Here is a 126,290-nt window from a genome sequence, read left to right on the forward strand (position 1 = left end):
TTTCTCAAAGAAAACAACCTGTCTGATCCGCAAAAATTCAATTATTTCCAACAGCGCATTGGGAAGTGCAAATTTATTCAGAGAGGAACGTTTTCTTAATGGTGTTTTTCAGCATAAATATAGTACCAGCCTAAACACCTCCAGTAAACAAATATTAATTATCTTAAACGTTTCCTGCCTGTGGAAAAGCTTTCATTGTGAGGGAGACACTCCCTAAAAAAATCTTGGTCTGTTCTTCAGTTCCACGGGCTCCTCGGCTGCATTTGGATTCAAATGAATTTTTATTTTAGATCAAGAATTTTTAAATTTGGATCAAAACCTCTGAGATCTTTGGGTGGATTGAAAGAGGCCTTGCAGCCCCTCTCCATCTCCGAGTTCCTTTGAAAATACTGCTTTGTCCTGGTTATGAAATCTCTCAAACTCATCCGCTCGGGTCAGGGAATATATTGGATTTCTGGTTTTAAAATAAACTTTGCCAATTCAGCCTGCGAGTATCACTAACCAAGGTGCTCTAAAACCTCCTCTGACTAACAAATAAGCCGTCAGCCCCTCCACCAGCGCTTATGGCTGGCAATCCAATTCTCAGAAACCACATTTTCTTACTGGAGATTAAATATTTTCGCAAGTTAAAAGAGCTGCCGTGGGCTGAGTTGTCACCTAATTATGTCAGTCTCTTTGTGGGGTGTTTTGATAAGCACATCAGAGCGGAGGCTTTAATCTTTGGGCTAAATCTGCTCCCAAATTCACCCCCCCCCAAGGATTCCTCGGCTGGATTTTGGCGTTTCACCGAGGGGTTTGGAGAGCCACTGCTCCTATTCCTGATTTACAGAGCCTTTGTCCTTGCTGCTCTGGGAATATCTCCTGCTGCGATCCTTTCTTTTCCTCAAAAAGCAGAAATCCACCTGGCAGAAATTCGTTCTGATGTTAAATTTGGGCTCGAAATGGTGTTTTTCTTCTCCAACCTGTTTTGGGGCTGAATGCGGCATGTTGGAGGATGTTTCTCCTAATGCTGCCTGCTGTATTTATTAGTGGTAAAACTGGAATTAAAGCAAAAAAAAACAGCTTTGGTTGGTGATAAGGAATCCAGCAGATAAAAACTACCCCAGCCACATGCTGAGGAGGGAAGAGTCTGTTTGGAACCGCAGTAAATGTGTCAATAAACACAAATCAAATGCAAATTAAATAAAAGCTTCCCATACACTCCATTCCCCTCGAGATCAGACAAAAATAAACGCCACATAAACAAATGGGGTTTATGAAACGCTCCAAAAATAAAACCCCTCTTGCAACAAGGCCAAAAAAAAATGAGATTGCCTCCGTGTCTTTCCACCTGCTGGGAGCTTTTGTTCCTGTCTGTGTCACAACAGGGCTCCAAGATTTTGGTGCTGCAAAGGGGCAAAATATGCCCCAAAATATGGGGCATGGAAAATCCCAGGGCTGGCAGCAGATCCCAAATCCTCTCCCCAACCTTGTCAAGAAGTTCCCTCTTACATAAGAGAGTTCTCGCCCGAAGGAAATATTTTTGGCTTTTAAGCCAATCTGCAAAGGAAGGTAAGCTACAGCCAGATCTTTTTTCTTTTTCTTTTTCTTTTTTTTCTCCTTTTTGTTTTTTTTTATTTCCTTTTTCCCCCAGAAGAGCAGCTGGGAAGTGCTGGCATGACTCCTCGCTTTCTCTGCATCCTCCTTCAAGGGCTGTAAAGGGAATTTCCCCCTCCCCTCCCACTGAGCCTGGCTCCAGGCCCTCCCACAGGTACCAGCCCAAAAGCCCAGGGAGCCTCATTTCCTCAGGGAAATTTGGGGATCATCCCAGGAAAAGCTCATTGATTTGACTCAAAAGCCTTGATATTAAAGCCTCCAACCCAGTGTTGGGTGATAATTCATAAATAATTAATAAAAATAAATAAAATAATAACAAAAATAAATAGTAATAGAAAAGAATGAAGTCAAACACAGCCTGGTGGCAGGGGCTCCCAGCTGCCTTGTCCCCCACAGCGTTCCGCCCAAACATTCCTGGGAAAACTCGTCTGCTGAGGGTGCCACGGGTGTGATTCCCCTGGCACGGAGCTGGGAAAACCACGGAGCCACCAGGGACCATCCCCAAGGACCCAGCAGCTCTTCAGGGCTCGGAGCTGGGACCCGGCACCCCGAAAATGCCCGGGCAAGGTTCCTCCACGCCGCTGGAAAATGGCTCTGCCCGTGCCCACCCTGCCTCTCCCAGCCCCGGCAGCTGGGCTGGATGTGGTTTCCATGGAAATAAGACGTCAGATCGGCAAAAACCAGGGCCGGTGTTTGAAATAATCTCTGTTTTGAAAGCTTCCTGCCTTTCTGTCCCAATATTTACCTTCCCCAAGGTAGGAGCCCTTTCTTTTCGGTGCAAAATCTTTGGGTTGAAGGGGGTGCACGGCAAGGGGGGGTCCCAGAAAAGTGGGTTTTTTTTTTGGATTGAGGGCGTGGAGGCTGCTGGGCTGGGCTGCGGTGGGGATGCTGCTGGGTGTCCTTCTGCCTTTGGTGGGGGTGGCTCCTGGTGTGGGAACCAGCGTGGGATTCACCCCGAGGAGCCCCTGGGCACGGAGCACGTCTGGGAGGGAGATGCTTCCAGAGGCAGATCCCTACGGAGCCACCGTGCCCGTCCCACGGCACCCCAAAGGACAGGGTGGCCCCCAAAACACTGTGGGACCCTCCGTGGGGCTCACCCGTGGTGGCTGTGACCCTGAGATGACCAAAGGGACTCGGTGGTCATCTTGATGATGACCAAGAGCCCCGAGGTGGCCATGCCCTTAGATAGCTGACCGTGTCTCTGAGGTGACCAAGGTCTCAAGGCAAGTGGCCGTGGCTCTGAGGTAGCCATAGCACGGAGATCTGTGGCCGTGCCTCTGAGGTGACCATGGATCTGGGGTTACCACGGCCATGGTGACCATGGCTTTGAGGTGACCATGGTCATGGGATGACCATGGATCTGGGGTAACCATGGCCATGGAGTGACCATGAATCTGTGGTAACCATGGCCATGGCTTTGAGGTGATCATGGATCTGAGGTGACCATGATCTTGTGGTGACCATGGCTCTGGGTGACCATGGATCTGAAGTGACCATGGCTCTGGGTGACCATGTCCATGGAGTGACCACGGCCTTGAGGTGACCATGGTTCTGGGGTTACCATGGATCTGAAATGACCATGGCTCTGGGTGACCATGGATCTGAAGTGACCATGGCTCTGGGTGACCATGTCCATGAGGTGACCATGTCCATGAAGTGACCACGGCTTTGAGGTGACCATGTCCATGAGGTGACCATGGCTTTGAGGTGATCATGTCCATGAGGTGACCACGGCTTAGAGGTGATCGTGGCTGTGAAGTGGCCATGTCCATAAGGTGCCCGTGTCCATGAGGTGGCCGCAGCTCTGGTCATCCCAGCCAGAGCTGCACTCTGACCATTCCCCATGTCGGGCCGGACACCCCTGACCGCAGCACGGGCCTGATGCCCGTGCCCGCAGACACAGAGGGGGCAGAGCGGGATCCAGCGCGGGGCTCCGGGTGCCGGGGGGTCCCTGAGGCCGGGGGGGGGTCGCGGTTCGTCCCCGCACCCCCGGGCCGGCCCGGGCCGGGCGCGGCGGCGAACTACAACTCCCGGCATGCCCCGCGCGGCCCTGCCGGGGGGGGGGTGTGGGCGCGAGCCCCCCACATCCCCCCCCCCCCCTTACTCCCCCCACCCCGGCGGGCGGCACGTGCCGGCGGGCTCGGCCAATCGGGGCGGGGCGGGGCGGGTCACGTGCCTTTGTTTGGCGCTTTTGTGCGCGGCGGGGCGGGCGCGAGCGGAGTGTGGCCGGAGCGGCGGCGCGGGCAGGTGGGTGCGCGGCGGAGCCGCGGGGGGCGCGGGCACGGGCGGGCCGCGGGGCCCCCCTGCCCTGCCCCGCCGCACCGTCCGCGTCTCGAGGAGGCGGAGGAAGGCGAGGGGAGGTGTCGGTGCTTCACGGCGCCCCGTTGATAGAGGGGCGGCGGCGGGGGTGCCGCGGGCGGGTGTCAAGGTGAGGGGCGGGCGGCGGGGGGCTGTGCGGCGCTGCTCGGGCGCTCGGGGGTCGCTTTTGTCCCCGCTGGCGGCCAGCGCGTCGCCGCGCGGTTTTGGAGCCTTGCGGTGACAAAGGGAAGGCAGACAATGGTGGGGGGGATTCCTCGCGTGTGTCCCTGGCGCCCCCATCGCGGAGGGGAAGGGGGCGGCTATTGTCCCCTCAGCGAGGGGCGACGCCCTACCCGCGGCAGCGGCGCCCCCTCCCCTCCCCGCCATTGTTAGTGGGGAAGGGGCGGTATCCGGGCGGCCGCGCCCGGGCGCCATCCAGCCGTGCGGGGGCCCTGCCGGAGCCCCGTGCTCCCGCGGCGCTGCCGGTGCCCTCAGCCCCGCGGGGCCGCGGCGGGCGGTGTGGGCGGGGGGCCCGCACCTGAGGCGGGGGGCGGCAGGTGCCCGGATGTTGGCTTGGCCCCGCCCCCTCGCTCGAGCCCCCTGGCGCGGGCGCGCGCGCGCTCTCCCCGGCGGTTTGAATTCGGTGCGGCCGGCGGGGCGGGGGCGGGGCCCGCGCGGCCGCCTCGGCGCTGATTGGCTGCGGCCGCGGAGGGGCGGGGCCGGGAGCGCGCGGTCCCCGGCCCCGCCCGGACCGCGATCCGCGCTCCTCCGACCCCCAAAACCCCCTTATTTATTGATTTATCTATTTATTTATCCATTTATTCATCTATTTCTAGACCTTTTTCTGGCTTTTTTTTTTTTTTTTTTTTTTTTACCGCGCCCCATTTTCGCGAGGCGTGCTGGGCGGTGTACGCCCTCGCTTGTCTGCCGCGGTGTGAAGCATCTGACTTGGGCTGCGCAATTAAAACCGAATTTTAAATGAGCTCGGTTGCGCACATTTCAGATCCTTCGGGAGTGGCAGGAATCCTGGCTGTGCTGTCCTGTGGTGCGTCATTTTTTTATTCGGCGAGGTCTTTTATATGTCTAAGAGCAGTGAGATTCCCCTAGCACCGTGGTAAAACGGGAGTCTTTGTTCGAGTACCTGCAGGTGGAATAAAACAGATTGAAGATGCTCGAGTATCACACAGATCTTGCAATGCCAGTAATTCCATAACCTCTCCAGTATTCCCAGCACTGGCCATCAGCTCCAGGAAATGCCTGGAATCACTGACTGCAGTGACCTACCTTGTCTGCCTTTTGTTCAGCAGCAATAATTCTGTTTAGCAGCTTTTATTGGAGGGAGCAGCATCCCTGTTCTGGCTGTTGAAAGGCACATCTCTTTGTTACCTAGGAACCCACCTGACTGACCTTCTCACAGACTTGACTTCTGGACTTTGATTTTCTTGGCCATGGCTACTTCTGGTAGGTAGAATTCTGTGCTAAATACTCTTTTTTTTTTTTTTTTTTTTTTTTCTTTATTTTGCCTAATTTCCTCGGGACTAACTTAAAACCCAAATCTAGTGAAGTAAGCTGCTGTCACCAGGCTTTTCTCCCATCTTGGGCGAGGCTGTTGAAGCTGGGTGGTTGTGAAAACAGCCCAAAAGAGGAGTCTGGCAGCAGATGGGCTGCAGCTCCCTGCAGCCATCTGCTCCCTCGGCAGAGCTGGCTGTCACCGAGACATCTCGGGGACCACGCGGCTGCAGCTGACGCTGTGCAGGGCTGGGGGAGAGAGCCCTGCCTGCAGATTGCTCCAAAAATTGCTTTTTTCCTTCTTGGCTCTCTCAGGTTGCAGGCAAACGCCTGGAATTTCATCCCCAGCTTTGTCACTGGAGGGAGAATGATTTTTGATTTGTTGTCACCACTTGGGATGCTGAGGGCTGAATTAGAACATGAGGTGTACGGGTGATGTAGGATCAAGGAAGGGTGGCAAAGGAAATTTGCACATTTTTAACAGTATTGCAGCTCTGAAAACAAACCTCCTGTCTTGGCTGCCCTTCCTCAGGGAACTTAGTGGTGCTGAATTTTGGAAGGCTGCTTTTAACATCCCCTGAGCCAGTTGCTGCATGAAATACTCGTTTTGGTGGCTTTTCCCCCTGTGTTCCCAGACATCCAAGTGAAGGAGCTGGAGAAGCGAGCCTCGGGGCAGGCCTTTGAGCTGATCCTCAGCCCCCGCTCGAAAGAAGCCGTGGCAGAGTTCCCTCTGTCTCCCCCCAAGAAGAAGGATGTCTCACTGGAGGAGATCCAGAAGAAGTTGGAAGCAGCAGAGGAGAGACGCAAGGTAAATCTGGAGCAGCAGAAGTGAGCTCTGCTCCACTCTTTTCAGGAGGTTTGGGGCTTTTTTTTTATTTGTTTCTTGGGATAGGTGGGTTTTTTTATGGCAAATTGAATATTATTAATTAAATCCCTGGGGCTCTTAAAAAGCTTTATGGCCATGGTTTTGGTACCAAAGAGATTCTGAAGAAAAACTGGGGGGGATGAAGCTGAGAGGGATAGCTCTTTCAGGAAGAAGCTGTTTTTCTTGTCTTTTAACACCAGAACAGATGAATTTTCTCCCAGAAAATGCAGCAGTGAGTCTGTAATGAGAAGTTGGGGAATAAATTGTCTGAGTGATGAAAGACGTGGCTGGGGGTGCAGCCTGGAGCCCTTGAGGGTGGCGAGGCTTTGATTGAAGTGAGCCTGACCTGAATCTCCGAGATTCACCGCTCTGAGCAGGGAGGATCTTCAAGGAAAGTTCTTTGTGTTAACATCAAAAACAATCAGTGTTCCCTCGCCAGAAAAATCCCATTTAACAGGACCTGCAAGCAGTGACAGACGCTGAGCTTTGCAGGTGGATGGGGTGGTGAAGTGCAGGTTCTGTGGGAGGGTGGGGACCCCCAGAGCTGTGTCAGAGGAGCCCCCGTGGGGTTCCCCCCCTGCCCTCACCCCCTGGCCCGTGTCCCGCCAGTCCCACGAGGCAGAAGTGCTGAAGCAGCTGGCCGAGAAGCGGGAGCACGAGAAGGAGGTGCTGCAGAAAGCCATCGAGGAGAACAACAACTTCAGCAAAATGGCAGAGGAGAAGCTGACCCACAAGATGGAAGCCAACAAAGAGAACCGCGAGGCACAAATGGCTGCCAAGCTGGAGCGCTTGCGGGAGAAGGTGGGTGTGGAGCCCTGCCAGAGGGAGCTGGCCCTGCTCCCCGCTGGGAACAGGTGAAACCCCCAAAAATCCTCCCCACCAGGAGGGCTGCCCCCCCGAGCAGGGCGGGAGGGCTGCGCTGCCAGTCTGGCTGTGGCATCTGCAAAAGGCTCTGCAGCATTCCAGCTGGCTGGAGCTGAGCAGCCTCTGCCCCTGTGCCCCTCCTGGGTGGGAAGCCCTTCCCAGGGTCTCCTTTCCCTGCAGCTCACTGCTCCTGCTGCTGTTTTTCAGGACAAGCACGTGGAAGAGGTTCGAAAGAACAAAGAGGGCAAAGACCCCGGCGAGGCCGAGACCGACTGACTCCGTTCTGGAAGCTGACTCTCCCCCTCCTCCAAATATCCAAAGACTGTACTGGCCAGTGGTTTTCTCTTTGCTTTTGGTTCGGTTATATATATATTTTTTTTTTTTACGTTTCTTAGAAACTGATGTAGAACTGTAAAATTAGATCCAAACTGTACACTTGCTTTGGGGGCTAGAGGGGAGACCTTCCATGTGTCACTTTTCTAAAGTGTTGTCTTTCCAGTGTAGCTTTTTCTTCTTGTTGCATCCTTTTCTACGCCAGTGCACTCGCTCCTGGGTTGATGGCGAGTACTGTATCAGCTCTGTAAGACCTTTGTGCAAGGAATCTGTAGTAACTGTTCCATGCTGAATATCTGTTACACTTAAAACAAAACTCTCTGACTGTCCAGTCTGCTAAAATACTGCTGTAACCGAGTGACTCAATAAAGCTGCACAGTGCTGTTATCTGCCTGCCTTCCTCAGGAGCCAGGGCCAGAGCCCGCCCTTGGCCTGTGCCTGTGACAATCAGAGCCTTGTGTGACACCTCAGCCCGGGGCAGCTGCGGGCTCTTTGTGTCCGGGGCCCTGAGCCACCTCCCTGTGCTGCTGGGCCACCCAACAAGCGGCCCTTGTGTTGTCCAGGGCTGAGGGGGACGTGTGGGGCACAGGGAGGGACAGCGGGGCCCTGCCGGGGCTGCCCCAAGGGGAAAGGCTCTTGGGAGAAGAATCGTTTCTGTCCTGGTGTGCCCAGGGCTAGAGCAGCACCTGCCCACAGCATGGTCTGGCTGTTCCTGGCTCAGGAACGATGATTTCTATGTGAATTTGGAACAAAATTGCTGTGCTGCACCCCAAACCCTTCCCCTGGGGATACCCACAGCTATAGGGCTGCCCTGGGGGTGTGAGCAGGCACCACCAACCTCTCCCAAAAACACCCTGTGTTGGTGACACTGATGACACTGGTCTTGGTCCTTCTCTGGCCTTGATCCTGGCTTGGCTCCCAGGTTTGTTTTCAGTTTAACTCCACACCCGGAGCATCTGGATGGAAAATCCGTAGGGAATTGTTTTCTTAAGAGACTCGCAGAGTCCTGGACTGTGGTCTGGGGTGTGTTGGAGCCTTCGGGAAGCTTTGCCCGTGTCCCAGAGGAGCAGCGGGACACAGCCCGGGAGCGAGGGATCTCAGCAGGTCCGGATGCTCGAGGTACGGAGAGGTTGTGCTGCGCTCTGCTGGGGAGAGACGGGCGGCGCCGGCAGCGAGGGAGTGGGGCCGGGTCTGCCCAAAAATAGGGCCGGGATCCACTTGGGTGTGGGGTCAGGCTTTGCGTGAGAATGGGGTCAGGCTCTGCCCAGAATTGGGTCAGGGTTTGCCCAGGAATTGGGTCAGGGTCTGCCCAGGAATGGGGTCAGGGTCTGCTTGGCTGTGGGGTCAGGGTCTGCCCAGGAATTGGGTAAGGGTCTGCCCAGGAATGGGGTCAGGCTCTGCCCAGGAATGGGTCAGGGTCTGCCCAGGAGTGGGTCAGGGTCTGCCCAGAATGGGGTCAGGGTTTGCCCAGAATGGGGTCAGGGTCTGCCCAGAATGGGGTCAGGGTCTGCCCAGGAATTGGGTAAGGGTCTGCCCAGAATGGGGTCAGGCTCTGCCCAGGAATAGGGTCAGGGTCTGCCCAGAATGGGGTCAGGGTCTGCCCAGAATGGGGTCAGGGTCTGCCCAGGAATTGGGTAAGGGTCTGCCCAGAATGGGGTCAGGCTCTGCCCAGGAATAGGGTCAGGGTTTGCCCAGGAATAGGGTCAGGGTCTGCCCAGGAATAGGGTCAGGGTCTGCCCAGGAATTGGGTAAGGGTCTGCCCAGAATGGGGTCAGGGTTTGCCCAGAATGGGGTCAGGCTCTGCCCCACGGGCTGAGCGCAGCAAAACGGGGCTGAACCTTGAGCCGAAGCTTGGGAGTGCACCCAGGGGAGAGGCTGAACGCTGGCACGGTGTAATGGAGGCTGGAGCAGCTCCGGGGTACAAAATGAGGCACAACCAGCAACCAAAACCCCCCAGATCTTCATTTTAATATAGTTACCTACTGAGGAAAGAGTGCCCCGAATGCCACGTGCGGTTTTTTCTCCTCTCTCCAAACGTGGGGGAGGAGAATGGCAGCTCTGCCAAACCCCAAATGGTGCTGGAGCCCAAATGGATGCTAAATGTGAGGCTTGGGCTTGCCAGAGCTGTCAGCGCTCGGCGCGGGCCCTTCTGTTCCCTCCTCTCCCTTCTGCTGCTCGAGCTCGGGCTCAGCCGGGGCTCGGGGCCGGCTCTGGTGCTCCTGGGGGGTTCGGAGGGGTGGGAGGAGAGGACAGCAGTGACCTGGGGGGTGCGAGGGGAACGATCCGGGCAGGAAAGCAGAACTTGGAGTCCCTGTGGGGGGAGCTGGGCTGGAAACAGGTTCATTAAATATATATATATATATATATATATATATATATATATATATATATATAAAAGGCTTCTTCCAGCTGCCGAGGGAAGGAGGGAAAGATGAGAAGGGAGGAGCAGCGGCTCCAAGGGGCTGCGGGGCCGCGACCCCCGGGCGGAGGGAGCGGCGGGGCCGGGCCGGGTCCGTTCTGCAGCTCCCGGGCAGGGGAACGGAACCAAAGCCCGGCTCGTCCCCACCCTGCTCAGCCCAGGGGAGGGAGAACCATCCCGGGCTGGCAGGGTCGGCAGGGCTGGGGCTGCTCTGCGGGGCTCGGGGGCTGAGCGGAGCCGGGTGGGTTGGAAATGAAAGCTGGCCGTGTTTTGGGAGGCTTTGGGCGGCTGTGCCGCTGCGTGGCGGCAGCAAACAGGGATGGAAACAGCCGGGGCCGAGTCTTTATCATCACAGAAAAACCCAGCGGCAGCGCTGGCTGCTGCTGGGCAAAGGAACCGCTGCGGAGGAAACGCGGGGCGGCGGAGGCAGCTGGTGGGGAGGCGGAGGGTGAGATCTGGAGTACGAGGCAATGGAGATTTCCAGGATGCGCTCCCTTCGTAAGGAGTGCAAGGCTCGGCAGCTCGGAAGAGCTCGGCGAATTTAATCCTGCTCCGACGAGCTGTGAAGAAAACCCCGCTCCCTTTCCTGCCACGGCGTCTCCCCGAGCAGAGCCGGGGCCGCCCTTCCCGCAGGAATTTCTCTTCTGGGAGGGGTCGAGCTGAGCTGAGCCCCCTCCCCGCCACTGAGGCAACTTCTCCGGGCAGCGTTTGTCCGAGCTCGGGGCTGCTGCGGTTCAGAGCAGGAGCTCACGGGCTGAGCTTTTCCCTGGCAGCCCGAGAAAGTCGCAGCTTTCCGGGAGGGTTCAGCGTTGGCACAGCCCGGTGCGAGCTCTAACCCGGCGAGGTGGGCAAAGGGAGGGAAATGGAGCGGCAAAGAACCTGTTTGGGGTTTTTTTTCTGCATCTGTGCCCCTTGGATTCAGGCAGGAATGAGTTACAGCCTGGCTTTGATGAGGAAATTACAGAGGTTTTTAAAACAAACAGTCCCATCCTCACCTCCTCCTGATCCCAAACTTTAAAGAGCTTTTCCTGTCCCTGAAACGAGGGCACTCGCCCGGGGTTGAGGCACAGATCAGCACTGGAGCTGGACGTGAATCAGGTTTTCTTCAGGACTTGTCTGAGCAAGAGCAGGTAAAGAATCTCAATAAGTTTTTATGAAAAGGCCAAACGAGCTGGCAGGGCTGCCTTTCGCTGGGTAAGGACAGCAGCTTCCAAAAGGTAAATATGGAGATTCCTGCTCACAAAGATTCCGCTGCTGGACTTTGGTGGTGCAACAGGGCCACGATGTGGGAAGCTGTTTGGAAAATCAGGAGCTGGAAAAAGGAGGTAAAACTCCAAATGCAGGAGTTGCAGCCTCTGTAACTTGTTGGTATTTGTAAGGACAGACACTGCAAACAGTTTACAGGAAGGGGAATCCGGAGTGGGAGGTTTGTTTGGGATGCTTGGTTTGTTTAGCAGTTCCCAAACTACAAGGAAGGGGCTGAGCCAGGCACTGATGTGTCCTGGTGGGTTCATAATTGTCATTTAACCTCAGACTCGTGTCCTCGGGCCATATTTACATTTTGGAAGCTGCTGTCCTTACCAGGTGCTCTTCTTCCTCGTCGCCGCCTTCTTCTTCTCCCATCCCTACCCCGAGAAGTGCCACTTCTTCGGGCAGAGCCACCAGATCTTCCACGTGTTCCTGGTGCTCTGCACGCTGGCGCAGATCGAGGCCATGGTGCTGGACTACGAGTCCTGGAGGGAGATCTACTCCTCCCTGCAGCGGGACCTGGCTCACGACTTCTCTGCCCTGTTCCTGGCCACTGTCACCTGCTCTGTCCTCACAGCCGCCTACATGGCCTGGAGGGTGAAGAACAAGCTGGGCCTCAAGGAAGAGTAAAGAAGGAGTGAGCTCAACCCAAATCCAGCCCCAAGCCTCCAGATGCTGCTTCATGAACTGTTACTCAGCAAGTGCTGTCTGTAGGAATGAAAGAGATGCTTTTAATGCTTTTTTAATCCAGCCTAAGTTACAGCTTGCTCATAGAATGGTACATGGGTTCAGTGCACGTGTGAATAAACAGTTGGAACAAAGTGTCCTGTGTGTCCTGAGGGGCTGGGGAGGGCTCTGGGAGGCTGCCAGGGCTCCCAGCACCAGATACAGAGAGGCCATCTGGCCCCTGTTCCACTCTAAACCGTGGAAACAGACCAAGGTGAGGCTGTTTAAACCACTAAGGTGACAAAATAATTTAATATCACTTCAGGCCCCTCCTGTAGGGTGAGTGAGTTGTTCAGAACTGTTCACGCAGTGGCAGGGCCCTGTCCTTGACCCCGCCGGAGCAGGATAGGCCCAGACCTGCTCCTGAAGGCGCAGGGATAGGAGGGGTTGTTGCGATGGGGAGCCCCAGCAGTGGGTCAGGGCTGGGAACAGGCGGGTGTGGACATCCCGCTGTGGATCCGGAGCGAAACGCGGAACGGCCACAGCGGCCTCGACCCGACCGCGCACCCGCCGCTCTGAGCGGGGCCCGCCGCCGCCGCCCCTTATATAGGGCAGGGCTTTGTGGGCGTGGCCTCACCCCACATGTGGCCCCGCCCCTCAGCTCCCATTGGTCCGTCCCTGCTGGCGGCGCGCGCGCGGCGCGCGTTGAGGGCGGGGCCAGCGCGAGCGGGAAACCGAGACCGGGAAAATCCGGCACCGGGAACCGGGGAACGGGAACGGGAACGGACCGGGAAAAACCTGAACCGGGAACCGGGGAACGGGAACGGACCGGGAAAAACCGGTACCGGGAACCGGGGAACGGGAACGGACCGGGAAAAACCGGTACCGGGAACTGGGAAACGGGAACGGAGCGGGAAAACCGGAACCGGGAACCGGGGAACGGGAACGGAGCGGGAAAACCGGAACCGGGAACCGGGGAACGGGAACGGACCGGGAAAGACCGGTACCGGGAACTGGGAAACGGGAACGGAGCGGGAAAACCGGAAACGGGAACCGGGGAACGGGAGCGGACCGGGAAAACCGGAAACGGGAACCGGGGAACGGGAGCGGACGGGGAAAACCGGAACCGGGAAACGGGGAACGGGAACGGACCGGGAAAATCCGGCACCGGGAACCGGGGAACGGGAACGGGAACGGACCGGGAAAACCGGCACCGGGAACCGGGGAACGGGAACGGACCGGGAAAATCCGGAACCGGGAACCGGGGAACGGGAACGGAGACCGGGAAAAACCGGAACCGGGAACCGGGGAACGGGAACGGAGCGGGAAAATCCGGTACCGGGAAACGGGGAACGGGAGCGGACGGGGAAATACCGGAACCGGGAAACGGGAACGGGAACGGACCGGGAAAAACCGGGACCGGGAAAGGGGAACGGAGACCGGGAAAACCGGAACCGGGAAACGGGAACCGGGCGGGAAAAACCGGAACCGGGAAACGGGAACGGAGCGGGAAAAACCGGAACCAGGAACCGGGAACCGGGAAACGGGAGCGGACCGGGAGCACCGGGAGCCGGGCCCGGGGAGCCCCGGGATGAGGCGGCGGCGCGGGGACCCGGCCCCGGCCGAGCCCTGCGGGGTGTGGCTGGACACGGCGGAGCTGAAGCGGGGCCCGGCGCCGGTGAGGCCCGGGAGGGACCGGGCCAGCCCCGGGAACACCGGGAGGGACACCGGGAATAACCCCGGGAGGGACACCGGGAATAACACCGGGAGGGACACCGGGAGGGACAACCGGGAACACCGGGAGGGACCCCCGGGAATAACCCCGGGAGGGACACCGGGAACACCGGGAGGGACACCGGGAGGGACCCCCGGGAATAACCCCGGGAGGGACACCGGGAGGGACACCGGGAACACCGGGAGGAACCCCCGGAGCTCCCTCCACCCCCGGTAATTCTGGGATTCCCGACCCAAATGACCGATGCTTCGGTAATTATCAATCATTGTTAATTAACGGTTATTATTAAATGACTTGTGCAGCTTTATGAAGGTGGGAGCTGCGGAAGAGGGGTGGATTGGTTGATTTTATATTGGTTGATTTTATACTGGTTGATTTTATATTAATTTTGTTATTTCATATTGGTTGGTTTTATGTTAATTTCAGTATTTTATATTGGTTGATTTTATACTGGTTGATTTTATATTAATTTTAATATTTTTACTGGTTGTTTTTATATTAATTTTAATATTTTTACTGGTTGTTTTTATATTAATTTTAATATTTTCTATTTGCTGTTTTTATGTTAATTTCAGTATTTTATAGTGGTTGTTTTTATATTAATTTTAATATTCCATATGGGTGGTTTCAGTGTTAATTTCAATATTTTCCCCTTGCTCCCGCAGCCCCCGAGCTCCGGGCTGAAAGCGCCGCTTTGGAAGCGGAGCCCGGCGCTGCCCCCGCAGCCGGGCCGGAGGCAGAGCTCCATCCGCTCCTTCCTGCGCCCCCTCGCAGGTACCGGCAAAACTTGGATTTTTTGATGAAATAAGTTTCAGAAGCAAAACTTGGATTTTTAATGAAATAGTTTCAGAAGCAAAACTTGGATTTTTTAATGAAATAAGTTTTAGAAGCAAAACTTGGAATTTTTATGAAATAGATTCAGAAGCAAAACTTGGATTTTTTGATGAAATAAGTTTCAGAAGCAAAACTTGGAATTTTTATGAAATAGATTCAGAAGCAAAACTTGCATTTTTGATGAAATGGTTTCAGAGGCACATGTGGGACTCGACGCCTCCTCAGGCCAGGGCAGACCTGGGGATTTTGGGGATTTTGGTAACTTTGGGCTGCTCTGGGCTGGTGTGAAGCAGCTCTGGCTGCTGTTCCAGGGCACCTCCGGGGGTCCCAGTGGGGCAGGGCTGGGGTCGGGATCAGGATTTGGGTGGCACTGCTGGGGACAGTCCCCGGGGACACCCCGGGGGTGCTGCGGGGTGGGTGTCCCCGGGAAATTCCTCCTGCTTTCCCCAATCCCTGCTGTTTTCAGGTGAAGGAGACAAAGAGAACGCCAGCCCGGCTGAGCGCTCGGGGCCTCCTCTGCCCGCCCGGCCTGTGAAGATCCTGCCCCTGCCACGGCTGCAGGGAGCCCGGGAGGAGCCCCCCGGGGCTGGGCAGGGGCTGCGGGGCACAGCCCAGCCTTGGCAAACACCTCTGGGTGCCCCGGGGCTCCCAGCGCAGGCTCAGAGGCAGAGCAAAGCCCCCCGTGGGGCTGGGGGGGGCTCCTGGTGCTGCGGCTGCTCCCGGAGCCCGGAGAAATGCTGGATATTTCCTGGAGAAGCGGCCTCGGCGGGCAGGGAAGCACAGCCCTGGAGCAGAGCTGCCTCTGGGACGGGCTCTGCTGGGGTTGAGGACACAAAGCCTGGCCCAGGGGTTGAGGACACAAAGCCTGGCCCAGGGGCTGAGGACACAAAGCCTGGCCCAAGGGTTGAGGACACAAAGCCTGGCCCAGGGGTGGCAGACACAGCTCCTGGCCCAGGGGCTGCCCCCAGAGGGGTTTGCTGCTCTCCCCGGAGCCCGGTGCCAGCCCAGCCCCTGCGGGAGCGGGGCCAGCTCCCGGCGGGGTCCTGCGGGCTGCTCTTCTCCCAGGACTCCCAAGGGAACAGGGTGATTGCCCACAGGCCCAGGGCCAGCCCCCCGAGGGCCAGCCAGCCCCGGGGGCTGCGGCTGGAGCTGGGCTGGGAGCCCCTGTTCACGCAGGACTCGGAGGGGAACAGGGTCATAAAGCACTGGGAGTGAGCCCACCGGGTCTGGCACGCTCCGGGGTGGCCACAGCGGTCACAGCTGGGCACTGAACCCCCCGTGCAGCCCCCAGCTGCCTCTCTGTTCTCTGAGACTGATCCAAAGTGACTGTTCTCTGCTTTCATCCAAATAAAACGTTGGAGTTGGTTCCTAAGGGTTTGTTCCAGGTCTCTGCCTGTGTCCCTGTCCTGCCCAGGTGCACAGGGAGCAATTCCCAGAGCAGGCACTGCTCCACCAAACCCTGGTGCAGAGGAGCCTCGTAGGGACAGGGACAGTGATCACAGCACCCAGGGGCAGCCAGGAATGGAGGAGCTCTCCCTAAAACTGGAAATTCTTACATCTTCCTTCTCTGTGCCACACAAATCTCTGTTTTTTTAAGGTGGGGGTGATGGTTTAATTTTCCCAGGACATCCAAATGAATGAAGAAAGCCCCTGGCACACTTGGATATCTGGGATTCCACCCCCCAGGCTGCCCCACAGACCGGCCCCACCCCGAGCCCGGGCGCATCAATAACCCCACAGACCATCAGTGTCTTATTAAGGCTCCATTTTATAGAAAGGAAAAAAAAAAAATTCGTACTTTAAATACAGCCATGGGGGGCATTGCAGGGAACGTGGAGCTCTCTGAGTGAGGGGGAACTGCAGCCACAGCCAAGGCCAAGCTCCTGCCCTCTGCACTGGTGCCAGGTCAATGAACAGACCTTTGGGAGGCCAAATAAAACACAGGTTGGGGATGCAGGGACTGGTCATGGGACATTAAATTACTGGCAAGAAATTAAGGCCATTCTGTCATGCAACTGTGGGCGGATCTGTGAGAGAAGGAACACCCAGGGCACATGAGATCCCTCAGACCCGAGCCAGGGGGGTTTTGGGAAAAAAAAACCCTTTTCCCACCATGATCCAACAGCCCTGGAGAGCTGGCAGCACTCATGAGCTTGTTCTCAGCAGCTCTGGCATCCTCAGGATAAAGGACTGGGGGTCTGTCCTGCTCATACTGGGCGTGGGAACTGGTTCTATCCTTACAGCTCAATGCTTAACTGGAACCTAAGGAAAAGTGCAGGTACAAAGGACTTCATCCAGCAGCACTCCAGGAGCTCCTCACCAGCCACCAACACCAACACACACAGGTGGCAAAGAGCTTCCATCTTCTTAGAAAGGTTTTTCTTAAATAGAACAGCACATGGAAAACACATCAAACCCAAAGGGTCCTTCCTAACCAAGTGTCCGGTGCACCAACCGTATCTGCTTAATCAAAGAGGCAAAGGCTCAATCCCTGGGAGAAGGCAGCTACTGTGGAGGAGGTTTTGGGAGCATGAACTCTGCTTACAGAGCTGAGTGCAGCAGCATCACTTCTCCTTCAGGGCCAGGTCTTCATCCTTCAGGGCAAACTTCCTCCGGAGCACCTCTGCGATGAGCACGGCCGGGTCCTCCTCCTTCATGGCCGGGCGGCTCCTGCAGGACACAGAGCACACGGGGCACACGGGGCACACGGGGCACTGCTACCAGGAGCTGGGCACTGCCAGCAGGAGCTGGGCACTGCCACCAGCACACAGAACACACAGGGCACACAGAGCACTGCCACCAGGAGCTGGGCACTGCCACCAGCCCAGACAGGAGCTGGGCACTGCCACCAGCACACAGAACACACAGGGCACACAGAGCACTGCCACCAGGAGCTGGGCACTGCCACCAGCCCAGACAGGAGCTGGACCCCTCCCTGACAAGCCTTCTCCTGCAGCTTGCATCGTGGCATGCCGCCACAGATGGAGGAGGTGCAAGAAGAACACCTGAAAACCAACAAAATTCAGCTCTAGGAACTCCTTTTGTGGCTCCAGGGGGATCCTGGAAGTCTCATCCTCAAAGTTCTGGGTGATTCTTCTTGTTCCACTGTGCTGGTAACAAGCAGTCAACCCAAAACTTCATTAATTATGTACAGCCTCTATCCCCTTCATATAAATCAACCCCCAGTGAGGTGGCTGGGGGGAAGCTCTGAAGTTTCTGTTTTTTTTCACTGATTTTGCTGCACTATGGATTTCTGCTTTCCTATTTCAGTATGGGAGATCCCAGGCATTTTAAAGCAGGGCTGGTGCAGATTGCCTTCCACTACACGAGTTCTCCTGTCCCCAGGGCAATCTGTCTCCTTCAACAAGCTCACACAAGCAGCTCCTTTTAGAAGATTATTTTCCAGGAGGCCAAACCTCAGCTCTTTCCCCTCAGGTACCGTGGTTTTGTTTACAACCTGCAATAATAACCTCAGAGCTTTATTTTTTTTTTCATAGCTGAAGCCCTCCTTCACTCAGAAAACATTATGGAAGTTTGAAACATTCCTAAGAGACAAAAAATCCAAACCCTGGAATATTTCCAGCAGCCACTGGAAAATTTCTGCATGTTCCTCAATCGTTCCTGAAGCTTCCAAGGCTGAGTTTAAACACAAAGGCTGAGTTTAAGCACTGACGCCTACACAGCAGCAGAGAAACATCGATGTAATTATCTTTTCAAGCATCTTTTACATCTTTAAGCACCTTTTCTCCTCCACTTAAAGAGCACCTGACCCTCTTCAGGCTTCCCAGTGCTGCCCAGTACAGCTGGGGGAGCACAGGGGCTGCTCCACAACTGCACCAGAATTAGGAAACAGAGCTCATCAAACAATGAACATCAGTAATTAATTTAATTTTTCAGCTACCTGCAACTCTTCAGACAGCTTTAATTAGGCTGTAATAACCCCAAACCATTGTTGCTGTGTGCAGGAGAGGCTGAGGAGCTGATGAGGGCAGGAAAGGCTGGGCTGCAGCCTGTGTGTGCCAGCATTCCCTGCAGGAGCAGGGGCCTGGCAGCTGCCCCCAGGAAAAGCAGAGCAAAGGGGGAATTTTGTGAGGGATGGAGCTGTGACAACCCCGGATGCTCTGGCTGTGGAAGCTGAGCGTGTTCCTCTCATCCGAATTGAATTTTTTCAGTGCTGAGAATCTGATTCCTTTCAAACCAAATTGGGAAACAGCAACTGTGCACAGCCCCCAGGCAGTGTGGTATTTTTGGCCAGGAATCTCACACAACAGAACGGGAAGTGTGGAGACTGAGCTGCAGCTCAGATCTGAGCGTGTGAAAGGCAGGTGGCACGGCCAGCACTGGAGAAGGAACTTTCTCAGCTGGGCTGGGTCTCGTCCATGGAGCAGTTTTAGGAGTTCTCATGATCAGAACTTGTTAATTCTTCATGAGGCAAGTGCAAACCCACCCTGCCCACGCCCAGAGCTGGGCCAGATGAAGAACCACACAAGCTGAGAAGCTCCACGTGTTAAATCCCTGTGTAGTCCATGCTGGAGAAGCTCCATGTGTTAAATCCCTGTATATTCCATGCTGGAAAAGCTGCTGAGCTTCCCAACTGCCTGGGAATGTGAGGTGGGCTAAAAGCAGCACCCTCCTCACTCTGAAAGCTGCCAACACACACAGGGCTGGCTTGCACCTGGGCAAACACAGCTTTTTGTCAGGTGAACAAGCTGGAACAGCCAGCTTTAAACAGCTTAAATTCCCTCCACTATTTCCTATCCAGGAAAAAGAAAAAAAACAAAACCAAACCAAGAATGTGTTACCAAGTTCTGCTCCAGGGAGGTATTTCCCCCATGAAAATTCTCCATTATTTCCTATCCCAGAACAGCAAAAACCCCAGGAAGGAGTTACCAAGTTCTGCTCTCAACAGGCATTTCCCCCACGGGTAAAGGACACGGAGCAGCCAGCACCGTGCCCAGGCTCTGCACGGATCTGCCACAAAACCAAAAGAGAATTTCAGGAAGCACTTACAAGTCTTTGCTCTGCTTCATCCTGTGAATGTCTTTGAGAATCCCCATCATGTCAGCAAAGCTGCTGGCCTTGGAAAGGGACACGGAGTCCTCCTCGTCGGGGTCCCGGGGCTCGGGCCGGCCCTCGGGGGCAGAGCAGAGCGCGGCCACCGCCGGCAGCTCGGCCACCGAGGGCAGCTCGGGGCTCTCCAGCTCCGCCTCCTCCTCCGTGATGTCGCTGATCACAAAGGACGTGGTGGACTGGAAGGAGGGTCCAAAGCAATGGACGGGAGAAGAGGCGTTGGAGCTCCCTGGGGATAACAGATCTGGGGTCAGCTGGGCAGAGGCTGGAAGAGAAAACGAGAGGAGGATGGATGAACTCGCAGCAATCCACGTGGGACAGCTTTTCCCCAGCACAACAGGATGTAAATCTAAACTGAGCTGTCCCCAGAGCCAACATCCCAGCAAGGGAGCAGCTGGAAAACAGCCTGGAGGAAGGCAAAGCCCAGCCCCCAAGGGAATGCTGTCCCTACCTGACTCTGCAGCCACGATCTTGGCGATCTGGCTCCGCAGGTGGCTCAGCTCATCCTGGAGCTCTGTGGTCCGGCTCAGGGCTGGCAAACCAGGCTTCTTCAGGGCCAGCAGCTTCTCCTCCTGCTTCCTCAGGTTGGGCACCGAGGCGTTCCTCTGGATCACCGTGAAGGGACTCGGCTTCCACTTGTGCTTCAGCGGGCGAGTGTCACTTCTGGGGACAAAAACCTGTCAGTCACCACACCCAAACCTCTCCATGGCAAAGCCTGACCCGCTCTGAGGGCAGCAGAGCCTCCAACAAAACAAGTGAAGCCTCTGTGTACCACCAGAGGTGCTCTCTGAAGCACAGGAAATTGTGGCTGCCCCTGGATCCCTGGAAGTGTCCAAGGCCAGGCTGGACAGGGCATTTCAGTCCTGGGAGAACTCAGCCCTTCCACTTCCTGACCAAAAAACACCTTGGAGCAGGGGGTTACTGTGCACAGACCAGGGAGTGCCATGGCATGGCACAGGCTGCTGGCACTTCCTACAGGAATTCCTCTCCAGGGACTTTGTCAATTTTTTCCCCTTCTCTGGGGAAAAATGTCTTTTAAGAGGCACTACATCAGACCCAGAGGGGACTGGGAGCTGTGGTCATCTGAGCAGGGTCTGGCCTGAGTTCTGTGGCAGAAAGCAGCAGATGAAAACCAACCTGACCCTGGCGTAGGTCTCCTCATCATCCGCTGCGATCCACACGATGTCAGCCAAGGTGGGCACGGGGGGCACATCACCCAGATACAGATCTGAGACACTTGGCAGCACCTGGCAGGAAGGAAATGCTGCTGAGGAGATGCTGTTTGTTCTCCTGGAGCTGCCCCAGATGTGCTGTCAGAGGCCCTGTGCCGTGAGCAGCTGTGTCTGCCACATGCACAACAGCAATTCCAGCAGGTTTCCTTTAGTTTGCACCATTTTTTTATTTTTTGGAGCCGGGACATAAATCCTTCGGGTCTGGGCACTTCCCTGGGCCAGCTCCTGCTCCTTGCTGCTGTGTGTGCGAGGCAGGAGGGGACACCTGCCCCAGGCCAGGCGCTGCCAAGGCCACGTGCCACCCTCTGCTGCTCCAAGTGCCAGCCCTGCGCTCCAGGGGTGACATCGGGGACTCCACAATCCTGGAACAGGCCCAGAGGGCCCCTTGGAGGTCACACAGCAAAACCCTGCCTCAGCAGCTCCACCCTTCCCTCTCCTCCAGCTCAGACACTGCCTGAGCAGGGATTTCCCCAGGCTGCCAGTGATCACTTTACAAGAACAGAATTAAAGAAGAAATAAATAATAATAAATAAATACATTTATTAACTGTACTGGTGCAGGTTTTGTGTCTACAACCCTGCAGATGTGTGGGGCCAACACAGCAGCTGATGGCAGTGCCTTGTCCTGCCCCAGCTCCCCCAGCCACCCCCTGCCCAGGGGTCTCTCACCTCGAAGGTGGCCCTGGGACAGGGCTTCAGGGGCAGGTTGGAGCCGATCATCCTGACCACGCTGCGAGCCGAGCCATGGGGCTTGTTCTGCCAGATGGGGATGGTCTGCAAGGACCCACAGCACACGTTAATAGCTCCACTCATTAATCTGGAAATTCTCCTCAACTGCCAAGAGTCTGATGTCTGACTCTTTATCTCTTCACTTGTAATCTGTGATAACTGAGGTCCCCGTTTCACAAAACTGTTCAGCTGGGCACAGGTGACAGCCAGACAGGGGCATTTTGGACATGGGTGCAGTGTCTTCAGGACTGCAAACTGGAAGCACTCAGTAACAGGCACTCTCAACAGGCATTTTAACAAAGGAAATTTGGCATAAGGAGGAAAACAGCACCACACCAAGGGCCCAGGAGGAAAATGACATCAAAAGAGAGTGTCATTCACGGGACACTCCTGCTTTCACACCACCTTTAGCAGAAGCACTGTTAAATACCCCAGGGCAGCTGTGAGTCTCCTTCCCTGCACCTGCTGCTGAGGAACCTGCTCCAGGAGACCCTGCCTGAGCAGGGCTGGACCAGGTGACCTCCAGAGGTCCCTTCCCACCTGAGCTGGGATGAGCTGAACATTTTTGGGTGACAGGTGACAGGTCTATCCAGTGCCTGTCCCATGGGGAGCAGCCCTGGGGAGTGCTCTGAGAAACAGCAGCTGCTTTAGAGCTCCCAGGACACTTCTGAGCTGGACCCAAAAGGTGAAGTGCTCTGCCCGTGACAGGAACAGCACAAGGCTCTGCATAGAGAACACCACACTGACAAAGCTCAGCCCACAGCACACCTGATAATTGATTTATTGCTGCAGCTCGTTCTGTGCTGTCCCTGAGCGCTGCTCCATGCTGACACTCCTGAAATTCCTGAGGAGCCCTTCAGACCCAACCTCTGCGATGGGCAAGGGGAGGACAGATCTTGGCTGGGGCAGTGCCTGGGAGCTGCTGGTGGGGAAAGGTGCTGGGGGAAGGTTCTGGGGCGGCCCCCGGGGCTGGGACAGGTCACCAGGACAGGTACCTGGGGCTGGGACAGGTACCCAGGACAGGTCCCCGGGACCGGGACAGGTCCCCAGGGCTGGGACACATACCCGGGACTGGGACAGGTACCTGGGGCTGGGACAGGTACCGGGGGCTGGGACAGGTACCGGGGACAGGGGCCCAGGACAGGTACCTGGGGCTGGGACAGGTCACCAGGACAGGTCCCCGGGGCTGGGACAGGTCCCCAGGGCTGGGACACGTACCCGGGACTGGGACAGGTCACCGGGACAGGGACCCGGGACAGGTCCCCAGGGCTGGGACAAATACCCGGGGCTGGGACAGGTACCTGGGGCTGGGACAGGTACCTGGGGCTGGGACAGGTACCTGGAGCTGGGACAGGTACCTGGGGCTGGGACAGGTACCTGGAGCTGGGACAGGTCACCGGGGCAGGTCCCCGGGGCTGGGACACATACCCGGGACAGGGACCAGGCCAGGTACCCGGGGCTGGCACAGGTGCCCGGGGCCGCTCTAGGAGCAGGTGCCGGGGCAGTGTCCGGGTGTCCGGGGCAGTGTCCCGGTGTCCCGGCCCGTGTCACTTACGGCCTCCGCGTCCATCTCCGCTGGCTCAGCGCCGGCCGCTCATCGCACCCGCTCCGCTCGCTCACTGCAGCACACAAGGAGCGCTGCGGCCCGGCCCGGCCCAGAACAGCACGGCACGGCACGGCACAGCCCCGGTACCTGCGGGCCGGCGGCGCCGCTCCCAGCGCCGGCCGCGGCCGCTCCGCCGCCACCGCCCGGAACAGAACCGGGGCCCGCCCCGCGCCTTCCGGGGCCGCGGCGCCTGCGCCGGGCCGGGACAGCCCGGGACAGCCCCGGGACAGGGAGAGCCCGGGGATAAGGGGAGAGCCCGGGGACAGGGGACAGCCCCGGGACAGCCCGGGGACAGGGACAGCCCGGGGACAGAGAACAGTCCCGGGGATAAGGGGAGAGCCCGGGGACAGGGAGAGCCCGGGGACAGGGAGAGCCCGGCGACAGGGACAGCCCGGGGACAGGGGACAGTCCCGGGGATAAGGGGAGAGCCCGGGGACAGGGAGAGCCCGGGAACAGGGAGAGCCCGGGGACAGCCCGGGGAAAGGGACAGCCCGGGGAAAGGGGAGAGTCCGGGGACAGGGAGAGCCCGGCGACAGGGACAGCCTGGGGACAGGGGACAGCCCGGGGACAGGGGACAGTCCCGGGAGAGCCCGGGGAAAGGGAGAGCCCGGGGACAGGGGACAGCCCGGGGACAGGGGACAGTCCCGGGAGAGCCCGGGGAAAGGGAGAGCCCGGGGACAGGGATAGCCTGGGGACAGGGAGAGCCCGGCGACAGGGACAGCCTGGGGACAGGGGACAGTCCCGGGAGAGCCCGGGGACAGCCCGGGGAAAGGGACAGCCCAGGGATAAGGGGAGAGCCCAGGGAAAGGGGAGAGCCCGGGGACAGGGATAGCCCGGGGACAGGGGACAGCCCGGGGACAGGGGACAGCCCGGGGACAGGGAGAGCCCGGGGACAGGGAGAGCCCGGGGACAGGGGACAGCCCGGGGACAGGGGACAGCCCGGGGACAGGGAGAGCCCGGGGACAGGGAGAGCCCGGGGACAGGGGACAGCCCCGGGAGAGCCCGGGGACGGGGACAGCACGGGGACAGGGACAGCCCGGGGATAAGGGGACAGCCCGGGGATAAGGGGACAGCCCGGGGAAAGGGACAGCCCGGGGACAGGGGACAGCCCCGGGAGAGCCCGGGGACAGCCCGGGGACGGGGACAGTACGGGGACAGGGATAGCCCGGGGACAAGGGACAGCCCGGGGAAAGGGACAACCCGGGGACAGGAATAGCCCGGGGACAGGAATAGCCCGGGGACAGGGGACAGCCCCGGGAGAGCCCGGGGACAGGGACAGCCCGGGGATAAGGGGACAGTGGAGACACCCTGGCACAGGGGGGACATCCAGGGACACCCCCGTGCAAAGAGAATATTGGGGATACCCCGGTGTAAAGAAGACACTGGGGCCACCCCGGTGTAAAGGTACACTGTAAAGGGACACCCCGGAGTAAAGAAGGACATTGAGGCCACCCCGGTGCGGGGCAGCGCGCCCGGCTCACCCCTCGCCCACCCGCAGCCCCGGCGGAGGAAGGAGAGCGGAGGCCGGGCTGAGGCTGCACGGATGTTTTTACCGGGACTGCTCCGCCGCCCCCACGGATGTTTTTACCGGGGCCGCTCCGCCGCCCCTCCCGGCCGACATCGGCCCGGGCCCGCCGCGCTTTCGGGCCGGGGCGTCACCAGGCGCGGCAGGGGCGGCGGCGGGACCCGCCACCGAGGAACGGAGCGAACGGGCGGGCACAGCGCTGGCACCGACCCGCGGACACCCGGGCGGCAGCCGCGGAGCAGCCGGGCACCCTGACAGCGAGAGGGATACGGTGTCCCCTCGGGATCCCCCAGGCTGCTCGGCTTGGGGGTGGCTTTGGGGCTCCCTCGGCTTGGGGTGGCTTTGGGGCTCCCTCTGCCACTCTCCAGGCTCGTGGGAATAAACAGGGGATCTGCGGGATTGCAAACACTGCAGCCCTGCAGGGATGGAGGTGCCCGAAGGGGTGACAGAACTCTGCAGTGCTGCCCCGAGGCACAGCCAGACCCAGCTTGTCCCACTGGGCTGTGGGAAAGTGCAGAGCTGATGCATAGTTACAAAGCCAACACTGAGAAACATCCCGGGACCATTAATTAATCTCACTAGAGCAATTAGTGAAGTGACAGCCCAGAGGTGCAGCTAAGCTCAGTCCCCAGGCCATGGACAGGAAAGCTGGGGCATGGTGGGGACAGGGTAACTGCCACCCCCAGGCTCCTCCCAGCACCTGGAGCTCAGCAATGAAAATACCTCGTCAGAAGGGAGGGAAAAAAAAAAAAAAAAGCTTTTCCCTAAACTTGATTTGGTCCAACAAAATTGTGCTTCAGAGAGCAGAAAAAGCATCACCAGCCAGGGCTGGCTGCAGGCAGCTACTGAGGATGCTTTGTCCCCTCACATGTCTGTAGGAATATGCCTTAAAACCCGTTCCACTGAACCTTTCCTTCTCCAAATTACAAATTATGCTCATTCTGTATCCAGGCATTGGCACAGAGTGGGAGCAACTGCTCAGGGTGGCTTCAGGTAAGGGAAAATGGCTTAATGTCTGAACAATCTCTTTGGAAAAAATTCCTGAAAATAACTGTTTGTACTTCTGGCTTTTAGAACTGCCCAGTCCTCACCCAGGTGAGGCTCTCAGGGGAGTTCCCAGAGGGAACTTCATGGTTCCTCACCCAGCACAACCTGGAAGCTCAAAGCAAACAGGGACAGAGCAGGAGCTCCAAGGGGGCACTGGGAGAAGCTCCCAGAGCGGCTGGGGAGGGAGCCCTGGAGGGATGGATGGGTGGGACACTGCTCACTGCTGTGTCCTCCAGCCTCCTGGGGGCTCAAACTCATCCTCACCTCACCCCTCTGATGCCCACTGCTGGTCCCCGTGCCACCCTCGGGGCACAGACCCTGCCCGAGTGAGGCCACCAGGTGACACAGGGCGCTGGGGGCTGCTCAGGGCTGTCACACGCGGCTGCCACCGTCCTGTCACACAGATTGTCACTGTCAGGCAGTGTCCAGAGCTGCCCCAGGACAGCAGGCTGTCCTCACCACGAGTGTTCGGTCACAGTGGCAGTGCTGCTCCCTGCACTCAGCAAGTCCTGGAGATCAGCAGGCCCGTGGTTACACCAGTCCCACCAGGCTGAAAGGAGCTGCAAAGAAATGAGGCTGGGTGGCACAGCCAGGCAGGTGCACTGGGAATGGGTTCAAGTACTTGCACTGCTGTAGAAATGTGCCTGAACTGAGAAGGGCAGGCTGTGTAAACTGGAGCTCAGGCTCAAACCAAGGTCCTGGCCTGGGACTGCCTGCAGCTCAACACCAATGTCTGGCACGGAGATGAGGAGGCTTTGCTGTAACCAAAATAGATCTCTGAAGTCTTTGGCCATCTCAGTGGGGTGTTCAGGTGCCTGTTTTTAGGGCTGCAGGTATGGCTTTGCTCTGTGCAGCCCTTCCTTCAGGAACTGGAGGTAAGTTGCAGTTGAAGGGTCTTCAAAATTGGTTGAGAAACTAAAGATGCTGCTTTCAGCATCTTCAGGCTTCATAGAAGTAATGTCCAGGAAATAGTTGGCATTGATGTGGTGAATCTGGCAAAGAGAACAGATGAGAGGAGACTTCTAAGGGTCAGAACAATTCCCCATCCACTGCCTTGGCCTGCAGCCAGGACAGAGCTGTAACAGCTCCTACAGAATATCTAATTCTTTCCAAGTGCTAATTCAGGAACCAGAATTCGGGTCTGACTTTCACAGTCACAGAAGAATGTGTGATCTTCCCCCAAGGGTGCTGACCCTTTGCTTAGGTTAAGAAGAAGATGAAGGTGATTTGGGAAAAATCATGGAGGCTCAGCTCATGTGTGTGAGCAGGAGCTGGGGAGATGGAGCCTGGGGTGCACCTGAGCTTCCAACACTTCCTGCTGCCCCAGAGATGGCAAAGGGGGACCCTGACCCACTGTCACAGCCCACAGCCTCATGGGGACAGCAAGGGGACCCTGCAGCTGTGACCAGCAGTGTCTGGGCAGGACTAGCCCAGCCCAGCAGCTGACCCAGCCAGCACCAAGCTGCCATGTGTTAGCAACTGCTCCCCAAATCCAGAGGGAAGGGCAGTGGGAGCTGCTGGGAGCACAGCAGAGCCAGAGCTGGTTAACAGCTGATCTGCTGTGACCCATTTGGGGAGATAAATGTGCTGGTAGGTGCTGATCAGGACATTTTCTTCAAAGGATGAGCACAAAGGGCCATGGGTGCAGGAAACAAAGCTACAGTGGCTTCCCAAACCTCAGGGACAGTGAGGAGTCACAGTTGGTTCAAGTCTGTTCTGCCCCTGCCCAGAGCTGCTGCTCTTCTGTCTCTGAACTAAAACACATTTGTTCCAGATTTCCAGGTGGAGGGACAAAGGCTCAAGGGCAGTCCCAGGTCTGGGAGACCCTGCAGAGAACATTCCATGGGAAGAGCCCAGCCTCACCACCGTGCCGTTGGGGAGGCAGATGATCATCTCCACAGGGAAGTTGTATTTCTCCAGGTGCAGCTTGGCCAGCTTGCTGTAGAACTCGTTCTCTCTGTTGCTCTGCAGGGAGATACCAAAAACACACATTGGCACAGCCCAGAAGTGGCAGAACGGCACAGGGGGAGCACACAGGACACAGGGAGGGAGCAGAGAGCTGCATTGCAGTGCAATGTTAAGTGGCACCATTCTCACAGGCTGCTTTCCCATTCCCTTTCAGGCTCTCTCTCTCATTTCAGCTGCAGATTTTGTTCCCAGACAAGAAAATCACCCCATCACAGGCACACCAAGTCTGATCCCAGCCCAGTGACTGATCCCAGCTGACAGCACAGGCTCAGAGATGGGGAAAGGCTCAATCAGGAGCCTCAGGGCTCAGACAGTTATTTGGTTATTTGGCTGTCCCCTGGGTTGCAGGGCAGTCAGGTGGTTGATGGCGTCTCTCTGTCTCACAGAGAAGCATCTGGTTTAGTTTTAAGCCTGGCACCAGGACAGAGCCAAGGGGGTCACAGTGCCATCTCTCAGCCTGCCTCCCTCTGGTGTCTGCCTGGCCCCTGCAGTGGCCGAGGACAGGGAGGGCTTGGAACAAAAATCCCCCCTGGCACAGGAGGGAGCTCCCCCTGTCCCTGGCACCCTGTGGCACTCCCAGCAGAGTGTGAGCCTCACCTGCAGCTCCTCCAGCTCCTTCACCAGGGACCAGCTGCTGATGAAGCTCTCGTTCAGCAGGGCGAGGATGGGCGAACTTTCCAGGACGGTCTCCCGGAGAGTTCGCCCTGAACCTGGCACAGAAGAGGCACAGGAGGCTTTGCTCTCGTTTCCTCAGGTCACTGTCACCATGATGCCACCTCCTGAGTGGCAGCTGACTCTGGCTCCCCCCTGCCCTCCCCAGTGTCTTTTTGCTCTGCTGTTGGCAGTTCTCCATGGCTTTTGTTCCCCACAGGTGCTGCTGGCACAGAGGACTCGGCAGAGCAGGGCCCAAGCCAGGCACAGAAGGCCCAGCAGAAGTGAGCCATGGAAGCCACCCCGAGTGCCACTTGCACAGCCCAGTGCTGAGGGTTTTTCAGGGCAGGCAGGACTGAAGAGACCCTTCCCCTCCCACCCATCCCTCCTGCCCAACGTGGCACAGAAGCTCTCAGGCATTGAGGGGGAAGAGCTGCACACTGGGACAGCCCCAAGGCAGACAGAGCAGTGTCCCTTTTCCTGCCAGTGCTGCCTCTTCCCCAGCAGGAAAGAGGAAAGACCAGAGGCGTGTCTCCACCTCGAGAAAGGCACCTGACTCACAACCTGTCTCAGACAGAGCTGGCAGCGGAGTTCACATCAGAAATTCCCACTCCCAGCTCTCATCAGAAATTCCCACTCCCAGCCTTTGTCTATCCAGCACCTCCAGAGCCAAAACAAGTGGCACAAGGTTTCCTGCTGGCTCCTGGCCAGCTCCTTGACCCCCATCCCTCCTGCCAGGCTGGGAATGTCCTCACCTCAGCAGGACTGATCATCCAGGGCACCCCACAGCAGGATGGAGTGCACCAGCTTCTTCTCTGCTTGTGCTCTCTCAAAGGCTTCTGTGAAGGGCAGGTAGGAGATCTGGGGGCAGAGGGACAGCGTGAGGAACAGGCACACAACAGTCCAGCTCCACCAGGAGTGGCTCTGAAGGAAACAGGCCCAGGGGTGACACACACAGAGCTCAAGCTGCAGCAAGACCTGCAGATTTGAGTGAGTGATATCTGTGGTGGTGTCCCCAGGGACAACCTTGCCTCCTGGGGAGGCTGTGGTCCCCCTGTCCCTGGCACCTGCAGAGCCCTGACCTTACACACTGCAGAGAACATCTGCACCAGGGTGGCCAGGCTGTCTGCAACCCCACCTCAGCTGCTGGGAAATCTGGCCTTGAGATATTTATTACAGAAGCTCCTGAAACAGCCTGAGAACTGGCTGTGAGGGAGCTGCACAGAGCCTGCTCCAATCATCCAAATGAAAGGAACTGATATTAACATCCTGGCAGCCTGAAGGGACATTTGTAAGCTTGGGTACAAGGAGGCAGCCACTGAAACGTGTCCCTTCAGCCAAGGAAGCAGTGACAGGCAGTAGCCATCTGCTCCACAGGCTGCTGGCATGTTAAATAGTTCGGGTCACCCAGAGCTATAAATTTGTGTCTGGCTGCAGGCTGCAGAGGCACAGGCACATCATGTGTTCTCTGCTGATAAGGAAAGCTTGGTCCAGAGGCACCTGGCTGCTGTGGAAGTAAAGCCAGAGGAAAAACCATTTGTAAGCAGCACAATTACCTGTCTGCTCCAAAATCACAGCAGCAGCCACTGATAAGAGGCAGGAAGGATGAGCCTACACCCATAGTACAGTGCTGGGGACACCTGACATGGAGGCTTTGCTCCTGTCTGTGCTGCTGTGTGACCCCAAACGCCCTGGGCACCCTCCCAGTGCCCTGGATGCTGCTCAGCTGTGGCATCTGCTGGCCCTCCAGGTCACTGGATGGCTCGGTGAGGACAATTTGCCCCAAATCAACGTGCCAAGGAGAGCCCAGCCCCTTCCTCACCTTCTTAAATGGATACATGGCCACTTCCAGCCTGTGGGCTGCCTCCTGCCAGGGGATCTCCTGCTGCCAGGTGATCTCTTCAAACACAAACTGGATGGGCTCCCCTGAGGGGTCCCTGCTGTCCAGGACGTTCCCGTTCTCGTCGTGGATCACAGTGGGGACCGAAGGCCCCGTGGATTCCAGCTCCATCTGCAGGGGAACAGGCTGCTGGGACCCTGCACACAGCCCTCTCCTGGTTCTGCTGGGCTCCAGGAGAATACAGATACAGGAGAATTTGGGTACAGATCCAAAATGACAGCGTGCAGCTCCTCAGGAAGGTACAGCTTGATCTCCCATCTCCTAGAGCTGCACTCTACCAGTGAAATACCAGGACAGGAACTTCATTTCCCTTAGTGTGGCTGCACTCTCTGGACTGGAAATGCAGAGACTCCACGTTCCCATCTTCCCAGTGGAGATTACTGACTGTGAGACACTAGATCCTTTCAATCTTTAGGATCTGCAGGGCTCGTTGGAAGCTCTTGCTCCCATCACCAGCTCAGCCCTGGGAAGCCACGAGAGGGAGCAGCAGGAAAAGCTGCCCAGGAGCTTCCCTGTGGTTTGTGCTCTCGTACGGCTGAAATGATTCTGCTAAATCTGCTCTCCTGACTTTTGCTGATTAAAAATAAACATGACTCTAATTTAGGAGAACATTGGCCTGTTGAATCCAGGCATTCAGAATTCTGCCTTATGTTTCCTGTCCCAAGAGCTGGGATTACTACAAAAAAGGGGAACAACCTCGTGCACTTTCTAAATCCAGACCCACAGTTATTCATACCCTGCTCTGGGCTCAGGGCCTGGGTTCAGCTCCTCATCTTCCCTCCTGCCTGTCAGGCAATGTTTAAAAAAAGGAAAAAGTCTCCAAAAGCTTAGGATTGAACCCACACTGAGGGAAAAAGGAAAATATCAGAAGAGCTGCCAACGGGGCTGCAGAGAACAGACAGAGATGAATGGGAATTCTACTGTTGTACTGAAATGATCATGAGCCAGCTCTAAGGAATGGAGTCACAGAGGTCCCACAGCTCAGTGGCAGCACAAAAACCCCTGAGGAGAAGCTGCACACGTGTGGAGCACTGGGAGAGGGCACAGACCTGAGGCAGGTATCCAATGTCCACTTCCATGTTGCTGCTCTCGCTTGCCCCGTACAGCCACTCCATGTCCACGTTCAGGGACCTGCATGGGGAAGCCACACGTCACCCAGGGCTGCAGCTGAGCATAAAACCTCAAACAAACGGGAACATCCTCTTGCAGGGTCAGCACTGGACCCAGAGCCATTGGAGATCCCTGCAGCAGCCCAGGAACACCAGATCCCTGCTGGACCAGGGCCCAGGCACCCACTCAGCACTCTGGAAAACACACTCAACACCTCTGAGCTCTGTCAAATGACAGGAGAGATGTCTTTGCTCCCTCTTCTTTCCCAGCACTTCACTCGCACATTCTGATCCTGCTGAACTTTTAAAAGGGTTTTTTTGGAAGCAAAAGGCTGCTGGCAGAGCCCAAAGTGTCAGCTGGCTGTAAGAAATGTGCTGACAGAGCCACTGGGGTTGAGTCGCCAGGGTAACGTTGTAGTAGAATTTTCACTCTTGTCATGGGCAAAGAGATTTGAAGCTTCTTCCCCCTGAAACACTTCCAGCTCCTTGCCAGAGAGCAGGAACGAGCTGGTGCAAAGCTCTGCACACAAAACCTTAACCTGTGAGACTCCAAGTAAAAAATCTGTTGGAAGAGGAGGAGCACCAGGCCTTGCTGAACTTCAGTGCTTGCAGCCAGGCACTGGGACTGCCAGCCCTGCCACACCCTGCCTGTCCCTCCCATCCTCCCAGTACCAAGGGACAGTTCCTGGGGCATGAATCAGGCCCTGGATGCATCAGGGATCCTCAGGGATGTAGAAATGCATTTACAGGCAACTGCAGGGCTCAAATCCCTGACATTTTCCAAGAAATGAGACGGAAACAGCTGTACCTGTTGTTAGGAACAAAGAGCCTGAAGTCCCTGACGTGGGAAGAGTCCTTGGACAGGACAATGTAACCTGTGAACTGCCCCGGGGAAAACCAGAAGGGGAAGTTTGGTGGCTCGTTCAGCTGGAATTCAGCGTGGATCCTGAAAGGAGAGAGGAGCCATCAGCAGAGATCCTGCACTGCAGGTGACTGCAGGGAAAACCTGTGTCCAGCACCCAGAATTATGAACCTAAACTGGGCAAGAGTGCTGGAGCTTAACAAGCTTTTCATGTCACACAATGAAGAGGGTGAGAGACTGGTACAGATGCCCTGGGTCAGGAGCATCTCCAGTATCTATGTGTGGAGTTGCCTTCTGGAACTGGGCAGCCGGGAAGGATGAAATATTTTATCATTCCTTGAAACACAGGGACAGAACAAGACCCCTTTAGCCCCCCATCCAACTAGATCAGACACATCAAAGCTGTGTGTAACACTGCCAGTAAAACAATTCTGTGGACTCTACTCTTGGAAAGACACCCTGATAAACCTAAATCTAACAAAATTCTTGCTAGCCAGATTCCCCAGGGGCAGTCCATGCAGACACAGTGACACTGGCAGCACAGGTGACCTTCCTCCCCTCCCAGCCACAGCACCCCAGTGTCCCTGGGGAACACGCTGCAGGTGCTGTGACTGCTGTGCTCTCTGCCAGGGGCTGCAGCAGCCTCCTGCCCTGCCTGGGCCAGGGCACAGGGCACAGGCTCGGGGGTGTCCCCCAGCCCCCGGGGCTCACCGGAACGCTATGGTGTAGTAGAAGCTGCTGCTGGCCTGGATGCAGGCCACGGCTCCCTGCGGGGCAAAGCGCATCCTGACGAAGGGCCGCGGGTGGAACATGCTCAGCAGCTTGTGGATGATCACCTGCAGAGGGAATTGGTGAGCAACAAGGAGAACTGTTCCTCCACACGGCTCCAAAGCAGCCCCCACCTGAGCAGCAAGGCCAGAGAGTGGCTGTGATTGAGCACCCAGCTCAGGGACCGACCTAATCGCACACCAAGGAGACAAAGCAAGGCACTGCTGTCACAAATAAATCCATCTTCCACGGCTTCTGTGCCATTCCCACGGTCTGCAGCTCTCCATCAGCCCAGGCAGAACAGCAAACTGATCTGCAAGGCTGCCTCCATCAATGCTCCAGCCGCTGAAGGGGTGGGAGAGCAACCACTGATCCCACCAGCACCTGCCTGCACCCAGGGGAGGGGATGCACAGCCAGGCTTTACCTGTGAGCACACACCCAGGGGAGGGGATGCACAGCCAGGCTTTACCTGCTGAGCACACACAGAGTACCACTTGGCACCTAAAAGCTCACATTCCACCAGGAATGAGCACAGGCCCTTTCTGAATAAGCCCCTCTGGGAAAAACTATCCTGAAATTCCACACAATGAACAAACAAGATGAAGTTACTCGAGCCAGCCTAATCTGGCTGTCACAGACACACAGAGCTTTTGCCTGCTCTCAGTTTTGCCTCCAGTTTAGGTGCTCCTGCCTATACACTACAGAATTCCTGCTTCCTTAGAAAATCCAGGGATGCACACAGAAAACACGAGTTTCCTGTCTCACCTCTTTGCCCTTGGGAGGTGGAGGGTAAAACCTGTTGTTGGAGAGATAGCCAGTGAAGATGTTCAGTTCACTGGGAATTATCCACCATGGATCCCCCAGATCCAGATTATCCTTTGGAGGGAGAAAGGCTTTAAACTGCCTGGCAAGCAGGACACTCATGGGGGCTGCGGGGGCCGTCCAGTTCCTGAGCCCAGACAGAGCCACGTGAGAAATCTGTGAACAAAAGATGCTGTCAGAGCCCACAGATGTCATGGATGCAGGGAGGCTTTGGAAAAGGGGGAAAAGATTTGTATCACATCCCAAATTCTTCTTAGCCCACCAAACAGTTCTGTCAGCCTTCAAGAATGTGAGTAGCAGAGCAGAGGGGAACATGCCACATAACACCAGTGCTGCTGCACTCAGCTGAGGCAGAGCCAGCTCTAGGTCCTGCTCCCAGCTCCCCAGGAAGGGTGTTCTAACTGGGGCAGGCTGCTGCTGAGTGTGCTGAAACCCTGAAGAGCTGAGGGGGGCAGTGGGGTCCCTGTCACAGCAAATCCCACGGGATTCAGCAGGACCCTGCCCCCTCCCAACGTATTCCTGGTGCTGTTCCCAGCCCACCAGCCATGTTTATCCCAGAATCTGTGGCCTGCAGGACACCTACTCCCAAAAAACCGTCCTTGCTCTTCGTCATTGTTTCCATGAGCAAGGGCTGGAATTTGGCCACAATGGACAAAGTCTCCCCGTCTGGATCCGGTGTCTCCTCCTCCTCGGATTCTGAGACTGCAGCAACCCCTAGACAAGAGGAAAGGAATTCAAGCAGCTGTTTCCCCTCCCTCCCCTTTTAAGCAATTATGAAGTGATTAAACATTTATCCTGGCAAATCCTGAGCACTGGGAGTTTCCCAGCTGTCCCCACACAGCAGAACTCACACCCAGCCCCAGACCAACTCTGGCTGCATGAATTGAAGAGGAAGGGACCAACTCAATGGCTTTAAAGTGGGAGAGCGTGGGTGATGTCTGGTGCTTAAGTCTTTTCAACAACATGGAAAGCTTCACAGCCTCTCTTCATGTAAGTAAGACCCAAACCAGCACCCAGAAAACAATAAAGTGAATAAACTCTTCGGTGGATCCAAGCTGTGGGGCTCATTATGTCTGGCTCTGTGCAGGGAGGGCTCTGAAGGCAGACAGGAACCCACCTGTCAGCTTCTCAGCGATGGGTTTGAACTCCTCCGGGCTCAGGTACAGGTCCTTGTTGGTGTCCAGGGAGGAGAAGAGGAACAGCCCCTCATTCCCCAAGGACTTCAGAGCTAGCTCCTGGTTTGGGAAGAAGAGGCAAGAGAGATTTCATTGGAACATCATGCAGGAGTCCACTCTGGAGTTAATCCCACTCTTCCCAGCACATCCAGGGGAAAGATTAAGGCCCCTTGGCAGGATTTGGTGCTATTTGCAATGTGTCCAGGAACTGCTGGCACAAAGCTATTGAACCTGCATCTGCCTGAGTAATTCCAACTGAGCCATTTGCTCACGTTCAGTGTCTTTTGTCAGAAAATTTCCCCACTTTTTCCAGCTTGTTAGTCCTAAACCTGCAGCTATTGGGAGCACTGGAGGTGGTGATTGCTGGGATAAGCTGATGTGCAGTCAAACAAAGGCAGTCAAATATGTCAGTAGCACATTCCAAAAGCACAGAGGGAGTGAGCTGAGCCCTTGGAATTAAAAACTTCCATTTGTGGTGGGATCCACTCCAGTGGTGGGAGCCACTCTCCTGCCCTGCCCTGGTCAGTGCCCCTCCAAATCTCCAGCCTCAGAACTGCATGGAATATTTTGTCTCCCTGCTCCCTCAGCCATCCATCAGGGAGTCATAGAACCCACAGCCTTCTCCAGAAACTTCCACAGGATCCCCACTTCTCTGTGCCTCAGTTTCTCCCTCTGCAAAGCCCCCACAGGGCTCACCGAGGTGATATTTCCCTCAGAGCAGCCCCAGAAGGGCTCTGGGTGCTTCCAGACACTTCCACTCCACAGTCTGAAGTAAAAGGGACAACTTGGAGGCAGAGCAAGAGCTCCAGGTTGGCGTGAGAGGAGGGAGAGGCACAGAGCAGGTGAGACAAAGCCCTCAGTGCCAGCCAGCCCTTGGCACATGCCCCGGGATCCACCAGCTTGCCCTGCCAGCCCCGGAAAAGCCTGGAGCTGGGAGCACAAACACTCTGCATTCTGCTGTTCGCCTGTGCCTGCTCTCCACTGCCTGCAGCACCAGCACCATCCCCAGAGCTCCTGAACCAGTTTATTTTCCATCTGTTGCCTGCCAGCCTGAAGCAGCACTAATGCAGCCTGGAAGGCTTTGCTGCCATCAACTGCAGCTACAAAAGCACTTAAGAGCCTTCCAGGGCAGTTCCAGGGCTGAGACAGAAATAAACTGGAACTCTGAATGAAGATCTGGACGAGGACATGGCCAAGGACATGAAAAAACAAAGGGAGTTGGTTTTTTGTGCACAATGCACTGTGGACTGACCACAGTTAACCTGCTTTTATTGCCTGAATGAATGGGGATGAGCATCCTGGGCTCTGCAAACAGGCAACACTTCTGCTGAGCACCTGGCTGCAGGTGCTGACATCTCAGTGACCTTTGGAGGCTGTGGCAGAGGAGCTGTGAGATGGAGAACCCAGGGGCTGGACCCAGGGGCTAGCTGGTCACTGGTGGCCACCACAGCTCTGCAGAGTCTTAGCCTGGCAGTGGCCACCTCAAGCCCATGTCCACTGGAGTGTGGTACCACAGCTCAGCAGCCATCTCAGCCCAGTGGCCACCTTAACCCCCCGATACCTGGTGGCCACCTCAGCCTGGCCACAGCCACCTCAACCCCAGCAGCCACCGATGCCTGGCAGTCGCCCCAACACCAGCGACGCCTTAACCCCCATGGCCACTGATGCTTGGTGGCCGCCCCAAGCCTGGCGGTCACTTCAGCCTGGCTACGGCCACCTCAGCCTCATTAGCCACAATGCCCGTACTCCTCTTAGTCCTGCACTGGCCACCCCAACCGCCCTGGCAATGGATGCCTGGTGGCCACCTCACCCTGGCTATGGCCCTCTGAGCTCCCATTGATGCTGGGTGGTCACTTCAGCCCGGCTAAAGCTCCCTCATCCCCGGTGCCCACTGGTTTCTGGTGCCTCCTCAGCCTAGCTAAGGTTACCTCAATCCCCGGTGCCCACCGGTTCCCGTGCCATCTCAGCCCAGCTAAAGTTCCCTCAGTCCCCGGTGCCCACCGGTTCCCGGTGCCCCCTCAGCCCACCCAAGGCTCCCTCAGCCCAGCTAAAGTTCCCTCAGTCCCCGGTGCCCCCTCAGCCCCAGTGCCCCCTCAGCCCCGGTGCCCCCTCAGCCCAGCCAAGGCTCCCTCAGCCCCGGTGCCCACCGGTCCCTGGTGCCCCCTCAGCCCCGGTGCCCCCTCAGCCCAGCCAAGGCTCCCTCAGCCCCGGTGCCCCCTCAGCCCAGCCAAGGCTCCCTCATCCCCGGTGCCCCCTCATCCCCGGTGCCCCCTCATCCCCGGTGCCCCCTCATCCCCGGTACCCCCTCAGCCCAGCCAAGGCTCCCTCATCCCCTGCCCGCCCGGCGCCGCCGCCTCCCCTCACGCAGCCCGCGCCCGCCATTCCCCCTCCCTCCGCCCGTCCCGCGGGCCCGTCCCCGCCCCAGCCCGCTACCCGCTACCCGGTACCCTGCTCCCGGTACCTGCTGCCGCGCCGCCTCCGCGTCCCGGTAGTACTTGATGGCCGCCAGCGCGGCCAGCAGCGCCAGCGCCAGCGCCAGGCGCGGGGGAGCCGCCGCGGGCCCCGGCCCCGCCATGGCGCCCGGCCCGCGCCGCGGAGCCGCCATGGCCGGGGCGGCGCCAGGCGGCGAGGAGGGGCCGGGAAGGGAAAACAAACCCTGTCGGAGTTAAACGGGGGCTAGGGAAAGGGGCTCCGGGGGGTTAAACCACCGCCAGGGGAAGATAAATCACCGCCAGGGAAGGATCTCTGTGGGGTTAAATCGGCGCCAGGGAAGGATCTCTGTGGGGTTAAATCGCCCCCAGAGAAAGGATCTCTGTGGGGTTAAATCGCCCTCACAGAAAGGAAATTTGTGGGGTTAAATCGCCCTCAGAGAAAGGATCTCTGTGGGGTTAAATCGCCCCCAGAGAAAGGAAATTTGTGGGGTTAAATCGCCCTCAGAGAAAGGATCTCTGTGGGGTTAAATCACCCCCAGAAAAAGGATCTCTGTGGGGTTAAATCGCCTCCAGAGAAAGGATCTCTGTGGGGTTAAATCGCCCCCAGAGAAAGGAAATTTGTGAGGTTAAATCACTGCCAGAAAAAGGATCTCTGTGGGGTTAAATTGCCCTCAGAGAAAGGAAATTTGTGAGGTTAAATCACTGCCAGAAAAAGGATCTCTGTGGGGTTAAATTGCCCTCAGAGAAAGGAAATTTGTGAGGTTAAATCACTGCCAGAAAAAGGATCTCTGTGGGGTTAAATCGCCCCCAGAGAAAGTATCTTTGTGGGGTTAAATCACAGTCAAAGAAAGGATCCTTGTGGGGTTAAATCACCGGCCCCAGGGAAAAACGTGATGTGTCAAACGACCGTCGGTCAGTCAGGGAAAATATTGTTTTAAATGACCGGCACCCGCTAAGGAAAAGGTATGTTTTAGTGTTAAATCGCCTGGTTAGGGAAAAGCTCTTTTTAGTGTTAAATGGGCGGTACTTGTCAGGGTAAAGCCACGTTTTAATGTTGAATGAGCGGCAGTCGCTCAGGAAAAAAGCGCTTTTTGGGCTGAAATGTGTCCACTGTGAGGGCTCTTGGAGGGATGAACACCCTCGTCCTCTGGTCTCCAAGGATTTTGTCTTTATTTTCCATGGGACAGGGGTGTGTGTCCATCCCCACATTCCCACGGTGGCATTTTGTCCTTAATTCAGCTTTTCCCAGAAAGAACAATCCCCTGAACTTCTTCTGCACTTCCCCAAACCAGCCATGTCCTGCACTTCTACTTGGTTATAGCTGACCAAAATGGGTATTTTTTAACAAAACCGGTATTGGTGGGGTCACTTGCAGTGATTCCGCTGAGGTTTGAGCCCTAGGGATGGGAATTAGGGGATGGGAATGATTTAGCAGCCCTGGGGTGATGGTGCTCGGCCTCAGCCTCCTTTCTCCAGCATAATCCCCACATTTTGGGTCATTTTTACCACCGTGCCACATTTTGGGCCATTTCAACCCCAAGATTTTCCACCTCCCATGTTTTCAGTGTCCCTTCATGGCCGGCCACTGCTGTCACATTGTCCCTCAGCAGTGGCTGGGCCAAGACACACAAATTCATTCTTAACCCTCCCCACAGCTCATCCTCCTGCTCCAGTTCCCCCTTTCTGCTGCAGGGCCAGCAGCACTGAGCGTTTGATCTCTCCGAGGGAGCATCAGCATTTAATCCTTTGAAGCTCTGCTGCATCCTAAGCCTGCCTAATCTTTTTTGTTTTAGGTTTAAAGAACTCTCGAGATGGAGATGAGCGAGAGCATGACCAAGCCATTAAGGGTGGAGGAGGGAGGATGAGGATGGGACCAGGCAGGTGAGCCCAGCAGTGGAACCAGGGGGGATATTTGGGATTCACACCAGGGTTGTTGCACTGAGGGAGGAAGAAGAAAGTTCCTTCTGCGGCAAACTTCCATGGAACTGTGCCCCATGAAGAACCCGATCATGGCTTTGGGGTTAGCAGAGCATGGAAATGACTCTGGGAGCAGGGACAGGTCTGGGAGTTCAGCAGGGATGAGCTCAGCACCTGGAGCAGATGTGCTGTAAAACCTGCCGGGCTCCTTGGGCTGGGCAGCGAGGGGGGCAGAGCTGCTGCTTCCCTGGAATAACCCAGCACAGAGTAATGGGATGGGATGGGTTTGGAACAGGATAAACGTCCTGGTTTGTCTGGGAAATGAGCAGGAGGGGACCTGGCAGGGTGGTGGAGAGATGGGGTGATTCTGTTTGGATGATGAGTGGCACAGGGACTCATTTTACACCTGAACCATTTCCAGTGTCATCAGCCACCTCATAAAGATGAGAAATGGGGGAATTATTTGATGGGAAAGAGAATGAAAGACAAAAGTGAAATAATTTAGGGTGGCTGCTGCTCCTTGGAAGAGAACAAACCCAACCTGGCTCTCCACTGCTGGGTCCTGGGATTACAGCACTCAGGAAGAATGTTAAATATCCACACATCTGCTGTGAGGCCCACCCAGGCACACCTGGATCAAAGGGAATCCTAAAAATAATAACAGGCAAGATTTCCACCCAGCAGGAAAAACTATCCCAGATTTCCCCTTGTTCAGAAGGGAGAAAGTTGGGCTGAAAATAAGGAAAATGGTGAGGGGTTGGCAGCAGCAGGGGTGAAAAACTTGGGAGGAAAAAGAATCCAGGTCTGGTTTGAAGGGAGAAGAAAACCAGAGGTGATAAAGCTCCACAGCTGTGGAAATCAGAGAGTTCATCCCAGAAAAAGCATGGCCTGCAAAGGAAATGGGAGTTTGAGGCATTTCAAAGCAAAGCCTTCAGCTGCAGAGCAGGAGCCACTTCCTGTGTCTGGCATTCCCAGCTCCTCCTTGGCCTTTCCTCCTCAGGAGGAGCCACCCAAACCCAAACCCAGAACCAGACCCAGACCCAAACCCAGACCCAAACCCAGACCCAAACCCGGACCCAAACCCAGACCCAAACCCAGACCCAGACCCAAACCCAGACCCAGACCCAAACCCAGACCCAAACCCAAACCCAGACCCAAACCCAAACCCAGACCCAAACCCAAGCCCAAACCCAGACCCAAACCCAGACCCAAACCCAAACCCTTCACAAGCAGAGTCCATGGGATGGGTTCCTGACTCCAATGATCCCTGCACGGAATGGGGGCAGAGCCAAACCCCAGCCGTGCTCAGGAGGAGCTGCTGGGACCCTGCTGGCCCTGGGCTGCTGCATCACATCCCAAACAATCAAACAGGGATCACATCAAAACCCACCTGGAAAAACACCCTGCCTGCCAGGCTTTTGGATCCAACAGCCAATTCTGCTGAAAGCCTTCCCAGGGGATTTAATAATTCTGGAAAAATGAAGTGTGGGTCACAAAGAGGTGCATTTGTTTTTTGGGTGGTTTGGTCTTATCTCTGAGCAGGCCAGGCAACAGCAGCCTGTGGTTGTACAAGTGACAGGGAAGAGTTTTCACCTCCACCATTGATGCAGCTTTCTGTTATCAGAACTTCATTTGCAGGAAATTCTTTCTGATATAAAGGAGGGCCACAAGCTCTGATGGTGAAAATTAAGATGGTAATGACAGCTTCTGAAGTAGAAGTGGAATGTTCCAGGGGAAATGGGCAATAACCCAGGCTGGTGACTCCAAGCAGGAAGAAAAGACCAAAAAGCAACAGAATTGCCACATACCTGAAAGTGGAAGGCAGGAAAGCAGCTGCAGGACACACATCTCCCCAGATCCTTTCCATGGGGCATTGGCAGCCAAACCTCTGGTTCAGTGTAACTCCATTTACTCACCTGCTCCAAGTCTGGAAAGCAAGGGCTTCCCTCTGGGCAGGAAAATCCCACCTGGCAGGAGGAACCTGGGGTGGGATCCAGCCCTGCTCCCCCAGGCAGGGTGCAGGAGATCCAGCCAAGGCTCGGGGAAGGGAGCAGCAGAAACATTTCAAGGCAGCAGCAGCAGGACAAACATTCCCATCACCTGCATTGCTGTGGGAGAGAAAAATCCCTGGTGTGGATCAAGGCCAGGCCCTGGAACAAAGCTGATCCTGGGAGTAAATCCTGGCTCCTGCTAAACACAGCCAGGCTGAGCTCGCTGCCTGTGATTAATCCCTGGGGATTTCAGGGCATCTCTGGGAGCCCAGGCAGAGGAATCTGCAGAGTTGCCTTGGCATCACTGAAATGTTCCAGCTTGCAACCCAAACCTTCTGCTGTGCCTGGTGTGGGGCTCCTGGGAGCAGAGCTATGGTGAGCTCTGCCTCTCCAGGGCAGCTCAAACCCCTCCTGGCTCGTGCTGTGGCCACCGAGCTGCAGGAAACTTCCTCTGGGAGGGTGTGGGCTGCTCCCACACACCCGTGTGAAATGGAAACCAGCCCTGGATCTGTTCCCAAAGGAAACCTGAGCCACACTGCTTGTTCTGGGGGTTTAAATTCTGCCAGGCAGAGCGCTCCATGTCACTCCAAGAGCAGGTCATTCTTATTTAAGAAATTCCCTTAATCCATTATCAAAATCCTTTGAGCTCCAAGAGCTTCCCGATCCCAAATCTCCGGATAACACAGCTCACTCCCAAGATGTTTATTTACCAATACCCGTTCCTCTAGGCCAGGCTTAGCAGGCAGCAGCTTTATCCCTGGGATAATGCTAAGTCCCCTTCTGACAATCTTATTTCTCTCGGGGAATTACAAAGGCAGGAATTTAGAAACAACATTTTCTGTTTTCACAACTTGCTCAAAGCAACTTTATTTTCCTCCAAGTTGCTGAATGAACCAATTGTCACAAGGATGTCACAAGAATGAACAAAAGTGTTCCATCCCCCAGGGCCACAGAGCTTTGCAGTGATCAGAGGGAATGCTGATCCCAGATCCAGCAGTTTAAGAGAGCTGGGAATTGCTGTCAAACACTGCCTAGATTCCCCTAGAAATCAACTTCTATTGCACAAAACTCTTTAAATCCACCAGCACTGTCTCGTTCTGAGCATGGTGTGACTGGTCTTTTACAGGATCAAGCCCAACAGATCTTATTTTACAAGACTTTTATTCTGTTTCACAGATCTGACTATTACAGCAGTAAAATTATTACAAGTGACTCATAACATTTAGCTCCAAATAAAAGTAGAAAAACACACAAAAAAAAAAAAAAGAAAATTAAATGAGATGTGATGGTTTTAAGAGCATGGAAAGAAGTATATAAAAATACATCAGGAGCAAGGATTTTGCAGCCAAGTTTTGGTTTAGTTACAGCTGTGACACCACGGAGTCCCAGAATGGCTGAGGCTGGAGGGGACCTCTGGGGTGCCCCTGTCCCAGTCCCTGCTCAGGCAGGGCCACCAGGGCCCCAGGGCTGTGTCACCTGTCCCTCTGCAGAGCTCCAGGTGTGCTCTGCTGCAGCCCAGGGTGGAGCTTTACCCCCTCCCTCCTGCCCTCAGCATCCTGAACTCACCACCCACGGCCACTGCAGCCTTGGATCTCCTTTTGGGCTCAGCAGAGCTCCTCTGTTGTCTCCCTTGGAGGAGGAATTCATCACCAATCCACTCTGGGAGCCTCCTGGATTGCTCCTGTCCTGCTGGGATCAGGATGGTTCAAGTGGCCCCCTGAGATCTGCAAATTGCAACCTGAGGCTGCTCCTGTCTGTGGAGGGTCTGATCCTCTTATTTTCCCATTAAAACATCACCTTTCCCTGTCCCCTCTTCACTCCTGAGCTCTCAGTGGGCTCCTCAGCCACCCCCGAGAATTCCAGCTGCTCTCCCACACCAAGGACAAATGAAGAGCCCCCAAAGCCCAGCACCAGAAAGCCCAGAACTCTGAGAACTGTTCACTGGAAAGGTGATAAATCCAAGAGCAGATGAAAGGCAGAAATGAACCAGAGAAAGGAAAGGAGGATGTGTGTGTTCGTGTGTGTGTAAAGTCCATTTTATGGCGAACTTCCAGTCCTTTGGCCACTATAAAGCAAAATCAGTGATTCCATATAAATTCTCTGTATAAAGGAATGTCTATGAACTGTGTACAGTATGGCCCAGAATAAACATCTCTTCATCAGCCTAATAGAGCTCCTCACAGAGGAAAAGAAGGTGCTTAGTCATGGTTCATCTTCCCAAGAAAATACTGTCCGGAATTGGACTAGTGCCCCAAAACACCATTTCAGGAACAACAGGAATTCCTTCAATGGCAAGGAAAAGCAGAGGCTGCCCAGGCTGGGGGAGCAGGAGCTGGGCAGGGGGCTCAGGGCTGCCCTCCTGCTTTGAAGTCCGTGTGGTTGATGGGCAGGGGGTGAGCCTCGGTGTTGAACACCCAATCCTCCAGGGACAGCACGTCATCTTCACAGAACAGAAGATAGAGGTACCTGCAGCACAGGACAGGCACACCCGGGTTACAGGAGCTCAGCAGGATGGGACACGTTCCCACCTCCCTGGAAAACCCCCACCCTTCCCACCTAAGCAGGACCCTTCAAACCCAGCCCCTGAGCCTCCAGGGAGCCACGGGCAGCAGAGGTTCTGCAGCAGGAAATGGGTGGACTTGGAAAGATCCTGAAAGCTCCTCTGGTTCCAGCCCCCTGCCCACGTGCCCCTGGAAGAGAAGACTTGCCCCTCATCATCTGGGGCTCACTGAGCAGCTGCTGCAGGAGCTGTGCTGCTCTGGAAGGGCCCGGTGAGCCCGGCCTTACTTCAGCGTCTCTGCGAGGAAGAAGCTCTGCTGCATGTTGTCGTGGATGGGCGTGGTGCTGTACACGTCTCGGATGCCAGAGAAGCCAGCTTCCACCCTGCAGTGCTTCTCCAGGGCCTGGGGAGGAACAGAGCCCTCAGCCACCCCCAGCAGTGCGGGGTAACCCCTGCAGCCCAGCAGCTGCATTCCAAACCCATTTACAAATCTGGTCATCATTCCTGCAGTTTACAAATCCAAGCCCTGATTTCGTGTGCCGCACTCAGGGGTTACTCCACGCTCTGGGAAGCAGCCTGGCCCTGATGGGACAGCAAGGGAAATTCCAGCTGGCTGACAGACTGATGGCAGTGCAGCCCACAGGGGAGAAGCAAACATCCACAGTGCAGATAACGCTCTGAGCTGAGGCACTTTGTGTATTCCTGCCCCACTGCTCATGGGTTTGAGAAGAATTTGGGTTGAAATGAACCTTTAAAATCACCCAGTTCCACCCCCCTGCCATGGACAGGGCCACCTTCCACTAGACCAAGCTTCCCAGAGCCCCACAGAACCCAGCCTTGGGCATTTGTGACCTATCTCAGCATTTAACCCAATTTCAATAATTTCCACTCCTTCCGCCCACCGAAGGGAAGATGTTCCCAAAATGTGTATTCCTGCCCCACTGCTCATGGGTTTTGAGAAGAATTTGGGTTGAAATGAACCTTTAAAATCACCCAGTTCCACCCCCCTGGGGTCACCTTCCACTAGACCAAGCTTCCCAGAGCCCCACAGAACCCAGCCTTGGGCATTTCTGACCCATCCCAGCGTTTAACCCAATTTCTGCTCCTTCCCCCACCGCAGGGAAGACGTTCCCAGCACGCAGCGCCCCGCCGAGCTCGGCGCCCCGTGCAGCCTCACCTGCACCACCTCCCAGCCCCAGTGGCGGTACTTGGGCTGGTGGGTGAGCCTCCAGAGGTACATGTAGCTCTCCACCACCTCGGGCCGCAGGATGTAGTAGCGCTCGCTGAGGCGCGTGGCCGTGGCCTCGCTGCCCGCGTCGAAGCGAAACGCCTCGGGGCCCAGCTTGGTGTCTGGGGAGAAGCACACACACACGGCTCTCACTGCCAGGCAGCCCCAGCAGCGACACCCCCAGCTGCTTTCGGGCTGCTCAGGGTGCCAGGGTTTAGCTAAGGCTTTGCTGAGCCTTTTCTTCTGCAGTGCCTTTGGAGAGAAGGGATCAGCATGATGAGAAAACCAACTGCACTGGTTTTACAAACAGAACATCAGGAGTCTGCGGGTCTGTGGCTAAGAGTCCCAGTCCCTTGCAAGCACTATCCAGCACTCAGATCTCTGCTTTCAACACCAACCCTCTCCCAGCTGGAAAAAAATGTGTTCATGAGGGTGCCCAGAGCAGCTGTGGCTGCCCCTGGATCCCTGGCAGTGCCCAAGGCCAGGCTGGACAGTGGGAGGTGTCCCTGCCATGGCAGGGGTGGGTTGGGATGGAATTTAAGGTGCCTTCCAGCCCAAACCACTCCATATTTCTGTGCTCATGCCACAAGGCTCCTCTGGGAGTGTCTGCCCCAGTGCTGTGCTCCAGGGAGTCATTATCTCCTCTAATTACCCTGCACAGCTCCCCTGGCCCTGCTGTGTGTGGCTGGGGCTGGGGGCTGTGCACAGCCTCTCCCTGCAGCCCTGCAGCAGCCTGTGCTGTCCTCTCTGCTGGTGGTGCAAGTTGGCTCCAGGCACTCACACCCTTTCAAGTTCAGATGCCTTGGTTTAGTTCTGTAAGTGCTGCAGGGGGGAAAAGAGTTATTTGCAAGCATCATTTCAGGTTAGCTTGGAGTTTGTTGGGCAAACGTGCTGGGCACCAAACTGGGCTGGCTGGTGTGGGGAAGGTGTGGGACAATCCCTGGGTGCAGCTGGGGACAGACCCGTGCCTGACAAGGTCCTGGAGAGCTGCCCTGGCTGCCTGCAGCTCACAGGAGCTGCACAGATGCCTACAAAGAAAGGAGGGGTGTCCAAGGCAGCTCCTGCAGGCAGAGAGCCAAGCCAGACCCTCACTCATCTCCACTCACTGCTCTCCACAGTTTGGGTGGTGAAAGAAACTGTCCTGAGCTTGTGAAATGAGGACCAGAGAGTTGGAGAGGCTCAGTAACTCCATTTTCCTGGTTCCCACAGCAGCTGCAGGTCTCCAGCAGTGCCCTGCTGGGCTTCTCAGCTGCCCCTGCTGCACAAAGCACATTTCTGTCCCTTGCACACGTGCCAGGAAAGCCCAGGGAAAGCCCAGCAGGGCTGCAGGTGCTGCTGAGGCACAGACCCCCCTGCCAGGCAGTGCCCCCGGTCACCTGAGCGTGCGTAGGACTCGTGGCAGGTGCTGGTGATCTCTGCTGCCAGCTCCAGGTGCCTCTGCCTCCTGTCCCCCGCGCTGTGCTCGGCGCCCAGGGCAATCATGCCCCCAGAGAAGCAGGCCAAGTGGCCCATCTTGTGATCCAGGATGCCACCCCTCCACTCGGCGATGTAGGTCAAGCCTCCTGCAGATTTTTTCACCAAATGCTTTTCTATTGCCTAAAGGGATGAAAATCAGGATCTCAGAGAGTGGACAGTAACACTTACTCAGTGTTAGTCAGTGACAGGAGTGAGTACCAAGGAAACCCAGACTGACTCTGAAGGCTGAAACCTTCTCATGAACCATGTCCCCCCCATACCCCGCAGAGCAGCACGTGGCTCCTCACCTCCAAGGCATCGTCGTACATCTTTTTAGCTTCAGAGTCCTTCTTGTCTGACATCAGCCAGGACTTGAGGAGATATTCATAAAAGCTGTCCCCGAGCCCCCCGATGGAGACGTGGTCTGTGGTGGGGAAGGCAGGAAAGAGCTTCAGCTTGGTGATACACAGTGAGCAGCTGCCTTACAGGGGGGAAACAATCATGTCCTATTTAATGCCCTTGTTCTCTCCTTCCTCTTCCCAGCTTCCTGGGGAGAGCTTGCAGCACTGCTTTTCACAGAGGAAGAAAGGTGGAAAGTGCAATCAGGAGAAAAATGTTCTGTCATTTCCCAGAGCATTAGTATCCCTTACCAGAACCATTCAGAGGCCTTATTTTACAAGTTATTTATACTGCAACGTGAAGATGCTTCCTGTTTATGGAGCCATCATCATAAATCCACCCTCATAATCCAAAAGCAGTGGTGGGTACTGATAGATTTCCATCTCCATGGAGCCCCTGGGAGCTGTCTCCCTGCCTCAGCAAAGGAAGGAGAGGTGTTTGGATCCCACAGAGCTGCCAGCAAGGGGCTGAGGACACACTCCTGGGTTTTGCCATTTGTATTCCTGGCTCACAGAAGGACTCTGAGCCCTGGGGAAGGCTGGGGGTTGCTGGCACATTAAAATGATAAAGTCAGGTACAGGGATGTGCACTGCACGTTTTCCTCTGCAGAAATGAAATTTCTGAGGCTGCCTGCTCAGAGCACCCCCTGCTCTGACCTCACAGGAGGTGCTGAGGAATTGCAGTGTGAAATGGGCCTGACGGCTGCAAGTTTGTGCCTGGGGGGAGCTGCTGGATGGATTTACAGCTTCAAACTCTACCACAGGGGGAACAGCAGCGTTCCCACTCTTTAAAGCAGTCCAGCACTCCCATTTTCAGGAGAGCAAGACAAACTGCCCTCCCTGGACTGAGGCATCCCTGATAATTGGCAGCGTCCACCCCTGGCTCTGTCACCCAGCTAAGCACATGCAGCAGGTGTTCAGAGCTGCTCAGAGTTTTGTTTCCCCTCTCCTTGCACACGGATAAAGTCCCGAGGCTTATTCCAAATGCTGAATCCTCCCAGCAGCACAAACCAACAGCCACGCATCGTTTTCCTGACCTGAAGAGCAAACATGCCAGGCACACGGTGTCCAGCGATCCAGGGAATAATCCGCAGCAAAACAATGAGATTAAACACGCGGCTGCTGAGCGAGGAGAGGGGGCAGAGGATTTGCAAACACAGCCTGCCTTTGGGGGGGCAGAGGATTTGCAAACACAGCCTGCCTTTGAGGAGCAGCCCTGTGATCCCGAGTGTGCCATTGATAAACCCACCAAAGCTGCAGCCCTGCTCCACAGCTGCTTTCCACATGGCAGCAGCCCTGGCAGCGTGTGCCTCCCGGGCACCCTGCAGCAATAAATCCCTGCCTTCAGCAGGGGCTGGGCTGCCACTTCCAAAGGTAACAGCTGCCCTGGATCTCTGGACACGGTGTGCTTGGCGTGTTTGCTCTTCAGGGCAGGAAAATGATGCATGGCTGTTGGTTTGTGCTGCTGGGAGGATTCAGCATTTGGAATAAGCCTCGGGACTTTATCTGTGTGCAAGGAGAGGGGAAACAAAAACCTGAGCAGCTCTGAACACCTGCTGCACACAGCCTCTCCACTGACGAGATCTGCTCTTTCAGCCAGGTCAAAGGTGCACCTTTTAAGAAAATCACAGCAATTTGAAGGAAAACAGCTTCCTGCAAAGAGCTCTAATGACAAGAGAAAAGGAGAGGCTGCAGATGCCTCCCTGCTCTGGTCCTCATGTTTCTCCCCAGCAGCATTGGGGATGCAGAAGGGGCTGATCACTCTTCTCCCTCCCTGGAATGTGGAGTCAGATCCCAAGGCCACATCCTGAGCAAGGGCCACAGCCAGCCAGTGAAAGTCTATCTGGAGTCAGGAAATCTCCAGGCCTTTGGCAGGCCCCTGCCTGTCCCACACAGCAGTCAGAGGCTGCTTTTGAGGTGCTCTGGAAAGCACCACCAGGCCCCTCTCTACATCAGCAAGTTCAGGGCAATGCACAGAAAACTGCAGACAGAAAACAGAATTAAATACCTGGCAGAAGAGATGAGAGTTTCCTCCCAGCACCAAAGGGCAGCTCTGCTTTAATGGGACGACTGTGACCATCCCAGACACTTGGCTGGGACCAGCCCTGCCAGCTGAAGGTCAGGGATTGGTCTCAGCCAGAGCTCTGTCCCTGCCTGGTGCCACCAGAGCCACAAAAGCAGCAGTGGGAGAGGTCTGGAGTGATCCAGCCCAGCAAAAAGTGCAACAAAGCATGGGGACACCAGATAATGCAGGCTCAGAGTAACCTGCCTAGATAATAACTGTCACCCACTGACAGGTTCAAACCAGTCTCTGAAAGAGACTTTTCTTTGACAACATCAAATCCAGCAGCCAGAAGCAGCAGATCAATAACAGAGCAGAGAGCGGAGGTCAGAGATCAGGGCACAGCTGCACAAGTGGCACCTCCTGCTCCCACCACAGGGCAAACTTCTGAGGAGGGGCACAGTGTCCTCCCTGCGTGTCACCTTCCCCTGGGTGCCCCCAGAATTCCTCTGCTCTCTCCAAGACCTTCCCTGATTATTGCTCCAGTGCTGGGCTCCCAACAGGAGAGAAGAAAACGTTCTTATCTCATCCTTCCTTCCCAAATGGCTCTCTGCAGAGCTGCCATGGTAACAGGAACAGGAATGCACAGGAGAATTCACCCTGGATCCAAGGGGGATCCAAGGGGGATCCAGGGCTCCTCCAAGCCCTCTGCCTCTCCAGGTGGTTCCTGACTTGCTGCAGCACTCGGGAGGGGGATCTCTCTGTGCTTCCCCTGCAGCTCCCTGTGCTGAGTGCAGGATCCCCTGGGCTGGGCTGGTTCCAGCACCTGTGGGATGTGCCACGAGCCAGCTTCTCTCTCTGGAGCTGGGACACTCGCTGGGGCTCAGGGCACAGCTCCTGCCCCGCTCCCTGCACAGCCTGGCGTGCCTCCTCAGCCCAGGCTGCCAGGCTGCTGTGCCAGGGGCTGCTGCTGCAGGGCCAGAAGGGAGGCAGGGATACCTACGCTGCACCCAGCTCCCCGTCACCGGGCTCAGGAAGTTGGGGTACAGCCCCTGCGGCTTCTCCACTCTGCTGAGCACCCTGCGGATGTTCATCACCTGTGGGAGAGCACACACAAGGCTGGGGTTATGCTCTGCTGCCCTTCCCTCCCTCCCCAGCCCTCCCCAGCCCCTCCCCGCTCCAGCCCAGCAGCCTGGACTCAGCTCAGGGAGGGAGATGCTCCAGGGCTCAGCCCAAGCTTTATCCCAGTGGGATTTCAGAACTGGCTCTGGAAACCCTGCAAAGCCCCAGTTCAGCTCACTGCCATGGGCCAGAAGCCATCCTGGGAGATCTTGTCCTTCCAGGACCTGAGGGGGCTACAGGGAATTGGAGAGAGACTTTTCCCAAGGGTGTGGAGTGACAGGCCAAGGGGGATTGGCCTCAAGGTAAAGGAGGCCAGGGTTAGATGGGATATGGGGAGAAATTCCTCCCTGTGAGGGTGGAGAGGCCCTGGCACAGGGCAGCTGTGCTGCCCCATCCCTGGAAGTGTCCCAGGCAGGCTGGACAGGGCTTGGAGCCACCTGGGACAGTGGGAGGTGTCCCAGCCCATGGCAGGGGTGGCACTGGATGGGCTTTGGGGTCCCTTCCAAACCCAAATCTGCTTCCACGATTGGGGATCTGGGTGGGAATGGGAGATGTGAGTGATGCCGGGGTGATTTCTTCCATGATCCAAAGGGAAAGGAGCGTCAGGGATGAGTGACTCACACAGCACTTAAATTCACCATGTGGTCACTTAATGTGATGAATTGGGGCCTTTAATTTCAACAACAGACAGTTCCTTTAATACCCCAGAACAGCCAGCACTTAACTCTCTAAAGCCTCCCTTGGTTTCACCCCCATTAAATCCAATAGGCCTTTCCCTTAAGGGACCCAGTTCAATTCCATGCAGCATAAATATTCTATTATAACCTACAGAGCAGCTAATTTGCCCTAAACCTTTTACAAAATTAGAAAATTTGCATGCCAAAAGCTGGCTACAGCCTTAAGCCAGTGCTTCCAAGGAAGTTGTCAGGCTCCATAGTATTTACTGGAGTTTAGGAGCTTGGCACATTAATGACAGGTTTGAATGAAAGACACTGATGGGCTTTAATTCCTGCTAAAATCACCCAAGTCCCAGACTGGGAGTTCCTGAGTTATCTGCTCCCCTGCAGTGATCTCCCACAGGCTGGGCTGTTAGAGCCCACACCATCCCACATTTTCCCTCTCTGAGGCTGTCAGGGTGGCTGTGATCCATTTTCTGTGCACACACCAGCCCAGGAGAGTCCATCAGAGAGGTTTTGCCCTTTTCCCTCCACGGGCTCAGGAGGAGAAGAGGAAAATCTCTTAGGCTGGGGACAGAGGTTTAAATGCCACGGTTTGAACCCAGAGTGAGGATGCAATTCTGGTTTTCAGCAGTGTTTCCTCTTTTCTCCCCTCCCTTCATTTCCTCACACATTTTCTGCTCCCTTTCCTGGCCTCCCCTCAGCTCCCCCTCCCTGGCAGCACTTTTTCATTATCCCTGTCCTCAGGAACCTCAGCTTTGTCTCTTTATTTCACATCACCAGCCTCTCTTATCTTCCCACAGAGTTTCCTGGCTTTCCTGTTGCCCTTCACCCTCTGCTTTTCCCTCCCCTGTGACCCTCATTGCTCATCCCACCCTCACTGCTTTCCATCCACTCCATCCCAGCTCCACTTCGCTCTCCCAGCTTCTTCCTCCTCTTTTTTTTTCCTGTCTCTCCTTCAGATTCCCTCCTTGTTTCACAGCTGACAGACCTGCGCTGGACACATCCTGGAAAAGCCGAATTTCTGAGTGTTTTTTGGCAATCCTGTCTGGTTTTACCCCACTGTGGCAGTCTGGAGCAGCCCCATTTCCCTTGGGGGAAATTTGGGGGCAGTCTGGGCTCTGCCTGGGACAATCTGTGTCCCTCAGAGGGGGCTCCTGAGGGATGGCTGCACCTTGGCTGTGCCCTTCTCTGGGTAAAATCCACACGCTGGGAAAAGCTCCCCAGGAGGATGGAGAGGCCAAGCCAGGCTGGGGTTTCTCACCTTTTCTGCAAACACTGGGTTGCCAGAGAGCTCGGAGAGGTGCAGGAACTCCAGGTGCAGGGTCCCAAATTCTGCCAGGATGCTGCTCCCAGCAGATGCCCAGCCCCAGCTCCAGCTCATGCCACTGCCAGGAGAGAGAAGGGAGCCCTCAGTGCCAGGAGACACAGGCAGAGCCCGGGGTGCCCCTGCCCCAGGGCAGCCCTGCCTTCACCAGGAGCCTGAGCAGCACCCCCGGGTCAGCAGGGGCTTGGCAAGGGCACACACACACGCAGGGCACACACAGATTTAGGGCACACACAGATTTAGGATACACACACATTTAGGGCACACACACACATTTAGGACACACACACACATTTAGGATATATGCAGATTTAGGACACACACACATGTAGGATACACACACACATTTAGGGCACACACACATTTAGGGTACACAAAGATTTAGGATACACACACACATTTAGGGTACACACAGATTTAGGATACACACACATTTAGGATACACACACATTTAGGACACATACAACACAGATTTAGGAAACACACACACATTTAGGACACACACACACATTTAGGATACACACACATTTAGGACACACACAACACAGATTTAGGAAACACACACACATTTAGGACACACACACATTTAGAATACACACACAGATTTAGGACACACACACACTTAGGACACACACACACATTTAGAATACACACACACTTAGGACACACACACACATTTTCAGCAGCAGCTCCAGTGGCACCGAGCTGTGATTTTGCAGAGCTTCTTTAGGACTGGGCTAACACACAGACTGCACAAGCTGCATTTCTTTGTGGCAGAGGAATCCCTCCTGAACAGCCCAGCTGCAAACAGCTCTGCAGGAGCACTGCCACCCTGCCCCACACAGACACGGGGGGATAGAATATAGAATATCCTTCTGGCACCCCCGAGCTCTGCTCCTCTGGAGCCCTCCGCACAGGACAGAGCCAGAGCAGCCTCTGCGGTGCTGCCCCAGAGCCTCGGAGTGTCCTGGCTCGTTTTTCCATCTCCCTGCAGCGAAGCCGGGGAGGGGACAGCTCCGGGGACAGGGAAGGGTGGGGGTGGCACTAGATGGCGCCGGGAAGCTTGGCTGGGAGAGCAGAAGGGTTCGTTGTTTACAGGAGGTTAAAACTCATGATCCTTCCGAGCAGGAAAAGGAAAAAGAAGAAGTTTCCCTCGCTGGGATGGAGAGGAAAGCGTGGCAGCCCCGAGCTGGCTGTTTGCCTCCGAGGGGAGCCTTGGACAGGCAATGGACACCCCTGCTCTGGGGCACGGAGTGCAGCTCCAGGGCACCCCAGGAGCCCGGGGGGCTCTGGCAGCCAGCGCTGGAGCTGAGAGCAGCACTCCCACCCCACTGCACGGGCCTGCTGAGCCTGGAGCTGCTGGGGCAGCTGGGCAGCCCCCGAGCTCTGCCACCTGCCAGGGCTCCGTGCCTGCCCTCCATTTCCTGCACTGGAGGGGGGCTGCAAAAACAGCAAACAGCAAACAAACAGCAAACAACAAACAGCAAACAACAACAAACAGCAAACAGCAAACAACAAACAGCAAACAACAACAAACAGCAAACAGCAAACAAACAGCAAACAACAAACAGCAAACAGCAAACAAACAGCAAACAACAACAAACAGCAAACAACAAACAGCAAACAACAACAAACAGCAAACAACAAACAGCAAACAACAACAAACAGCAAACACAGCCTCACAAACAGCTCAGCTCAGCTCAGCTCAGCCCAGCCCAGCTCAGCTCTGTTCTGTTCTGCTCAGCTCAGCTCAGCCCAGCCCAGCTCAGCCCTGTTCTGTTCAGCTCTGCCCAGCCCAGCCCAGCCCAGCCCAGCAGAGCTGCAGCTGCCAGGCTGGGCCCTGTTTGCAACTCTGTGGGCTCCCAGAGATCATCACAACCCTGCCCTCCCCAAGAGCACAGCCCGGAGCCCGAGCTGGGGTCAAACAGCACAAAAGCTGCTGGGCAGGGGAAGGAGGAAGCAGAGCGTGTCCCTGGTGAGAGAGCAGCCAGCAGGGAACCCCTGCAGGAAAACCTTTGTCAGCCTCACAAACTGGGCCTCCACAGCTCCCTGCTCCATGGCAGCTCGGAGGAAGCTGCTGTTGAAAAGACCTTGGCCTCCAAGGGAAAAAAGAACATGCCCAGAAGCTCCTCTATCTCCCAGATAAGTGGGTCTGAAATGTCAAATCATTGCCTTCCCTCATGGGGATCCAAAGCAGCAAAACCAGTGCCAGGTCAGGAGAGAGGCCAGGAGAGGATGCTGAGGGAAGATGTGGAGGTACAGAGGGTTTAGGGGGACGTGCAGGAAAGCAGGGCCAGGAAAGCAGCACAGGCAGAGCTCAGAGCAGAGCAGAGAGCAGCTGGAGCACCCAGAGCACTCCAGGGCCAGCAGGAGCAGCAGGATGGAAACAGGCTGGGAGATGGGACACAGAGAGGGGAAAGCAGGGACACAGAGAGGGGAAAACAGGGACACAGAGAGGGGGAAAGCAGGGACACAGAGAGGGGAAAACAGGCTGGGAGATGGACACAGAACCAGGGGAAAGCAGGCAGCCACAGGAAGCTCATCAGCAAAGAGGGGACCACAGAGGACAAGGTGACAGCAAGAGATAAAGGCAGCTGCTTGTGGGAGAGCTGGGGGGGCTGGCTGTGCTTGGCCCCTCGAAAATGAACGTGCAGAACTGACTCAATGCCAAGGGGGTTTTTTGGTTTCAAATTTCTGAGTGTCCTTCTTAACCCACCCCCCAAGCTGCCACCGACAGAGGCCCACCCACACTGCACGACCCTCCTCCTTTCGGGAGGGTGAGGGGTCTCTGGAATCAGCACATCCTTGCCAAAGCAGAATTGGAGAGAGGATCCCTCCTGGCAAAACTCTTCTGGGCTTTGCTGTGGCCCTGATGTTTGGGTCAGTGTGGTCCCACAGCCTCACCTCGCCCTCCTCTGCTTCCACTTGCACTCTGAGGAATCCCCTTCCCCTGTGGGTTTGCAGCTTTGGCTGTTGCTGTGTTCCTGCACAGCTCAGGGCTGCAGCTCAGGCTGCGGGTGCAGCTCAGGGCTGCAGCTCAGGGGTGAAGCTCAGGCTGTGGCTGCAGCTCAGGGGTGCAGCTCAGGCTGCGGGTGCAGCTCAGGCTGTGGCTGCAGTTCAGGGGTGCAGCTCAGGCTGGGGTGCAGTTCAGGCTGTGGGTGCAGCTCAGGGGTGCAGCTCAGGCTGTGGCTGCAGTTCAGGGGTGCAGCTCAGGCTGGGGTGCAGCTCAGGGGTGGGTGCAGCTCAGGGGTGCAGCTCAGGCTGCGGGTGCAGCTCAGGGGTGCAGCTCAGGCTGGGGTGCAGCTCAGGGGTGGGTGCAGTTCAGGGGTGCAGCTCAGGCTGGGGTGCAGTTCAGGGGTGCAGCTCAGGCTGGGGTGCAGTTCAGGCTGTGGGTGCAGTTCAGGGGTGCAGCTCAGGGGTGCAGCTCAGGGGTGGGTGCAGCTCCCTCCAGCCCTGCTCCTCTCTCAGCTGCCACTCCTGCCCTCACCGCAGCTCCAGCAGCGCTGGGGGCTCTGCATGGGCTGGGTGTTCTGTCCATTTGCTCTGCTCTCACTCAAGGTCACCAGCGAAACATTTTGGGAATGTCTGGGCAGACAGAGCCTGCTTCAATTGTCTTCACAAAGGGCAGGGGAGGGTTTGGCATTTCTGTGAAAGGTTAGCCTGTGCAGAGCCTTTATCAGCCACAGAGGAAGCAGGATGTCTGTGCTGTAAAAAAGGACAATTACAGACCTGCTGGTGGCTCCAATTTTCCCCGGGATCAGGAGCACATCAGACAACTGAGGGGTGACAGTGATATTTGAGCAACGCAGCAGCCTGAGCCAAATATTTGGAAGTCTTTTGCTTGCAGAGCCAAGGAGGAGATTTGGGCTAAAGGCTGGATAATGACTTTGAGGGTTTTGCAAGAGGTGAGGATGAAAAGCTTTGTTAACCCACGTTTCCTGCAGCTCTCAGCCCTGGATTTGTTTGGATGCATCAGAACCAGCAAATCCAAATCCTGCCTGGCTGGCAGGGAGCTGCCTGCCAGCAGAGCCAGGGGCAGGAGGGCAGCCCCAGCTCTGCTCTGTTTGCTGCCAGACCTTTTGCAGGGATTTACTGCACTCAGCTGCCTCCCCTGGCCTCGAGAACATCACCAGCCTGAATTCTGGGCTCTAAGGAAGGACAGAGCCTGCCTGAGGGCCGTGTGCTGTTCTCCCCCTTTTCCAGCACCAAACCTGTCAGCCAGTCCCATCCACTCCCTTGCCCGGTTTTCCCAATTTTTTAAATCCATTTTTTCTGGATGAATTCACGTTCATCTAGCTGGGCACACTGCAAAAATCCCGGCTACGAGCAGACTACAAAATCACCTTTCAAAGAAAATGAGAGTGAGGAAAATGCTCTTGCAGCGGGGAGCCCTGTCAGGAGGCAGAGGAAGAAACTGTGGACAGGCCCAAATTAATAAAACCCAGCTGGGTTTGGCCTGAGCCACCTGCAATCTGTGCCAAGGTAGGAGCTGGCAAAGCCAATGACCTGGAGGAGTCTGCTCTAGAGGGGACAGCCCTGAGGAGCTGCTGCTGCTCCTTGCCAGCCCCCTGAATAAAGGAAATGCTGCTGGGGACGTGTGCCTTGCCTGCCCAGGTTGATCACTCCACGTGGGATCCCAGTGGGGGTGTTGAAGGCTGGCAGAAGTTTCTCTCCGAGTTCCAGAGCTTTGTTCTTGAACACCTGTTAAAAGGGAGGATAAATGTTTGATGGAATGAGTCACAGAGGATTCTCCCACATCCCCTTTTCCAAACACGGTTTTAAAACACTGGAGGTGCTGCAGAACCCCCTGTTCCAGGTGTGCTGTACCCTGGTTCCCCTGCACAAAAAGTCTGAACCAAAAGTCTCACTGAACTTTGGCATCTCTCAATTTCCTCTCAAATGTGCACTAACCCAGCTCCCAGTCCCCTGCCAAAGCCTCAGCCTGGACCAGAGCAGCTCACAACAGCCCCCCGTGATCTGAGCTGATCCAGGCTGCTCTCCAAATTCCTCCCATTCCAGGATGGCAGAGAACACGAGGAGCTGCAGTGACTGAGCAGAAATCAGAAGAAATCCTGGGCTGAAGCACTCTCAGGTTTACCCATGGGCTTGCCCAGCTCATGTCATGTCCTGTTGTAAAAACCACGATTTCCAACAAACCATCTCCTCCCTGCAGAGATGACCAAGAAGGATTCGTGGTTTCATGGCTAAGCTGCTCCTTTTGCACGGGTAATGCCTCAGTTTTGGGCTTTCCACTCAAATTGCAGCTTATGGTGCCTTGCAGCACAAAGCAAGCACACACAATTATTTTGGGACAGACTGATACCAGCACTAATCTTCACTGCAGAGATTAGTCCTGATCAAGAGAAGCCTCTAAGTGACTTAGGAGATAAAGCACAAGCCTTTTACCTCTAGCCCTGTGGTGGTAGCTCTCGGAAAGCAGGAATTCATTGCTCTAAAAATACAGCACTGAGGGAACCTGAGCTCTCCTGTGGGCTCGCAGACCTTTGATACCCTCCCAAGGAAGCAGGGGGTTGGTTCAGAGGGGAAAGCAGGAGACAGGCACTGGGTTTTGCCTTTCAGTGACACTGGTAAGTGACAGGCACTGCCCCAGTCACTCACGGGACTTCAAGAGGTCACTGCTGGAGTTTTATGGTTTAATGTGGTTTCTTTTTGCTCTGTTGGTCTGAAACCTGTTGAAGCTGTCACTGAGACAGACTCTGAGTCAGGGCACTGAGTCTTTGAGAGTTTTCCCTGCAGGGAAATCCCGAGGGAAGCCATTCCTGGAACACATTTAAAACGCAGCTGAAGTAAAAGAGCTGCTCCTGGATCAATGGTGTCAGTGTGCAGGAGCCATCCCACCCTCTGTGGTGGTGAGCTCTCATTTAGGGCCAGCCTCACAGAACTCCCCCTGAGCCAGAGTTTCAGCTCAGCAAAGACTCCCAGGGCAGAGGAATCATCTCCTCATCTCCCTCCAGTCACAATTCCAGCCTGGGCACAGCATCAGACAGAGGCTGGCATTGTGCCCCAGGCTGGGCAGCAGGGAGGGCAGTGAAATGGGATCTCCTGCTTCACCCAGGGCTCCAGGGGGACCAGCAGCCACCGCAGGGGCTGTGACCCCGGGCTCTGCATCCCAGGGCACTTCACCTCAGCAATTCCTGCTCCACAGGGACGTTCAGCCGAGGGGGGAGCACCTGCCCCTCTCAGCTGCCCTCCTCAGCCCGAGGCAGGTCTGGGATCACGTCTGATGAAATCCCACCCGGCTTGGGAGAGAGAGGGACAAGCACAGAGACAAAGATCCTCTGCAAATGGCATTTCCCCGGGGAGCAATGTGTCCAGCTGCAAACGTGCCTTGCTAGAATTGCCCACAGGAGGAAAGATCTCTGGCAAATGAGCCATGCACGGTGAGTGCAAGGTAATTATTCGAGGCTTAATTAAAGGAACATTAGTGACATTTCCGTATTCACAAAAAGGATGGGTTTAGCCTGTTGTTAAGGGGGGATTATCTGATGCTCAGGGCAGAGCTGCTGGAGAGCCCTCTCAGCTGGTTCCTGGGGCTGGGGGACCCTGGGGCTGGGGGGACCCCGGGGCTGGGGGACCCACCTCCTCTCCTGTCAGGTAGTAGGTGGCCAGGAGCCCCCCGATGTAGCGGATGTTCACCTCGAAGAGCGAAGCCTCTCCGTTCTGCAAAGACACAAGCACAGCCCTCAGCTCTGTGCCCATGTGCCAGCCCTCTGCAGAGACAGGCAGGGGAGAGAACCACCCAAACTGCCCCATTCCTCACCCAGGACAGCACCTGGGTCAGGCAGGGCAGATCACACAACCACAGAACCTCCTGAGCTGCAGGACCCACCAGGATCATCCAGTCCCACCCCTGGCCCTGCCCAGACCCCCAAAATCCCACCCTGGGCATCCCTGGAGTGGTGTCCAAAGGCTCCTGGAGCTCTGGCAGCCTCGGGGCTGTGCCCATTCCCTGGGGAGCCTGGGCTGTGCCCAGCACCTCTGGGGAAGAGCCTCTGCCCAAAATGCAGCCTGAACTCCCCCTGACACAACTTCAGACAGATCACAGCACTCGGTTTCAAGCAGAGCTTGTGGGTCCTGCTTTTCTGGCCTGTGAGAGCTCCTTGTACAGAGGTAATATTGAATTAACTTCCCCCTGCCTCCCCTGCTGTGCTCCCTGACTCCAGGGATCAATCCACAGCATTCACTCTTGTCTTTACAGATCAATCTATTCTGCAGGCCAAGATTAAAAGCTTTTATGAAATCCAGATAAATTATCTCCCAGTTGATTTTGTCCCTTGTTTATCGATTCAGTAACAGACTGAGACCATTCACCAGATTTATCAGACGTGGGCTGCCTTTTATGAATCCACGAATGCCAGTGGTGCCCTCCCAAATGATGCTTCTCTATAAAGGCAGCTGCAGGCATTGTTCCCCTGGGAGAACCATTCCTCACAACAACTAGACTGGCATTAAACAAATACGAGTTTAAGCTGCACTTTGGTTTTAACATTCTCAGTGTGTGCCATTGATGAGATGCCATCAGCTGGGGATGAGGGATGCAGGAGCAGCTCCAGAGCACGGCCAGGGACAGAGGAGGGACTTCAGCCTTCAGCTGCCAGCACTGCTGAGCTGCTCCCAGAGCCCAGCACAGCCCCACGTGCCCAGGACAGCACCAGGAGCCCCAGGGAGAAGCACCCCAGCTGTTTCCAGAGGTGATGCCCTTCCTTCCTAACCCTGCCTCCCTCTGTGCTGCTCAGGTGTCACACAGGGCCCAGCAGTGACACCAACAAAGGGCCCAGACAAGGGGAGCTGCGTTTACAACCTCGATCTAATTTAATAAGGAAATCTCATCTCACTGCAGGCAGACATTTACCTGAGATGAAACAGAACTCGTTCTTTGATGAGAACATTTCCTTGGAGTGTCTAATAGGGAGTGTCTGCTCCCATAACCCAGACCAGAACACAAGAACCATTAAACCCTGAACCTCCTTGTCAGCCAGACATGGTGAGGCTGAGCTGGTGGCCCCTGCTGGAACCAGCAGAAAATTGGGGTGAATCACTGCACTGCTCCCTTTGGCCTTAGAAAGAAAAGCAGCTGAGTGGTTTCTTCCCCCCCAGAGCTCCGGGTTTGGGACTCCAGGGGAAGATTGTGATCAGGACTGGCACTCTGGGTGGCACAGGCAGGCATTCCCAGCAGCTGACTCACCACGTTCAAGTCAAAGCTCTTCTCCACCCACTGCTTGGCTTCCTGGAATTCCTCCTCGAGCCCCATGATGTAGAGGGTATCTAAGGCATCTATCACAGTTGCTCCTCGAAGGCCTCCTGTGTGGCAGAAACACAGAGAGATGAAGCCACAGCTGAGTCAGCCTGGGACAGGCACAGCTCCCAGTCCCAGCCTGGGGCTGTCTGGTGGCATCTCCCCAGCTCTGCACCCACAGCTGGAGAGGCCCAGCTCCCAAAGGCACGGCAGAACACTGAATTCTGGAAGAATTCCCCCGAGGAACAGCTCAGGGTCCACACCTGAAGCCCCCAGCCACAAGTGCAAGGCTTTGCTGCCATCCCGCCTTGGCCAGAGTGGCTCAGCAAATGTTTCTGCCCCCACCAAGGGACACAGGGACTGTGTCTGAGCCTGGTGTGCCTCACCCCTGCAGCCCAGGGAAGTGCTCAGATCCACCCATTCCGGCTCCTCTCCCCTAGGGAAGGATCCTGCCTTGTTTTGTTGATGCCACAAGATTGCAGTTTGGACACTTTTCAGCCAGGCAGCACATCATTGCTTTAATAAAAACCCAGGCAGGACTTTACTGCTCCACTACGGATTGCTGCCTCTGGGATGCTGTCTGCATGGAAAGCAGGGGCTGTGGGAGAGGAGGAAGGCAGAGGCAGCCTCCAGAAATCCATTTATCCCTGCAGGCCTGGGAAATGATCATCTAACTGGAGCCATCTCCAGGAGCAATGGAATAGAACGGGCCCTGGATCAACTGGTGGGCTCCAAAAATCAGCCGGGCTGACACAGGCCTGGAATGTTTGCCCAAAGCACAGAGCATGGAAAACACCACCACAGGCTGGGCTGCTCTTATCAGCCCTAATCACTCTTCAATATTAATGATGATGTGGTTTTTATACACTTTCCTGTTAGCAAGGAGAGACGTGACAGGGAGGCAGGGAGAGCATTTTAAACAGGGAAGGAAGGGCAGTGGCACCTAAGGCACAGCTGTTCCTGTGATATTCTGAGAGGAAAATCACACCGCTGCGCTCGCCTTAATTTGATGATATAATCAACAAAAGCTTTTCATAATCTGCAGAGAGACAATGAGGAAAGTTGGATTTGCTCAAGCTAAATGGAGACAAAGACGCAACAAACTCACCATTTTCTGGGATGATTAATTGAGGTGAGGAATATTGCTGGAATTGACAGAGCCTTTTATGTTCTTAGCAAGTCAGGTCTTTAACTTGGGAATGGCCCTGGGGACTGGGAACACGCTTGGAGTGGCTCAGCTCTCCTGCCTGCGTTTGACAAAGTGGAGGGCAAACCCGGCTCCCCTGCTGCTTTGTCTTTGTGTCACATTAAACATTTGTTTTAAATATTCCCTCGCCCCGTGCGTCAGAAGAACCTGGGGCTGTGTGCTCTGTACCAGGGGCTGCGCCGTGCTCCCTTTCTTCTGCACCAGCTTTGAAGCAGCTGCAGATGCCCACTGAGCCCTTCCCTGCAGCCCCAGAGCCCCCCAGGCCAGGAGGGGCCGTGCCAGCTCCAGTGCCAGCTCCAGTGCCAGGGGAGGGATGGAGAGGCAGCTCCTTGCCCTCCTCAGCCCAGGAAAAACCCAGGCCTGGCTGTGCCCGTCCCTCGCCAGCACAGAGGGCACCCAGAGACCCCCAGCCTGTGCCTTCCGTGCCAGGGGAGCACCTTCCCTCCTTCCTGCCCAGCTTGGCTCCCTCGAGCAGCCACAGGGGCAGCTCTCAGGATTTGGGGTGTGCACAGCCCAGCAGGTCCCTGCAGCACAAACACACCCCTGGCAGGGGGGTGCCACCTCCTGCCACCTCCTGCCAGGTTTGTCACACCACCAGCACACGAGGGTGGGAGGGCTGCAATCAAAGGGGAGGCAGCTCAAAACCAAACCCAACCCCTCTCTGTCACTCCTGGCTCTTGCTGACACCCTCATCTGGAAATTGCTGTTTTCAGCCTGACTGTACCAGCTCTGAGGGGGTTTTAAAGTAGGAACCAAGAAACCCGTGACAGAAACCCTCCTGGAAGTTCCAGGGCTGGCAGCAGTGCCTTTTAAGCAGGACCCCACATCTGAGATTGCTCCTGTCTCCCCAAACCCAGGTGTGCTATGAAAAACCCCTCCTGGTCCTGCCCCAGACTGGCTGGAGTGGGGCCACCTTCAGCAGGGAGAGGCAGAGGCACTCTGCTGATCCCAAAAGGGACTCTGGGATCCACAGCAGCTCCTCCAGCAGCTCCTCAGCGCCCTGGAGAGAACAGGCACAGGGGAAGGGACCCACCAGATCCTCCATTCCCCCTCCAGTGGGACCAGGGAGAAGAACAGGGACCTCAGGAGGAAGCCAGGGGGTCTGGGGCATTTCTGAGTGCCACAGCAGCTCTGGTGGCAGGGCCTCTGCCCAGAGCTGATCGGGGAGGAGAAGCAGCAGCTGATGGGGGCAGACAAAGGTCCATCTCTCCCTGAGCTGCAGGAGGGCCTGTGCCACCCCGGATTTGCTCTTTTGTGCAGCAGAAGAATGGAGAGAGGAGTGTGGGCAACAAGGCTGCTCTGTTCCTGCTGCCACCCACCCCAGGAGCTGAGCCCTGCCACGGAGAGCACCAACCAACACTAACTTAATTCATGCTGGGGAAAGGTGCTGGGTGGAGAGGAGCTGCCACTGGTGGCTGTGAGGGGGTTTTGCCTTGGTTTGTTTCTTCTTTTCTTAATTTTTTTTTTCTTTTTTTGTAGGAAATGACTCAGGCTCTAGGAAGAAATTCTGCCCCAAATGAAAAACCTTGGGGTGAGGTGTTTAAGGCTGGGGATGTACGTGTCCAAGCCCAGACTCACCTGCCTGTCCCAGCAGCTGAGCAAGTGGCCTCACCCCAGCACTCATCCAGCCCCAGAGCTGATCTTCCAAGGGAGCAGCTGTGATGGGAGGGATGGAGAACGCTCCCCTCTTCCCAAAACACCACCACGGAGTACCACAGGCCAGACAGGAGACTTGAAGGGCTCCCAGCTGCAAGTCTGTCCCTTGAGAGCCTTAAAAGAAGCCACCCAAGTGATGCTTCAGCAGCCAAGCAGCTCCGAGCGGGGTCTGACAGCCTTTTCCTCAGGAAGGAGAGATCCTTCCAGAGGCTCTCCTGAATCCACCACCCTCTGTGCCTGGCATGGAGAACAAGGACCCTGCAAAGGCCCCCAGAGCACGGGCTGGACCCTCCTGCCCCACAGCTTTGCTTTGGGGTCCAGGGACCACGGAGGAGTTCAGGGTGTGCCTTTGGGAACAGGATTCCCAAGCAGCAGGAGACAGGAGCATCCTCAGCAGGATCTCCAGCAGCTTTCCAGCACTCCCCGACATCAGGGCCCAGCTCAGATAAAATTATCCTTTCACAGGCTGGTTTGGGTTGGAAGGGGCCTTAAAGATGATCCAATTCCAACCTCCCACGAGAAAATTCCTTGTGCTGTGTCCCCCCTGCTTAGAGCCAGGTTCCCCTGTGATTGCCACCAGCTGTCTGCCCCAGGGAGGGATGGAAGCCTGGCCCGACCTCAGCCAGCCCTGCAGCAGGCAGAGAGCTGGGGGAACCTCATCTCTAATGCCCTCAGCCCCAGGGGGCCTGGTCCTGCCACTTGGCAAAGAACCCTTGATGAAGTGGCTCAGTGAAACCAAATCCTTCATTTCCAACCAAGCCATTTCAAAATCCGTGCAGCGACACTTTGTGCCGACGCCTCAAACGAACAGCACGAGCCATTAGGAAGATATCAGATTTAATCTTGCATGCAGCAGGACTCTTTAAATGCCACGGAACAGGGGGCTTCAAACAGCTCTTTGCTAACTTTAATAACAGAGTTTACAACTGAAAAGCAAGAGCAGAAGGGGGAGGAATTTAGATGAGCGCAATGTAAACCCAGATCAAAAATGAAAGGTCTTGACTCCCACTGTTCTTATGTCAAATCCTATTTGTCAAAACAGAAATTAGTGCCGAGATCTTGTTTGGAATAAAAATTAGGATGCAGTTTCTATGAAACACGCTGAACTTGTTAACTGCCAAGGCACAAGGGGCTCTGGTTGTTTACCTTCACCTCCTGGGGTACGGGGGGGAAACCACAAAATCCTCCCCTGCTTCTGCTGGTCTGAAGGCTTCAGTTAAAATCAGTGTCCTGTTACAGCAGGAGTCTGAAAAATGACCATCTCCAAGTGCTGCTTTTCCTGTTTTTTTTGGTCTTTTTTCTCCATGACAGGGCTTGGAGAGCAGCCTGAACTCCTGACATTTATCCCAAATGTGTGTGAGAAGCCTGGGAGCTGTCTGGGACTGCGTCACCACACAGCCCCTGGCTGGTGGCAAACTGTCCAATTCTGGGAGAAATCCACACAGAGACGTTTTACACAGCCCAGGATTATCTTGGCAACCATGTAAACTGTGAAAATCACTGCAGCTCCTTGAAAAATCTGCCCTGCAGCCAAGATTTGCCAGTCGCTGTGCGGAGCGCTCCAGGTCAGGCACAAGGAGAGGCTGGGAGCCTGCAGCTCCTGAGCTGGGATCTGGGCTTAGGCCAGAGCTCCCTGCCTGCTCTGGGCTTTAGTTTCTCCTGCCAGCCAAAAAAGCAGGAGGAATTTTCCTCAAAGCATGGAAAGAAAGAGGGTTTAAAGCAAGAGAACGTGATGCTTGGAGAAATAAGAATTGATTTATCCACCACATCCAACCTGGTGCCTCTGCTCTTCCCAAGCTCTTTGCAGCTCCCATCCATCCCCTCTCTGGAATGTGCAGGAACATTCCCCACCTGATAATTTCTTTACATTTCCTCCAGCACTCCCACCTCACCCCAGGGATGGGCACTGGAAGATAAACTCCAGCTCCAGGAGGTGCTCTCCTGTGGAAAGTCCCTCTGCTCCCATGGTGAGGATCCCCAGGACAGGGCTGCTGCCACTGCTCCAGCTGACAGAAATTAAACAGAGAATCCAAAAGGAACTGGGAAATGGGTTTTCTTTGCAGGAAGAAAAACATTTTCTCAGTTAAATCCACAATCATCTCATTACAGTCCTTCAGCTGCCTGTGAGTGGTACCTACTGCAGATGAAGGCAGAAACACCAGAGCTGAGCTCCAGCCCTGCCAGTGCCTTATTTATTGAGTTTTTGTCTGGGAACCTGATAGCTGTAACACAGAGTAACTACATTCCCTTCATTTAAGGCAAACTAAACAAATTACATCTGAGCAACAAGGTAGCAGAAGCGAGAGATGGAGAGGACAAAGAAGTAGTCCAAGAATTAGAAAAGATCTATTTCTTTTTGTATCAGCACATTCTCTTGCAGAGTTAGGGAAAAAAAAAAAAACCAAACCAAACTCCATTAGCTTTTGAGCAACCTCATTTTTCTTTGCTTTCCAAATAAAGCACTGCACCTACACTTCAGGGACCTCATCAAAAAACGCTCTAAGGCCAAGGTTATTTTCCCATCTTCCTCACATTAATCTTCCTCACTCTCCTCTCCAGGTACTGGTCAAGGGGTCACCCCTGGGCACTCTCCGTGCCACGAGTGCTCCCCTGATGGGCAGCAAAGGCCACCTGGCAGAGCTCTGTCCCTGTCCCCATCCCTGCCCCTCGGCTGGCAGCTGCCATCCATGGGGGTCTCGGGGTCACACCCTGTGCCAGGCCCAGCCCACACCCCAAAAAATCAACCCAAAACACAATTTCCCCCTGATTTCAGTCTCTGGCCCTGCTTTGCAGGGTGCCAGCCTCCTCAGTTAGCAATCCCCTGGCCCTGGAGATGTGGAATTCCATGCAGTTGCAGAGGAAATAGGGAATTCCATGGATTTATGAGACACAGGACGTCACTCAGACCACACAGAGGTGCCACCACCCTCTGAGCTTCACACCCAAACCAACTCCAGCCCCTTCCTGTGCAGGGTGGTCAAGTCACACCTCCCCCAGCCAAGGAAAGCTCCAAGGCTGACCATCACCTGAGAAGATGCTCAGGAACAGCAGAGCAACCAACCCTGCACGTGGCTGGGAAGGAGCAGAGCCCAGGGCACACCAGGGGCAGCAGAGCTCCAGAAGCTCCACCCGAGAGCTGAGCCTCCCACCCACAGCAAAGGCACCCCCCTGGCTGCCCTGGCTGGCTCCAGACCCTGGCAGGGGCTCAGGAACCTAGGCATGAAAACAAAAAACACCTGTGGCCATGCAGAGACCCTGGCATGAGGTCAAAAACACCTGTGGCCATGCAGAGACCCCCCTGGCATGAGGTCAAAAACACCTGTGGCTTCCATTTTAGCCCATAGAAAAAGCTGCCAACTCTGCACGAGGAATTACAAACCACAGGGGTTTGAGTAGTGTGGTAGCTGGATTAACACAGGGTGGAAAAGTAGAATTTTGGGGTTTTTTAGACTAGGATTCAGGGGGTCAAGATGGAGGGATTTGAGTGTGTCCTGACCTTCTTCTCCTTCTTCTTGTCCTCCATGTCTTGCTGTGGTGGTGACACTTTTCTGTTGGTTTAGGATAGGGACACACTGTCTAACATAAGTGATAAGATACTGGCAAGTTATTGTAAACAGATTGTACGTAACTACTGATATAAAATGTAAACACTGCCCTGAGGGCAGACAGAATGCCACTGCCTCCTTGCTAGCCCGGCAGGTCAGAGAAGGAATGCTACAGATAAGGGAAAATAAACAACCTTGAGAACGAAATCAGACACATTCCTGACTCCTCCTTTGGGAACGAGGACTTTTACACTCCTGGGATCCCAACAAGCTGACCCCAACAGCACGAGGGAAATCACCCAAACACCTGGGACAGCCCAGGCTGCTTTTTGCTGCCAGCAGGAGAGATCTTCCAGGCTCCTGGGAAGTGCTCATGAAGCCCAGCTCCACCTGCACGGCAGAGCAGCAGCAGCAGATGGGCTGCACAGGTAAAGCTGGCAGCACACAGGCAACTTCACGTGCTGCCTTTTAGGCTGCTGTGATCAAACTTAATAGAGAGTGTGTGTTCCAGCTGGGGAAGAAATGGCTTTTCTGGATTACAAACCACTCATGTTTTTCAAGTATCAATTTCCCCTGGAGAACTAAGGCTATCGTTCAAGCTGAAGCAGCAGCTCTGCCCTGAACCAGTGATGGGTGGGAGACACAAAAGAGCTTGGGCACATCTGGGGACGTGGCAAAGGGGGCAGAGTCTGGGGGAGAGCAGGCTGGGAGGAACAGGTTAGCAATATTCTTATTATGCACTGGGGGGAAAAAGAGAAGAAAGGTTCAGCACAAAAATGAATCACTTGTCACAGCACCAGGTAAGTGACTTCCTTCAGAGGAATGGGAGAGCAGACACATGATAAGCACCTATTGCCAACTGATTCTTAAATATTTAATACTTGGCAGCACTCCCCAGTTTAATCCTCTTTCCCCCAGTTCCTCCAACCATCTTTCAACATTTAGTGATCCTCCAACAAGCAGCTCTGGTTCATCCCTGCACGACTCCAACACCTCCTGGAGCTCAAATCAAACTGTTCCTGTTCCAGAGTGTCAGGGAGGAGGGGAGGCTTGCCTGAGGCTGGCAGCACAATCCCTGATACAGCAGAGATGCTGCAAATCCACTCTCCACGTGCCTCCCATCTGTCTCCCGTGACACGCAGGCAGCTCTGTGGGCCATGGAGAGCTCGGCAGGAAATTGGAAGTGATAATCGTTCAAATGCTCCTCTGGGAAAGAGCTTTCCTCCTGCTTTTGGGGCTCAGATGCTGGCGAGGCAGAGGTAATTACTTCTGACAAAGATGGGTCATTTGACAAGCCAGGAGCACTTCTGGGAGGAGCAGTTCAAGGAGGTTAAGCACAAGACAACAGCTGGGGCAAAACCACTGCTGGTGCCTCCCTGGTCTGGATGTTTGAAATTAATTCTGGAGTGATTAAAGGTAATCTGATTATATTCAATTTATTGCTCCTCCACAGACCTCCTCGAGGACCTGCGGCATTTAATGTGAGGGGTCCCAACAGGCCCATTAAAATAAACACACACGTCCTACCTGCAGCTATTATCCTGCTCTGCCAGAGCCACAGGTAGCACTTAATGAGCACAGGCTGCTAATTCACCTCGGAATTCAAAGGGGAGACGCTTCATTACAACAATCAGAAGAAGGTGCCCTTCTGCCTCTCAAGCACACTTCCCAAAAAGTGGCAGATGTGTTATGACAGCACAGCCTGGAACTCCTGACAGTGATTTTCCCTCAGATCTGATCTGCTCTGGGTGGGCTCTGCAGAACAGGCAGAGTTGGGGCTGTAAAACCACTCATCCCTGTCGTGGTTTTATCCACAGCCCAGCAAACATCACCTCCCAGAAATTACCTGGCCCTTAACACCAGCCCAGGTGGGAGAGAATCCAGGGATAAAGAAACCAAACCACCCTTTGCCTCAAAATGAATTAACAGATGAATTGTGCTGTTCACTATGGGGCCTGGCCACCTGCTGGGAACTCAAGAGCTGAGCTTGGAACCCTCATAATCATCGATGGAGGAATCTAAACACATTTTCTCTGCGAATGCAGCGGGTCAGGAATGCAAATGGTCCATTACCATGAGCACAAACACATTCAGCCACCTAACTCCATCGCTTGGGACCATCTGTCCGTGTTCTTCCCTTTCTCTCCCATATTGTTAAAGTCACACCAACAAGACCCCAGCTGAAAGCCTCCAAATGCTCTCCAGCATGCTGCTTGACAGGATTAGATATCAAAATCATCTCAGCAGATTGGGGAAATAGTCAGAAACAAGCGGGATGCGATTCAGTGAGGCCGCACGGCGCGCTCTGCCCCGGGGGCAGCACAACGAACCATGAAGCAGAAGGAAAAAACGGTGAGGCAGCACTCTGAAACCATGGCCAGGCTGCAGCCTGGGAAACGCAGCTCAGAGCAAGGATTTCCAGCTCAGAGCAAGGATTTCCAGCTCAGAGCAAGGATTTCCAGCTCAAATCAACGATTTCCAGCTCAAATCAACGATTTCCAGCTCAAATCAACGATTTCCAGCTCAAAACAACAATTTCCAGCTCAAAACAACAATTTCCAGCTCAAAACAACAATTTCCAGCTCAGACCAATGACTTCCAGGTCAAACCAATGATTTCCAGCTGAGAGCAATGATTTCCAGCTCAAATCAACAATTTCCAGCTCAAATCAACAGTTTCCAGCTCAAATCAACAGTTTCCACCTTAAACCAAGACATTTCCAGCTCAAACCAAGGATTTTCAGCTCAAACCAAGGATTTTCAGCTCAAATCAACAGTTTCCACCTCAAACCAAGACATTTCCAGCTCAAACCAAGGATTTCCAGCTCAAACCAACAATTTCCAGCTCAAACCAAGGATTTCCAGCTCAAACCAAGGATTTCCAGCTCAAACCAAGGATTTCCAGCTCAAACCAAGGATTTCCAGCTCAAACCAAGGATTTCCAGCTCAAACCAAGGATTTCCAGCTCAAACCAAGGATTTCCAGCTCAAACCAAGGATTTCCAGCTCAAACCAAGGCATTGGAGTGTTGGGAAAAGGAGCAAAGCCCCCTCAGGATGAGCAATAATGTCTCACACCAGAAAGGCACAGAGGCTCCTTGCAGCAGCACTTGGAGGTTCCAGAGGGAAGCCAGGGCTCAGCAGCAGGAATGTGACCTGCAATTAAAGCTGGGTAGGGCCGAGGCTGCTCAGCCTCCAGGGGAGAAGGCTGGAGGAAGCTTGACAAGGTTTTTGAGATGCTGCAAAGGATGAGAGGGTAAAAAGCACTCGGCACATCCCCAGGGAAAGGCCAAGGAGCTCTGCAGGAGAGAGGGGTCAGGCACCAGGAGCAGCTTTAAAGCACTGAGGCAGAACTGCCTGCCAGGACCTTCCAGCCCGGGGAAGGGAAGCACCAAAAGACCCCTGGCTGCTGCTTTTGTGTTTTGCTGCTCCCTGGGATGGGTGGGAATTGCAGGTCTCCAAAAAGCCTCCTGAAGATGCCCTGGAGAGGCAGCAGAGTGATCCTGAGGGAAGGAAGAGCTCCACGAAACGCTTCCTGATGGCTCCATCCCCCTGCAAACCTTCCCCAGAGCTCCCTTAGTGACAGAGAACATCACAGCTACAATTTGGGATGTGCACACAAAAGTCAGGAAATTAAACATGCTGGTTCCCACAGCAACCAGCACGGAGCCTGCCAAGAGAGAGGGAATGTTCTAGCCTAGGCAAAAGGTGTCAATTTTAATGCCTGAAGGTGACTTCCATGAAGGAGAAGTCCATGAAAGCTCTGCACTCCTGCACGGGCAGACGTCGATCCTCAGGTTTTGTTCCTGAATTCCCTCTCTTCCTGGCAGGACACAGCACAGACTGGAGCTTGGAAATGGAGCTGAACCAGAGCAGTCGAGGCTGCTGGGATCCCCCACTGCAGAACTCCCAGGTTGTGTTTCCCAGCCCCAGCTCTGCGAGGAAACCACCCCAGTGTTAGAGGAAAGCACTGTGGAGAGAAGCAGGAGTAACCCAGAACAGTGCTCTTATCCCTGTGTTTGTACCTGGGAGGTAAATTCTGTGTATTTTGAAATTAATAGGAAACAACCTCTGCCTTTAGACCTTTCTCTTGAAACACTTTCATTTTTCTGCACTGAACATTTTCTTCCCTTTCCCCCCCCACTCCTTTTAGAGCTGCATACAAAGTGTGTTAGGCTACAGAAGTGGTGTTGGGAATAAAGCATCACAAGAAGGATGAACAATTTTAGTCAGTCCAAAAAAAAAAAAAAATAAATCCTCGCCGTGTTTCACACTGATGCCTCAAGCAAAGGTTGAGGGATTTCCTTGAACTCCCAAAAAAATCCTCTCTAGAGACAGGAACAATCCTGGGAGGCTAAAAGGAAGCATTTTGTGAAAGCAGAAAGGTCTTTGAGTGACAAACGCCTGCCCCAGCATTCTGAGCACACAGAGCCAGCCCCGGAGCAGTGACAAATCTGAAAGCTGAGTCCTGGGGGAGGAAGTTAAACCCACTGATTAACTGAGATAAGGGACTCCTCTCCCCCGAATAGGCAGCAGAGATGAAAAAAAAAAATCAGAAACAAGCACCTGGAGAAATTACAGAGGAAGAAATTCAGTAGCAGGACCCATTTGATATATGATCTCCTGGAGGTGAATAGAAAAATGTCAAAATCTAACACTAATCCAGATGAATATCCAATGAGATACATAATGAGGGTGGAAAGAAACCTCAGCAGCAGCACAAAATGATGTGATAAAGCAGTTAAGTTCTAAATGTGAAATCCAACACAGCAAAGCCAGTTTGGAACCTGCTTAATCTCTTCAGAAGTTTCAGGAGTAGAAATCAAGTGAATTAAAACCAAAGTTGTGGTTTTTTTCTGTACAGTTTCCATCTCCTCTGAATAAACAAGGAAAAGTTAAACCACAGAGGAATAAAGGGAAGAAACCCACGAGTCTCAAGATATTTCCAACATTAAAAGGCACAGTTAAAAGTGTATTTTTAAAATATTCTTAACCTGCTCTGGTTTTATGAAGTTCCTGGTAGTGCAGGGAGGCTGTGGCTGCAAACTCCTCCTGGAATTAAGCTGGAGCCAGAGGAGGGTCAGGCTCTGCTCCCAGGGAACAGGGGCAGGACAAGAAACAGCCTCAAGCTGTTCCAGGGGAGGTTTAGGATGGAAAGTGGGAAGATTTCTTCCCTGAATGGGTTATCAAGCATTGGAGCTGGCTGCTCAGGGAGGTGCTGGAGTCACCAGCCCTGGAAGTGCTCAGGAACGTGTGGATGTGGGTTAGTGGTGACCAGAGGGGTGGTGCTGGGTCAGTGCTTGGATTTAAAGGCTTTTTCTGTGGTTAATTCTGGGATCCTGGCAAGAATCTCATCAAGGATCTGCCTGCAAGCAGTGGCCAAAGACACCTGGCCCTGAGGCACCTTCAGCCCAAGCAGGGCAGCCAGGAGCCCCAGGTGTGGCATTTACCTGCCTGGGGAATGCCAGACTGGTTTGGGTGGGAAGGGCCCTCAAAGCCCAGCCCAGCCCATCCCATCAATCCCATCCCCTAATCCTAACCCATCCCATCTATCCCATCCCATTATCCCATCTCACCCCATCCCATTATCCCATCATCCCATTATCCCATCCCATCCCATCATCCCATCCCATCAATCCCATTCCATCCATCCCATTATCCCATCCCATCTCACCCCATTCAATCCGTCCCATCCCATCAATCCCATTATCCCATCCCATTATCCCATCCATCCCAGGTTCCCAGTGATCCCAAGCTGTTCCCAGCTCCCCGGAGCGGGTGCCGGATGTTTGCTCAAACCAGCTGGAAGTGCCAAGCCTCCAACTCAGCTTTTGCTGTGGAGCTGCCACCAAAGGCTCCTAATCCAGAGCTGGCTCTGTGAGCAGTCCAACTCCACCCACTCTCAGCTGGCTGCCTTTTAATCACACGCTCAATATCTCTGAAGATTAGACAATTATTTCCGCATAATTAGTGTCCAGAATGAGGCACAGGCAACATCCATAATGGGGTGCTTAAAGAAAATATTAAAAGGAAAGAAGGAAAAATCTTAAAAGACGAGCTCGCTGTGTTTTAAAATACTCCCAGAGCCTGAAAAAAGGATTAAAAAATAGCTCCAGCCTGATTGTTCCCTGCGTGCTGTGCCACGGGGCTGCTCACGTGTGGCTCCCTCCTCATCTCTGCCTGTTCCTCTCTCAGCAGCCCACAGAGGCCCCACAGAACCCTCTCCACTCCCAGCCCAACACAATTTTCTGCCTTTCCCTGCTCCCATTTGCCACTCTAATGGCTGTTTTTCTGTTCCTTGTTTTGTTTCCTTCTCCCCGTTTTGCTGCGCGAAGCACTCGTGACAAATCCCCAGGCACCCTCTGCTGCTTGCAGGCCTCATTAAGCTCCAGACTCGCTCTGGGGTCAGGGCAAGGTTCAGGAAGCTGCTGAGGATGCTGGATGATGAATGGGGAGCGTGGAGATAACGTGGAGCTGGCCCAGCTTGCTGCCAGGACAGGCTGTGGGGTCCAGGGCGCCCAGATCCCCCAGGCCGGGCTCTCCATGCCAGCTCCTCCAGCCCTTCTCCTTTCTGACTTCACTGCCCTGCCAAGACATAAATCTGAGAGGAACCCACTCTCTTCAAGTGACATTTCTCAGCATCACTGCCCTGCCCAGCCCCAGAGCCAGGCTTTGATGCCAGCCAAGGAGTTTGAGGAGGGCTGGAGGCCACTCTGTGAGACACTGGGGTTTTTTTTCTGTTTAAACTTTGTAAATGAATTTTTCAAGCTGAGAAGTCAGCTGAGCCACTGTAATCAGCTTAAACCCCTGCTTAGGGAGGGTTTAGGATCCAGCAAAGCCCTGATGTTTGAGCCACCGCTGCCAGCAGGACCCAAGGTGAGACTGGAGTGGGGACAGATCTCCTGAAGGATTAATTAGCTTGGGAGAGATCTCAAAACAGGGAAAAATAACCCACACCAGGGATTAGTGTCAGCTCCAACACGCAGCCAGACTCCAGTGAGTTTGGGAGTTGGAGGAGATCCTGATTCCCTGCTTCCTGCTGCCAGGAAATAAGTTTGTTGCTGCAGATTTCACTGACATCAAAAGCCAAAGTCAACTCAAAATGCCCTTCTGAAAATTATTCATCTGGGGAACATTATACATGAAAAAGACAAAAAAAGATGATGATGCCAGGGAGCAACAGAGTTCCAGCAACATCTTCATTACAAGGTATTTTTCTCTTTAAAGAGCCCATGGAGCCAAGCATGCAATGTCATGTGCAATAGGCAGCAGTCATAATTCAGCATAGAAATTAAGAGAACCATTATTATTATTATTATTTTAATCACATAAAAGGACTCTCCAGGGTTTTGCAATTTTGTGATCACAGGGAAAGAGACCCAGAGACAGAAGAGAAAAGGTGCAGTAAGTGATCGCACAATTGGAGGTTCCCATTTCTCTTCTGGTAGCTGGGATTTTGCTGAATTAATATTTTCATTCAATTATCTCTCCTCTGTTAATATTCACAGACCAACTCCTGTTGGTTCTAACTGAGCTGGGTGTGTTTGCTGCCTGCTAAATCCTGGATGCAGGAAGCAGCTCTTTGGGAAATGTTTGGCTCAGATGGGTGCACTCACCCTGGCATGTGGAGATTTTGGGGTCCAGCACCTGAGCTGGCAGCCCCAGAGCAGCTGCTGTCACAGGGGTGTTAAATCCACTGGGGATTCCTGGAATTTCCAGTGGGATTCCTGGAATCCCCATCCAGATCTGAGCCTGGCAGGTCACAGCGCCACAGGGCAGCGATGAAGTCTGGTGGGATTTTCCAGGCAAAACAACCTGAAGGTTCTGGAGCTCAGGACAATCAGTTGTGTCCTTTCCAGAGGCCTCACTGGATATATTCCTGTGGTTGCTGCTTTCCTTCCCCAGCCATTTCATCATCCTTTTTCATCCCTAGAGCCAAACCAGCCCCATTTCCAGGCAGCTGAGGCCAGTGACCTCCTGTCCTCAAAGCAAACAGCTCAGGCCAAAGTCTGAGCCCAGCACACAAACACAGCCACGGATTTTCCAGGAATTTCTCCACCCTGGGCTCTGTCAGCAGGCAGTCAAACGTGCAGCCCTGCTGCAGGATGAGGTGCAAACACTGCTGTCCTTTCAGTCTGCTGGCAGGGCTGTGCCACCCGCTCCTGCTGGCCTGGCAGTGTCCTGGCTGTGGCACTTGTCACTTGGAGTGCCACCAGCTGAAGCGACACAGCCTCGCAGCAGAAATTCAGCATATGCTGAGAGGAGCAATGGCTGCAACCAGGCAATTCATGATTTCAGGCATGATATTGAGTGGGGAAAGAGGGGAAAAAAAAGGGGAGAAACCTGGTTAAGGCTTGCTATTTTTAAACTAAAATTAATAAACCAACATGCATTTAGGTGGTGAGAAACGCCTAACAGCACAGCAGGGTTCCATATTTACTTGCTGTCACTGATTTCAGAGCAAATTGGCTCAGGGTATATAAGTCAAAGAAAGATTCTTCTGCTGCCAGCACTGCACACTTCAAGAGATATCTGAAAATCAGGCTTCTCACCTTATCATTGTTAAAAGAGTGTGCAATCAAAATGTAACTGACAATTCAGCTGATGCACGAGCAGAACGAGATGCCAGCTCACTCTCCCGTAGCTACAGAAGCTCTGTAAAGCTATCAGGATTTTAAAAACATTTTGTCAGAAAAATAAGTGGCTCTGACAGAGCTGGGGAGCGGGCAGAATAATAATCCAGTGCTCTGGAGCTCATGGTGACAGGTGCATTTCAGGGCTGTGACACACAGAGCTGCTGCCCTCTCCAGCAAACATCACTGAATTTAATCCTTACAGCACCCAAGGCAGCAGTGCTGAGGTGCTTGGGAAGGGTTAAAATAACTGCACCGGCACTGGGAGCAGAATTTGTACCTGCAGAGCTCCAGTCTCACCCTCTGCTGTGCCATTTTCCTTAAACATTCCCTAAATCAGCTCTCTGGGGCCTGGTTTGGTCAGTGCCTGGCATTCTGCAGCTTTTCCTTGGGAAATCCTGCAGGCAGCCCTGAACCCCCCCAGCTGTGCAGCCTTTAGGAGCAGCTGGAGCCCCTGGAACCTCGTGCTGTGGGGTTTGTTCCAGCAGAGACCACCCCCACTCCCTCTGCGGGGCACTGTGCCCACTCCCAGGGCACCATTTCCAGGGAAACCATCCCACACCTGAAAGTCTAAACCACGTTCACCCCACTGGAGGGCACGGGCTGGGCTGCTCAGCGTGGCAGTTATCACAAGCATCACTGATGAATAATTAATGCTGATGAAAGGAGCACAGCTTGTGGGTTTAAGGAAAGGGCTCTCGAGCTGCAGTGATTGTAAATGACAGCAATCACAGGAGTCCTGTGCAAATAAACTCTGTCCAGAAACGTGGGAGAGGCTTGGTGAGAGAAACAGGAGCTGGAGAAACACCAAGCACCAGCAGGAGGGTGAGACCAGGTCTCCAGATCGAAGTCCAGGAGAAGGGGAATGCTGGAAAACACCTGGGAAGTGGCAAAGTCGGATCTCTGGAGAGATGAATGGGGCTGGAGATCCAAGTTTTCCTACCTGGGCAGGAAAGTGGGGAGGGATGCTCTCTCCTGGCTGCCAGGAGAAGCAGGACACTCTGCAGGAGCAGAGTTCATTTTTATTTCTACTTGGATTAGAGGGAATATTTGATCCAGAGCAGCTCCCCCCAGGCTGAGGCTGCCAAACTGGAGGCTCCAAGTGAGCAGCAGCACATCCACAACAGCAAAACAGCAAAATGTATCACCCCTCAGGAACTTGATTGCTTCCCATGCACGCAAACACACTCGAAAACATCCCCAAAGAGGTTCCTCCCCTCCCACATGGAGGCAGCTGCAGAGAAATCTCAGCTTAATATTGACATTTCCAGCCTGGAGAGCACCCAGTTCGCCTCCTTTCCATCTGGAGTTTGGGATAAAAAGCCACTGGATGTGACAGGAGGGGGAATGGGCAGCAGTGCAGGGCCACAGTGCCCTGTCCTTGTTTCTCAGAGTTAGGACAGTCAGGAGGAGGAAAAGCCCAGTGAAAGGCTGACATGTACCATGCAGCTGCTTTTCTGAATTGTCTGCAAATCCTCGTGCTCCAAAGCATTTTTCTTGAGAGTGCTCACAGGCACACTGCAAACAAGTGTAAGTACTGTCAATTGTTTTAGCATGATAAATGTATTTTAAAGCTTTCAATATTTTTGTCTGTTTACTGGCACACTCCTTGAGGAATTTTGACAAGCTTGCCAGAGTGGAGAGCTGCAAAATGCTTCAGCTTGCTCTGAGCCCCGTGCAGAGTCTCAAGTAAAGAACCTGGCTGTTGCTGGAGGGGGTTGAAAGAGCAAAGCAAAGGCCAAACCCACCCAAATCAGTGCCTCTGGCAGAGAGGGGCTGGCAGGGGGGTGGCTGCTCACACCCAGCCTGTGACAACCCCAAACCTCCTTCCCTGACCCTCCACATGGGTTACTGGGGCCTCCTTGCAGCCCAGCCCTGCACAGGCAGCTGAGTCAGATGTGGCCTCAGCACCCCCACAGCAAAGAACCTGTCCCAAATATCCCATCTAAGCCAGCCCTCTGTCACTTTGAAGCCACTCCTGTCACTCCAGACCCTCACAAATGGTCTCTTCATCTTTCTTGTCCTCCCTTCAGCTCCTGGAAGGCCTTAATTAGCTCACCCCAAACCCTCTATTGCCCAGGCTGATGGTGCCAGAGACACCTGATGCCATTTTTCCACCTTCACACTTCCCTTCCCCACATGTCAGCCCCCAAAGCTGAGCAGGATTAGGGCTGGGGTCCACACAAAGCAGATCTGCACAGGCTGAAAGCTCTCCCCTAGGTCCTGCAGCTGATGTGGAGAAGGAGCTGGACACCTACATAGTGCAAAACAGGATGGGAGTGCTCTCCAAACCCTCAGTCCCACCCTCTGCACTGAGGAAATCAGCTCAGGGGTGACCTGCCCACGGAGGAACTCTGCTCTGCCCCGATCCGGCGGAGAGCTCCAGGAGACAATCTCTGCACACACATCCCTTGGAAAGGAGCCTGGAGCCCCTGCACAGCAGGAATTCCCAGGGATGGGAAGGGAAAGAAGGGCTCCTCATGGTACAGGCAGGGGCTCAGGGAGCAGAGCAGGGAAATGCTCCAAGTGCAGAGCAGCAAAAAGACAACTTATAACCCCAGAAGCCAACAAATACCCCTAACCCACAACAAGTATCCCACCAGAATGAGCAGGAGAACAGCACTGAGAGTGGCTCACATAAATAAAGGTAATCTGCTAAAGAGTAAAATTGTACAAGCCAGTTAGCACAGGGTATAAAGAGCTTTTAATATTGATTCACTCAATATTTCATGGAATTCACATCTTGCTCAACAGTGGAGAAACGAGAGAGAAAATGCTCAATTTGGTCAGGTCCTGAAGCCTACAAGCTCAGACAAATAGCAGCATTGTCAGCTCTGGGCTGGCTTCATGTTTTAATAAAGACACTTTCATTTGAGCACTGCTCCCAAGCACGTTTGGTGCTGGCTCTGCACAGAGAGGTGCCTGGAGGGAGGAGGCTCCCAGCCCTGGGACACGCACAGCACACGGATTCAAAGCCTTGCATCTCCCCAGCAGCCAGATCAAAGCTGTGACAGGCACCTCCCTGCCCTGCAGAGAGAGGAGCTGCCCTGGGCACTGCCCCCGAGCCTCAGCAGAAGGGAAACTGCAGCAGGCTGAGCCCCACTCACCGAACATGTTCCCAATGTGGCCGTTCTTGGTCAGCGGGCGCAGCTCGTTCTTCCCCAGGGCGTACTGCTTGTAGTTATCCCAGGCAAACTTCATCATCTGGGGGGGGGAAGGCAATGAAAACAGTCAGCAGGAGTGAGAATTTCCACACCTGAGCTCTGGGAATCCACGGCAGTTTCCCACTCGCTGCTAAACCCATGGCCTGTTAATTATAAAATGTTCGTTCCCACTGAACACGAGGAGTGGGGCTGCATCCAGAGCTTGGGTAGGTCTCCAGCTCATCGTTTCTGGTGGAGAACCTGGCACATCTCCCACCAAAACCCCACACTGCACCTTGGCCCTGCAGACCACGTGGGATCTGTAAGAAGCCGTCTCCATCCCTGGATTGCCAACCTTTTTCAGAGAGCAGCAGTATTTCAGAATGGTTGTTAAAATGGGCTGAGAATGTAAGGGCAAAGCTGATCTGTCCCTAAGTCCAGGGACAAACTGATCTTAGGGATTGCACAGAGGTTTTCATCCTGTTAATTGTCAGAATATATTCACAAAGACCAAATCCATGACATTTTGTTATCTTCTATCAAAACTCCACAGTGCTTTCTTCAGAGAGCTCTGGGTGATTTCTGAGCAGCCCTTTCCAACTCAAACTATTCCTTTTGGGATGTTTGAGCTGTCCTGCCCGGGCCCAGCACCCTGACCTTCCCCTGAGGGCTGCGGGGCAGTGCTTGTGCAAGTTCCAACACACACACACATCCCAGCACAACTTTTTCTGTCCTCCTGCCCCTCTAGGAGGAAAAATTAAACATGCAAATGTCCTTTCTTCACCAGGGAGAGACTGGGACTTGCCAGCTTCCGAGGACTGCCTTAAATAAAGCTGCATTTTCCACCCCTCCAGCCTGGCTCTGAGCAGTTCCAGCCCCAGCACGGCACTGACCTGAACATCCTTTGATTCAATCCCTGGCAAAAAAGATAACAAAGGGGAAGAAGGGGCTTCAGAGAATCAACCATGTTCTCCAACAAAGATAAGAGAAGTCTGAAACGCTTTCCTCAGACCAGACTTTTGAGGGAAAATGACAGTTTAAACGAGATCCTTCCTCCACAGAGCGCTCCTGTCTCGTGTCTGCAGCAGCACTGGCCGCTCTGTTTCAGCATCAGACCCGGCAGGTTCCTTTGCTCTGAAATTCCTCCTGTCATCTCAGCTCTCACTCTTCCCTCCAGCTGTGTGTTTCACAAACCCAACATCACAAGCCCCTGGCAGTATCCTCCTTAATTAGCAAAAAGCCACATCCCCAGATTCCCCCTCCTTTTTTAAACACTGAGCTTCCAAAGTAAAGTTTCCTGGAGCTGTTCAGATGGAGCAGGATAAACATTTGCTGAACTGATTGTTAACACTCAGGCTCCAACGCCACCAGGAGATGGAATGCTGGACAAACAAAGCCAATTTGGGGTTTGAAAACTCAGTGTGGGAAGAATTAGTCAGTGGAGAGCTCTGCTGAGGAAACTAAATAATGACCCAGGGGAGAGAGAAGAACCCCTCCAAAAAATGCACTCAAACATGCCCCAGGCCTATGACTCAAGGTGTTCACTTTTTTTTTTCCAAATCTTTTTGTTTTTTTTTTTTTGTTTTGTTTTTCCCAGTGGCAGCAGGTTCTAAATGGGAAGTTCTCATTCTCTGGACACAAAGGGTGAATCTGTGAGGAGCTCTGGCCTCTCTCTGGGCACTGCAGAGCAGTTTTGGGGTGTCAGAGCTTGCTCCTGAGGCTGGCAGCAGGAAGGATGGTGTTTGTCAAGGCAGCATTCCCACAGCGAGCAGCAGGGCTGCTGCAGCACCAGGACACAGCCAGGCACCTCCCAGGCTCCCCTCAATCAGAGCTGAGGAAGGGGGACCCTCCTGGCACCCAGGGAGCCTGGGCACGCAGAGGATGTGGAAATGATCCTGTTTTGTTCTCTAAAACTCCTAGCGCTGTAATTCTGAGTCAGCCTCATTTTAAGCTGAGTATGAAATTTTAAGTTATTTCCTTCCCTCGACCTTGCAGAAGGTGCAGGGTGAACCCAGCTTGGCACAGCTCCCTGGGACCCAGAGTCTACAGACACCCCATCCCAGGGAGGGCATGGAAAACCACCTGGGCTTCCCTTCAGCCTCCCACAGGCAAAATCTCCTCTTCTCCTGTCTCCTCATCAAGGAGGGACAGCCTGAGACCCCCCAAAGTGCTCTGATGGAGCCAACAAGTGCATCCCTCATCTGCCTCTGCAGCCATTTCAGCTGCCTTTGTCACACCAAGCACAAGATTCCTGTCCCAACCTCTGTTCAGCCCTGAGCTGATCATCAGGGGATGGCAGTGCTGCCTCACCGAGCTGCCAGGCTCCCACACTCTGCTGGCTGCCTTCAAACCCTGCACATTTGGGAGACAGCATGCAGAACGTGGCAGCTTTTCAGCTCCCAGCATCCCAGAGCTTGCCTCTATCCACTGACAGCTCCAAAAAGCAGCAACTGGAAAAGTTGAAGAGCCAAAAAAGCATCTGCACCACTCTGCCCGTTCTGGCTCCCTGCAGCTGCCTCTCCAGGCCAAATTTAGCACCTCAGCTTCCAAAGCACTGAAGGGATGCAGCAAGGTCCTGCAAGTGGGGGCTTCACATTCCCAGCAGCTTCCTCCGAGCAGAGATTCCAAATTCCAGGCTGCAAGGGAAGGGATGGAGGTGCAGGAGGGAATGTGTGTGCTGAGGTGATCCAGGCTCATTTCTGATGAAGTGAATATTTTATGGATTCCAGCCCTGTCACATCACAATACATCAGTGTTAACACTGTGCCATTTTGCACTTGAAAAATGGCACCGGGACCACAAAAATTATGGAAATAGATCCATAATTTCACATTTTGTTCTCACCAGTGAGCCATCTGCCACCTAAAAGACAATTATCTATTTGGGCCTGGTATTCTAAGCACTCTGGGTCTCAGCTGATTTATAGCAGAGACTTCCAAATTTATAACTTAATTTGCCACATTGCTCTTTCTTTCCTTTCACCTGTAAGTCACTTGTTACTTTGGGGAGTTTCAGCTGCCCAGCCAGACAAGTCTGTATTAAAATCAGCTAGAAATGACAGAACTGAACTCTGAAAACCTGCACTATCATTCTCACCATTTAGATCCCTATCTTTTCCTGTGCTTTGCTCCATCCAAACCCAAAAGGACCTGGCTTTCAAGCCCACCTGTGTTTCACAGAGGCAGCAGCAGAACAAAAAGCATTTAGAGGATGCTGTGATCTAGGTAATGAGGAAACAGGTCTTGGGATAAAAACTTGACCAAGCAAGTGTTTTCACTTTGAAGAGATGTGCAAATCTTTAGCACATTTAATAACTAAACCACTCCAAATCTCTGGCTTTGTGGGCTTGCAAAAAGGAGAGATGAGAGGGGAAAAGAGAAGAAAAAGCTCCCCGCACCATCACTTTCCCTCCTTTTGTTAACAGGGAAGATTTCCAAAGGCAGAGCGTTCCCAAACAGCTATTTGATTAGTTTTATCCATCTAGACTGGGATAATTAGTAAATGCTTAAAAGATGAAATCTAAATATACCAACCAATCATCCCCTTTCAAGCACTTCCAAGGAACATTATCTTCACAAGATAACCACTTCCGTGGCTCTTTAGCCTCCTTCCTTCAACTTCCCTTCAAATATTTCACGATAAAATATCAAAGAATTTTCCAGTTTGGGTTAAAAGAAAAAAAAAAGAGGAGGGCAAGGGAGGGTGAGTGTAATTTTAACGTTTCTTTTCCCATTGTATTCCTAACTTGTTTTTTCCCCAGCTCTCTTCCTTTTCCTGCAGCTGGAAGCAGATTATTTGTGCTGTCAGTTTGCAAAGTAGGATCAGTTCTTCCCCACATTTTACCTCCTTGCCCCACAGTAGCTCTGTGCCACTTTGGGTCTTTAAGCTGCAATAATGCCATTTATTTTCCTCTGCTGTATAAAACATCATTTGCCAGATGAGAAGAAAGAAAGAAAAAGAGGAACTGTCAGTCTTGCAGGAAGAAGTCTGCCCCAACACATTGGGAGAACTCATTTCTGTTTAGAATAATGGATGCATTTTTCCCTTATCAGACTTGCATAAACCTGTATAATTCAGGATCTGCAGAAAAGCTAATGAAACAGCATCATGTTTATTTTGTGTTGCTGTCTTTAGTATTATCACATGGAGATATAAATATCCAGGCAAACAGCAGGGCAGAATGCTATAAAAAGGCTGGAATTCATTTGAAAACCTTTAATAGAGAGCTGAGCAACTTCTCAGGTTGCTTCTCTGGGCCTGTGTCCCTGGTAATGCTTTTATGTAACAGCAAAATGATAACAAAAAGGCTGTGTGCTCTCTCCAGTGGATGGAGATGTTCCATTTAGGCAGACACGGATACCCAGAGCCTTTAAAAACCTGCAAGTGCAGAGCAGGAGGAGCTGCAGCTCCAGGGACGTTACCAAGCAACTCCCACAGATGGACACCAACGTTGATAATCCATCCCGAAGTCATTACACTTTATAATTAAAGATTACAGGAAATCCAATAGATCCCAACAGGAACTCCAGCAATTGAAAGGCACGCTGGCTAACCTGCCTGTTTTCCAGCAGGTGGAAAATGGAATGGAGCACCCAGGGAACAGCAGAGATTTCCATTTAACGGGCCTTCAAATGCTGCCAGCACCTTGGGATGTGTTCATCCAACACCCCCTCTCTCCTCCCACTTCAAATCAAACTCATCCCTTCAATGGCAAAGGGGTAAAACCTGAGCCTGTCACCAGGAGAGCACGACAGCTCCAGCCATTTCCTCTCACTGGTGACTCTGACACATCCCCTGGGCAGCCTCCACTGCTGCCAGAGGCTAAAACACACTCAGCCCTTTCCTCCCAGACACTGGGCAGGGTGGAAACACCCAGGGGGCACTGGACACTGCAATGGCCAGGGGGCACTGGACACTGAGCCTGAGCTCACCTGGTCCATCAGGGTGCCCAGAGCAGCTGTGGCTGCCCCTGGATCCCTGGCAGTGCCCAAGGCCAGGCTGGACAGGCTTGGAGCAGCCTGGGATAGAGGAAGGTGTCCCTGGAGCACTGGCATGTCACCCTTTCCAGGCTGACTGGCCTCCCAGACAGCACAGGGCTGGCTCCTGTCACCAAGCAGCTCCCTCCGAAGCAGATTTCTCCAAACACACCCTTTGGAATGACCCCCAAAGCTCAGGAAAGCCTCACCTTTCTGACACCTGCCCCTGTTCTGCTCAGGTTCTTCTTAAACACAAGATAAAGGCTCATTTTCCACATCTAAACCAGCAGCCTGGGCCCAGAACTCCTCCCTGGGGCTCCAGTCTTCCTGGAGGATTTTCACCCAAAATTTCCATCCCTGTCAGCTCCTGCCTGCAAACACATCAGCTGAGAGCTCAGTGGGAGATGGCAGACAGAGGAATTGCTTGCTACAGGCAGCTTTATCTGAAAGTAAATGTAACAGAGCAATTCCAGCAACAGGTGAGTGGGGCTTTGCTTCAATTTCTTTCTGGCAAACTCCTGGCAGCTCCTTCTCAAAGCTGCATGGGTGGATTTTTCTGCCATCAGCTGCTACCACAGCTCACCCCTCTCTTGCACAACAGCCAAAGACATTGCTCAGAAAACTGATCTCCATCACTGGAACAATGGGGGAATTCTTTAGGAAGTCAGAAGAAATCACCTTCCAGCGAGTCACAGTACCAAAAAAATAAGTTTTAAGCTCTCCTTGCTGCTCCCAGGCAGCCAGGTCACGGTGAGCTCTCTGCACAGACCTGCAGAGCCAAGCACTCCTGCCACCACAATCAGGGCAAAGCAGGACTAGAAACGCTGGGAGGACAGAAAAAAGCCCAGCACAGAACAGTCCAAGGTTGTCAGTGTTAGTGGCAAGGACAGAAATAGAACTCAAGAGTCTCCCTGATTCAGTCCCTGCTAGGAAAGCTGAATGGGAGAAAACAGCTCAAACCACAATTAAACTAACACCTAATTAAATTCCTAATGCAACTAGATTTAACCGTGTCAAGAGGGGGGAAAAAATAAAACCCTTCTAGGGCTATCTGAGGCACTAAACCCCAGCTGGATCCAGCTGCATCTAAATCAGGAAACATGTCAGCAAGAGCAGTTGATTTTGCAGTTAGCTCTGTAATGAGATGCTGGCCTGGAAGAGGCTGACAATGGTTTTGGGAACAAATTTGCAAGTCTAGACCAAAGCACAGGGTGATTTAGTGGAGAGAGGAGGGAAACTGCAGCCTCCTCTTCCTTTGCTTCCCAGAATCAAAGCTTGGGGAAAATTCTGATAGGGAAAAAAGGAATTTGTGTTCCCCGGCCCCCCTGACACCTCAGCTTTGTGTTCCCTGCGAGCCCCTAGAGCTGATCACACTCAGGATATTCCAGAGCACGGCCAGGCTGGCTCTGCACAGCCACAGCAGCAATAAACACAATAAATATTCCTTCTGTCCTGAGCTTGTCACCACACAGGCACTGCTGGCACTGGGTTTAGGAGATGGCAGCAAAAGGCAATCCCTGAGCTCAAGGTTGCACCTGGCCAGGGGAGCTGAGCCCGTTACACCTGAGGGATGAGCTCTTTCCTGGATGGAAACTGCAAAGGTCACCTGGACCACTGCAAAAAGGATTTGGGTCGGTGTGGAAGGGCAGGTGGGACTGGGGCTCTTGTGAGGGACACCAAAGTGAAGATGCTGTGGCAGCAACCTCAGAGAAGGAGAACAGTGGGGTACAGGAAGGATTGAAAATAGAAGAGGTGGCACTTAAGAAAGATCAGCTTAAATTCTGATCTTGCTGCCAGCACAGAAGGCAGAAGCAGCTCTTTGAGCAACATCTGTAAGCACGAGGGACTCGGGGAAGAAATTTCAGGTCCATGTAGAAGGGGTTTGGGGTTTTTACACCCCAGTGTCCCGGCTGCCTTCCCAGGCTGACTCTTGTTGTGTATTAGGAGATGATTGTCAAACAAGTGCTGAGCTGCTGCCAGGGCTGCAGGCACACAGGGCAGCAGGAGGACCAGAAAGCCACCAGCACCCATTGTGTGTGACACTGCTATTTGCATTTTTTCAAGTCCCTTTCACCCCAGGCTGGGCAGTCTGGCTTTCCTTAGCAATTACTATTGCATTCCAGCACACTTTAAGGAAGGAAAGTGGGGGAAAAATTACTTCCTTAGTAATGATGCTCTTCAAATGTCACCTCCGAGTCCCCTCCTGGGTTTTGAGCCTGCAGCACAAACCACGCAGGAAATTCCCTGAGCTCTCAAGATTTTGGGCACTGTCTCATTCCTGTAGGCTGCCTCGAGGGCTCTTCCATTTCAGCTGCTTCCCTTCAAGCATGTACAGCACACGGGCTTTGTAAACCCCTAATTACACACAGACTACACATTCTCCTTCAAAGTGCCCAGCATTCCAGGTGAGCATGAGCAATAGCTGAGCAGCCAGGCCAGAATCCATCAGCTCCTCCCCAGAATCCCCCCACGCCGAATGGGAAACTGGATGGAAACACAAACATGAAGCAGGATTGTTTTTACAGACCTGCATTATGGCAAGGGAAGGTTTTTTTCCTTTCCCCTACAGATACCATCTGCACAGAATTCTCATTTCTGGAGAGCCACAGCCCAAGGGGATGCTCAAAAGGAGCTGTAGCCATAAGTAAACCAGATCGCTGCAAGGAGAAGAAAGAAAAGGCAAAGGTGTGGAAACATTTTGCTTTGCCTTTTCAAGGAAAATAAAAAAAAGAAAACCAAAGTCTCTAGGATGTATTGAGCCTGTCTGTTTGACAGCCTGTAGGACAAATGTCAAACAGATCAATAATGAAAAGAAACAAAATGAGGGAGGAGGAGAGGAGGAGAGGAGGAGAGGAGGAGAGCAGGAGAGCAGGAGAGCAGGAGAGCAGGAGAGCAGGAGAGCAGGAGAGCAGGAGAGCAGGAGAGCAGGAGAGCAGGAGAGCAGGAGAGCAGGAGAGCAGGAGAGCAGGAGAGCAGGAGAGCAGGAGAGCAGGAGAGCAGGAGAGCAGGAGAGGAGGAGACAAAAGCACCAGCCCTGTGCCAGGCTCCCCCAGATGCTCAGCCCACTGTCCTCTCCCCATTTCTGTATTTCAGCCCCACTCCAGGCCCAGCAGCTGAGCTGCCTCTCCCCCCAGCACCCACAAGGTGTGAATTGCTTCTGACACATGGATGGCTCAGGGGCCCAAAACACAGCAGAAGCAGATGGGAGAACTGAAGGAAAGGAAGAAGAGGAGAAAAAAATGTAAATACGGGCCAAGAGTCATCCTGCATCACTCCTGTTCTGCACTGTGAGAACCGATTTAGGGAGCAGGAGGAACATCTGTTTGGAAACTGGGTTTGTCTCAGTCCAAATGCTGGAACGGGAGAAAGAGGGAGGCTGAGGACTGCCAGCACACCTTGTGCTTCATCTCACACTTGGATGGCTTAGCAGGACAGATCTGGGAGGATGAGTTTAGTTTAATGATTTCTTGCTGGTTCACCTGCTCCCCATCTGTCTTTGTAGTCCTTGCTCAGAGGGACAGATTGGAGCACTGCTGTCCTCTCCCTTTTCCAGAGTTCCTCATGATTGGAACTTCTGAAGAGAGGAACAGAGCAATTCTCAAGTATTAAGTAGTCAGCTGAGATTAGTCCAATAATTTATCACAGGTAATAGCTAATAACAGCCATGAGAAACGGACTCAGATCCTTCCTAGAGCCACGTGTCAGAGCTGTCACCTTACAAAAGTGCTGCAAGAAATTCTTGGACCACAGTAGCAAATTTATTAGCCAGAGGCTGATAAACCTTTCCAAGAGCCCCAGAGCCCACAATAAATCATCACAAACCAGGTTACAAACACGGGATCTCTGATGAAAATGAGGCTGGTGGGGTGGATGTGAGAACAACGTGGGATTGGATCCAGGATTGGATCCAGGATTCGGCTGGCAGGATGGAGGGGCCCTGCCCTCCCTGGGCCTGACCTCCCATCCCCAGAGGGATCAAGGCTCGGCTCTGGCACTGCTCCAGCACTGCCATCACACGGCTGTGACTAATGGACTGCTGACAGAATAAAGCAGGGAATGGCAGCTTCGGGGATCCGGGTAATAAACTACAGAAAACAGCCATAAAGGTTCATCAAAATTAAGAGCAGGAGGCAGCTCCTTGCCCACAGACTCCACACCAGAGCACAAGTGGCAGCCCCAGAACTGCTCAGGCCTAAGGAACGAGCCTCCACTCACCAAATGCCAGCCTAACACTCAACTCACAACTTGATTTAAGCCTTTGAAAGGCAGAAATGAAAGAAGCAAGAGAAGAGAGCTGCCTATGGCTTCATCCTACGCCAGCCAGAGCCGAAATCAACCTTTTGAATGATTTTGCTGTGCAGCCACCGATGGGAGTGGGCAGAGCCACAGCCAGCAGCAACAGCGTTCTGGCTGTTTGGGCTCAGCGGCACAAACCTCGGAGAGAGAAGATAAGCAAAGCCAGCCACGGTGGTTCAGCAATCCTGACACGGTCTCAGTGCTGGAGAAAGGCCTTCAGGAAAGCCAAAACAACACCAGAAATCAGCCAAGGGTTTGTTTGGGCTCATCAGCGCTGACTTCCAACATAAATACGTGTCCTTCCTAGAAAACTCTGGAGAAAAATGAAGCTCAGATGGAAGGAGAGCCAGAAACACCCCTTTTCCACTGGAAGTATTTCATTTGTATTTCATCCTGCTGGCTGACTCAAGCAGCAGGAGGGTTTCAGGATGGATGAAACACGATTACTTCATAATTATCCTTTGTTACGTCTCAAAGTACACGGTTCTGCACTTCCCTCCCTGCCCAGGGAAATCGTGTTAACACAATTAGAGCAAGAGCCCTGCTTTAAACACGCCTGCTCGGACGTTGCTAACACGGCTGCAATTCTCAGCACAGACAGTCTGCAGAGCCATCCTGCTCCATAAATCAGCAGCAGCTCTGTCACCGAGTCCCTCTGAAGGGAAGGGACACTCTCGAGGAGGAACATTCACTGTACATCATCATCCTGTGCTAGTGCTGCTGGCACGAGGTGCTGCAGGATTTCTCCATCTCTTGCATTTAATAATCTCTGCAGCCTTATTCTTGCAATATCTAAGAGAGGAAATCTAACAACAGCTCCAGGGCCATGCAAGGCAAGTATTGGAGGCCAGATTAGAACTAATGAGCTCCTGGCTCCCACTCAATCCCAGCCTTTAGAACAATTAGCTCAAATAAACTCAGGAACCGTTTTCTGCTCCGCTGTCGTCTGCCCGTCCTCCCTGGTACCTCCTGAGCTGGAAAACTTCAATTGGGTCTGACAGAGGGGAGAGGTCACAGAGAAACCAAAGCTCAGAGCAAGCTGCCAGCATGGGGAGACCCCCAGAGTGCCCCACGGAGGGGGGGCCAGCACTGGGTTCCTGCTGCTCCACTGAGGAACAGGCACTGGGCTCAGGATGGGGGCCCGTGGCTCACACAGGGGACACGGATGGACACAGGGATGGGACGCCCCAGGCTGCCTGATGGCTCTAACAGGGCTCCCATTCCTAGAAAGCTGCACTCTGTTACCTTCCAGCCCAGGGAAGAAGCCTCAGAACACAATTCCCCTTTCCAAACCCACTGGAGATCCCGTGTGGGCTCCACACGCTGCGGAACTCGCTCACTCACACAGGGACTGAGCTCTGCTGTCAGCAGCAGAGATGCAGGAGGGAGGCACACAGCAGTCACTTCAGTTTAGTGCAGCCTCGTGCTTTCCTCACGCTCCAGTGTCCTCCTGGGGAGAGCTGGAGTGCCCAGGAGGAACAGCTCTGCTGCACATTTTCCTGCTGGGTTAGGGGCCAAGCAGCATGTGCCCATTTCACAGAGGTGCCACAATGGATCTGCCCTCAGGAGCAGAACACGAAGTGTCCTGCTTTAACTGCCAGAGGGTGCTCTGCCCCGTCAGGCAGGGTACACACGAGTGCCATGCTGTCCCATGAAGAGGGGATGTTTATCATCCAGTCCTCCAGCAGAGCTCCCAGGGTGCTCTGTCTCCTGCCATGCTCTGGGTGCATCGTGCACAAAGCCCTCACATTATGTGCAGCTCGCAGACACCGCTGCCCACGACAGCTCCTCTGGAGCCCTTCCAAAATGTGGTGTCAGATGATGAACTCAAGTGCCAGGGGACCGAGAGTAAAGACAGCAATCATGGCAGCGTGTGCTCCTCATGCCAAATCCACTCACAGCATCCACTGAAAAGTATTTTTCTGGGGAATGTAAATGTAGTCTCTTCCTTAAGTTTAAAAATCAGAATGCTCCCAGCTCCTCTTGCCACCACTGGAGTGAATTTTCCTTCCTGCCTGCTCCTTCTGACAGCTCCATGTGAGTTTTATATTCAGGTCAGTTTTTCATTTAGTACTAAGGTACATTTCCCTTTCTCCCTCTCAGCTGCCCCATCTAAAATCTGAATTCTTTTCAATACTGGAGAACATATTCAAAAACATCAAAATGATAAACAATCTGTACAATAACAGAATCACAGAGCAAGCCAAACATGATGGATTAGCCTCATCTGGCAAAGCCCTGCATAGAGAACCAAAGGAAAGAACATTTAGCACGAAAATCTTTCTCCCATTAACAGGCACATTTAATCATTGATTAAAAGTTAATCGTGAGTCCATAAAAATTTTGGCTGGAAAGATGGAATCTTAATGCAGGTGACTGCTTTTCAGTAAATATTTGAAGACCTGGATGTGCACAGAGTGATGGAAGAGCAGGGAGCTAAGAGCAGGACGTTACTGACAGCTCCCAGCCAGGCTCCATCCCCCTGCCCTGACCCCATCTTCCCAGCCGAAGAATCTCAAGGAGCTGATGTGCATTTCCTGAAGTGATTCAGGAGAGTGCAGGTCCTTCAGCACAACTCGTCTGTGGGCATCCTAGGAAGTCATTTCCCCACGCCCAGCACTCGCAGTCACTCATCACCCGCCAACAACTCCGCAGTGCTGGAGCCGCGCTGGCTGTAAGTGGCAGTTCAGAAACCAGTCTAGCATCAAATTTAGTTGTTGTGGAACAAGTGCTTTCACTGCTAGACTTGGGGAGAGAAGAGCAAATGACTGCAAATTGCAGAGCACTCCCGAATTCCAGAGTGCCCTCAGCTCGGGAGAGCAGGGTCAGAGGGAGCTCTGAGGTACCACTGAGGCAGACAGCTCTGCAGCACTGATCACAGCACGCTCAGATCCCTGTGCCAATGCACCCTACCAACACAACAAATACATTTGTAGTCAATTAACTGTATCCCCCGCAGCTAAAACAGGCTCGAGGTCAGGTCTAAATTCTGTTTGCATGAATCCACCCGAGGCCAGTGAAGCAAAAAACCCACTGCATGCACCATTTGTGGGATTTACACTACAGTACCCCTTTCACAGGTTCAGTAAATAAATGCATGAGGAGTGTGGAGCAAAGGAAAATTCCAGCAAGGCTGGAGCCAGCCAGTGCTTCAAACTGCAGAGAAATTCTCTCTCACAGAGGCATTTCTACCCCAGAGAAAGCATTACAGTCTGATCACAGCACATCTGACTGGTTTGAGATCCTAATTCCACTCCACCACAGTAAATATTTTACAGAGAACCGGTTTCCTTACCCGCAGCAGCCCCAGCACGTCTGGAAGTCCCTGGGTTGGAAGTCTCTGGGTTTCCATCTGCCCAGCACACAGGATCAGACCCTCCCCACGAGCCTCGGTGGGAAGATGTGCACGGGAGGAGCGTTTCCAGCTGAAGTGTGCGTGGTGCTCCTCACGTACCGAAAGCACGGGCGGATTAGGGGCCGGCTCAGCCCCACATCCCAGCCAAAAGACATTTTCTGCCAATGTATGCACAGAAAGTTGCACAGCGGGGGCACAGGGAGAGGTCTGACATCTTTTTCCTGCTGGCTGTGGAAAGGAGACGGTCAGAAACGACCAACAATGGGATTCACAGCCCAGGTCAGCCTGAGGGCTGCTCTGAGCCCTGCTTTTGGCAAACTGGTGATCACAGCCCAACCCCAGGGCACCTGTGAGCTCCAGAACACCCAAACCCACACAGGTGTACCAGAGGCAATCAGCACCAGAGCTGAGACTTCTCCTGACAGGGGTCAGGCCTGTGGTAAAAATTCAGGAGAACCTGCAGCACTTCCCCAGTTCTGCCCCAAAAATGGGAAGTTTTTTCACTGTGGTCACAACAGTCAAAACCACACAAAGGGAACTCAGCAACCAACACCAAGGGGCTTTCAGCAGAAGCTGAGCTCCTGATAACATTCCTGTCTCTTGCTAATTATCTTTTAGTGATAAACTGTCAAGGTATTTGTGTTCCAAAGACTGATCTACCGGCTGATGTGCACAGTGATGCAGGAGTTGGTGCCTCCTTCCCCCCAGGGGCTGATTTTTGAGAGCAAATACATCTTTAGAGCTGTGTTAGAAGAGGACAGGGGACAGCCAGGTGAGGCAGGTAGGGGTGGAAACAGGAGGAAAAGCCAGGATGAAGAGAACAGCACTGTGAAACAAAGAGGCTTTGGTATCATTAATCCAGAGGAAATGAATGTGGGTGTCAGACCCAAGGGGACAATCCCTGCCTGGAGTTGACACATTCCCTCATTTGAAAGGGACAAAACACACTGCCAGGTTCAGGCACCAGGCATTCCCACACCTCAGGCATGGAAATGTGCCTTTTGCACCCAAAATAAGAGAAGAAAAATGAGTAAATCTCTCCCTCTGTTCACATTTTTCTCACATCCCATAACTGAGCTGGAAGAATGTAATGATGAACTTTCCGCTCTGGCTGGTTCCAGGGGTTGTCTTTAAGCGCTGGTTGGTATAAAAATACTTTAAAGAAATGCTCTTGCCTGTCCCCCCACTGCTCCCCCACCTGTGAGATGCAGGAGTGCAGCAAGGAGCAGCCTGCTTGGCTCCATCCATCAGCAGCAAAACTGTCAGCTCAGCTCCACCAGCAAAATCTTTATTACTGGTTATGATGCAGAAGACAGGAACCACACGGTCTGATTTCCTCCGATCTGAGGCTGAGTTTGCAGCGGCAGCAGTTAGAGGAGAAATAATTTTGACTTTTCCCTCAGCCAATTTGATCTGGAAATTGTTGAGAGCAAATAAATATGGAACCCCACCGTGGAATTTCTGCAGTCACTCTCCAGCTACAACCACTTCTCTTTTTTTCCCCTGAGCATCAGTGATTTGTATTTGGCACGTGTAAAAAATCAGCTAATCCCCAAAGCCATGCCTGACTGATCAATTACACAAATAATACCTTTTCCAGAGGTCATCCTAAGAGATGAGTAATCCCTTCCAAAATTTCCTAACCTGCAGCACGGGGAAATTTGTTATTTGGCTTTCTGCAGCTTTCCTGGAAAGGTCAGAGTGCCCCAGCCCTGGGCTGGCAGCAGGAACACACAGCAGTGGGTCCCAGACTGTTCTCCAGGTGACCAACGACCTTTAGCAGCAAAGGCTGTGCAATACAGCTGCTCTTTTTTTTATTTCCAAGAAAACAACTGTTAACTGACCCTGGACTTGTCTTTATGGGTGAAGGTACCTGCACACACACACGTCAGCCCTGCAGGTCCACCCCAGCCTGGCTCCTCACTCTGCAAACAGCCCCAGTGCTCCTCGTGCCCCAGAGGCTTTCCCAAACAGCAATAAAATGGGACAGGCCGTGGGGCTTCTCACTCTAAACTCTGTTTTTTATAAAGCAGGGGAAGTCTAGCCGGGCTACATGAGCTCCACTCTCCACAAACAGCCAGGAAAACCATGGCACTGCCTCTTCTTTAGCTGAAGACCAGGCAGCTGAGAGGTAGTGGGAAAGAATGGACACCAGCTCGGATTCCTGGCTGGAATTCCTCAGCCTGGAGGGTCCTGAGGAAAACAGAAAGCTCCAAGGCTCTAAGCTGGGCATCTTTGGTCGTGCACCAGTTTTTTCCTCCTGGCTTTCATCTGGCAGCCAGATGGGGGAAAAATATCCACAAACCGCATCCACACCCATCCTCCCCGTTACAGAGCACTGACCTGTGGGAATGGCCTGAGGGAAGGCAGAGAAAAGAACAGAATTTCCAGTGCAAGGACAGCTGGGGACTGAAAGCTGGAGGAAGGAGGGAAAAGCAACTCAGAACAGCCAGCACGGCCACCACCTGCCCTGCTGGCATCTCACACCATGTGAGCAATATTTGCTAATCCAAAGGCTGTATCATCACTTCTTCCTTGCAATTCTTTCTTTCTCCATCTGTTTCTTTTTATGCAGCATTTGTCTCCCAACCTTCCTGGTTTGTTTTCCTCTTGTCTTTTTGATTAACAAAAAGAGACACACCTTATCTCTTCCCCAGGCTGCACCACCCTGCCTTGTTTTGCGTGTTCAGCCTCATATCTCAGCACCATATTTGTTTCTCTCTCTCTGAATAAATAGAAGTGTAGGCACTTTTAAGAAATAAGGGCTCCGTTTGAAGAGTAATTAGCTGTCAGCATAAAACTAATATTTATGGATTCTCATCCTTGAAAACTCTAACTCTGCTACCCAGCACTGATTATGGCTGTTAGAAACAGATGGGGCTGAATCCATACAGCTTGAAATAACGCTATATTTAAAAAATAATTAACTCCAAATGAAGGACTGAATGCCATTCGCTTCCCCTAAATTTGATCTTTCAATTTGATTTGTCTGCACAGAGTGGAAGCTGGGTTATTCCCGGGTATGCTGTGCTCCCTGGCACACCTTGGAGGTGGGAATCTGCAGAGACCCAGGCACACGTGAGGGCTCGGCACTGGAACATTCCAAACACCCTGGGACTGTAAAGGAACCAACCCAGCACCCCCGGGTGTGCTGTGTCTGGCTGCCTGGCACACCAATTGCAATTTCACCAGCGGTGCAGCCTTTGTTTTAGTGCCTGACAAAGAGGGGAGCTTTAAAATACTGTTTTTCAGATGCGGGTTGGAGAGGATGAAAGCCCTCAGTGTGTTTTTCCCTGACCTGATCCTCTCTTCAACCCAGGGCAGCATCATCGCTGGATGCCTGCACCTCTGCGAGAGCACAGACCCAGGAAATTTATACTCTGCTTAATTAAATCTGTGCCTTTTACTTATTGGCACCTCTTCCGGGAGCAGAATTCCCTCCAAGTTGGTTATCCATCACGGCGAGGGATCCGACAGCCACAATGGAATCCCACACAAACCTGGTTAACTGGGTCACAGCCTGCTCCGTGTGCCTGCCAGGCTGCCAGGCTGCCACGCACGAGCTGGAGGCACGGGGCCAAACCCTCCCCTCGCCCTGGCAGCCCCGCAGAGGGGTCAGCTCCCAGCAGTGGGTGACAATTCCAGCGCCAGTCCCACCGGGACCTACAGGGACAGAGCCTCCCGCTCCTCCCCGACTCCCGCATCCTGTCCCTCCATCCCCCTGGACCAGCCAGGTTCTGTCATCTGGTTTTTGTACAAATCCGACCCCCCCAGGGATGAAGACTCTTGCACAACCAAAGACATCTCCCACCAAGCGAGGTTTTTCCCTTTTATCTCCCCGAATAACCAAAAGGGAATTTTCATTTCGCTAATTTCAGTCACACCCCACCAGGCAGCCCCGGGTGAGTGGAGGTGTGTGCTCAGAGACAGGGACACCCCAATTCCTGCACCCTCCTTGGGAAAAGGAGGGAGACAGGGAGCTTGTGTGAGAAATGGGGGCGAGGCTGGGGAGGTGATGGGGATTGAGGGGGGACATGGCTGCGAGAGGAGGTGACAAGGATTGAAGGGGGACATTGGCTGTGAGGGGAGGTGACGGTGAGTGAGGGGGACACGGCTGTGAGGGGAGGTGATGGGGATTGAGGGGGACAAGGCTGTGAGGGGAGGTGATGGGGATTGAGGGGGACATGGCTGTGAGAGGAGGTGACAAGGATTGAAGGGGGACATTGGCTGTGAGGGGAGGTGACGGTGATTGAGGGGGACACGGCTGTGACGGGAGGTGACGGGAATTGAGGGGGACAAGGCTGTGAGGGGAGGTGATGGTGATTGAGGGGGACATGGCTGTGAGGGGAGGTGACAGGGATTGAAGGGGGACCAGACACGAGGGCTGAAGTGGACACAGCCCCGAAATCTGAGGAGGGTCACGGCCATGAGAGGGGGGCAAGGGTTGCTGAGGGCGATGTGGCTGTGAGGGGAGGCAAGGATTGATGAGGGGGAGATGCGGCCGCTGATGGCAGGTGAGGACTGAGGGGATACACACCTGAGAGGAGGAAAGGTCTGAGGGGGACATGGCTAAACGGGCAGGATGAGGAGAGGTGAGGTCTGAGGGGGACATGGCTGTACGGGCAAGATGAGGGGACACACGGTCTGAGGGGGACATGGCTGTATGGGGAGGCTGAGGGCACACACACTTGAGGGGAGGTGAGGTCTGAGTGGGACATGGCTAAACGGGCAGGATGAGGAGAGGTGAGGTCTGAGGGGGACATGGCTGTACGGGCAAGATGAGGAGAGGTGAGGTCTGAGGGGGACATGGCTGTACGGGGAGGCTGAGGGGACACACACCTGAGGGGAGGAGAGGTCTGAGGGGGACATGGCTGTACGGGCAGGTTGAGGGGACACACGGTCTGAGGGGGACATGGCTGAACGGGCAGGATGAGGGCACACACGGTCTGAGGGGGACATGGCTGAACGGGCAGGATGAGGGCACACACGGTCTGAGGGGGACATGGCTATACGGGCAGGATGAGGGGACACACGGTCTGAGGGGGACATGGCTGTACGGGCAGGATGAGGGCACACACACCTGAGGGGAGGAGAGGTCTGAGGGGGACATGGCTGTACGCGCATGCCGAGGGCACACACACCTGAGGGGAGCCGATGCCTTGAGGCGAAGCCAGGTGAAGGCTGCCTGAGGGGGGTGTGAGCACTGAGGCGAGGCTCGGGCTGCCTGCGGGGGCAATGGAGGGAGGCGAGGCAGCGCGGAGCGGACACACGGCTCCTCACCCACCTCTTTGATCTTCATCCTGCGGGCGCGGGTCTCGGCGTCCTCCGCGCTGCGCCCGCCCCGCACCGGGTGCCGGAGGCTCCGGCGGAACCGCTCGTAGTCGAAGCGGAACGGGGCCCGCGTCTCCCGGGCCGGGGGCGCGCCGCTGGCGGGCTGGGCTCGGCTCTGGCCGCCCTGCACCTGCTGCCGGGAGCCGGGCGCGGTGTGCGGCCCGGCCACGCGGGCGGCCGCGCGGAGCTTCTCCCGCAGGCGGCGCGGGGCGGCGGGGCTGGCGTGGCGGGGCTCGGCGGCGGCGGGGGGGCTGCGGGGCAGGTCGGTGTCGCGGGTGGAGGAGGAGGAGGCGGACGACGAGGAGGCGGAGGATGAAGAGGAGGCGGAGGCGGTGGCCCGGCGGGGTAGGAAGAGGCGCTTGAAGCGGGAGGAATCGGGCAGGAGGAAGAGGGCCCCGAAGCAGAGCGTGAGCAGGCCCGAGAGGAAGAGCAGGAACAGGAACTTCTGCGGCAGCCGCAGCCCCAGCGCCGCCGGCCAGCCCGGCATGCCCGGCAGCTTCCGCAGCACCACCATGGGGCACCGGATCGCGGCCGCCGGGCGGGACCCGCCGCCGCGCCGGGGGCTGCCGCTGGCTGCTGCGGCGAAACGCTCAGCGGGGCCCGCCCTGGGCACCACCGGCCGCCTTCAGCGGCGACCGCACGTGGGTGGCTCCGGGCCGGGCGGAGCGGCGGTTCAGCGTCTCCCCCGCCGGCATGAAGGCGGCGGCGAGCGCATCCCGCCGGGGCCGGGCGGCTGGGCTGGGCTGGGCTGGGCTGCTCCCGGCCGGACGGTGCTCCGGGGCTGGCTCAGGCAGCGGCGCCGGGGCGGTGCGAGCCCGTCTCTCTAGGCGGCGGTGGGTTCATGCTGCAGCATTTCTGCGGGGCGGGGGGAGACAAGAGCGCGGTCATTCAACACCGCCGAGGATGCGGCCGGTGAGACGAGCCTTTGTCCCCGGCCGGTCCCCCACCCTCCAGCGGCACTACTTCGGGTCCCTCTGCCCGGACTTGGCATCGACTCTCCGGTGTGCGAGCAGCGAGCAGCTCTGCACCATCTCCCATCCAGCGCCGGGATGCCGGGCTCTGCTGGCGGGGCAGCCCGGGGGACAAGGGGAGAAGCCCGGGGGGACGAGGCGCTCTGGGACTCCCCAGGAGGGGCAGGGTGCCCTGGGACAGCGCACACAGACAGGGACGAGGCTGCTCCGCTCGTCTGCCAGGAGCTGCCTTCGCCCGCGCCGGGCTGGGGACGATGGGCTGCAAACCAGCCATGCGGAAAGCTTGGCTCGGGCTGGGCTTCTCGAGGCAAAAAAAAATAGTAATAAAAAAAAAATACATCTACGGGTTTTGGTTTTGCCTAATAGATCCCGGCAAATTTCTCCCAAATCTCTGCCTGCTAGAGTTATCCATACCCCCCCACAAACCCTCTCCTTGCCGAAGAGACAGAGCTCAACTTTCAGACCCCGCAAGCCGGCAGGACGCGGCTTCAACCCGTACGTGCGATGCCCAAATCGCCCGTTCTGCTGCGGGCAGGGACAGCGCTGCCCCCGAGCGCCGTCACACCCGCTGGGGCCGGCGCTCTGCTACCCCCAGCGCTGCTTACTCACCCCTCTGACAAATCCCAGCCTCTCCGGCTCCTACAGTGAGCAAAATCTCAGTCCTGGCCGCTCATCCCAAAAGCGACAGCCCTCGCTGCTACCAGCGCTCACGGGTGCCCGCTCAAGTAGCAGAGGGAAGACGCTGCGCTCTCCAGGGGACAGCTCCTCTCTCTGCCCATCCGAGCACGCAGGAGGGAAGCGCCGGACTGCTCGGAGCCCCCGGCAAGGCTGTGTTTTCGCTCACGCCGTGCCGGGCGCGGGGAGCGGCGGGGCAGCGCTGCCCGGTGCCCGCGCGGAGCCCCGCCCGCGCCGCCGCTCACTGCGACAGCGCCCGGCCCCGCCCCCGCCGCGCCCCCTCCCGCCAACGCTCCCTCCGCCGCCGCGCCCGCCAATCAGCGCGCGCGGCTCTGCCCGCCCTCGCTCGCTATTGGATGGCTGTTCCCTCCTGGCATCGCCCATTGGCGGCTGCCCGCCACAGGGAAGCCGTGGGCTCCGCCCCCTTGTTTACCACAGTTGCCCGGTTAGAGCTCGGAGAGGGCTGGCACCGCCCCTTTTCTCCAGCCACCGCCTCCCATTGGCTGCGAGGAACGCCCCGTCCGCGCTGCGATTGGTGGAGGGGGGGGCGCCGCTACTTTAAAAAGGGGCTGCGGGCGCGCGGCGGCTCAGAGGCTGTGAGGGCTCGGGGGGGCTCGGTGCGGTCCCGTCGCCGTTTCCAATCCTCACGTACCGTGAGGGCTCTGAGGGACCGATTTACCCACAGATCCCCCACGAAGGGCTCCGTACCCTGTGGGTGCCACGGCCCTGCGGGCACTGCCTCGCTGCCTGGCACGAGGAGAGGAGCAGGAGTTTTAGGGAAGGGCTGGAGGTGCCTTAGGCACCCCTTTTCTCATTTCTACGAGCCCATGTTCAGGTGCTGTGAAACACTTCTTAATCCCAAATCGTTAAATCCACACCTTAACCTTCAACATACCACCAGGTGTATTTGAGTGATCCTGTGAGTGAATGCTGTACCAGAAGGGAAGATGGTGAATCAGAGTTTCTGCTCATAAATGTTACAAAAAACACCCTCAAACCTGCAGAATTAGCAGTGAAGTGGAGAAAAGGGCATCACCCACACCCAGAAGCATCTGGAACCCCTCGGGAATAACTGGATGGGGGGAAGCGGGCAGGGTGAGGCTCCCAGGAAAGGGTAAACGCAGCCACCACAGAAGGGCTGTGACTAAACTTGGAAGAGCTAAAAGGGAACAGTTTGTAGGCTGGAAAGGAGCTGGAGCTGCGAGGAGAGAAATCATCTGCTGTTTGTGTGTGCCTCCTGCACAACAACCAGCACCGCGGGGGACAAACACCTGAGCCGATCGCTGCGGGGCCCTGCGCTCTGAGAGTCAGAGACACGACTAAAATTGCCATTTTCCCGACTAATATTGCCATTTTCCCAACTAATATTGCCATTTCCCCGTGAAAACTGCTTTAAGGGGCATAAAGCAGGTGGCACAACAGGATTGTGGAACTGCCCTTGACCCCAGTCCAGCCATCATCCCACTTCACCTTCCCCACAGCTCCACTGCAGGTTTATCAAATAAACCCAAAAAAATCCCCGATGCTTCAGCTCCAGTGGCTGCCCGGTGGACCTTGAAGGCGGCCACCCTCCGAGGCGGATTTGCATGGTGATGGTTTGGGTTTGAAATTGCTTTTTCCCCGTGTTTGGAGGCAGGGCCCGCTGGGCGTGAAGGAGCTGTGGGCACCGCGGGCACGGCAGGCTCTGCTCTGAGCCTGGCACAGCTGCTCTCCCTCCTGCCCTGTGCCTGCTCCACGAGGAACACGAGCCACAGAATCTCCAGGCTGGAAGAGACTTTCAAGGTCATCGAGTCCAACCCAGCACCAGCACCTCAACCATTCCCAGCGCCACATCTGGGCTTTGTGCATCACACCCAGGGGTGGTGACTCCACCACCTCCCTGGGCAGCCTTTCCAGAACTTTATCACCCTTTCCATAAAAAGCTTTTTTCCTAATATCCAGCCTGTATTTCCCTTGGTGCAGCCCAAGGCTCCCCGAAGCAGGGAGGGCCGGGGCTGCTCCTCCTTGGCAGATGCTGCACGGGCTCCTCTGTGCCCCAGGAGCTGCTCCAAAGGAAGGTTTGGTTCTGCTCAGGACAGGGAGAACCCCATGAGGGATCCCCCACTTCATGACTGCGAGCAGGGATGGATTTTGGCAGGGCTTGTGCCCAGCACCAGCCAGAGACCGTCGCTCCGTGGGCTTCTCCTCACACCTAAACTCAGACTGAACAGAAATAATCCTTCACCTTCTTTAAATCTCCTCTCACAGCAGGCAGGCTGTTTCCTCTCATCATTATTGAAAACAACAACCACCAAACCAAAGCTCTGCTGCTCCCCTGGTGCTGCCTTGATCTCCTTCGGGAGGGCCCCAGGATGGGAAAGGTTGAGGGCTCTGCTTCCTAAGAGGATTTGGGGGCATCAAGGAGGATAAAAACCACAAATGGACAGCAGAGAGCAAACCAGAGCGATGATAAAAGAGAAAATTGCCGTTTTTCTGAGCAAAGCGAAGGCTCCGCCTCGCCCCTCGTTCCAGGCAGCAGTGGTGGAAAAGTTGGAGGCTTATCTTTTAATTAGGTTAAATTAGGAAATCTTTTTGTTTTGCTTCGTGTTTAGCATAACATTGTCTTGGAGGTAAAAGCTTGGAAATTGAAGGTTTTCCAGATTAGGTTAAATTAAGATATTATGCTTCTTAAAGAAGACAAAGCATTGTCTTCAAGGTAAATGTTTAATTACATTTTAAAAACAATTTTGTCTGTGCAATAATAAGACAGAGCCCAGCTCTGCCCGTGACTGCAATTCCAGGCAGAAGCCAAATAAATTGAGAAATTGCTGTTGAAGGAGTTAGGAGGCAGAGTGTAATTACTGGGGAAATGGGGGTCCTGCTGCATTATGACTCTTGGTTTTTTTAGCATCTCTGAAATAAATAATTTAAAGAAAAATACTTTTTCTTTTTAATTTAAAGAAAAATACTTTTTCTTTTTAATGGGCATAAGAAAAATAGAATTTAATATCCACCTTTCTGTGAGGAAGCAAACTACAGAATGACAGATAACACTCAGGGCAAAGGAGTTTGGCTCAATTTTTGCACCTGAGCCTCCAGACTGTCTGTTAGAGAGCCTCGATGTTTATTCCTCTCTCAGAGCAGAAACCACTCCTGGTTCTGGCTGTGGGATGAACCCCAGCACTCCAGAAAACCTCTCTGGCTCCCAGAACTGCCCAAGCCAGGGATTTTTGGGCATCACAGCTGTGGAAGGATGGAGCAGGCAGGTGGGAGAGGCTCAGGGTGGACGGGAAAAATGGGGAGAGGAAAGGAGAAGGGAAAGGAAGGAAGGGGGGGAAAATTTCAGTGAGCTAAACCTGCAAAAAAAAAGCAACAAAGGGGTTCCTGACCCCCTCTGTGCCAGCCAGGAGTGAACGGACAGTGCAGGGAAAGCTACAGAGATGCTGCAGCCACATCCAGGCTGCAGAAAAAGGGAGATTTGGTCCCCCAAAGCTCTGAGTTCAGGGCCATCATCACACACTGATCTGCAGGTCTGGCTGCTTCGCTTTTAACTCCACATTCCTACACAGAAGGTATTAATTATCTGAATTAAGAGGCACAGAAGCCTTGCTGAGAATTCCCACAGTTCTCCGCAGGCAGGAGAGAGACATTTGCACGATGTAAAGCCCATCACCTCAGCCGGACTCGTGTTCCATCCCAGAAGAGGAGGAAAAACCCATTCACATCTGAGATAGCCACCCATTCCGAGCCCCTCACCCTAGAATTGTGTAGGAACAAGCTCTCACAAGAGGAGGAATCTTGCTTAATTATGGTAAAGGTCTACATCTCAGCAATCTTACCTCCTGTGTGCCAGGGAAAATATCAGAGACGCTGAAAAAAGTACAAAAGCAGGAACACAACAGAAGGTGCATGGAGGAGAGAGCAGGAGCATTCCGAGGTTATTACTCTCCTGTAACACCAGGTGACTAATGGAGCAGGCTGCAGCTTTTTTTTCCTCTGTTTTTTCATTAAAATCAGCATCATCAGAACGCCTGGGTTCCATTTTGCCCTGCTTAAACACGGAGAGGGCCAGAGGAATGCCTGAGCTCGCTCCTGTGAATGTGGAGCAACAGCCTATTTTAGATGGCTGCAGAAATCAGATCCCAAGTGGGAAAGGTCTAAGAATAATTTTCAACCAAAGACTTCACCTGGCAGGAAATGCAGCTCAGGCAAACCAGACCCAAAGATAAATCAGGGAGGGACTTGGTGAAAACAAAACAAGCCCAGCTTTTCCCTGAGTGCCCAAATCCCCTTCAGCTGCTTCTGCTCAGCTGCAGCAGCTCCCTGGTGAGCCCCGAAACAAGGAGAGGGTTCTCTGCAGCCCAAAATAACTTCTCAGTCACCTTGAGGGTGCAGTTCATCTGTCCCAGCCTGAGGGACGGGTCCCTCCCAACCTGGCTGGGGTGAATCACTGTCTGCTCTATATTTAAACCCAGCCTGGGGAGGCCAGCGCTGAATCGTCCTTGTGCCAGGCTGGGTCGCACGTTCCTGGTGGCATCCTCAGGCAGGGCACGTCCTGTGGCACGGCCACAGCCTGGAGGTGCCTCAGCACAGAGCTCCCAGGGGAGTTTTCCCTTCCAGCATCCCCCAGTACCTGCTGCTGGCCCTTTACTGGTGCCACCGGCTGGGTCACGACGTTTAACCAGCAGGAAAAACAAAGCCCAGCCTCTGACATGAGAGCAAAGCTCCTCCCTGGCTCCTTCCACACACAGCCACACTTGGCCGACCCTCTGAGCCCTCGCTGGAGCTCACCTGATGGATGCCAGGATCCATCAAAGCTCAAACATAAATGCCAGGGAGCAAATCTGGCCCCATCCAGGAGCAAACGCCCAGCAGAGCAGCACAGTCCCACCACGGGAGGCAGATCCTCCCCGAGCTGCAGCTTTGGGGTTTATCTGGTTCCTCTGAGGGGTGGGAGGGGGATTAGGGGCAGCTGTGCCCCAGCTGTGGGCAGGGAGGCCCGAGCTGCTGCGGAGCAGCCGGGAGGGAGCTGAGGCTGGGCAGTGCCGCCCCGGCTCCGTGCTGGCACTGCAGGGCAGGGCTGGGAGCTCTGCTGAGCTGCCAGGGAACGTCCCTGGCTCCAGCAGAGCCCTGCCAGGTCCTTGGATCATCCCCTGGCTCCAGCCGAGCCCCTCCAGGTCCTTGGATCATCCCCTGGCTCCAGCCGAGCCCCGCCAGGTCCTTGGATCATCCCCTGGCTCCAGCCGAGCCCCGCCAGGTCCTTGGATCATCCCCTGGCTCCAGCGGAGCCCCTCCAGGTCCTTGGATCATCCCCTGGCTCCAGCGGAGCCCCGCCAGGTCCTTGGATCATCCCCTGGCTCCAGCCGAGCCCCTCCAGGTCCTTGGATCATCCCCTGGCTCCAGCCGAGCCCCGCCAGGTCCTTGGATCATCCCCTGGCTCCAGCGGAGCCTTGCCAGGTCCTTGGATCATCCCCTGGCTCCAGCAGAGCCCCGCCAGGTCCTTGGATCATCCCCTGGCTCCGAGCACGGAATGACAGGTTCCTGTGAGAGGCTCTTCGTTAGCACGGGAGCTGTGATTTTCAAACCCCAGCCGGATCTGCAGGTCCAGCAGATTCTTGGCATCGTTCTCATCCCTCTTCCACCCTCACCTCCTGTGCTCTGACTGCTTTTAACTCGCTCGTGAAGTCGACTTGATCTGAGGGTCGCTGGCAGAAGATGCAGCTGCCTCCTGTCACCCTGATAACCCCGTTCCCAAAACTGCAGCCCCTTTTTTCCACAGAGCCTCCTCCAGCCTTCCTCACAAACCAACCCGACCACCCAAAGAACTGGGACACGTTTTCCTGGGTTTTTTAACATTTTCCTTTGGGCTGGCTGAGCCACAGCCGCTTCTGTGCACATCAGCTCTTGCTCTCTAAGGATTAAGTGATCAGAAATATTTCATGTACCCTAAGGCTGCCTCGTTCCCTGCAGCATGCAGGGTCTCTGCAGACATGCAGGACATGCCCTGGCAGTGTTCCCCAGGGCAGTGGCCACCAAAACACACCAAAAGTAAATCCCTGCTGCTCCTGACCACGAGGAGATCTGCTCAGGGTCCTGTTCCTGCACACAGGCCACTGATTCAAGCTCTGCTACCCCAGAGCCGTCCCAGGCACGCTGCAGACCCGGCTCACTGTCATCATCTCATGGCAATAATGCATCAGCTTAGGGGGAGCCTCAGCTGCAGCTTTTTATAGCTGAACTCTTTCTGGCTGAGCCATCTCAGCCTGCTATCGATCCACATGACGCATTGGATTCCTATAATTGAGACTGGGATTTAAAAAAAAACGTTTCTGTTTCTCTCCCAGCGAGTTTGTTTGTCACGTGTGGCAGCTCGGGGCGGGCATCACTCGGGCTTTTGCCATGATTCAGGTGGAGGGGCTTTGTAGGAGTGGGAAGCTGTGACTGCTCCAGCCCAAAAGTCAGCGGTGATGGGAGCGAAATTCCTGGGTGTTCTCTCACCCATCGCCTTTCAAACCTCAAGCAGCTGCTGAAGTTGTTTTCTGGGGATCATGGAATGGTTTGGGTGGGAAGGGACCTTCAAAATCCTCTCATTCCCAGCCCTGGATGGGCAGGGACACCTTCCACTGGCCCACGGTGCTCCTGCCTGGCCTTGGGGTCCAGGGGCAGCCCCAGCTCCTCTGGGCACCCGTGCCAGGGCCTCACCTCCCTCACAGGGGATTTCTCCCTAATATTTCATCTAATCCCACTTCCTTTGAGCTTTGACCCATTCCCCTTTGCCCTGTCAAGCAGGAATTCGGGAGGAATAAAATAGAAATAAACCCAGGGGCAGCTGAGAACCAAATGAGAACATTCCGATGCCGTGGGCTCAGCGATCCTCCCTTGCTGCTTTCTCCTGACCCAAGGGAATTTCCAGCAGCTGAAGTGTCAGAAATCCCTCAGTGTCACAGGGAATAACCACTGACCCAGAGGAGAAAGTCTCAGATTCAAGAGTTCTGACCTCTCTGGGTAGCAAAGCCAGCTGCCACTTGCTCACTTGGGATCTTTCTGTAGCTGTTGCAGTGATGGGGCAAGTGCTGTGTATCCACTCGTTTATTTGCAAAATAAAAGGTTAAAAAAAAGCCTGTTAAAATCCTGCACCTCTGGGACTGCCTGGGAAAGGCGTGTGATGACTCCAGCAGAGAAGTGATCAGCCTGCAATAATTTAGATGTTCCTGTTGCTATGGATACTTTCTTTAAGTGAAGCATACCATTATGATTTAAATTTCCAGTAACTCACCAAAAAAAAAAGCACATTAAAAGTAATAAGAAATGCCAGAGACGCAAGTGTTTTATTCCTTGCTGTCAGTTCTGCTCGTGCTGTGACGGCGCTGGAGGAGTGACAGAATTGCCACGTTGGAGCAGCTTGAATTCTTCTGCTCATTTATTGCATTAATTAGACCTGGGGCTCCTGGCTGGGAGCGAGGCAGGGGCCTGGGGACGGGCTGGGAGCAGGGATGTGACAGGGGTGTGACACTGGGGTGTGACACTGGGATGTGACAGTGGGATGTGACACTGGGATGTGACAGGGGGAGCAGGGATGTCACACTGAGGATGTGACACTGGGGTGTGACAGGGGGGATTTCAGAGCCAAACCTCGATGGGGTGTGTGCTCACGAGCTGCTCCTGCTGATGCTCCCTCCTGCAGGGAGAGGAGGGACCTGGTGGCCCTGCTGAGGGGACAGTGACATTGGTGATGGTCACTGTGGTAGCTACAATTTGCTCTCCCTCGGGATTTTTTTAATAGAGGAGTACAGAGAAAACATTTTTTTGTTTTGTTTTGTTTTTCCATGTGGAATGTGCTTGGAGCATTGTTTACCTGGGGTGAGTGCTTGGTTGGATTCTGGTGAGGATTGTTTGAGCCTGGTGGCCACTCAGATCTACTTGTGTCTAGAATTCTGAGAAAAGGTTAGGAGTTTGTGAGGGAGTTCGATATGGCAGTTCGAAAAAGTAGGTTTGTAGTTGTACTATCTCTTTTAAAATAGTATATTAATGTGTTATAGCATAGTTATAATAATGCTGAACTGGAGGCAGACATCAGCATTTCTGCCCACCGAGTTCACCTGCATTTCCAATAGGGAGAGGGCTGCTTTAGGCAGGGAGGGACAATCCCCAGCAGCCTGTGCCTGCCCTGGCAGCAGGCAGAGGTGCTGAGCAATGCAGGGATGCACTGTGAAACCCCCCCTGCCACCAGCAGAATGCCACACACTGAAGGAACCACAGGGGAAGTCAAGTCACCCAGCACACAGGCTCCAAAAAAAGAGTTTTTATTCCCCTCAGTGCAGAATACTCTTTACAGCGTCAGTTTTTGTTATAAAAACCCCACTCTAGCCACACAGAGAGAGTGTTGTGAATGTCAGGTGTGCTGCTGGTGTCTCTAGGGAAGGAGAGGTGGATGCACAGAGGAATCCTCACTCCCCAGCCCAGGCTCCTGGGGGAGCAGAGCTGCTGCAGGGGCTGCCACAACCACGGCTGGGCTCTGCCAGGAGCTCTGCTGGGTCCTCCCAGCGGGACTGAGGGAGGCCCTGAGCCCTGCCAGGATTTGGAAGTGCTGGGAACTCCTCCCAGAGCACAGCTTCTGTCACACACGTGGTGAATCAGCTCCACGAGCCCCCAGCACCTTCTCACACTCACACGCGGGGGGAAAAAATATCTCAAATCGAAGTCAGTCACTCAGCTCCTCCTAATGAATTCCTGCAGCTGGCACAGAGGGATTTTTCCCTTCCTGCGAGCAGTTTTAAGGGAGTTCTAAAGAGCTATCTGGGGAATGAATTAGTGCTTCAAACCCAAGTTACAAATCTATAAAACAGATTAGCGCACTTCACATAAGGCCACAAACACTGCGAGGTGGCAGTGAGACTATTTAGGATTGTTCAACTTAAATCTCTTAGTGAGCAGAAGCTTTGTACCTCCCCTGCTGGTTTGCAGTCCCGGGGTGGATGGAGCTTCCTGAGCCCCCCGGGAGCTGTGGCTGTGAAGGAGAAGGGCTGGGAGCACCACAGGAGGGTGGCCCTGCTACCTGGGCAGCCAGGAATTCCTCCTGCCTGATCCCATTCTAACTACAGCCAGGAATTCCTCCTGCCTGATCCCATTCCATCTGCAGCCAGGAATTCCTCCTGCCTGATCCCATTCTAACTACAGCCAGGAATTCCTCCTGCCTGATCCCTTCCATCTCTGCATCCAGGAATTGCTGCCTGATCCCATTCCGTCTGCAGCCAGGAATTCCTGCCTGATCCCATTCTAACTACAGCCAGGAATTCCTGTCTGATCCCATTCCAACTACAGCCAGGAATTCCTGCCTGATCCCAATTCCATCTGCAGCCAGGAATTCCTGCCTGATCCCAATTCCATCTGCAGCCAGGAATTCCTGCCTGATCCCAATTCCATCTGCAGCCAGGAATTCCTGCCTGATCCCATTCCATCTGCAGCCAGGAATTCCTGCCTGATCCCAATTCCATCTGCAGCCAGGAATCCCTGCCTGATCCCAATTCCATCTGCAGCCAGGAATTTCTGCCTGCTCCCATTCCATCTCTGCAGCCAAGAATTCCTGCCTGATCCCATTCCAACTACAGCCAGGAATTCCTGCCTGATCCCATTCCATCTGCAGCCAGGAATTCCTGCCTGATCCCATTCCATCTGCAGCCAGGAATTCCTGCCTGATCCCAATTCCATCTGCAGCCAGGAATCCCTGCCTGATCCCAATTCCATCTGCAGCCAGGAATTTCTGCCTGCTCCCATTCCATCTCTGCAGCCAAGAATTCCTGCCTGATCCCATTCCAACGCAGCCAGGAATTCCTGCCTGATCCCATTCCATCCAGCAACAACCAGAGGCCTTTGAGGCAGGAGCAAGCCCTGGACAGGCAAAGCTGCTGGGCCGAGCTGGCCACAGGGACCTGAGGTCCTGCTGGCCTCCCGGGCTGCCCTTTCCAGCAGAACTGAGCAGAACAAATCCTTCCATCCTTCCTCCCTGGTTTTGCCTTTAAAGCCAACGGAGCTCTGGGATCTGGAGAGGTGAGGGGTCAGCTCAGAGCCAGAGCTGCAGCATTGCCAGGGTGGGCTCTTTTGGGGTAAATAGCTTCTGAGGAGAGGTTCAGGCACTGCTTACCTTGACAACTCGGACCATTGCTTTCAGTTCAAGTTTTAAAGTGCAAAACTTCGTGGAGTCTTTGGGTTGAAAAGCGTCAATTCCCAGAGGGGCTGGGAGCCGTGGGGTGAGTGACAGCTGTGAGAGTGGCACAGACAGTGCCACAAAAGCACCAGCTCTGCTCCCTCTTTGCTCTCACACCGCCAGCAGCTGCTGCAAATCCCCTCCCTGGCCGGGCAGGCCATGTGTGGTTCCAGGCTGGCTGCATCAGAATCCCCCGAGCTGCCTTTGCATCGCAGCCCTTCGTGGGGGGATGCTCCGGGGGGGCTTTGGTGCTGCGGGAGGAGCAGACCCTGTGCAGAGCTCTCCACACCTTGTAAACTGTGAGTAAACGTGTCCCAGAGCATCTCGTGGCTTAGGTAAAAGCAAGGTGTAAAAAATCCCTGTCAGGTGTCTGAAGCTTTGGTCTGGAAGCTGCGACATCCTCGGGGCTGCTCCTGGAGCTCCCGGGCAGGGCTCGGGGGGCTCCTCCCTCAGCCTCAGAACATGAACAGCTCGTCCCTGTCGGCTGTGCTGGGCTCCAGCCCCTTCCGGGGGGACACGGGGGACACGGGGGACACGGGGGACACGGGGGACACGGGGGACACGGGCTCGGCGCTCTGCACCTCCTGGGCCGACAGCCCCGTGTCCAACTCCTGTGGGTTCGTCCTCGACTGCGCCAGCCTGAGGGCACGGGGAAGTGAACACGGAGTAAAACATGAGTAAAACACGAGTAAACACGAGTAAAAAACACAGAGAAAAAACACAGAGTAAAAAATACAGAGTAAAGTTAACACAGAGTAAAAAACACAGAGTAAAAAACACGAGTAAAAAACACGAGTAAAAAACACGAGTAAAAAACACGAGTAAAAAACACGAGTAAAGTTAACACAGAGTAAAACACGAGTAAAGCAGAGTAAACACAGAGTAAAACACGAGTAAAGCAAAAGCAGAGTAAAACACGAGTAAAGCAGAGTAAAACACGAGCAGTGTAAAACACAGAGTAAAACACGAGTAAAGCAGAATAAAGTAAACACAGAGTAAAACACAAGTAAAGTAAACACAGAGTAAGACAAGCACAGAAGTGGAGTAAAGTAAACAGAGTAAGACAAGCACAGAGTAATGCACAGAGGGTAAAGCACACACAGAGTGAAACAGAATAAAACAAAGATAAAGCACAGAGTAAAACAAGCACAGAATAAAGCAAGCAGAGAGTAAAACAGAGATAGAGTAAATCACTGAGTAAAACAAGCATGGAGTAAAGCAGAGTAAACGCAGAGTAAAGCACAGAGAGTGAAGCACAGAATAAAGCAAGCAGAGAGTAAAACAGAGAGTAAACACAGAGTAAAACAAGCACAGGGAGTAAAGCAAGCAGAGAGTAAAACAGAGAGAAGCACAGAGTAAAGCAGAGTAAAATAAACACAGAGTAAAGCGGGCACAGAGAGTCAAGCCAGCAGGGCTCTGTGCCCCTCTCCAGCCTGGCACAGCAGGGCTCTGTGCCCCACAGCCCAGCCTGGCACAGCAGGGCTCCGTGCCCCTCTCCTGCCTGGCACAGCAGGGCTCTGTGCCCCTCTCCTGCCTGGCACAGCAGGGCTCTGTGCCCCTCTCCTGCCTGGCACAGCAGGGCTCTGTGCCCCACAGCCCAGCCTGGCACAGCAGGGCTCTGTGCCCCACAGCCCAGCCTGGCACAGCAGGGCTCTGTGCCCCTCTCCTGCCTGGCACAGCAGGGCTCTGTGCCCCTCTCCAGCCTGGCACAGCAGGGCTCTGTGCCCCACAGCCCAGCCTGGCACAGCAGGGCTCTGTGCCCCACAGCCCAGTCTGGCACAGCAGGGCTCTGTGCCCCTCTCCTGCCTGGCACAGCAGGGCTCTGTGCCCCACAGCCCAGCCTGGCACAGCAGGGCTCTGTGCCCCACAGCCCAGCCTGGCACAGCAGGGCTCCGTGCCCCTCTCCTGCCTGGCACAGCAGGGCTCTGTGCCCCTCTCCTGCCTGGCACAGCAGGGCTCTGTGCCCCTCTCCTGCCTGGCACAGCAGGGCTCTGTGCCCCACAGCCCAGCCTGGCACAGCAGGGCTCTGTGCCCCACAGCCCAGCCTGGCACAGCAGGGCTCTGTGCCCCACAGCCCAGCCTGGCACAGCAGGGCTCTGTGCCCCACAGCCCAGCCTGGCACAGCAGGGCTCTGTGCCCCACAGCCCAGCCTGGCACAGCAGGGCTCTGTGCCCCTCTCCTGCCTGGCACAGCAGGGCTCTGGAACCCTCCTGGAGCTGCTGCCAGCCCCAGCAGTGACTCAGCCCTGCCTCGGGCCAGCTCAGCTGATGTTCACAGCATCAGCTGGAGGAGCTTCTCCTGCCAGATGTTCCACAGAGCCCAGGCAGCCCTGGGGTGCTTTGAACACCCCCTGCAAACGCTGCAGCACCAGGGCTGGAGGTGAACTCGGACGTTTGGGCTCCATCCAGGGCGGGCACAGGGTCAGGAGCAGCCCGGGGGGAAGCTCTGGTTTTTTCAGCCAAGAAGGGACCCGTGCAGGGCTGGAGACGTGGCAGGAGTGGCTCTGGGAGTGCTGCAGGATCAGCAGCCCAAGCTCTGAGTCACAGAGGGTGATGGAGCAACGCAGAGCAAAGGCAACACCAGCCCCAGCTGCTGCAGCCACGGGGGCAGGGAGAGCACGGAGACCAGGACAAAAATCAGCCCTGTTTTCAGCAGCCCCAGCCTGGGATGAAGCTGCTGGGCAAGGGGAAGCTGTAAATCATCCCCGAGAGCCAAACAGGACCCCAAGGGCTGAGCAGGAACTGCTGCAAACCCTTCTCCAGCCTCACTGCCTCCTCCAGCACCTCCCAGCCCCAGGGGGAGGAAGAGGAGGAGGAAGAGGAGGATGGGACCCAGATAAAAGCACAGCAAGCCTGCCAGGACAGGCAGGAAAACCGAGAGGAAACGGGTTTGTTTGGCTTTGCTCAGCAGGCAGGGGCAGGGAAAGCTCTAATTTGGAGTGGAGAGAGGAATAAACCCCATGGACTGCTGGCCTGAACTCGTGGGCTGAGGAAGAGCAAAGCCCCCAGTGCCAGAAGCTGGGACCAGCAGCCTGGAAAAGCCTCGGGGAGTGGGAGCAGACACAGCAAGTGCCTGGGGGATTAAATTCCCCATCACACGCTGCCTCTCTCCATCCTTTAAAAGGCTGTCAAAATATTTGGCTTCTCAGGCAGCCTTAAAGCCCATCCCTCGATTACCAGCTGAGGCACTGCTGGGGCAGCTGCCCAGGCCAGATCACAGCCCTGATGAGATGAAGGAGCATTATTCAAAGGCAAGTCCCAGGGGCTGCTCCCCGAGCTGAACTCAAGGGAGTGATGAGAATTACCTTGAAAACGCCTCGTCCAGACCATCGTCCATTTCCTTTGTGAAGAGATAAAGAGAGAGACAAGTAGTTGCTAAGAGAACTGCACAGAAGTGTGTTTAGAGATCTGCACTCGGACTAAAAAAATCATCCCTGCCTGCTGGATTCCGAGTGCCTCAGTCCCCTCCTCTGCAATCTGCCTCCTCTCCGGGGGAAATGCGAATTCCAGGGGGCCTGGCCCTTCCCTCCAGCCCCAAACGGGCTGACTCTGCCCCAGCTGCAGCCCAGGAGAGCAGCACAGGGATGGGAACCACCACCCCTCCCTCTCTCAGCTCCAGGGACCTGGACACAGCTCCAGGAGCTCCTGGGGCTGTCCTGGCTCAGGGTCAGGAGAGCAGCCCTGCCCTGGCACGGCAGAAGCAGCCCTGGCACCCTGCAGCCCTGCCCTGCTGCCAGGCTGTCCCAGGAAAGCACTGGGGCTGCCTGGGGAAAGCTTTTCCATGCTCTGTTCCCAAAATCTTGCCAGATTTAATGCAATGAATAAGTGGAGTATGAGAACTGAGGGCAGGGAGGGGCTGGAGATTGCTGCTAAACCTCCAGGATTTGATTCAGCCTTAGGGCTGATCTCCAGCTTTAACCTGGAGAGCCTCGGGCACTCGCCCTGCAATTCCCCAAAACGCAGCAGAAGGGGTCTCCAGGGAGGGGCTGTGCTGGGCAGAGACCCCAGGGGCTTCCAGGGGCAGCCCCAGCCTGCCTGGGGCTCAGAGAGCCATGGAAGGGTTTGGGTGGGAAGAGAAATCCCTTAAACCCCATCCCAGTCCCACCCCTGATGTGGGAGGGACACCTTCAGTGCTCCAGCCCGGCCTGGGCACTGCCAGGGGCACTCACAGCTGCTCTGGGCACCTGTGCCAGGGCTGCCCACCCTCCCAGCCAGGAATTCCCTCCCAAAATCCCAGGCAGGAATGCCTCCCCAAAATCCCAGGCAGGAATTCCCTCCCAAAATCCCAGGCAAGCCCAGCCTGTCCCAGTCTGAGGGGGTGAAGGAGCACTGGGCTCCCTGGGGGATGCACAGCCAGGGCTGCAGCATCGCTCTCTCCCCAAAATCCATGAAACAATTAAACCAGGGCACTGAGCACGTCCCCAAGAAGCCATCCCAGCTCCACAGACACCAGCAGGAGCAGGGAAAAACGGGACAAACCATGAACTCTGCCCTGGAGAGAAGCAGGAGCCAGCAAGGCACGGATTCCTGCCCCTGAACACAACACCTTGGTCACCATGAGGTGACAACCCACTGAGAAATGCTGCTCCACAGCAGCAATATTCAATTACCTGGCAGGGCTTGGCCATCCTGCTCATTCACCCCCCAAGCACGGGGCACTCCTGGATCCTTCTGAGCTGTGGTGCCTCCCTGAGCAGCTCAGCCACCCCAGAGCTCCCAGTTTACCCCCAGTTTACCTGGGCTGGGAGCTGGAGCACTCCTGCCTGTCCCTAACCTAATATTGTGTTTATTTGAGGCAGGTCTGACAAGCTCTCAGGGAAAAGAATTACACTTTTGATAGCTCAGCTACCTCAGGTGGCATAAAGGTAGCAGGATGGTTCTTGTGACAGTGCTGGAAACAAAAAAGTTTTGATAAAAGGCAAAATAAAAAAGCTCTTTACAGGGAAAAGCAGAGCAAGAGTTTTTTGCTCCTGCTAAAACACTTCAAAAAAGTGTTTTACTTCTTTTGTTTTCTTTTTCTAGGGAATTGCTCAGGTGGGATTTTTGCCTCCTGTCCAATTGGGTGACCTCAAGTTTGAGGAGATCCCCAAGGAGCTGTGAGGTGTCTTTTAACCAGATTGAGGAGAGAAACTTCGGGGCTTTTTTTGCTTGTCAGGGGGACAAAGGGGAACTTGTCTGCTCAGGGGCTCGTTCCTGCACTCACCCAGAGCACGTTGTTGTTGACCGAGGGGCTGGGCCCAAAGCTGCTGTTGTCCAGCCCTGGGCACCCCGTGCTGCTGCCCAGGGAGGCTCTGCCAGGGTCCCCAAAATCCAGCAAGTTCCCCATGGCTGGAGCTGTGGGCAGGGCGGGGAGGGAGGGAGGGCAGAGCAAAAAAACCCTTTTTTGCCAAACCTTTCTGCAGGCAACACAATCCCCATCCCTCAGGGACAATTCCCTTCCCTCAGGGACCCTCCCCATCCCTCAGGGACAATTCCCATCCCTCAGGGACAATTCCCATCCCTCAGGGACCCTCCCCATCCCTCGGGGACCCTCCCCATCCCTCGGGCTCTGCCATGGTGCTCACGTGTGGCAGGATGGGCAGGAGCTGCTGAGCCGGGGCTGCTCGTCCCTTCTGCTGCCAGGATGGACCTTTCCCTCTTCTCCTTCTCTGCAAAAGAGGAATCCCCCCACTGCCTGCAGCTCTGCAGCTGAGGGAGCCGGGCCAGGCCGCCTCCGCTGCTCCATCACCTGGAGCAAGGTGGGAGCAGGAGCCCCAACCTGCCTGAGGCACCTCCAGCAAAGCAGCACAGCCAAAACCTGGCTGGATTTACCAGGAAACCTGGAAATTTGGGAGGCAGGGGAAAGGGGGACACAGCAAAGTGACCCCTGAGGGCGAGGAGGGCAGTGGAACTCACCTTCCTTCGCTGCCTGCCAGAACTCAAAGGCGACTCTGAAGGCCTGGGCCACGGTGAGGGTGACAGCCTGGGCCTGGGGAGCAGAGAGCAGGACAGAGACCAGCCCCTGAGACCTCTGAGACCAATTAAATCACTGAAATCAGCCACTGAGATCACTGAGACCAGCTCCTGAAACCTCTGAGATCAATGAAATCACTGAAATCAGTCACTGAGATCACAGAGACCAGCCCCTGAAACCTCTGAGATCAATCAAATCACTGAAATCAGTCACTGAGATCACTGAGACCAGCCCCTGAAACTCTGAGATCAATTAAATCACTGAAATCAGTCACTGAGATCACTGAGACCAGCCCCTGAAACCTCTGAGATCAATCAAATCACTGAAATCAGTCACTGAGATCAATGACTGAGACCTCTGAGATCAATGAAATCACTGAAATCAGTCACTGAGATCAATCACTGAAACCTCTGAAATCAATCACTGACATCACTGAAACCACTGGAATCACTGAGATCACTGAAATCACTGACAGCACTGAAACAAATCACTGAGATCAATCACTGAGATCATTGACAGCACGGACACCAATCATCACTGAAATCACTGAGATCAATCACTAAAACCACTAAAATCAATCACTGAGATCAATCACTGAAACCAATCACTGAGCTCAATCAGTGACACCTCCAAAATCCATCCCTGGGCTCCATCTGTGGCACCTCTGCTCTGCAGGCTGCTGCTCCCTGGCCCTGCCAGAGCCACCAAACCCTGCTGGAGGGAGGGCAGGCTGGCACAGGGCTGGCACAGGGCTGGCACAGGGCGAGCTGACCCCAAGAATTAAAAGTTTTGGCCCGTTATTGTAAGCATTGCCCAGGCAGTTTTGGGATAAAACACAAACACCTCCCTGCAAGGACAGATGGAATGCCATGCCATGCTGGACAGAGCTCAGCAGGGCAGAGAGAGAATGTTCTAGATAAAGACAAATAAACAACCCCTGAGGAGCTGATCCTGTGCATTCCTGACTCCTCCTTTGGCTGCGGGGCTGGGAAATGAGGATTTTTACACCCTTTTACATCCCCAGCAGTGGGTTTGTCCCGTGCCAGCCTGGCCCTGCGGGAGCAGGGCACCCGTGCCAGCCCTGCAGGCTCAGAAATGCCACCCCCATGCTCAGCAGCAGCTCCAGCCCCAGCAGAGCACCGGGAATGCCCCCACACCCCGGGCATCCAGGCTGGCTGGGCTTTCCCAGGCTGTGACCACGACAAACCCCCAGGCAGGGATGGACCCTGCTGCCCTGGCAGCCCCCAGGGACACGGGGGGCACAGAGAGGGCACAGCACCCCAAAAAAGGCCAGGCAGGGGGGCAGGGGGACCCCCAGGGCCCTCGGTGCCAATTAAGGCTGGCAAGCAGGAGAGCTCATTGGAATGTGGGAGCTATTTGCATCCTCGGTGGCAGTGCAAATGCTTTATGGCAAAAAACCCCTTAAATATGGTAATTAAGTATGAAACTCCTCACAGCTGTTTACAATTTAGGCTGTCACATCTGAATCAAGTTTAATAGACCCAGCTACTGTTGAGAATTACCCAGGAACTAAAAATATGGACTAATTATATGCCTGAGACTGGGAGCTGTGGTGCATCCAGGGCCCCTGCCCCGGGGAGGGCTGGCTCCCAGTCTGGGAGCAGGGATCACCTCAGCAGCAGGATGTTCCTGCATTTTACAGACCAGGAAAAAGGAAATTATTCCTAGTTTTTGCCACAAAAGGCTTTGGAGAACTTTATTTGGAGGGGGATGCGCTGAGCTGATGGAGCACCGAGATAATTCTTTTAGCAGCAGGGAGATTTAAATTTTAATTTGCAGAGCGAGGCTTATCTTGGCCGTGCGAGGATGGGAGCACACGGCGGGGACAGGAGAGACAACTTGTAGCTCCCATTATTCTTTCGAAGGGGAAAAAAGCCAGCTGGGAGAGGCAGAGAATTTTAACAGAGCCCTGGTGGCCAAGCTGCAGGCACGGGGATGCTCCTGAGGACCAGGCTGGGAACGGCCTCGGAGGGATCTGGCACCTCCTGCTCCCCTGCAAGGGGCACCAGGGAAGGATCTCGGGGCCCAGAGGGCTCCGACCTGCCCCTCCTCTCCCCTCAAGCCCCTTCCTGGCACGGGGAGGGGGCTCAGTGCCAGCTCTGCCTCCACCAGACACCCCAGGGCTCTCCTTGCCCAACTCCTCTCTCGTTCCACCAGGTCCCTTCCCATCCTGGAGCCCTGAAACAGCAGGAAAACATCCCAGGAGGGCTCAGAGCATGTGGATATTCCCAGTTCAGTCAGAGAGAAAAAGAAAAGTTTTTTCCCAGGCTTAGCCTGGCAGAAATCTCTCCCTTTTTCTCTCTGACTGAACTAGAATATCCACAGGAGCACAGCCCAGGCTCTTCCCCACAGCCAAGGCTCTGCTCTGAGCCCACCCCCAGCACGCAGCAGGGTCCCCTGCGGGGAGGACACGGCCCCAGCTGCACAGATGCTGCTAAAAACTGCAGAGCTGGGGCTGGCTGCCCCAGCAGGGACCCCCGGGCACCTCCTGGCCAAGCCCCCCTGCCCAGGAGGCTGCAGCAGCACGGGGAGGTGCCCGTGGGGCAGGGCTGCACAGGGACAGGCTCTGCAGGGCAGCAGCAGCTCTGGGAGCTCTGCCCGAGCCTTCCTCCAGCCCTGCAGCCCCTCTGAGTCCCTCCTCCTCCTCCTGCTGGGCACTGACCATCTTCCTCTTGGTGCACAGGAAGGCGTGGCACTCCAGGCTCTCGTTCAGCTGGCTCTGGGCAATGTAGGCAAACACTTTGTCGTGGGCCTTGTCTGCCGTGCAGTAGGAGATCCTGGAAGACACAGCACCACGGGCTGGGCTCTGGGGAGAGGCTCCAGAGCCTCCTGGGGCTGCCAGCAGCAGCTGCCCAGCTCCAGGGCCAGGCACAGAGCCCAGGGAGGGAAGCCAGGGCGGGTGAGGGAGTGAGATCCATCTCCTTGGATCCTCACCCAAGGAGAGGGGGGAGAAGAGAGAAGAGAAGAAGAAAAGTCCTGTTCACTCCAGGACAGGCTGGAGAAGGGGAAAATTCCAGCAGAGCAGCACCTCACACTGCTCTGCCTGCAGGAGAGAGGCTGGCTCAGGTTCTCCTTGGAGGATGAGGAAGGAGAAGGGAGCTGCTCTCAGCCTGGGATTTCATCTTCAGGCTCAAGGCAGAGGAGCTGATGCAGGGGTGGCTGAGATTCGGGTCTGGGATTTGCAGCAGATGCTCAGGAGGAGCTCAGGGGATGTGGGAGGGAGGCTCAGCCCCTCCCTGGAGCACCCCCAGGGCTCTGCACCAGGCAGGGGTGAAGAAGAGCAGGCCAGAGGAGCAGCCCTGGGGCGCAGGGGAGCAGCAGCACCCACCTGTAAATGGAGATGTTCTCGATGAGCTCGTTGGTCCTGCTGTCCCTCAGCACAATCCCGCGGGGTGACACCTTCAGCGTCACTTTCTGCAGCTTCTTCCCACTCGCTTTTGCCTTCGGGAGGGAAAGAGGGAGGGGAAGTCCCAGGCTGCTAACCCTGGCACCTCCCAAAGGTGTGAGCAGACTGGGGATGCTCTCACCACGGGCTGATTCTGCTGCCAGGAGGGACACAGCACTGGTTAACCCTTCCCTTCCCTTCTGGGGCACACCCAGCTCTGTGCACACACTTTTGGAGGTGCCAGGGTGCTGGGAGCAGCTTGGGCCTGGCACACGTGGGCTCCCAGCTGGTGCCAAACCCCAGTCCAGGGACAAAGCACCCCCTGGACAGGACATCAGCTTAAAACCAGACTTTTACAAACCACTTTCTCTCATTTACTGGCCTGGTGCTCTCAGCCTGAGGCTCCCATCCAGCTGGTTCCAGCCTGGAATCCTCAGCCCCACTCCCGGAGGGATTTTGAGTCCCTTGGGGACCAGGGGGATGACTGGAAAAGGGATGGGAATCAGGGGGATGGCTGGAGGAGGGCTGGGAACCAGAGGGATGGCTGGAATTGTGCTGGAAAAGGGCTGGGGATCAGGGGGATGGCTGGAATTGTGCTGGAAAAGGGCTGGGGATCAGGGGGATGGCTGGAATTGTGCTGGAAAAGGAATGGGAATCAGATGGATGGCTGGAATTGTGCTGGAAAAGGAATGGGAATCAGAGGGATGGCTGGAATTGTGCTGGAAAAGGAATGGGAATCAGATGGATGGCTGGAATTGTGCTGGAGGAGGGCTGGGGATCAGGGGGTTCAGGAGATCCACCCCTCTGAGGTCACAGTGGGACAGCTGGCTGGGAACTGCAGCAAGGTGTCCCTCTACCTTCCCCTCTCAACCCCCCAAATCCTGGGGGAAAGCCCAGCCCGGCCTGGCCACGCTCCAAAGGCTGTCCCTGCCCCGGGGCAGGCTGACTCCAGCAGGTCAGAGCTCCTCACACACCCTGGCTTATCCACCCTGGCTTATCACTTATCTCTTATCAGAGCTCAGCCACACACCAGCCGTGCCCAGTGAGCCCCATCCCAACCATCCCACAGGCTGGGCTGCTCCCAGGGGCTTCCCAGTGCCTGAAGGGTCTGCAGTCCCACCCACAGCCCTGGAGGGGCTGAAACCCCAAACCCCCCTGGGGCTGCAATTCCAATCCCCCTGGGGCTGCAATTCCAATCCCCCTGGAGCTGCAATCCCCATCCCTGGGGCTGCAATTCCAATCTCCCTGGAGCTGCAATCCCAATCCCCCTGGGGCTGCAATTCCAATCCCTGGGGCTGCAATTCCAATCCCCCTGGGGCTGCAACCCCCATCCCTGGGGCTGCAATTCCAATCCCCCTGGGGCTGAAACCCCCATCCCTGGGGCTGCAATTCCAATCCCTGGGGCTGCAATCCCCATCCCTGGGGCTGCAATTCCCATCCCTGGAGCTGCAATCCCCATCCCTGGGGCTGCAATTCCAATCCCCCTGGAGCTGCAATCCCCATCCCTGGGGCTGCAATTCCAATCCCCCTGGGGCTGCAATCCCAATCCCCCTGGGGCTGCAATTCCAATCCCCCAGGGGCTGCAATCCCAATCCCTGGGGCTGCAATTCCAATCTCCCTGGAGCTGCAACCCCAAACCCCCCTGGAGCTGCATTCCTGACCCCCCTGGAGCTGCAAATCCTGGCTGCCCCCAGCTGCAGCTCCGAAACTCGTCCCCGTGGGACTCCCCCGAGGGCCACCTGGGGACACTCACGGTGGCCACGATCCTCTTGACAGCGGCTGCAGAGAGCTCCTCGCCCTTGGGCTGCTCCACCAGGGTCATGCCCAGGTACTTGAGGCTGAAGAGCATCCCCTCCAGCAGCGTCTCCCGCGTGTCTGTCCAGTTCTCGGGCAGCTCTGGGGACACAGGGAAAGTTCTGGAGTCACAAACCCCCAGCAACAGCCACCTGAGGAGGAGATGGGGCAGGGAGAGGAGGCAGCAGCACTTCAGCCACGAGGTGGTCCTCGTGCAGCAAAATAAACCCTAAAATGTTTTCCACAACAAACAGCAGCAACCCTTTAGGAGCCACCAGTTTAACTGGGAGCCACCCCGAGCCCTGACCCTGCAAAGCACCACCTGCACAAGGAGGGTAAGATGGGATTTGCTGCTAAGCCCGGGCAGCTGCTGGGATGCAGGTGAGGTAAATCACCACCCACACCCTGAGGAGCCCCTCAGGAGAGGTCTGTGCTCTCCCCATGGAAACCACCACAGCCCCTTCCCCAGAGTGCTGGGGGGCTGGAAGGAGGGTTCTAAACACGGGATAAACGCACACACAGGGTGTGGGGCCGGGCTGAAAGTCAGCTGGGTGCTGCTCAGCCTGAAAATGCACCAGGAGCCAGCCGGGATGGGCAGCTGGTGCTGCTTTGGGGGGGCTTTGCCCTGAGCAGGAGGCAAACCCCGGCTCGGGGAGGGCTGGGGAGCCAGAGGAGCCCCAGGCAGGTGGCACGGTGAGCTGGGCTGCTGAAAGTGCCACCTGGCCAGGTGGCCCGTGTGCCCAGGTGCCACAGCCCGAGCCCGGGGAGCCCCTGATGCCACCTGAGTGCCACCTGAGTGCCACCTGAGTGCCACCCCTTTGCACCCCCAGCCCCTGGCACGGCAACAAAGCGCTTTAAACGCGGCCACCAAAGAGCTCCGGGAGGGGAAGGGCAGCGCGGGGACAGCGACACTGTCCTGGTCACCGTGCGGGTCACCCAGCCCCAGGCACCCTGCCGGGTGTCCCCACGCCCCCAAGCCAGCCCGTTCGTGTCCCCTCCCCGGTGCCCCACGCCGGGCCGGTGTCACCGAGCCAGCGACAGCCCCACGCTCGGTGTCCCCGGGGGGCGCGGGGTGTCCCCCGCGGTCACGGAGGGACAAAGCGCCCGCCGGGCTCCAGCCCTTGTGCCAGGCTGGGGGACGGGGGACACGGGGACAGGGGGATACGGGGACACGGGGACAGGGGGACACGGGGGGACGGGGGGACGGGGGACACGGGGGGACAGGGGGACACGGGGGGACGGGGGACACGGGGACAGGGGGACACGGGGGGACAGGGGGACACGGGGGGACAGGGGGATACGGGGACAGGGGGACAGCGGGACAGGGGGACACGGGGGGACACGGGGACACGGGGACAGGGGGATACAGGGACACGGGGACAGCGGGACAGGGGGACACGGGGGGACAGGGGGGGACACGGGGGGACGGGGGACACGGGGGGACAGGGGGATACGGGGAGAGGGGGACAAGGGGACACAAGGGGACAGCGGGACAGGGGTACAGAGCGGGACAGGAGGCGAGGGGGACACCGGCATCGCGGGACACGGGGACAACGGGACAGGGGGACAGGGGGAGAGTGGGACAGGGGGACAACGGGACGGGGGATAGCGGGACACGGGGACACAAGGGGACAGAGGGACACGGCGACAGGGGAACACGGGGACAGGGGGACACGGGGACAGGGGGACACGGGGACAGCCCCGGCGCTGCTGCCCGCGGGAAGGAGCGCAGGGAAAGGGGAGCGCCATGGGGCGGAGCGAAGCGCGCGGCCAAAAGTGGGGCTGAAAGTGCAGAAAGAGCCGCGGGAGAGCCCGAAAGTGAACGAGGGGGGAGAGCGGAGAGGGCAGAGCGGGGGGAAAGGGGCAGAGCGGCGGCAGAGCGGGGGGAAAGGGGCAGAGCGGGGGCAGGGCGGGGCAGGGGGAGCGGGGAGCGGGCCGGGCTCTCACTGCGGTGCCGGCCGCCGGCCCAGGCCGCTCTGTGCCCGCTGGGGCTCCGCAGCAGCGCCCGGCCCGCCGAGCGCAGCGCGTCCATCCCGGCCCGGCCCGGCCGAACTTTCCTGCGGCGCCAGCGCTGACCGCGTCCGGGGGCGGGGCATGCAAATGAGCGTGACGTCACGGACACGCCCGGACACGCCCACCCCGCAACGCGCCCCGAGAACTGCGGGGACCCGAAAAGTGTGTGGGGACCCGAAAACTGTGCAGGGACCCGAAAAGTGTGCGGGGACCCGAAAAGTGTGTGGGGACCCGAAAACTGTGCGGGGACCCGAAAAGTGTGCGGGGACCCGAAAAGTGTGTGGGGACCCAAAAACTGTGTGGGGACCCGAAAAGTGCGGGGACCCGAAAAGTGTGTGGGGACCCGAAAAGTGTGTGGGGACCCGAAAACTGTGTGGGGACCCGAAAAGTGTGTGGGGACCCGAAAACTGTGCGGGGACCCAAAAACTGTGTGGGGACCCGAAAAGTGTGTGGGGACCCAAAAACTGTGTGGGGACCCGAAAACTGTGTGGGGACCCGAAAAGTGTGTGGGGACCCGAAAAGTGTGCGGGGACCCGAAAAGTGTGCGGGGACCCGAAAAGTGTGCGGGGACCCGAAAACTGTGTGGGGACCCGAAAACTGTGTGGGGACCCGAAAACTGTGTGGGGACCCAAAAACTCTGCGGGGTGCCAAAAACTCTGAGTGTACCCAAAAACTGTGCGGGGACCCGAAAACTTTGTGGGGACCCAAAAACTGTGTGGGGACCTGAAAACTGTGTGGGAACCCGAAAACTGTGTGGGGTCCCAAAAATTCTGCAGGGTCCCAAAAACTCTGCGGGGTCCCTAAAACTGTGTGGGGTCCCAAAAACTCTCGGGGTCCCAAAAACTCTGCGGGGACCCAAAAACTGTGTGGGGATCCAAAAACTCTGAGGATCCCAAAAACTCTGCGGGGACCCAAAAACTCTGTGGGGACCCGAAAACTTTGAGGGGTCCCAAAAACTCTACGGGGTCCTAAAAACTCTGCGGGGTCCCAAAAACTCTGCGGGGTTCCAAAAACTCTGAGGGGACCCAAAAACTCTGAGGGGACCCGAAAACTCTGAGGATCCCAAAAACTGTGTGGGGACCCAAAAATTCTGCGGGGTCCCAATAATTCTGCAGGATCCCAAAAACTCTGCGGGGTCCCTAATACTCTGAGGGGTCCCAAAAACTCTGAGGGGTCCCAAAAACTCTGAGGATCCCAAAAACTCTGAGGGGACCCAAAAACTCTGCGGGGTCCCAAAAATTCTGCAGGGTCCCAAAAACTCTGCGGGGTCCCTAAAACTGTGTGGGGTCCCAAAAACTCTCGGGGACCCAAAAACTCTGCAGGGACCCAAAAATTTTCCCTTTTCCATGCTCCTTGGGAAGGTTCCATCCTCCTGCCATGCCCCTGGGCAGCTGCTGCCACTTTCCCCACCCCTGCTCTGCCCTCCTCTGCTGCTGCTGTCCCTGGCAAGGTGGATGAGGGATTTTTGGGGGTTTTTCAGGATGCCAGGGGAGCTCCTCTGACCCGTGAGAGCCTCGAGCTGCCCCTGAGGTGCCCCCAGCCCGGGCCAGCTCCAGGTGTCCTCGCTGCCCTGCCCTCTCCCCTGGTGTGTCCCTGTGCTTGTGGTGTGATCTCTCTCTCTCCAAGCTGATTTTTTGTCCTGCAGGGCCTTTTCCCCCGGCTGTTTCCTGCAGCCCTGCATCCCCAGGGGTGGATTTTGCTGCTGCTGGTGTCACTGCACGCCCAGGCTGTGCCAGAACATGGGATTTGAAGGTGCAGGCAGGAGCAAACCCGGCGAGGCTGCTGTAAAACAACAGCTGGGCAGTGCCTGTGCCCTTCTGCTCGGGCAGATTTGGGAGCTAATAATAATTGTAAACATCTCTGTGCACCGTGGTTAATCCTGATAATCTCCTCAGCCCAGGCTGGGCTTTGCTGCGTGTTCTTCTGGGCCTGGGGCATCCCTGCAGCTCCAGCTGGGGTTGCTCTGCCAGGGAGCAGGGGCAGTGCCAGGGGTGCCAGCCAGGTAAAACGAAATAAAGATAAAATGCCACGCTGGGCAGAGGCGACATTTCAGCCCTGGAGTTTCCCACAGCCCCCGGGTGCTGTTGGCAGCTCACAGATCTCCATTAGCACACCAGGCTTTGGGATTTTTTCCCATCCCATTCCCAATCCCATAACCCATTCCCCATCCCCATCCCCAGTCCTGTTCATCCCCAGTCCCATCCCCAAACCCAATCCCCATCCTCAATCCCCATCCCCATTGCCAAACCCATTCCCAATCCCATCCCCAATTCCAATCCAATCCCCAATCTCATTCCCAATCCCATAACCCATTCCCAATCTCAATCCCCGTTCCCAATCCCCATCCTCAATTCCATCCCAGTTCCCCTTTCCCATCCCCAATCCCAATTCCCATTTCCCATCCCCAATCCCAACCCCATCCCTGCCCCCCTGCCCCATCCCCTCAGACCGAGCTGGGCCAGGGGGCACCGGGAGTGTCCCAGCCCTGCCCGGCCCTTTGCCCTTTTTCCCTTTTTCCCCTTTTCCTTTTTCCCTTTTCCCTTTTCCTTTTTCCCTTTTATCTTTTCCCTTTTCCTTTTCCCTTTTTCCCTTTTATATTTTCCCTTTTCCTTTTTCCCTTTTCCTTTTCCCTTTTTCCCTTTTCCTTTCCCCTTTCCCCTTTTTTTCCTTTTTTTCCCTTTTCCCTTTTCCGGGAATGGTGCTGGGAGCAGGAAGCGCCTCCGAGCCGAGGTGACATCGCTACTGTGGCTGCCATGGCAACCCGCGCTTGTTTCTGGGATAATTACCAAAAATCCTGTCCTGCTCCAAAATCCTGCCCTGCTCCAAAACCCTGCCCGGCTCCGGCCCGAGGCCACCAAAAATGGGCTTTGCTGGCCCGTTCTGCTCGCTGGGCCAGCCGGGGGATCAGGGACGGGCTGCACACCTGCAGCACACCTGCAGCACACCTGCAGCACAGCTGCACACCTGCAGCACAGCTGCACATCTGCATCCCACCCGGGAGGAGCAGCAGCGGCTCCCAGCACCTGGCCGGGGCTGCCAGGGAAAATTCCCGGCCCTGGAGCGGGAATTCCGGGGCTTTCCGCGCCGCTCCCGCTCCAGCCTGCCTGCCCCAACCTTCCAGGGATGCGTCAAACCAAGAGATCCGTTCCCGAGGTGTCCCTGCCTGGCTCGGGAAAACCTGGAACAGCTGGAATTCCCGCTGGAATTCCCCGCCCTGGCTGGGATCCGTGCGCTGCCGCTCCTCGGGATGGATGGTGGCCTCACCCAGCCGAGCCTCCCCAGCCAAACACTCATTAGGGACCATTTGCTGCCTTTGGTAATTAAGGCTTTGATGAATCCACTGGCTGCGCTCGGAGCAACAGGCAGAATGAATTGCGTTGTCATTTGGGGGAGGAATAAATGAATTCCATCGCCAGGCAGGAGAAGGTGTTTAGATCCCACTGCACTTTCTAGAGGCGCTGGATCTGCTGCTGGAGCTGTAATTATGCAGATTATTAATTGCCAAGCACCAGGCTCGGTCATTTCCAGAGGAAATCGTGCTCCTGGCAGCGCTGCAGGTGCTCCAAAGCTCCACAGGCTCTGTGCTGCTTCTGTTTGTCCCAGCCCAGCACATACCCCTGGCTGCCCTGGCAGAGGCTCAGGGACCTTGGCACAAAATTAAAAATACCTGTGGCCATGCAGAGACCCTGGCACAAAATTAAAAATACCTGTGGCCATGCAGGGACCCTGGCACAAAGTCAAAACCACCTTTTAGCTTTGATTTTAGCCCATGGAAAAAGCTGCCAGCTCTGCACGAGGAATTACAAACCACAGGGGTTTGAGTAGTGTGATATTTGGATCAACACAAGGTGAAAAAATAGACTTTTGGGGTTTTTAGAATGGGGTTCAGAAGGTCAACATGGAGGATTTGAGCGTGTCCTGACCTTCTTCTCCTTCTCCTCCATGCCCTGGTGTGCTGGTGACACTTTTCTGTTTAAGGTACGGACACGCTGCCCAACAGAAATTATCAATATTGGTACATTCTTGTACATACAGTACACGTAATTTTGGGTATAGAACGTAAAAACCTCCCTGAAAGGGCACACAGTGCCACGGCCTCCTCGCTGGAGAGAGCTGGGCAGGTCAGAATGTTCTAGAGAAGGGAAATAAACAGTTGAGAAGCTGATCCTAGAAATCTCACACTCCTCCTTTGGCTGCAGGGGCTGGGAAATGAGGATTTTATACCCTCGGGGCCAGACATCAGATTTAGGGAAAAAAAAGGAATTTTTTCCAGGCTCAGATTTGGTCTCGGGCTCATCCAAGGCGTCCTGGGCCCTCTCGTGGCTGCTGGGGACAGGACACAATAATTTCATTTATTTTCTACCCAGCACCCAGTTCGTGCTCTTGGAAGGAGATTTTTGGGTTTGGAGTGCAGAAAATCCATCTGCTGCACACAAATGTCCTCAAAAATAAAATGTTTGCAGCAGCTCCAGGGCACGGGAACGGCAGGATATTATCAAATAATGATAGATAAAAATAGTGAATGTTAATTAATAATAATAATAATTAGTTCCTCAGGGAAGCCTCCCGCAGGATCCTGGGATGGGGAGGTTGGAATTTCCTGCACCTGAAAGATTTTACCCGGGGATCCAAAGTGAGAGGGGAAATCCAGGAAATTCACCCCAAATGCAACTGCAGGATTCCCAAAAAAAAATGTATTTTACAGCACAGAGAACTGGGCAGAACAGAAAGCAGCGAGAAGCTGCTCCTCCTTTGTGTCTGAAAAAGAACAAAAGCCAAACTTAGAGACCTGAGGAATTTAAATTTACCTGTTTTCCCCAGTTTTTAGAGCCCACAGACAGGGGAAGCTGCTGATTTGATACAGGAGCCCCAAAGCAGCTGCTCTTCCTTCTGCTCCACTGCTGCAAAAGGAAAAACTTACCTGGAATAACAACCCAAACTTACCCTTTGTGCTGCTACATCAGGGCAGTTAAAAAGGCAAAAAAAAAAAAAAAATTAAAATTATTTCTTTTTATCTGCA

General features: G+C 54.9%; 7 protein-coding genes and 2 long non-coding RNA genes across 11 annotated transcripts; 3 read left to right on the plus strand and 6 right to left on the minus strand.

Annotated features, from left to right (window-relative positions):
- The first annotated feature begins 3,746 nt into the window (after positions 1 to 3,746).
- STMN1 (stathmin 1) lies at positions 3,747 to 7,852 on the plus strand. 2 transcript variants are annotated; one of them, XM_021534955.3, is made up of 5 exons: positions 3,747 to 3,843; positions 5,285 to 5,355; positions 6,039 to 6,211; positions 6,878 to 7,069; positions 7,340 to 7,852. In XM_021534955.3, exons 2-5 carry the CDS (start codon positions 5,343 to 5,345, stop codon positions 7,406 to 7,408), a joined length of 447 nt encoding a protein of 148 aa, XP_021390630.1. In that variant the 5' UTR covers positions 3,747 to 3,843; positions 5,285 to 5,342; the 3' UTR covers positions 7,409 to 7,852. The 2 variants fall into 2 exon arrangements, with proteins under 2 accessions (XP_021390630.1, XP_021390632.1); XM_021534957.3 differs by lacking the exon at positions 3,747 to 3,843 and adding an exon at positions 4,830 to 4,939.
- A 2,351-nt stretch (positions 7,853 to 10,203) lies between these two features.
- PAQR7 (progestin and adipoQ receptor family member 7) lies at positions 10,204 to 11,954 on the plus strand. Its single transcript, XM_077788475.1, has 2 exons — positions 10,204 to 10,332; positions 11,469 to 11,954. The coding sequence occupies exons 1-2, from the start codon at positions 10,204 to 10,206 to the stop codon at positions 11,760 to 11,762; spliced, it is 423 nt and encodes a 140-aa protein (XP_077644601.1). The 3' UTR covers positions 11,763 to 11,954.
- A 1,435-nt stretch (positions 11,955 to 13,389) lies between these two features.
- On the plus strand, positions 13,390 to 15,739 carry AUNIP (aurora kinase A and ninein interacting protein). The gene is made up of 3 exons (XM_077788509.1): positions 13,390 to 13,476; positions 14,199 to 14,307; positions 14,834 to 15,739. The coding sequence occupies exons 1-3, from the start codon at positions 13,390 to 13,392 to the stop codon at positions 15,580 to 15,582; spliced, it is 945 nt and encodes a 314-aa protein (XP_077644635.1). The 3' UTR covers positions 15,583 to 15,739.
- A 378-nt stretch (positions 15,740 to 16,117) lies between these two features.
- MTFR1L (mitochondrial fission regulator 1 like) lies at positions 16,118 to 23,136 on the minus strand. The gene is made up of 6 exons (XM_077788526.1): positions 22,953 to 23,136; positions 21,338 to 21,442; positions 20,575 to 20,684; positions 19,889 to 20,100; positions 19,378 to 19,702; positions 16,118 to 17,037 (listed from the first exon to the last, which is right to left on the minus strand). Exons 1-6 carry the CDS (start codon positions 22,965 to 22,967, stop codon positions 16,932 to 16,934), a joined length of 873 nt encoding a protein of 290 aa, XP_077644652.1. The 5' UTR covers positions 22,968 to 23,136; the 3' UTR covers positions 16,118 to 16,931.
- Positions 23,137 to 24,533: 1,397 nt separating this feature from the next.
- SELENON (selenoprotein N) lies at positions 24,534 to 37,406 on the minus strand. The gene is made up of 12 exons (XM_021534958.2): positions 37,293 to 37,406; positions 34,774 to 34,891; positions 34,240 to 34,370; positions 33,600 to 33,812; positions 32,777 to 32,901; positions 32,012 to 32,149; positions 31,144 to 31,225; positions 30,017 to 30,205; positions 28,950 to 29,055; positions 28,141 to 28,253; positions 27,439 to 27,540; positions 24,534 to 26,567 (listed from the first exon to the last, which is right to left on the minus strand). Exons 1-12 carry the CDS (start codon positions 37,404 to 37,406, stop codon positions 26,397 to 26,399), a joined length of 1,602 nt encoding a protein of 533 aa, XP_021390633.2. The 3' UTR covers positions 24,534 to 26,396.
- Positions 37,407 to 42,005: 4,599 nt separating this feature from the next.
- MAN1C1 (mannosidase alpha class 1C member 1) lies at positions 42,006 to 96,870 on the minus strand. Of its 2 annotated transcripts, none has more exons than XM_021534959.3 (12): positions 96,230 to 96,870; positions 78,283 to 78,379; positions 60,087 to 60,202; positions 58,481 to 58,561; positions 56,487 to 56,581; positions 51,818 to 51,941; positions 49,758 to 49,851; positions 46,663 to 46,778; positions 46,276 to 46,495; positions 44,849 to 45,021; positions 43,959 to 44,074; positions 42,006 to 43,637 (listed from the first exon to the last, which is right to left on the minus strand). In XM_021534959.3, exons 1-12 carry the CDS (start codon positions 96,788 to 96,790, stop codon positions 43,517 to 43,519), a joined length of 1,914 nt encoding a protein of 637 aa, XP_021390634.2. In that variant the 5' UTR covers positions 96,791 to 96,870; the 3' UTR covers positions 42,006 to 43,516. The 2 variants fall into 2 exon arrangements, with proteins under 2 accessions (XP_021390634.2, XP_077644651.1); XM_077788525.1 differs by lacking the exon at positions 96,230 to 96,870 and adding an exon at positions 92,144 to 93,555.
- LOC144247536 (uncharacterized) lies at positions 95,823 to 96,212 on the minus strand. Its single transcript, XR_013341194.1, has 2 exons — positions 96,087 to 96,212; positions 95,823 to 96,025 (listed from the first exon to the last, which is right to left on the minus strand). It is a non-coding gene; the product is annotated as an uncharacterized LOC144247536 (long non-coding RNA).
- A 9,318-nt stretch (positions 96,871 to 106,188) lies between the features above and the next one.
- On the minus strand, positions 106,189 to 108,284 carry LOC144247537 (uncharacterized). The gene is made up of 2 exons (XR_013341195.1): positions 107,345 to 108,284; positions 106,189 to 107,057 (listed from the first exon to the last, which is right to left on the minus strand). It is a non-coding gene; the product is annotated as an uncharacterized LOC144247537 (long non-coding RNA).
- Positions 108,285 to 108,341: 57 nt separating this feature from the next.
- LDLRAP1 (low density lipoprotein receptor adaptor protein 1) lies at positions 108,342 to 121,311 on the minus strand. The gene is made up of 9 exons (XM_031506771.2): positions 121,205 to 121,311; positions 119,217 to 119,359; positions 117,407 to 117,519; positions 116,741 to 116,855; positions 114,000 to 114,072; positions 113,669 to 113,752; positions 113,308 to 113,438; positions 111,410 to 111,444; positions 108,342 to 108,744 (listed from the first exon to the last, which is right to left on the minus strand). Exons 1-9 carry the CDS (start codon positions 121,287 to 121,289, stop codon positions 108,561 to 108,563), a joined length of 963 nt encoding a protein of 320 aa, XP_031362631.2. The 5' UTR covers positions 121,290 to 121,311; the 3' UTR covers positions 108,342 to 108,560.
- Between the last annotated feature and the right edge of the window lie 4,979 nt (positions 121,312 to 126,290).

Source organism: Lonchura striata, chromosome 26 (genome assembly GCF_046129695.1).
Source record: "Lonchura striata isolate bLonStr1 chromosome 26, bLonStr1.mat, whole genome shotgun sequence".
Classification (NCBI taxonomy): Eukaryota; Metazoa; Chordata; class Aves; order Passeriformes; family Estrildidae; genus Lonchura; species Lonchura striata.

Excerpts from the sequence above, each read along its gene's own strand:
- STMN1 (XM_021534955.3), top strand. Across the intron at positions 6,212-6,877 it reads CAGCAGAGGAGAGACGCAAG|TCCCACGAGGCAGAAGTGCT; the intron begins GTAAATCTGGAG and ends GTGTCCCGCCAG. Across the intron at positions 7,070-7,339 it reads TGGAGCGCTTGCGGGAGAAG|GACAAGCACGTGGAAGAGGT; the intron begins GTGGGTGTGGAG and ends GCTGTTTTTCAG.
- PAQR7 (XM_077788475.1), top strand. The coding sequence starts at position 10,204 with ATGGAAACAGCCGGGGCCGAGTCTTTATCATCACAGAAAAACCCAGCG. Across the intron at positions 10,333-11,468 it reads AGCTGGTGGGGAGGCGGAGG|GTGCTCTTCTTCCTCGTCGC; the intron begins GTGAGATCTGGA and ends TGTCCTTACCAG.
- AUNIP (XM_077788509.1), top strand. The coding sequence starts at position 13,390 with ATGAGGCGGCGGCGCGGGGACCCGGCCCCGGCCGAGCCCTGCGGGGTG. Across the intron at positions 13,477-14,198 it reads TGAAGCGGGGCCCGGCGCCG|CCCCCGAGCTCCGGGCTGAA; the intron begins GTGAGGCCCGGG and ends TTGCTCCCGCAG. Across the intron at positions 14,308-14,833 it reads CTTCCTGCGCCCCCTCGCAG|GTGAAGGAGACAAAGAGAAC; the intron begins GTACCGGCAAAA and ends TGCTGTTTTCAG.
- MTFR1L (XM_077788526.1), bottom strand. Across the intron at positions 20,685-21,337 it reads GTCCCAGGGCCACCTTCGAG|GTGCTGCCAAGTGTCTCAGA; the intron begins GTGAGAGACCCC and ends CCTTCCTGCCAG. Across the intron at positions 19,703-19,888 it reads GATCGTGGCTGCAGAGTCAG|CCTCTGCCCAGCTGACCCCA; the intron begins GTAGGGACAGCA and ends TTTCTCTTCCAG.
- MAN1C1 (XM_021534959.3), bottom strand. The coding sequence starts at position 96,790 with ATGGTGGTGCTGCGGAAGCTGCCGGGCATGCCGGGCTGGCCGGCGGCG. Across the intron at positions 78,380-96,229 it reads GCAGGATGAAGATCAAAGAG|ATGATGAAGTTTGCCTGGGA; the intron begins GTGGGTGAGGAG and ends TCCCCCCCCCAG. Across the intron at positions 58,562-60,086 it reads AGAGCTTTGACTTGAACGTG|AACGGAGAGGCTTCGCTCTT; the intron begins GTGAGTCAGCTG and ends GTGTCTTTGCAG.
- LDLRAP1 (XM_031506771.2), bottom strand. The coding sequence starts at position 121,289 with ATGGACGCGCTGCGCTCGGCGGGCCGGGCGCTGCTGCGGAGCCCCAGC. Across the intron at positions 119,360-121,204 it reads GGCCGGCGGCCGGCACCGCA|AGCTGCCCGAGAACTGGACA; the intron begins GTGAGAGCCCGG and ends CTGTGTCCCCAG. Across the intron at positions 108,745-111,409 it reads CTGGACGAGGCGTTTTCAAG|GCTGGCGCAGTCGAGGACGA; the intron begins GTAATTCTCATC and ends CCGTGCCCTCAG.